Source organism: Trichomycterus rosablanca, chromosome 7 (genome assembly GCF_030014385.1).
Source record: "Trichomycterus rosablanca isolate fTriRos1 chromosome 7, fTriRos1.hap1, whole genome shotgun sequence".
NCBI classification, from domain to species: domain Eukaryota; kingdom Metazoa; phylum Chordata; class Actinopteri; order Siluriformes; family Trichomycteridae; genus Trichomycterus; species Trichomycterus rosablanca.
The window spans coordinates 23013159-23157337 of NC_085994.1; the positions used below are offsets into that span (position 1 = coordinate 23013159).

General features: G+C 40.0%; 3 protein-coding genes and 1 long non-coding RNA gene across 5 annotated transcripts in view; 2 read left to right on the forward strand and 2 right to left on the reverse strand.

Annotated features, from left to right (window-relative positions):
- Positions 1 to 4000: 4000 nt before the first annotated feature.
- Positions 4001 to 4926, reverse strand: hes2.1 (hes family bHLH transcription factor 2, tandem duplicate 1). The gene is made up of 4 exons (XM_062998533.1): positions 4834 to 4926; positions 4617 to 4712; positions 4438 to 4525; positions 4001 to 4323 (listed from the first exon to the last, which is right to left on the reverse strand). Exons 1-4 carry the CDS (start codon positions 4924 to 4926, stop codon positions 4001 to 4003), a joined length of 600 nt encoding a protein of 199 aa, XP_062854603.1.
- A 21308-nt stretch (positions 4927 to 26234) lies between these two features.
- Positions 26235 to 27175, reverse strand: LOC134317803 (uncharacterized). The gene is made up of 2 exons (XR_010013272.1): positions 26843 to 27175; positions 26235 to 26657 (listed from the first exon to the last, which is right to left on the reverse strand). It is a non-coding gene; the product is annotated as an uncharacterized LOC134317803 (long non-coding RNA).
- An 864-nt stretch (positions 27176 to 28039) lies between these two features.
- On the forward strand, positions 28040 to 118176 carry espn (espin). The gene is made up of 15 exons (XM_062998534.1): positions 28040 to 28633; positions 35535 to 35728; positions 50418 to 50604; positions 51881 to 52063; positions 54854 to 54985; positions 55675 to 55894; positions 60906 to 61129; positions 83983 to 84150; positions 89931 to 90168; positions 92017 to 92019; positions 102003 to 102142; positions 103457 to 103861; positions 115325 to 115404; positions 116302 to 116322; positions 117591 to 118176. The coding sequence occupies exons 1-15, from the start codon at positions 28340 to 28342 to the stop codon at positions 117736 to 117738; spliced, it is 2637 nt and encodes an 878-aa protein (XP_062854604.1). The 5' UTR covers positions 28040 to 28339; the 3' UTR covers positions 117739 to 118176.
- Positions 118177 to 127702: 9526 nt separating this feature from the next.
- The window catches only part of arhgef16 (Rho guanine nucleotide exchange factor (GEF) 16), a 31837-nt gene continuing 15360 nt past the window's right edge, over positions 127703 to 144179 (forward strand). The window contains exons 1-6 of one of the 2 annotated variants that reach the window (XM_062999146.1): positions 127703 to 127781; positions 136079 to 136702; positions 139782 to 139833; positions 140771 to 140925; positions 141303 to 141359; positions 143391 to 143551. In XM_062999146.1, the coding sequence (XP_062855216.1) occupies positions 136181 to 136702; positions 139782 to 139833; positions 140771 to 140925; positions 141303 to 141359; positions 143391 to 143551 (947 nt within the window). In that variant the 5' untranslated portion in view covers positions 127703 to 127781; positions 136079 to 136180. Of the gene's footprint in view, positions 127782 to 136058; positions 136703 to 139781; positions 139834 to 140770; positions 140926 to 141302; positions 141360 to 143390; positions 143552 to 144179 lie in introns of those variants that run through there. The other variant, XM_062999147.1, reaches the window with a different exon arrangement.

The window sequence follows — 144179 nt, forward strand, 5'->3', positions numbered from 1 at the left end:
ACATGTTTTTAGATTTTAAAAAAATTATCTGAAACAAAAAATAGTCATAAAAGTATCAGCACCCTTTATTCAATACTTCGTAGAAACACAATTGGCAGCAAATGCAGCTGCAGGATACTTGGATAAGTATCTACAAGCTTTGCACAACAGGATTTGGGCAGTTAATCCCACTCTTCAAGGCAGATCTCGTGTCTGTGAACTTCCATCTTCAGGTCTCTTATTTTTTAATGGAGCATAACTCTTGTTTTGGCTTGGCCACTCTAGAAGATTTAGAGATGATGCCACTCCAGTGTTGTTTTGGGTACATTCTTTGGGTCATGGTCATGATGAAAGGTGTACTGTCATCCCAGTTTGACATTGCATGTTCTATAGAGGAGGTTTTCTAATTGTTTCTGTATTTGGTTGCATTCACATGTCCCTCAGTCTTTACCAGTCTCCTTGTCCTTGCCACTAAGAAGCACCATCATATCATGATGCTGCCTTCACTGTACGTAGCCAGGTAACATACAGTGACCTGCAGTGCCTGTTTGTCACACTACATAGTGCTAGCTGTTCCTCCTAAAGTGTTTTAGTTTCATCAGACCTGACATACATTCTTGATTTGAAGTGCTACAAAGAAGGTTGTCTGTTGAACTGATTCTACCATCTCTGCCCAAACTCTTGAAGGGCTTTTAAAGTCAGTGTCAGTTTTTTTATTAACTCCCTGAACAAGGCTCTTCTTGCCCAGATGACCAAATAGGCTGAGCTGCCAACTGAAGGTTTAAGGTTGTGCTAACAGCTTCTATGTCAAAACCATCCAGTTCAATGTGGTCCTGGAAATATTCAAAGCCTTAGATGTTGCTTACAATTGTGTACTGGTTTATGTCTTGACACAAGTTATTTGGACTCTTTTGTTTGGTTTTTGTCTTGAAAACACAATGCAGCCTTTCCAAACTATTTACAGTACTTCCATTTGTTACTTAATTTAAATGAAGAAAACCAAAATTGGGACACCCTTGGGAGTAGTTCCAAGCATATGGCACAGCAGCAAACCTGCCTGGCCTTAAGATAGAGCCCAAAATCTCACCCAGAGGCCTTAGCAATTTTATCAGAAAAACAGACTTTCAGGATGACCTGATTAAGACTGAGGCAAATGTGTCAGTAGCAACCATAATATAATAATTTAAAAACCAGTATCATGACCAGACTCCACAATGCACACTACTCTTGACCAAGAAGCACAGGCACAAGAAGAAGAATATTATCCCATGGAGGAGGGTCAGTGATGATGTGGGGGATGTTTTTCTGCTGCTGGAACTGGCCAGCTTGACTGTTTGACTGGCACAAAAATATCAATAAATTTTAAATATTGTGCCTTAGTAATTGAAATGTGGTGATAAGTGGACTTATGATCCCAAGCACATTTTCAAGTCAACCAAAGCTTGGATAGGGAATCTTGTCCTGGAATGTCCTGGAGTATTCTTCTCAGTCTCCAGATTCAAATCTCATTGAAAATGAGAAATTAGAAAGTTGGATTTAAAGAAACCAGTTTCAGCATAAAAGCCATCAAACCTCAATGAGCTGGAAGCCTTTGTACAAGAAGAAAGGCAAAGACTTCACATGAGAGGTGTCAGAAGCTTGTTAGCACTTACCTCAATTGTTTATTAAAGAAGGTTATCAAGGCAAAAGGATGTTACACATAGTACAGAGACTGGGGGTTAAATGAAAGTGCATATGGACATTTGTCAAGAGTTCATTTTAACTCAAAAATGTGTAACTTATGTCCTCATGAGTTGCATAGCTGTATCAATTCTTTTTTCTGTTTACAGAGACTTTTTGTTGTATATTTTCATTCAAGTCGTGGATACATTAGCAGACCCTGTGAGTTTTGTCCTTGAGCAAAAGCATCACAAATGTATACACCGATCAGGCATAACACCTTCCTAAATGACTGATCTGCGGCTATGCAGCCCCACACACAACAAACTGTGATGCACTGTGTATTCTGCCACCTTTCTATCAGAACCAGCATGAACTTCTTCAGCAATTTGAGCTACAGTAGCTTGTCTGTTGGATCGGACCACACAGGCCAGCCTTCGCTCCCCACGTGCATCAATGGGCCTTGGCCGCCCATGACCCTGTTGCCGGTTTAACACTGTTCCTTCCTTGGACCACTTTTGATAGGTTCTGACCACTGCAGACCGGGAACACCCCGCAAGAGCTGCAGTTTTGGATTTGCCCTGACCCAGTCGTCTAGCCATCACAATTTGGCTCTTGTCAAACTCGCTCAAATCCTTACGCTTGTTCATTTTTCCTGCTTCTAACACATCAACTTTGAGGATCAAATGTTCACTTGCTGCCTAATATATCCCACCCACTAACATGTGCCGTAACAAAGAGATAATCAGTGTTATTCACTTCACCTGTCAGTGGTCATAATGTTATGTCTGGTCAGTGTATTCTTACATTTACTTGAAGAGTACCAACAATAATCTAAATGCTAGTGGAAATGTGTTTTATTTATAAATACTGTTTTGTTGTTAAATTGCATAGAGGGGATTTGGCATAGTGATCTTGTCTTGGAATTGATTTTTTGATGCATCCTTCAGAGAGTAGTGGGTAGTAATTTGATTTTGCTTAATGGCATCAAGGCTGCTCTGATATGTGATCATACAGAATTCATACACTGATCAGCCATAACATTAAAACCACCTCCTTGTTTCTACACTCACTGTCCATTTTATCAGCTCCACTTTGTAGTTCTACAATTACTGACAGTAGTCCATCTATTTCTCTACATACTTTTTAACCTGCTTTTACTTACTTCAATGGTCAGGACCCCCACAGGACCACCAAGGAGCAGGTATTATTTAGGTGGTGGATCATTCTCAGCACTGCATTTACAATGACATGGTGGTGGTGTGTTAGTGTGTGTTGTGCTGGTATGAGTGGATCAGGCACAGCAGCACTGCTGGAGTTTTTAAATACGCATCCACTCACTGCCCACTCTATTAGACACTCCTATCTAGTTGGTCCACCTTGTAGATGTAAAGTCAGAGACGATTGCTCATCTACTGCTGCTGTTTGATCAGTGGTCACAGGACGCTGCCCATGGGGGGCTGTTGGCTTGATATTTTTGGTTGGTGGACTATTCTCAATCCAGCAGTGACAGTGAGGTGTTTAAAAACTCCAGCAGCGCTGCTGTGTCTTATCCACTCATACCAGCACAACACACACTAACACACCACCACCATGTCAGTGTCACTGCAGCGCTGAGAATGATCCACCACCCAAATAATATCTGCTCTGTGGGGGTCCTGACCATTGAAGAACAGCATGAAAGGGGGCTAACAAAGCATGCAGAGAAACAGATGGACTACAGTCAGTAATTGTAGAATTACAAAGTGTTTCTATATGGTAAGTAGAGCTGATAAAATGCACAGTGTGTGTAGAAACAAGGAGGTGGTTTTAATGTTATGGCAGATCTGTGTTTTATTTCTGGTACAAAAAGAAGATTCATATTGATCTCACATTTTCTTTCCACCTCCAGAACCTCACAAACACTTATTTTTTATATGAATAAATAAAGAAAAGTCTTACACAAACAATTTCAAATATTGAACAACTTTATTATTTATGTTTGCTGATTCACAATAAGTGGTCTCGAATAGCACACAGCATCATTCACATTATTAATAAACTTACTAACACACAGTGTTTACATTTCTTTGCACAGACCAAATACACAAAAGTCAGTGGTGCAAACCTCGTAAATATATAATAATAACCCTTGGGGTTTACAATAGTGTTTTTACAACCCGTATTTCTTGAAACCCCGGAGAGGATTGCATTCATAACGTGGCATATTTCTATATCATTGATCTGTGCCAAGTCCAAACATCATGCATCATCAAGGACAGTCATTTTAACGAGCTTATGCGTGTTACAGATAATAGATAACATTAGAGCTATAAAACTGTGACATATTTTTAAATAAATATCAAAAGCTAGAAGTGGCTCTCTACCAGGGTCTCCACATGTTCTGCATGGCAGCCTGGGGTGCAACCTGAGCTCTGGCAGAATTCGATTCAATGATGCTTGCACGGTTATCGCTTTGTGGGATCAGGTTTGACTTCTGGCTCAGCGGTCGCTCTTGCTGGATGGATGAGAGCTTGCTGGGGGTCTGTTTGTTGCACTTGTGGCAGGCCGGGACCGAGCGCATTGACTGTTGGATGAAGTCGTGCACGCGCGCGCAGGTTTCTTGGTCTAGGCTCGTGCGTGGGAGAAGCGCGGAGACGCGCTGCAGGCAGGCTTCATAGCCCTGTCTGTAACTGTCTGCTTGTGCTATTAGGTAAAGGGTAAAAAGAAATACAATTAGATATTGTTGGCTACAACTTAAAGCAGCAATTTAAAACATATGCTGAAATAGGTGTTGGATTAATATAAATGCGCATTTACCTTTAACTGGTGAGGATGGGAGATCTTTGAAGTATCTAACGGTCATTTCAAGAACGTCGGCTTTCTCCAGCTTTGAATAGCGTGAAGTCTGGGGAAAATAGAGATCAAATATTAAACTTAATCCTGGTAAACAGTTTTCTTAAATAAAAGGAATGTATACAGATTTCAAACATACTTACATCTTTGCCGACCAGAGGTACAATGAGCGCCTTTAACTTGTTGATGCTCTCATTGATGCGAGCGCGCCTTCTCTTTTCCATTAAGGGTTTCAGAGTCTGAAAAACAATTCATTTAAAAAACAACATTATTGACCTGAAATTAAGCCACAAACTGTGAAAACTGGTAAAGCACATCTAAAATTTTGTAAGACATTAAGGGTTTAAAGTTTGCTCTCACCTTTCTAAGTGCATTTGCTTCTTTTCTCTGAGCCACAGTCATTCTGGAGCTGAATGAGTGGGCACTGGAGATGGAGATCATATTGGGGCTCATGGTTTTGCAATGTTCTCCTAGATGTGAGTTTATAGAACTTCGAAGCTGGTTTGTGGTCTGTTGGGACGAATCTTGTCTTTTATACAGGTCTCCAGCGTCAGAGGGAGTGTCCCAAATCTATTGTCCTCACCGCTGACGCGAAAGGGGGGAAGGGGGGGTTTGTTAGCCACTGGAGAATCCCGCTTTTCCCATTGAGGAATAATGACCATCTGCTGATTAGAGCATCTATTTCAGCTCAGGATTGCTGGCACGCGCCGAAACATTTGGCGGGGTTATACAGTGAGCTATTTCAATTGTAAAAAAGTATTTGCCCCCTCTTGTTATTTCAATTTTGAGTTTAGATCAATAAAAAACATAGGCTGTTGCATAAAGCTGGCATAAAACTGGTACTTTAGAAAAGGTATATTATATATATAAACACAGAATAAAATAAACAATATAGCATGTCAGTGTTTATATATATATATATATATATATATATATTATGGCAAGCCAAACAGGAGATATTTAGCAAACACTGATATACATGGAATGAAACTCGATATACATATATTTTTATATATATATATATACAGTGTATCACAAAAGTGAGTACACCCCTCACATTTCTGCAGATATTTAAGTATATCTTTTCATGGGACAACACTGACAAAATGACACTTTGACACAATGAAAAGTAGTCTGTGTGCAGCTTATATAACAGTGTAAATTTATTCTTCCCTCAAAATAACTCAATATACAGCCATTAATGTCTAAACCACCGGCAACAAAAGTGAGTACACCCCTAAGAGACTACACCCCTAAATGTCCAAATTGAGCACTGCTTGTCATTTTCCCTCCAAAATGTCATGTGATTTGTTAGTGTTACTAGGTCTCAGGTGTGCATAGGGAGCAGGTGTGTTCAATTTAGTAGTACAGCTCTCACACTCTCTCATACTGGTCACTGAAAGTTCCAACATGGCACCTCATGGCAAAGAACTCTCCGAGGATCCTAAAAGACGAATTGTTGCGCTACATGAAGATGGCCAAGGCTACAAGAAGATTGCCAACACCCTGAAACTGAGCTGCAGCACAGTGGCCAAGATCATCCAGCGTTTTAAAAGAGCAGGGTCCACTCAGAACAGACCTCGCGTTGGTCGTCCAAAGAAGCTGAGTGCACGTGCTCAGCGTCACATCCAACTGCTGTCTTTGAAAGATAGGCGCAGGAGTGCTGTCAGCATTGCTGCAGAGATTGAAAAGGTGGGGGGTCAGCCTGTCAGTGCTCAGACCATACGCCGCACACTACATCAAATTGGTCTGCATGGCTGTCACCTCAGAAGGAAGCCTTTTCTGAAGTCTCTACACAAGAAAGCCCGCAAACAGTTTGCTGAAGACATGTCAACAAAGGACATGGATTACTGGAACCATGTCCTATGGTCTGATGAGACCAAGATTAATTTGTTTGGTTCAGATGGTCTCAAGCATGTGTGGCGGCAATCAGGTGAGGAGTACAAAGATAAGTGTGTCATGCCTACAGTCAAGCATGGTGGTGGGAATGCCATGGTCTGGGGCTGCATGAGTGCAGCAGGTGTTGGGGAGTTACATTTCATTGAGGGACACATGAACTCCAATATGTACTGTGAAATACTGAAGCAGAGCATGATCCCCTCCCTCCGGAAACTGGGTCTCAGGGCAGTGTTCCAGCATGATAATGACCCCAAACACACCTCTAAGACGACCACTGCTTTATTGAAGAGGCTGAGGGTAAAGGTGATGGACTGGCCAAGCATGTCTCCAGACCTAAACCCAATAGAACATCTTTGGGGCATCCTCAAGCGGAAGGTGGAGGAGTGCAAAGTCTCGAATATCCGCCAGCTCCGTGATGTCGTCATGGAGGAGTGGAAAAGCATTCCAGTGGCAACCTGTGAAGCTCTGGTAAACTCCATGCCCAGGAGAGTTAAGGCAGTTCTGGGAAATAATGATGGCCACACAAAATATTGACACTTCAGGAACTTTCACTTAGGGGTGTACTCACTTTTGTTGCCGGTGGTTTAGACATTAATGGCTGTATATTGAGTTATTTTGAGGGAAGAATAAATTTACACTGTTATATAAGCTGCACACAGACTACTTTTCATTGTGTCAAAGTGTCATTTTGTCAGTGTTGTCCCATGAAAAGATATACTTAAATATCTGCAGAAATGTGAGGGGTGTACTCACTTTTGTGATACACTGTATATATATATAATGAAACTCTATATATGTATAAAATGAAACTTGATATATATAAAATAAAAACTGATAATGATATAGTTTCATTATACAGTATATATACTGTATATATATATATATATATATATATATATATATATATATACAGTATATGTATATGCAGTGTATCACAAAAGTGAGTACACCCCTCACATTTCTGCAAATATTTTATTATATCTTTTCATGGGACAACACTATAGACATGAAACTTGGATATAACTTAGAGTAGTCAGTGTACAGCTTGTATAGCAGTGTAGATTTACTGTCTTCTGAAAATAACTCAACACACAGCCATTAATGTCTAAATAGCTGGCAACATAAGTGATAAATGTCCAAATTGTGCCCAAATGTGTCGTTGTCCCTCCCTGGTGTCATGTGTCAAGGTCCCAGGTGTAAATGGGGAGCAGGGCTGTTAAATTTGGTGTTTTGGGTACAATTCTCTCATACTGGCCACTGGATATTCAACATGGCACCTCATGGCAAAGAACTCTCTGAGGATGTGAGAAATAGAATTGTTGCTCTCCACAAAGATGGCCTGGGCTATAAGAAGATTGCTAACACCCTGAAACTGAGCTACAGCATGGTGGCCAAGGTCATACAGCGGTTTTCCAGGACAGGTTCCACTCGGAACAGGCTTCGCCAGGGTCGACCAAAGAAGTTGAGTCCACGTGTTCGGCGTCATATCCAGAGGTTGGCTTTAAAAAATAGACACATGAGTGCTGCCAGCATTGCTGCAGAGGTTGAAGACGTGGGAGGTCAGCCTGTCAGTGCTCAGACCATACGCCGCACACTGCATCAACTCGGTCTGCATGGTAATCATCCCAGAAGGAAGCTGACGCACAAGAAAGCCCGCAAACAGTTTGCTGAAGACAAGCAGTCCAAGAACATGGATTACTGGAATGCCTTGTGGTCTGACGAGACCAAGATAAACTTGTTTGGCTCAGATGGTGTCCAGCATGTGTGGCGGCGCCCTGGTGAGAAGTACCAAGACAACTGTATCTTGCCTACAGTCAAGCATGGTGGTGGTAGCATCATGGTCTTGGGCTGCATGAGTGTTGCTGGCACTGGGGAGCTGCAGTTCATTGAGGGAAACATGAATTCCAACATGTACTGTGACATTCTGAAACAGAGCATGATCCCCTCCCTTCGAAAACTGGGCCTCATGGCAGTTTTCCAACAGGATAACGACCCCAAACACAACCTCCAAGATGACAACTAGATGGACTAAACCCAATTGAGCACCTGTGGCGCATCCTCAAGTGGAAGGTGGAGGAGTTCAAGGTGTCTAACATCCACCAGCTCCGTGATGTCATCATGGAGGAGTGGAAGAGGATTCCAGTAGCAACCTGTGCAGCTCTGGTGAATTCCATGCCCAGGAGGGTTAAGGCAGTGCTGGATAATAATGGTGGTCACACAAAATATTGACACTTTGGGCACAATTTGGACATGTTCACTGTGGGGTGTACTCACTTATGTTGCCAGCCATTTAGACATTAATGGCTGTGTGTTGAGTTATTTCAGAAGACAGTAAATCCACACTGCTATACAAGTTGTACACTGACTACTCTAAGTTATATCCAAGTTTTATTTCTATAGTGTTGTCCCATGAAAAGATATAATAAAATATTTGCAGAAATGTGAGGGGTGTACTCACTTTTGTGATACACTGTACATATACATATATACAGTATGTATATACATATACATATATAAAATATACCTTTTCTATTTTTTTAATTAAAGTTTGTCTTTGTACTGTACTGCACATCTTGTCAGTCATGTCATGTCACTGCTATATCTTCTATGTTTATATATAGTGTTTCTTTTCTATTATTTAACTTGATGTATGTATGTTGGCACCTGCACCAAAATTCCTTGTACATCTGGTACTTGGCGAACAATAAAGATTCTGATTCTGATTCTTTGCATTACAAAATTGTGCTTTTTAAAAACTAAACAAAATTTACTCATAAAACAGTGACATTCACCATGCATATTAACCATATAAACAGTATTGTAGATCTTGTCATCACAACCAGACAGTTTTCCCTAAAACGCTCTGCCCTGGTGCCAAAAAACGTTGGTAAAATATAGCAGTTTAGTAAATGGTTACAAAGAGATGTCTAAGGCTTTAGGTCTTTACAATTCACAGTGAGAATGACCTGCTAAAATTACAACTCCAGTTCCAAGTTCCAAAAGAATAAAGAAAAACATCTAACAAACATTTGAGGTTTTTGATCTCAGCTTTGACTCAAAGAGAATACAAAGAGAACAGGCAAAGAAATGGATGATGGGGGCAACAAGGACAAAAACACAGCTAACCTGAGGTGTAATTGGTTTACAAAGTAGAACAAAGATCCAAATCACAAAAAAATCAAGTCAGGTTTTAAGTTTTAAAATCTAATTACAAAAAGCATGTAGCTGCAGTGGGATATTGCAGTTAGCTATTTTTACAAGGGTAATGTGCATGTTAGATGACTTTGTCCTTTGAATTAAATAATTAAATTTCTTGCCAAATAAGCCGATTAATTTAGTGTGACAAATATGCATTAACTTTTTACACTTGAGTATTTGTTGATGTTTTGTTGATTTTAGAACTGTAGGACTTAAATACACTTTTAATGCTATTTTAAAATAGTCAGATGACACAATGCAGCTGATAAAGTGTGAGCCAGAGAGCAACATAGGACATGAAATAAATCTACAAACTTTTTTGGCAATTTTGTTTTTTTAAAGTTGACCCATAACGTAAAATTAATATATATTTTTAATAAAGATTGGCAAGACGGTTAATGCTTTTGTGCTAAAACAGTTTGTTAATAACTTTCTGTCTATAGGTACCTAGTGTAGGACGTTTATGGTGTCAATTATTGGTTGGGTGGCATGGTGGCTCGGTGGGTAGCACTGTCCCCTCACAGCAAGAAGGTCCTGGGTTCGATCCCCTGGTGGGGTGGTCCAGGTCCTTTCTGTGTGGAGTTTGCATGCTCTCCCCATGTCCGTGTGGGTTTCCTCCGGGTGCTTCAGTTTCCTCCCACAATCCAAAGACATGCACTAAATTGTCCAAGGCTGTGTTCGATATAACCTTGTGAACTGATAAACCTTGTGTAATGAGTAACTACCTGTCATGACTGTAACCAAAGTGTAAAACTTGACGTTAAAATACTAATAAACAAACAAACAAACAAGTATTGATTACCACCTCTTACTGCAACACCCACACAAGCAATCTGGATTGTAAAATGTAATACATCACAGATAGTAAAGCTTCTAGTGTTTTAAAAGAAACAAGCAGGTTAATACACGTTTTAGTTTGAAGTGGTGCTAAAAATGTACAGATTTACAGAAGATATGCAGGTTATATTCCCTGGACAAGGGACAATACAAGACTGTGTTAGGTAAATGATATTTCTTGTATTTGCTTGCATATGTTTACTACATCCAAGCAGAAATATGGCATCAGTAGGTGCATTAACAGCCAAAAGGTTATTTGCATACTATGGCTTCAAGACATAGGAGTGGTTTGATGTTTTTCATACCCCCAAGAGCAAAACAACCAAGCCAAGCCACGCTATTACGATTGACATATGTTTATACCTTACCACAGTTATGATTGGCTGCAACCAAAAAAAGTGTGTGACGTTTGGCTACCAACTGGACTCAGTGGACTCCTTTGGGCCGTTGGACACAGTTAAGCTGGGGGGAGGGGGCGTCCAGCAACCTGTCATGACAAACTTCCATTATACTGTATTGCACTGACTGATTTTTGGTTTTGTCAGCCCTTTTTTAATGATTTTAAACAAAAAAAAAACCTTATGTAAGTATTTTATTCTGTCTACAATATTCAAAAGAATAGTATACTTGTTAGTATACTATAGTATAAAGTGTTTATATACTTATATATGTTATTATTCAAGTAGTTCACATTGGAAACCTCGTTGCGCTTTAATGGATGCAGCGTTCACGCGTTTGGCACGAGCCATCAATGCGCGCCTGGTGAACATCTGCTCTGCAGCCAAAGGGCACCAGCAGATTAGACACCAACCCCCATCCACTCTGACCTTCCCCTCCATGTCCGACTTGTAGCCTTTTCCCGCACAAACCAGCCTACATCTCATTATTACATCTTATAATCCAAAACAATTTGCACTTGAACAGTTTGGCCCTCTTTTCTTGGGCATCTTGAACACATTTATTCAATTGTATCCCAGTTGCATAAACCTTTAATTGTGTTGATTAAATAATGTATTATTTTATTAAGACACAAACCAGATAAAAGCTGTTTTAATGCGTAATGCATGCGTCCCTGGTTTAACATGGGATCAATCAACTGTCCAGCCACTTGTTATTCGACTCCTGGTGGTGGTGTGGGGAGAACTCAGAGATGATTTCGGTTAAACCCTTTTGTGCATATTTATGGCGTGGGTATTCCATCTGTGCATGCTTCGAAGGGTGTGCTGTTATCTTTTTCAAGGTTGTGGTTTTAGCTCCAGTCCAGCTATGTGTACATTTAAATACCCAGTATTTACCATTTAATGCAATACTATAAAAATTAATACAAGTTTTAAGTGTTACTTTATTATGAAAAGTAAAATATTTACATAAAATAGACTTAAGAATTGAGGATTAACACAATATGCCAACGAATAGGCAAAATATACACTGATCAGCCATAACATTAAAACCACCTCATTGTTTCTACACTCACTGTCCATTTTATCAGCTCCACTTACCATATAGAAGCACTTTGTAGTTCTACAATTACTGACTGTAGTCCATCTCTCTCTCTGTATTCTTTGTTAGCCCCCTTTCATGCTGTTCTTTAGGGGTCAGGACCCCCACAGGACCACTACAAAGCAGGTATTATTTGGGTGGTGGATCATTCTCAGCACTGCACTTACAATGACATGGTGGTGGTGTGTTAGTGTGTGTTGTGCTGGTATGAGTGGATGAGGTTTTAAACACCTCACTGTCACTGCTGGACTGAGAATAGTTCACCCACCAAAAACTTCCAGCCAACAGCGCCCCGTAAGCAGCATCCTGTGACCACTGATGAAGGTCTAGAAGATGACCAACTCAAACAGCAGCAATAGATCATCTCTGACTTTACATCTACAAGGTGGAAAAACTAGGTAGGAGTGTCTAATAGAGTGGACAGTGAGTGGACAAGGTATTTAAAAACTCCAGCAGCGCTGCTGTGTCTGATCCACTCATACCAGCACAACACACACTAACACACCACCACCATGTCAGTGTCACTGCAGTGCTGAGAATGATCCACCAACCAAGTAATACCTGCTCTGTGGTGGTCCTGTGGGGGTTCTGACCATTGAAGAACAGGGTGAACGCAGGTTAAAAAATTATGTAGAGAAACAGATGGACTACAGTCAGTTATTGTAGAACTACAAAGTGCTCCTATATGGTAAGTGGAGCTGATAAATTGGACACAAAAATTAATTAAGCAAAAAAGCTTGTATGAACATTCATCCCATAGGTTCAATATGTGTTTGAATCATCTTCAGCATAGTATTCTGGGATATGTTTTTACCAGCCTTGTGCATCTGGATATCTCATATTTTTTGCCCATATCCTCTTGGCAAAATTGCAGTCTGTTAGATTTGATGAAGACAACTGGTGAAAAGCAGTTGTCAAATCTTGATGCTGATTCTCAATCAGATCTGAGCTTTGACTTATGACTAGACAATTATAACACAGTGTGTTTTTCCAGTGTAGATTTGGAAGTATACTTAGGGTGGTTATTCTGTTTGAAGGCAAACCTGCCCACCATATTTTGCCACCAATCCTGACCAATTTCCCAAACACTGATTATAAAAAATGTAACATCATATGCTGCCAACACTGCTTATGCTTAAGCAATGCTTAACTCACTCTATTTTGCAATCCTTCAACTAGGTATTCTGGGATATGTCTTTACCAGCCTTGTGCATCTGGATCCTCATATTTTGTCCTCTTGGCAAAATTGTGGTCTGTTAGATTTGATGGATACAATTGGTGGAAAGCAAATGTCAAATCTTGATGCAGATTCTTAATCAAACTAAGATCCAAGCTTTGACTAGACTATTCTAACACGATAAGTTTCTCCAGTGTAGATTTAGCAGTATGCTTAGGGTGGTTATCCTGTTTGAAGGTAAACCTGCCCCAAGTCTCAAGTCTCTTAAATGTTTAACTCACTCTATTTTGCCTGCAATCCTTCAACTAAGTATTCTGGGGTATGTCTTTATCAGCCTTTCCAGCTGGATCCTCATTTTTTGCCCATTTCCTTTTGGTAAAATTGTGGTCTGTTAGAATTAATGGATGTAAATGGTAGAAAGAAATTGTCAAATACTGATGCAGATTCTCTGTCAGATTAAGATCTGATCTTACACTAGGCTTAGTATAGGCACAATTAGTTTCTCCAGTGTAGATTTGGCAGTATGCTTATGGTCGTTGTCCTGTTTAAAGTCGAACTGGCTCCAAGACTCAAGTCTCAAATGCTTAGCTCACCATATTTTGCCAACACCAAACCACTGACCACTTTCCCACACCGTGCTAATGAAAAACATAACCACACCATAATGTTGCCACACTTTATACTATGAGTATGGTGTTCCGAGTATCGTTGGGTTTCCACTAACTGTAATTGTAGCTTTTCAGAAAAAGCCAGAAAGTAAAATTTTGGTATCAGATTTCCACTGGGTGCTCTGTTTTTTTCCACAGTCCAAAGATTTGCAGTCAGGTTAATTGGATACTAAAGTCCCCATAGGTGTGAATGTGTGTTTGTCCTGTGATGGACTGGTGACTTGTCCTGGTTGGTTCCTGCCTTTCGCCCAGAGATTCGGACCCACTGTGACCCTGAATAGGATAAAGTGGTGGTAAAACAGACAGTGAATGAATGAATTAATGCATTAAAGTCAAGCCTCTATTAAGTAGTGTGTCTGCTCTTTTGTGCCTACATGTTAAACCTGTTGAATGTTTATCATAAAGAACTTTCAAAATTAGGCAGAATATTAAATTACTTCATAAAAGTAGCTTCCTCAACACTGAGATGTCAAACCAAACGATTTGTATAAAACATGACAACCATCAGTAAACAACAGAAGCAAATCATAGCATAGCAATGCCCCAAATAAGTATCCACAGAAAATAGCCACAGGTTATAGCCACCTTTATGATCACAACACAAAGGATGTCTGCCATTCACATACCTTGTGTATCAAAGACCAATGCATGAAGACACAATCTATATACACTGATGAGGCATAACATTTTAACCACCTCCACCCAACCAAAAATATCCAGCCAACAGCGCCCCGTGGGCAGCGTCCTGTGACCACTGATGAAGGTCTAGAAGATGGCAAACTCAAACAGCAGCAATAGATGAGCGATGGTCACTGTCTTTACATCTACAAGGTGGAAAAACTAGGTAGAAGTGTCCAGTAGAGTGGACAGTGAGTGGATACGGTATTTAAAAACTCCAGCAACTCTGATCCACTCATACCAGCACAACACACACTAACACACCACCACCACGTCAGTGTCACTGCAGTGCTGAGAATCATCCACCACCCAAATAATACCTACTCTGTGGTGGTCCTGTGGGGGTCCTGACCATTGAAGAACAGGGTAAAAGCAGGATAAAAAAGTATGTAGAGAAACAGATGGACTACAGAACTACAAAGTGCTTCTATATGATAAGTGGAGCTGAAAAAAATGGACAGTGAGTGTAGAAACAATGAGGTGGTTTTAATGTTATGGCTTATCAGTGTGTGTGTATATGTTGTCCTACTATGCAGTATTAGTTTTAGATCTTGACTATGTGACATACTTGACTTAATCCAAAACTTTAACATTGATTTGACTATGATTTTAAACAGATGTAAAATATGGTATTGTATAAACAATCAAACATTGGGTTGGAAAACTGTGCACTAGTCCTTTGGTCTCCAATAAGTAAGAAAGCAAAACATATAGTTCCCTGGAACTAACACTGTGTGGTGAACATCTGCTATTGGGTATAAAGATGTGCTCTGTTTAGTCCTGGTCATATGTGGTGTGTGATGAAAAAGCTTGTCTTTCGTGGTGGTGGTGGGGGTGTTCCATTGTGATGTTAAGGGTGAGTCTGAGATTCATATGACCACATAAAGAATACTTTATTTCTATTTATATTGACATTTATTTATTACAGGTATCAGTAGGTGTCTGCTCATATCCTTAGATTGTAAGCTGCTTACAGTGGCGCTTAACTATTATAACAAGTCTGAGGATCCAAGAGCAACATGAATAGAAAAGACTGTATACTTAATAGAGCAACCACATATTAATACAACAGTGTTTTTGAGAAAATTTAACAATTAAACCCATATTTAATGTTTATAGTGTCTTCACATTTCACATTCATGGTTTTTCTGAAGCCACATCATTATAAGAACCAACCTTACACACTTGAGGCCTTTTTTTCTGATGCTATATTATGTCCACACCTTACTTAAAAGCTTGCAAATTAAACAACTTAGGCTTACAATTTGAGAAAATCAAACTGTGCCCACCATAAATACATCTTTACCCATAGCATTTTAGTGGGTAAACACTGTACACTGACAGAATTACATGTTTTCTCTTTAAAATAACTTATATTCTAATTAATACTGATTTCCTTACTGCAATTATGTATTTTGGGTAGAATGTTTGACTGTATTGGCTTTATTCGAGCCCTATAAAATAACTTATAATGCACAATAATGTTGAAAAACACACCCTAAAAATGCTGGCTTATTTTTACACCACATTGGCTAGGTTTAATCTTGTTGAGTCAGGATAAGATGAAGCAAATAGTGAGCAGGCATTCTACCTGAGGAAACTGATCTGAGAAGCTATCAGAATTATACAGTTGCTCTTATTTTTATATAAACCAATTAAGCATAACATTATGACCACCTCCTTGTTTCTACTCTCACTGTCCATTTTATCAGCGCCACTTACCATATAGAAGCACTTTGTAGTTCTACAATTACTGCATCTGTTTCTCTGCATACTTTTTTAACCTGCTTTCACCCTGTTCTTCAATGGTCAGGACCCCCACAGGACCCCTACAGAGCAGGTATTATTTTGGTGGTGGATGATTCTCAGCACTGCAGTGACACTGACATGGTGGTGGTGTGTTAGTGTGTGTTGTGCTGGTATGAGTGGATCAGACACAGCAGTGCTGCTGGAGTTTTTAAATACCTTGTCCACTCACTGTCCACTCTATTAGACACTCCTACCTAGTTGATCCATCTTGTAGATGTAAAGTCAGAGACGATCGCTCATCTATTGCTGCTGTTTGAGTTTGCCATCTTCTAGACCTTCATCAGTGGTCACAAGACGCTGCCCACGGGGCGCTGTTGGCTGGTTTTTTTTTAGGTTGGTGGACTATTCTCAGTCCAGCAGTGACAGTGAGGTGTTTAAAAACTCCAGCAGTGCTTCTGTGTCTTATCCACTCATACCAGTGTCACTGCAGTGCTGAGAATGATCCACCACCCAAATAATACCTACTCTGTAGTGATCCTGTGGGGGTCCTGACCATTGAAGAACAGCATGAAAGGGGGCTAACAAAGCATGCAGAGAAACAGAGGGACTACAGTCAGTAATTGTAGAACTACAAAGTGCTTCTATATGGTAAGTGAGGCTGATAAAATGGACAGTGTGTGTAGAAACAAGAAGGTGGTTTTAATGTTATGGCTGATTGATGTATATTTCACTTAAGAATTAAGGGGATTACTACTACTACTACTGCTAGACTGTTACAACTACTTAATAATAATAATAATAAACCCAGCAAGGCTGACAGCATCAAGCTTTCAGACGCGTCCAAAATCCAAGCATTTATCTCTGGCTGCATTTTCATGTGCATATTGTGGCATTAAGATACAGAATTTGGCTTTAATTACTTCAAACCCACGCCAAAAACCAAGCTAAAATCTAGTGAACATCTGCTGATGTGTAACTTTACGCACAAACATTTCTTTCTCCCTTTAGACTGAAGCGTTCAGTGACGTCCGAGACTTTTTCCACCAATAAGATCACAGTGTTCATCCCCACTCCAAGCTTGTTTTTTTCCACATCACTATGCTTGCATTCAGCTCTACTGCCTGCTTTACTTTTATTTATAATGTTTCTCTCTTTTTGTTCTTCTTACAGTGGCTGTTTGCTCCAAATGTGTATTATATTATATAAAGTATAATATAATGGATCTATTTGAACATGCTCATGCTGTGGACAGAAAGGCGCGTTTTTTGAACTGCTGGGTCCCCCTGAGTCCCTGTAGAGACGATATTAATAGCACGAGGACGGCACGAGCCACTCAGACAATAGAGCAGATGGCCTCGCAATTATAATGAAAGAGAAAGAACAGCGAGCTCGTGCCTTTCAGTGTTGCTCCTGCTCGTGCAAGATAAGGACGTATGGAAGTAAGTGGTGTAAAACAATAATATAGATAAAACTATTAAAATTTATGTATATTTTTGTGGCATCTTAATTGTATTGAAGATGTTTCCATGTATGGCATCTATAAGCACCATCCGAGAGCTTCAATAAAATAAAATAGCTCATATATATATATAAAAAATCATTTAAACAAATGTTTACCCACATCCTTCTGCTTTAACAGAATAAACCTGGATTTTATCATACACATTTTTGCATCTTGTTGCTTCTGCTCGTGCAAGATAAGAACGTATGGAAGTAAGTGGTGTAAAACAATAATATAGACAACTATATTATTAAAATGTATGTGTATTTTTTGTGGCATCTTAATTGTATTGAAGATGTTTCCATGTAGTCAAACAATGGCATCTATAAGCACCATCCGAGAGCTTCAATAAACTTGTATTAATATTTAATAATATAATGTAATATTTTATAGCTCACAATAGGTTTCGTAGGTTTAAAATTCCATTTTCTGCTTTATTTAAATAATAGTGTATGTAATGTATATCATTTACACATTGTTTTCTTAGCAATTTGCTGTCCTAAGCAAAATGCTTACCCACATCCCTCAGCTTTAACAGAATAAACCTGGATTATATTATACATGCTGCACATCACACATGCCTCCCACATTTTTCCCTTATGCAGTCAATGCACATATGCACATATGCACCTTATTTACTTAATATAATCTCCATAGAACAATTTTTCACACTTGCAACTGATGCTGTACTGTATTGTTTATTCTGTGTTTATATATAGTGTTCTTCTTCTATTATTTAATTAGATGTATATATGTTGACACCTGCACCAAATGAAATTCCTTGTACATCTGATACTGATTATTGTAATCATTTTTGCTGTCGTTGTTTTTTCTTCAGATAAATATTTTTAAGGTACCAAAAGAGGTTCTTTTATATGATCAGAATCTTTTCAGGCACACTTCTTATCTGGCTTTTTTTTTACAGAGCACGTTTGCATGTTGTGATTTCATGAAGACAATTTAATTCACCTTTGGGTTTAGCCATTCAAACATGTTTTTAAAAATAAAATAAAAATATATATAAAATGCTGTCTCTGCATCTTATTTTTAAAATGCTTAATCGCAACTTTTTTTTATTATTATTGTTTTTTTATTATTATTATTATTATAACTGCTTTTTGCATTGCATTTTTTGCACGTGATTTTGTGCGTACACGAAGGCAACCTGGTTTTCTTGACAGACACGCAGGACAGAAGAGGGTGGAGATGCACCACGCCCACACAGCGCGTGCTCTCATTTGCGCTCGTGATGTTAGAGCTAGAAGGCGCTCAATTCGAGCGCACGCGCCGGCAGTACCACTCCTGCCATACAGTCACGGACAGAAAGAACATGCTTGGTAAGTCCCATCATCTCCATTAATGTATATTTCAATGCATTTTGATAGAAATGGACAATGTATGTTTATTATCGTAAGGTGAAATTGTGTTTAGCCTATAGATTATTATTATACTGTAGAATAATTGCCATAGAACAACAATGATTCTAGTCAGGCTGCATTGGTCAGTGACAGCTTATATTTAAATGGTTGAGTTGTGGCATTCTAAATAATGTGCATAAAATTGTACGATACCAAATAATTATTTAATGATCATAGCTTTATATGATATAGCATAAAGTCTTTAATAAGCAGAAAGGATCATTTGAAGCACTGTTATTAAAGAAGCATTCTAGTGTCTTAAAGAACTGGAAAACAGATAACTCTTCAACTATTTTTGTTGGTGCCACAATGAATTGAAGTGTGTAGTGGATAGTGTGGCACAATACCTAAAGTGTGATGAAATTCTGTATGATTTACGTAATAATGCATGATACTTCGGGATTGTTTAATAGTTTAAGCTTAATGTAATTATTTGTTATCAATAGAAACAGGCTATTTAGGTTATTTAATTAAGAGTTAATTGTGGATGTCTTTAGTTTATTCAGTATAATAACATCTGCTCCTGATGTATTAAAAAGAAACATACATTAAACTACTACTATTTGTAGTCTTTAAATGGACCTAAGCATTAACAAACAACAAAAATAACCAAACCCCCCATCATAATGTCTTCTATACAGTATCACAAAGCCATAGCCATGTACAAAACATGGGTGTGTGTGTGTGTGTGGGGGGGGGGGTGGGGGTGGGGGGTAATTAAGCAAAGCTAATGAGTTGGTGCATAAATATACATTATAAGAACTGGGGGTAATGTTTAATAATGCAATGTTGTATCAAAGCAAATCTTCAATGTATTTACTAAGGTGCTTAGAAATAACTGCACATGTCTTAAGAAATAAACAGCAGCATGAGTTTGACCAGAACTGCGAAGGACAATCTTTTATGAACTTTCATAAACCCTCCTACAACTGTGGTAGGTACATTCACTCCTAAAATCGTATTGGATAATGAGATCTGATTACAAGCCGCACTTAGTTAGTCACACTGTTTCTAAATATGATTAGGTGTCATTGTTAATCTATTCTGTTCTAATATAGTCAATTTTGTTCCTAATATTATTGTAAAATGTATGCCAACAAATGCAATTACATGCAATTAAATAACAGTACAGCTGGTAAAGTGGGCACCAGACAAGCCTCGTTACTTCTGTGAGGAGTTTAATCTGTTGTTTCATGTTTGCATGGGTTTCCTTTAGAAAATACCCCCATTCCACTTGCCAAAACTGTGGTTAGACACTTTAAATGCCCCCCTGGGTCTGACTTAATGTTTAAATACATTTAAGAACTTTCAGCCAGTGCATGGAATTGCAATACATGCAAATAAGAAAACAGCATGAGAAATGTTACATTGTAGGTTCAATAGCTAGGGATTTATTCTGACAGTATAGGATAGTTTTTTACTCCTAAATTTATTAAAAAGTACAGTTTGCAAGTACCTCGAACATACATGTTGATGAATATATGTAGAGTTTTATCTAGCACATTTATATATTCATTGATTTGATATATTACTCTGAGCAAAACCTGATTATAAGATTTGGACATTTCAGTAAAGGCAATATATGGCAATTACAATATTTAGCTAAAGCTTGGGTACCCTTGGTCAAAATCTATGTCTTGTTGATTTTAAATGAAAGTAAGTCAACAAATCTTCACATAATTTAACAGAAAATACAGATATGCACCATGTTATAAATATGGACTTTGATCAAGGGTATCTAAAACTTTCAAAAATTATCAACATTTCTTGATTTGTTGCATTGGATGTTCTGATTCTATTAGTATACCTAATAGGATAGCCAGTCAAATACTGTATAGTTGTAGCTTTTTGAACTATAGAGGACTTTAGGATAGATATCATGTCATAAAAGAAGTAGTATTAGGTGATCAGCTACATAACTAAAACAAAAAAATTGTTCTTATTTTGCATGTTTAATAATTTGCAGGTAACAGGAAATTCATCTCGTTATACAGTATATATGGCATATACTGTATGTCTGTGTGTATTTGTGTGCTTTTAATATCCCTTTATAACGCAGTGACAAAGGACTAAGGGCAGTGACACAGCTGGTAAAGTGGGTGTCATACTGCAACGTAGTTCCTGTAGTCCCGGGTTCGATTCCTGCTTCCAGTCACTGTATGTTAACAGTGTTATGTTCTCTCCATTGTTTCCTATGGATAGTCCGATTTTCTGTCCACATCCCCTAAAATGCTGGTTGGCTGCTTTAAACAGCGCATGCGTGTAAGTGAATGTGTGAGTGTGTTGAGCTACAGACAGAAATAAAGATTATTTTGCGCTTTCTGTGTTGTGTGTTTTCTTCAGAAATATGCAAACAAAACCAACAATAAAATGATTTTCTCTTGGTGTCTTTATTGCCTCGTTTTGGTGTGTCAAAGACATGAAGGCTACAGTATTCATGAAAATGGGTAGCTCATAATAGCAAGGGTCTTGAGGTTCAGTCATGTTTTTTTTATGCACACACAAATAAAACACGTAAAATGGTTCAATGCTACGAAATTAACAACTGATATTCTTTTGTGTAAACGCAGTTATGGTATAAACTGCTAGACCCTATTATAAACCACATGCTGAAGAGTACGTGCGCATGCGCGTGTGCAATGGAGCGGCACTAATGAAACGCACGAGGCGGGCAAATGCGCTGTGCTTAAATAATAATAATAATAAAATAAATAAAAAATAAAAACTGTATGAATGTGAAATATTGTTTCATGGCAGATTAACAAAAAGAATATAATATATAATTATAATATATATAATAATATAATTTTCAGGTATTAAAATGTATTAAAAGGTTCATACAAAAACAATAAGATGTTTGTGTTTATGCCTATATTATAAGCACGTATGGCAAAAATAAGCCAGTGCGTATAACATTATTATGAAACATTTACTGACATAAAATACAAGTTCATTTCTTCGCAAATAGAAAAAAATGGGGCACCACCTTATTTCCATATTTTACAATTTTCATATCCTATTCTGGTGATAAAATGTAACTCTAGAATGCCCCCCCATCCTTGGCAACAACATGGCGTTAGTGAGTCATGTTTAAACCTCTGTCTTTCTCCCCTTTCTCACGCCAGGAACAATTCTGTTTTGTTCAGGGGTAAATGGCAGGGGCACCAGATGGTCGCTTCGGTTGGTCCTTTCCTGGGGTTGATAATTGGAGGGAAATTTGAATAACTGTCACGCTTCTGACGCGTGCAACTTATAATCCATGCAGTTCCCACGCCATGTAAAGCCAATGTGTACACAGCTTTCCCACGAGAAGATACTCATAAAAAACTAGCAGTTACATGCTTTCATACTTTCATTTTATTATATTACTTTTGGGGATAAAATGATCATACAATTTTCATTTCAGTAATATTATTAAATATACAAAGACCAGAAAGATAAAGACAAAGATTGTTAAAATAACAAATAAATAAATAAATAACTGAATAAATAATAATAATAATAAAAACGAATACTGTATGTTTCGTGATTATTATTTTTTTTACCACTAGCCCTTTTTGGTTATTTTACCCCATCTAACTTGCTTTATTATTCATTCAAATTAAGTACATAATATAACATTAATTTTCAAAATATATTATAAATAAATCGCTTATACAAACTAATAAATTATCTAAGCAATATCTAAACATATATACTGTAAATAAATACAATTTAAAATTGTTTATAAATAGCTTTTACATCATATAAGTAAAATATTACCATTACAAATATGGTTTAGACATAAATTTCTTTGTTACAACAAACAATTTGTCACAGTATAAAAAAACAAGCTGGAAAAATCCCAGGAATATCTATATACATTTAACATTATACAGTACAGTATGATGATGTATGCATAGCATACAACAATAATAGGTATTTATTATAAATTATTTATTGAGTCTGATTGCAGACCTAAAACTTACATTGTAAAATACATATAAATGTTTATATTGTACATGTATTAACTCCCATTATATTAAGATAAGTTCTTAATATCACAAGAAAACCTTTATTAAACACAAATAAAACTTTAATCCAAAATACAGTATTGTCTATTATGAATTATGGACACATAAAAAGGTACAAATTCTCACTTTTTAGATTTCTAGTAATTTCTAGCTCCAAGGCTGAATAAAACATGCATAAATAAAAATAGGTTTCCACTAGTGTTTAAGCTACATAGGTATCTATTATCAAAATTGCTCAAAATACATTAAAAAATAGATAAACTAAAAAAACGTTTTTGCCCAAATGACATATGGCCATTCTTTACCCAAAAACTAAATAAAGTAATAAATGTTTTAGTGTTTTAAGACAATTAATTAAATCATTTTATGTATTTTAATCATGTACATACTGCACAATGATGCAAACTTCACTTCGTAAACAAGCAAAATAAAGAACAGAGGCGTAAAGTTCATGTTTTTTCAGAACACATGCCCTCAAAGGGACTTGTTGCGCAAAGACCCCTGAGGAAAGATCTGACATGAGCCAGACGCGTGCCGTCCCCTCCCTTTTTTTGCCCCTTGATACCCCCCCCCCCCCCCCCCCCCCCCTTCTCTCCTTTGGCGGTTGAAATGATAAAGAGAGGCACGCGCCAGGCACGCGTCAATCCTCCTGGGCTTCAGCTGCATAGAAGGCACGCGCGCGGAACATCAGGCATATAGAAGCTGCGCATTGCGCTGGATGTAAATAAAAATAAGTGCCACTGTTTGCATGCGTGTTATAGAAAGAAAAAGCTAAACTGGTTCTGGTTAACATAGCCCACAGACTGTGTAGTACACACTGAAATCTCAGACAGTGTGTTTTAATTGTTAAATTATTTTGTCCCGTACTTAAGGAACCTCTTTTTTCTTTACCATAAATACTACCTGTTTACCTGTGTAAAATCTTTCACAATGTTTTAATGGCAACATAGTAAAAAAAAAACTAGTAAAATGTTCACAAATATTTAATAGTATATTTTTTATTAAACATAGAAATGTATGCATTTTAATATAGTCAGTATATACTTTTTTTTCCAATATCAATTTAATAATTTAAACATATCTTTGTTTATACGTATTAATAAAAAGTTTTGATAATATTAACAAGTGTAAGACAAGATGTGTTTAAAGTTGAAGTGAATATATAATAACAAAATCAAAAATAGCTGCACTTTTTAACTCCCAAACCATAAACCCAACCTTTATTAAAATACATAAACAGTTTAGATGACAAATGCTAGTTTTATTGTATTAAATTTTCTTACTAGTGGCCAAATGTATATGGATTTAAAATGCGCCACTAATTGTCATTTTTTGACAAATAATCGTCTTCTGCCATCTATCGGTGAGATGCGAAATACTCCAACTCGATTTATCCCAACATTACATTGCCCAAAAAGTACAACTCGCAGAGAATCCGTTCCCTCCTTCAAAATGTATTATTTAGTAATGTAATTAATCTTTCTGGCCATTGTCGCGGTGGGTCTGGCACCAACAGGAAAGAGGCATTTTATGTGTCCAATATGATACGTTAATTTTGAAGAACATAGTAAATACATCATTGCTACCATACTCGCCATTATGTTCTTCATACAAATACATTTAATCTTTCAAAACCAAAATTTTTTTTTTGCATTTATGTGGTAGATATAGGTGCATTGCCATATTTTATGACAAGCAAGCTAAAACACATTTTTCCAGAGTAGTACAGTAATTTTAAAAGTGTAAAATAATTATAGATTGTTTTATTGGATTGTTATTGTATATATTTTAACTACTATAAATTATATATTGATAGTACTTAACTAGTTCTCTCTGGCAGGTAAAAAGAAGCGGTTAGTGAGTGTGTGGTTATTGGAGGAACTCTACAGTGTTGGAAGATGGGGATCTGCAGCAGTGAAGAAAGCAATAGTTGGGGAATTGGATATGACAATATTGGAAGGAAAAGTGGAACTGTAAAATTATAGTAATCTTACTTAACCTAAGACGCAACAAATATTACAGTAATCTGTATGCTCGTAAATTGTAGAACTTAAGCGACTATATTGAACATGTTCTTGAATCATGAAGTTGTAATTACATATGAATACATTAATCAATGTAATAATTAGGGGAAATCAAATAATTACAGTTAAATGTATTAAAATACATTTAAAAATAATTATATTTGTGTGTGTACATGCTTTGGTCTTCTTAGTTCTTGGGTTCTTAATTGTTCCTCTAATCGTATCTAAGTTGTTGATGTCCCTTTTCTTTATTTTTACCTTTAACCCTACCAAGAACTACTGTATAATATATATATATATATATATATATATATATATATATATATATATATATATATATATATATATATATATATTCACACACTCATAAGAAGACTAATTTTCTGATTTACAAGAGAAAGCATTGCACAAGAAGCACAAAGGTCACCAACATCCAGTATTCAAAGTAAATGGGAAGCACTAGGGACATAGCAAGGGTGTGGTTAAATGCAATGGACAGCTTTTTGTAAGATATACCCAAAGTATAAGAGGACTACACACTGACATGCCCGGCAAATCTCTACTGATTGTAATATCTATTATATTAGTTATATAATATTGCACATGGGTTTTGCGCCACAGTGCAATAGACATAACTCATGGTCAGTTAAACACATCAGCTGAAGACAAAACAAATGGCCCTTAAACATTCAAGTTGTGTGTTATTCAAAAACCCTAAGCAAACACTGTGGAAGAACACCCCACCCATTTGCAGCCAGGAAGGCATGATTAAAACAGTGGTTTATATTTCATTGACCATATGTTAATTAGGCAGGGTATTCCTGTTTATTTGCATGGAAAAACGAAGCTAATAGGCAAGCAATCCCAGCAAACCTGGACATCCCCAGTCATTTAGGGATTCTAGACAAAAAGAAGTTGCAGGAATCATTTAAATCCCTAGATTTAAAAACATGCCCTTACATACTTTTATTAGATGTAAACTCAGCTGAGTACCTATTGTATTATTACCACTCCGTCCAGCAGAGAGGGCTGTTTGTTATAGTAGCACCATCCTCTTCCTACGCTGATTCTTTCTACCTAAGTAAATTGTCAAGTCAAGTGAAGTCAAAATTTATTTATATAGCGCTTTTTTCAATAGACATTGTCTCAAAGCAACTTTACAGAATCCAGGACCAACAGACCAAAACCCCTGTTGAGCAAGCCTAGGCGACAGTGGCAAGGAAAACTCCCTTAAAATTACAGGAAGAAACCTTGAGAAAAACCGGACTCAGCAGGGACCCATCCTTCTTGGGTGGCCTGGAGAATAATTTGAATGAATAGGATTTACACAGTATCATACACACACAAATTAAAATGAACTAAAAGTTATAACTAGCAAAAATAATTGGAGTTATTATTCAGTCCAGTCTGTGATAAAGTCTGTAGTGATTTATTGACATTCTTGGTGCAAACACGCCAGGTATCCATCACATCTGGCAGGAGCAGCATTGTTGGCAGGGCAGTCTCGACTTCATTGCTTAACCTTGAGTGGGTAAACAGGTTTCCATCAGGACCACATCGGAGTAAAACAACAGAAAATGTAGTTAAAAATGTAATTATGTGAATGAAGTTTTACAGAGAGTGGCTTTAGACTCCAGCAAATTGTTTCATACTATGCAAATCTACATGCAAATTTGGATTGTCGTTACATGGATGTCAGCATCTTACCAGGGGCGGCTCGTTCCTTAGGGCGATCGGGCGACGCACCACCCAAGGGCGAAAGGGAAGAAATTTTTCTATCACAGCTGTGACTGTTCTGGACAGTCTGTCTTGCCTCGGAATATCGTAGTCCAATCGGCGTCGAGTTGCGTTCCGTACAGTACCGCCCCTTTTGGGGCGACTTCACTTTGACTGAAAATCGCCCCGGATTGCTCTCATAGACTCTCATGTTAAGGCTCTTTTTTTCGAACTGCAGGCCCTGCAATACATTCTGAATGGGTTCCGGGAGGGCTCGCACTCACTTACGTGCTTGCGTCACACGTAACCTGGTGTTGCAATCTAGTCACCATGACCTCAGTTCAGAGCAACTCCATCATGTAATCAGGATAAATTAGCAACTTAAGAATTAGGGCCACCCAGACCAAATTTAAACATCAAGTATCTACAAAGGGGGAAAAATCATATAAGTAACAAGTAAATTACAAGTAAGTAATGTAATTTTTAAATTGTGAATTGTGATTGCACTTATTGTGTCTCCCCAATTGTTTAATTGTTCTTCTTTATTAATTGCACATCAGCCCCGATGCCAATCTTATTCTGGATCTGCTGCACCTAAAATAAAATGCTATCTGATGAAGACTAAATGAAATTGTTAGTGTAAAGGCTTTACTTCATTTTATGATTAATGGTAAAGCTGGTTTATCTCCATGTTCAAAGTTATTTGTGAGGGCAAACTGAGAGATAACTTAAGATGTTAATTATTTAAGCTTTAAAAAAAACGGGTCACCTTGGCCATCATCGCAACAATTGCCCCCCCTGAGAGAGTTGGCAGGAGCCGCCACTGCATCTTACATCTTTTTATATGTATTTGTCTATGTACATACACACAGAGTCGACTCCTTTGGGTGAACCGAGTCGCAAGGTATGACTCCCTGAAATGCTTCTGAATGCAATGTGTAGAACGACGACAGGTGAGCTGCTGGAAGTCTCGCGAGCTTTGCGCGCGCTGCTTGTCTGACCGTTGAGCCGATTTGAGTGAGTGAGGAAGGTAGCACGGCTGCTTTATGTAGATTATTCAACACGATATCGAGCCGTTGTATGGCGTGAGGAAAACAAACAATAACTATAGTACTTCTTACCACAATGCAGTCAGTGCTCATTGGCTTTCGACACATTTCGGTCAGAGTAACTGAAGGAGTTAACAGGTGACCTGTCCTGTCCTGAGGAGGCGCACATAACGGAAATTTAAACGTCCTCTCGCTTTGTCACCAAACGGACCGTGAGGAATTTGTTTATATGTGGTGGCAATGCTAGCCCACTATGAAACATTTAAAACGAGTAGTGGTTCGTATTTATACCTTTTTGTTATTGCGTAATCCGGCTACTTGACATGCCTCCGGTACTACTTTCTCAGCTTAAGAATTGGCTCTAGCTAGTGCGCGGAATGGTGTGAATATTTCCCAGGTACGTGCTTCGCATAAATGCTTTAACGCTTTAATAACAAACATGGTCGCAGAGGAGACGCTTCTCGCCGCCAGGCAAGGTGACATAGAAACTCTTAAAGTTCAACTAGCGGGACAAGCGCTTGATAAGCAAGTCAAGGACTCACTCGGAGCGACCCCGGTGCACTACGCAGCCCGAACTGGCAACCTCACCTGTCTCCGGTTTCTGGTGGACGAAGCGGGTTTAGCGGGGAGCAGCCTGGCTAATAACGGCGCCTGCCCGGCTCATGATGCAGCGGCTACTGGCAACCTGGCGTGCCTACAGTGGCTTCTAACGCAGGGAGGCTGCAGCGCTTCGGTGAGTCGAACTTTACATCCAATTTATAATGTTTTTAAAAATAAATACAGGCCAGGTAAACAGAAATGCCAGGCAAGAAGAGTTGATTATCATTTGCAGAGATCTTGAAGGTTGTTGCAATTAGATAAGTTGTTAGAAGGTATGCAGTACTAAACCTTAAAGGATCTTATATTTTACTATACATTAACAGATTTAACTTATGGTGTTTAGGATAAAGGGTCTTACCTTTAACCAAATATTGAGTCATTTGTATCAGATGTGACACAGACAACAAGAACAACAACAACAAAAGCAAAAACTATCTATCTATCTATCTATCTATCTATCTATCTATCTATCTATCTATCTATCCATCCATCCATCCATCCATCCATCCATCCATCCATCCATCCATCTATCTATCTAGGCCGGCACGGTGACTAAGTTGGTATCCTGGGTTCGATCCCCAGGTGGGGTGGTCCGGGTCCTTTCTGTGTGGAGTTTGCATGTTCTCCCCGTGTCTGCGTGGGTTTACTTCGGGTGCTCCAGTTTCCTCCCACAGTCCAAGGACATGCAAGTAAGGTGAATTGAACATACTAAATTGCCCATGACTGTGTTTGATATAACCTTGTGAACTGATTAATCTTGTGTAATGAGTAACTACCGTTCCTGTCATGAATGTAACCAAAAGTGTAAAACATGACGTTAAAATCCCAATAAACAAACAAACATCTTTCTATCTAAAGTGAAATTAATTGCTCATATTGCTATTTTCCCAGTCTAATCATTTTCAATTCCCCTTTTGCAATTCTCTAGCCACTTGCACCACCATCTTCTCACCTGCTGCTGGTGGAGTCTTTAGACAGAGCCGTACCATGTACGGAGACACTATATGAAATTCGTGAATAACCCACCACTAGTTTAGATGCCTTAACCAGACAGCAGATATTGTAATTTTACAATGGCATTAAAGCGTAGTTGACATTTCCCCTCTTGCCATTTGCCTGTATGAGTGCTCAGCCAGGTTGAGATCTCAGCAATGGTGAGCTAGTGCATTAGACCACTGCACCGTTGTACTGTCCAACAAATATATTATTCAAATATAATACTCATCTAATCAAATGCTATATATGTATTTTTTCTTCAGGCTGGTCCCTCATTTAGGGGTTGCCACAGCAGATCATTCTAGTCTGCATTCCTAGTTTGGCACAGTTTTTACACTCAAGCATCAGTTAAAACTATGTAATGTAATAGTAATAAACTTATTCATAAGTATCATTTAAAGAACGGTAAAAGTCAACATAGTAAAGTTGACAAATATTGATTATGAAGTATCTGAGTATCTTTCAGGGTTTTTTTCACGACTTTGACTGTTAATTACCCTTTTAAAACTGAGATTCAAATCGTGTAGGTTCACACGCTACCAAAAATAAAAATGTTGCTTTTTAGTGATCTTTAAGCAAGTGTAATTTCGAAATCAGCAACCTGACTGTGTTATATGTTTCTTAATAGCATTCATAATGACCCATTTTTCATAACAAACAAAAAGTGCCTGGCATTAAATGTGGTCAACTAGTGATAACGCTTGCAAGTACTCAATTACTTCTGCCTAGTCCTAATATGGTCCAAAAATGCATGTTTAGAAAGCAGAACAGTGCAGGCCAGAACTGGCTTAAAATGGCCCAATAATTAATGCCCACAATAATTGTTAAAAATATTGTTTATTATAGCATTTTATCTCTCTTTTTTTGCACCAAATTAAGACACACACTCAGTTTGCATATACTACTTCTGGGTACGGTAATGTGGCTAAGCTGCTGAATGAGTTCGACAGAGAGGACATGGAGGCACAGATGATAGATGTGTCAGTTTCTCTTAATTAACAAATTGACAATCATTGACAACCAGTTCTGAGCTCTCCCTTTTTGATCCATTTTCTCTGTTGCAGGCTGCGAAAGTTTTGTGTATTTTATTTGTTACTTTGTTTCTGTTATTTTGGCCAATTGTTTTATTTTAGATCGTTCCACTCTTTTGCTAGTAACTGTTTAGCCACAGTGTTTTATAAAAATGCATTTATATTATTTAAATCATGAATAATGAAATTATTACAATTAGAAACAGTAATTACAATGTTACGGTGGTATATTAAGACATGGGGAATTCCTGCCTTGCACACAGTGTTTCCTGATCCATCACCTTGACCAAAATAAAGGAGTTAATGAAACAAAGGTTAGCTCTTGTAATGACCTGTTTGTTACTGACTGTAAAATCTAGACCCAGAACACTAAAGTAGTTTATGTTGTTTATGTTTCTCTTGCTGTTTACATCACTTCCACGTATACTACATTTAACCGGTTGTCATTAAATATGCATTAATGACTTGATATAAGCCTGTCGGTTATTGGTTAACCTGCAACTAATGAAAAGAAACTGCCAAGGCATCAGAGTAAAACAAAATCAAAACTGTGACCACATAATGTATATTAATTTAATTTTTTTTTGTTTAATCAACCTCTTTACCTTGGTCAGGGTCGTGGCAGATCCGGTTCAACACTGGGCACAAGGCAGGAAAACCATGTACATGGTGCCGGTCTATTTTAGGGCTTTTTTGGCTAACCCATACTCAGACATAGACAATCATGTAGACACCTGGTCAACAAATGTTTATGTATATTTATGTAATCATATTTGGCTAACCCTGTTGGGCTTAATATTCACTCCTGGTACGTATGAGGAAAAGGGTTATAAGAAAATCAGGTTTTGATGAATTACCTTAATCTTACCCTGAAAAAAAAAGAAACTCACATGGTCCACATCTATGTCACTTCATATACTCATATACATATACATACAGTGTATCACAAAAGTGAGTACACCCCTCACATTTTTGCAAATATTTCATTATATATTTTCATGGGACAACACTATAGAAATAAAACTTGGATATAACTTAGAGTAGTCAGTGTACAGCTTGTATATCAGTGTAGATTTACTGTCTTCTGAAAATAACTCAACACACAGCCATTAATGTCTAAATAGCTGGCAACATAAGTGAGTACACCCCACAGTGAATATGTCCAAATTGTGCCCAAATGTGTCGTTGTCCCTCCCTGGTGTCATGTGTCAAGGTCCCAGGTGTAAATGGGGAGCAGGGCTGTTAAATTTGGTGTTTTGGGTACAATTCTCTCATACTGGCCACTGGATATTCAACATGGCACCTCATGGCAAAGAACTCTCTGAGGATGTGAGAAATAGAATTGTTGCTCTCCACAAAGATGGCCTGGGCTATAAGAAGATTGCTAACACCCTGAAACTGAGCTACAGCATGGTGGCCAAGGTCATACAGCGGTTTTCCAGGACAGGTTCCACTCGGAACAGGCTTCGCCAGGGTCGACCAAAGAAGTTGAGTCCACGTGTTCGGCGTCATATCCAGAGGTTGGCTTTAAAAAATAGACACATGAGTGCTGCCAGCATTGCTGCAGAGGTTGAAGACGTGGGAGGTCAGCCTGTCAGTGCTCAGACCATACGCCGCACACTGCATCAACTCAGTCTGCATGGTCGTCATCCCAGAAGGAAGCTGACGCACAAGAAAGCCCGCAAACAGTTTGCTGAAAACAAGCAGTCCAAGAACATGGATTACTGGAATGCCCTGTGGTCTGACGAGACCAAGATAAACTTGTTTGGCTCAGATGGTGTCCAGCATGTGTGGCGGCGCCCTGGTGAGAAGTACCAAGACAACTGTATCTTGCCTACAGTCAAGCATGGTGGTGGTAGCATCATGGTCTTGGGCTGCATGAGTGTTGCTGGCACTGGGGAGCTGCAGTTCATTGAGGGAAACATGAATTTTAACATGTACTGTGACATTCTGAAACAGAGCATGATCCCCTCCCTTCGAAAACTGGGCCTCATGGCAGTTTTCCAACAGGATAACGACCCCAAACACAACCTCCAAGATGACAACTCCCTTGCTGAGGAAGCTGAAGGTAAAGGTGATGGACTAAACCCAATTGAGCACCTGTGGCGCATCCTCAAGTGGAAGGTGGAGGAGTTCAAGGTGTCTAACATCCACCAGCTCCGTGATGTCATCATGGAGGAGTGGAAGAGGATTCCAGTAGCAACCTGTGCAGCTCTGGTGAATTCCATGCCCAGGAGGGTTAAGGCAGTGCTGGATAATAATGGTGGTCACACAAAATATTGACACTTTGGGCACAATTTGGACATGTTCACTGTGGGGTGTACTCACTTATGTTGCCAGCCATTTAGACATTAATGGCTGTGTGTTGAGTTATTTTCAGAAGACAGTAAATCTACACTGCTATACAAGTTGTACACTGACTACTCTAACTTATATCCAAGTTTTATTTCTATAGTGTTGTCCCATGAAAAGATATAATAAAATATTTGCAGAAATGTGAGGGGTGTACTCACTTTTGTGATACACTGTATATAACCCAGCCAGAAAGTTCTTAGGCACTCAAATCTAAAAGAGTAAAATATAAATGGAATAAATGCTTCATTTTCATGTTGTTTTAAGGAATTTTTAGTGCTGCCAATAACTGAGGCAGATGTGGTTTTGGTTCCTCTGAATAAATGTACTTTAATTAAAGTTCACTGTCAGATTAATTGTTCAGGGGACCATATATGACTTCTCAGACATATTTGTTTATGACCTTCCTTGTATGACTATTTTTACCAAGGTTGCCATTAATTATGGAGCTGACTATGTTCTATACTTCACTCTTACTAAATTTGTATGGTACTTTAATAGAATAAATACTGTAGAAACCAGTAAAAGGGGGTAAAAAACTCAGTGGCTTTGTGCTTGGTGTAAAACAGAACAGGTAAGTGACTGCCATAATGGACATGAAACCAGATACCTCTCGTTCATTTCTGTATCCTTCTCACATTCACCAACATCAGGTGTCTCCTGTGGAAGTCGGAAGTGGAAAGCTCTCATTCATTCTGCGTAACATAAACCTTTGAGTATTAAGCTGCTGCACTGTATTTGGTACATAAGGATACAAACTCAATGTCCTGAACTGCCTACAGATTGTTGTTGCTCACCTTCAGCAACCCTATTGAATTGTGAGCCAAGCATTTTCATTCAGCATCAGAGTATAATTTCACAAATGTTCTTTTGCCAGAATGGGCAAATTCCCACATACAAACTCTAAAACACTTAGAACAGCCTTTAAAGTTTCAAAGTCACAATGTCAGTTGTTTTGAATAGTATGGCAAACAAGCCTATGTTCAGATGTCCATATACTTTAAATGGTGAAGTAGCATAATATACAAGTTTGCTGGTTTTTATATTTATCAGGCTGCCGTGATATTTGGCTAGGCTATATCAATTGATTTCATGTTTATGTTTTTTGGTCAGGGTTGCGGTCTGGCTTTCCCAGAATCACTGGGTGCATTGCGGAAAACACCCCAAACAGGACGTCAATCCATTCCAGTGCTTCGCCCCTTCCATTCCCAGACATAGCCAATCATGTCTGTATGTTGATGCCCAACCAGCCTATTTGAACCCGGGATTCCTGTGGTAGTGGGCTTGCTTAATTTATCTCTGCACAACCTGAGTACCATTAAACATCAGATATTTTTTATTAATTAACATCCTTGTTTAACAACAAAGCTCAACAAATGCAAATAGAATTTCCAATGAACAGTGCATTGATGTCAAGTACTTTTAGTAAATCCTAGTAGATCTTAGTAGATCATACTTCAGATTTGTTTGGTGCTCTTTGATAAGCTATTAAGACTAGACATTGGGTCTGTCTCAAAACCTAGTAAGAGTCTTGCTGCCCACTCCCAACCTAGGCAGCAACCCAAGTAAGCATTCAGAATGTTGATTATTCAAACCAACTGGCTGAGGTAACATAACTGTGTATTGTAAACTGATTTATTGTCACTGACAAACCCACTTAATAAACCCACTTAATAAAAAATAAAAAAATAATTAGAATGACATTTATTTAAAACAACTCAACTTGCTGCTCCACTTCTGTCTTCCATATTAGTTTTTTTGTGTGAAAAGTTGTGCTGCACTGAATGCTGGAATTGCCTTCACAGCTGAGGAAGTACATGGAGCTCCTTCCTTATTCAGTTAGAATATTGGTCAGAATACGGCATATCAGGCCGCTCAGGTGGCGCAGCGGTAAAACACACGCTAGCACACCAGAACTGGGATCTCGAATACATCGTATCGGATCTCAGATCTGCCTTCCGGCTGGACTGAGCAGCCAAATGAACAATGATTGGCTTGTTGGCCATATTGGGGTGGGATAGTAGGAAGCCAGATAGGGTGTCCTCATAACTAATTCAACTACGACCTCTGCTGGCTGATTGATGGCACCTGCACAGGGCGGGGAAGGATGCGTTGATCAGGGTGTGTCTCTCCGTACACAGGGCTGATCCGCATTAGCACTCGCCTAGTGCAGGTGGAAAAAATGCATACACCTTCTGCCCACGTGTCGGAGGGGGTGTGGGTTAGCTTTGTTTTCCTCAATCAAAGCGGGGATCGGCATTAGTGGAGAGGAAGCATGATGCAATCGGGCAATTGGACATGCTAAAAAGAAGTTGGGAGAAAAAGGGGAGAAAAGGCATAAACAACAAAAGAAAAGTATACGGCATCTCAGTAGGCAGCATTTTAAGGCATCTAAGAACTAAGACAGATGTCTTCTCGGGAGGGTGTGTAGCATGACGTAAAATGCTGTCTATGTCGAGAGCTTACTAGGTTTTGGGACAGACCCATTAATTGCACTTAATTGGGTGATTATTATGCAGAGTGAATATGAAGAAAATATCCCCAGTCAGAACTGGCTAAGGGGAACACTGGGGGAAATCTCTGTAGTGCTTTGCATTTCTGTGGTGGCATTAATTTTCATAACTGAAATCAATTGTGTTTCTCTTGGTTTTGCAGAAGAAAGACAACTCAGGGGCCACCGTCCTGCATCTGGCTTCGCGCTTCAGTCATCATGAGGTGACAGAGTGGTTACTGAAAAGTGGGGAAGGGGAACCCAGCATTGCCACGGACACAGGCGCTCTGCCTGTTCACTACGCTGCTGCTAAGGGTGACCTGCCCATGCTAAGGCTGCTGTTGGGCCACAGTCCGAAGTAAGATCTTTTTTATATATATACATTTTATTTATGCATTTTCTCCTCTTTTTCTCCCTTTTAGCGCGTCCAATTGCCAGATTGCATCATGCTTCCTCTCCACCTATGACGATCCCTGCTATGATTGAGGAGAACAAAGCTAACCCACAAAGCTTAGTCCCGCCCATCTGAACAACAGGCCAATCGATGTTTATGTGGCCGCTCAGCCTTAGCCGACAGGCAGAGCTGAGATTTGATACGATGTATTTAAGAGCCCAGCTCTGGTTCCAGTGTGTGTTTTTACCGCTGTGCCACCTGAGCGGCCCCGAAGTAAGATCATTGATGCACATTTTAGACTAGTACTGCCTACCTAAGATGTGTGGCAAACAGTTTATTTATGGAGACAGTTGTCATGCATTGCCTTGGGCAATGGGCACCACTGGCATTCCATGTTAAAATGCAAGTACCTTTTTTGTGAAAAGCTTATGTAGGCTTTATAGGGAAGATATTTTTATTAAAATGTTTCTGTATTTCTAATACGAAATAGGACATAATTGAACACAACCATTCATTCTTCACTGCCGACATGACTTCAGGGCACCTGATTGAGAATCTGGACATTGTTCTTTGCATCAGAAGCTTTGAATTAAATTTGATTTTGAAGTTTTTATGGTGTCATAATGTTTAAAACATACAATAAATGGCAAAAAAGGAAGGGTTGCAGAAAAGGGCTGGGACTTCACCGAACCACAGTAAGAGCTATTATCTTCAAACAGAATAAAACACTTTTTTTTTTATTTGCAAGTAAATTCTCTATCTATCTTGGAGATAATGGTCTGCTATTGAGTCCATAATTTTATTTTTTATTTTAACTGTAAGCAGCTCTGTGTAAATACAAGTAAATATAATTAATTTGGCTCACTAATGGTACATTAACATGCAGTCCGGGTAAAGCGTTAAATCAAGCAAGTCTCTAGCGCTAATATCAAGGGTTCGAATAATTGGCTATGTTGGGAGGTGTGGGGATGTGGCTGAACAGCCAAGCCATCTGGACTTTAACATGTGAGAGAGCTCTCAGTGCCGGTCCCAAGCCCAGATAAAATAAGGACAGTTTTCCTGAAATTACTGGGCGCAATACAATAACATATCTGTACAAGACACCAATCCCTTACGGGGAACGCCTCCTCAGACAAAGTCAATCATGTCTGTAGACACTTGACCAGCCATTGGCACCGCTGTAGTGTGAAAGGCGTTGCAATCGGCTTGTAATTGTTATCAACACAGAAGGGAAACCCTGGGGGAAGAGTTGTAAATGTGTGGGGCAGGGGCATAATATAGTTTATATCAGAATACATCGGCACACATACAAGCTTTACAGTATTTGTGACTTATCGTCCATGTCAAACCATAATACCAATGTTGGATTGATAACTCCCTGCTGGCCGCATAGCCAAAATCCACTCCTTCACCTAGATTCATTTATTTTTTCCTACTTACTGAACAAAAAAGCTAAAAAGAAAAATAGATCATCCAGATGGTCCATACCAGTGCCATGTTTAAAAGCTTCTGTGTGGGAAACTGTGTAATGCTATTCATATGCAGTAGGTGTTTTGTCAGGTTAGAACTGACCTCTGCCTATTTCCCATCTTGTCTAGCTAACACATGCGCACATATAAACTGTTGCTAATCAGCTCAGTCTCAAAGGAACCCTGTCCCACAGAGATAACCTGAGAGATGGTTCTTGTGGCCTTGTTATTGTGATTCGGATTCCACATGCACCAGTGCACAAGTACATTCTTAATAAGGACACCAGAGCCTTTCCTGCAATTTGTAAATCAAGTTCAAATCTCCAGGTGCATCTCCATTCATAAATTACATATCCCCACACCCCACCCCATTTTCCTCCCGATTGTGAATCTGTCTGCACAACCCGCGATCTGATCAAGGAGAGCCAGACCACTACATGCCCCCTCCAACACATGTCCAATCTGCCGCTTCTTCTTATCACCTGCCAGTGTTGGGTTCTTATATAGAGCTGTGTGTATGGAGATCCACGCTAAGCTCCATGAGCCCCCCACTCTCTGCATAATGCAGTGGCAGCAGGAAGAGACCTGCATGTAACCTTCCCTACCTCAAACAAGGTCAATTGACGGGCCACATTAGACCGCTGTACCACCCAAGCGCACAATGTTTCATCATTTCAAATGTAAATTAAATCTAGTATTAAAACAAGTTTGGACCAGCTGCTTACATGGCGTCCTGTGGGTTCTGATTCCAGGACATTATCAGTAGGTCCTTTAACGTTTGTCATCTGTGAGGTGGAGACTCTTACAGTGCATCCTGGGTGCTATTTCTTCCACGGGTAAATGATGCAGACATGATCATGGAGAAAACAGAATTTGTCAGACTAGTCATCCTTCTTCTATTACTCTGATGTCTAGCCCGTGTGTCCATTCTCTGTGTTTTCAACAATGAACAGGTGTTAACATAAGCACAGTTAGGGTTTGATGCACTGTGTGCTGGTCCGTTCCAAACCCCATAGCCTTCATGTCCTTTGGTATAAATGAGTCTTGGCTGCCCAACAATCTGTCAGTGGTTTGTGGCTAGTGTCTCTTTAGATTACTATTAGTGTCTACTCACTATGGCTGCCTGTAAGCACTCCTTGCTGTTTTGGAGATGCTTCATTGTATCGCCTTAATGATCTGGCTCTTATCAAAGTCACTCAGGTCTTTATACCTGATCATATCTGCTGCATTTAAAACACGTATTTTGCCACTCAGGTGGCGCAGCGGTAAAAAAAACAAAAACATACGCTGCAACCAGAGCTGGGATTTCGAATACATCGTATCGAATCTCAGCTCTGCCTTGTTTGGCCTGTTGTTCAGATGGGCGGGACTGAGCCTGATATGGGTCTCTCTCTGTCAGACTGGTGCAATTACGACCTCTGCTGGCTGATTAGAGGCGCCTACACAGAGATGAGGAAAGAGTGCTCTTAGGGTGTGTCTCTCCGTACACAACGCTAGGTGGCACAACACTCGTCAATGTGTGGGTGATAAGATGCATACAGCTTGCTGCCCACGTGTCGGAGGGGGCGTGGGTTAGCTTCAATCTCCTCGGTCAGAGCAGGGATCGGCATAGGCAGAGAGGAAGCATGACGCAATCGGGCAATTGGACGTGCTAAAGGGGGAGAAAACAGGGGGAGAAAATGCATTTAAAAAAATAATAATAAAATAAAACACGTATTATGAGCACAATACCTGCTGTATTGTATTTCTGGTTAACTTAAACAGTTTTAACATGGAATGCCAGTGGTGCCCATTGCCCAAGGCAATGCATGACAACTGTCTCTATAGATAAACTGTTTGCCACACATCTTAGGTAGGCAGTATAAGTCTAATACTATGTCCGTACAATTAGATGAAAAATTAACCTGTCCTACCAATGTTATGTGCTCGTAATAACATGCAGAGTTTGAAATTTGATCGGGCTAGCTGGTTGTAAGTTTAACATCCCTGCAATGGAGTCGCTGAGTGATACATCATCGTTTTATATATAAATGTGCCTTTTTGACACAGTAGACTACAATAATATAGAACGTTTGCTTTGGAATGTGTTCAGAACATTTGCAGAAGGTTTGTGGTGCTTTAAAACAAGACCACCAGAGTTCTTTCTCAGTTCCATACTAAAAAGCTTTCCATGGGAGACACCTTGCTTTCTCTAGAGTTCAACAGATGCAATGCTTTTGAAAATTTAATAAGAAAGAAAGCTGTGCTTGTGCTCCACTGTCCGCTCCTATTCAACAGTGTGTATGCCTCCATCACCGTGGTGACCGTTAGCCTAATGAGGTAAACAAATACTGGTGAATAGAGGTCTGCTTTCTGCTGGACCTGCATTGTGTTGATAGGGTTGTTTTTAAAGACAGGAGATAACAGTCTTACAGCAGAATCAGGGTTACCATGTCGAAACTCGGGAGGCTGTTTGTTATGGTCAACACCTTATGACCCTCAATTGGGTTTAAGGTTTTATTATCATTGGATTAATGGGTTCAGTACATGGCTCACTTTGGTTGCCATGTTTTGGCTTTAAGTTTCAGATCTGATCCCCACATGGTGGTGGTGTTGGTATCAACCACATAATCCTTGATTTGTTATGGTGCAGCTCAGTACAATGGTACCTCAAAACTCTACATCAATTGGCTCTGGGAGTGGCGAGTTTCAAGGATGTAGGGGAAACCTGTTAATGCAGTCCATGGTCCCGTGGAACTGTATATATTTTAGGCTAATGTAAAATAATGGGGTTGTTTTTGACACTTACACACTGAAAATACATATAATTTAAAACAACATTGAAATACTGCACTTTACCTTTACTTCTTTATTGTTTCCTTATGCTTCTTAATCGTTGAAATGCTTGATCTTAGAATACCGTATTACGTTCAGTAAAGCCTCATTCACATGAGAATCAGCAAATACCTTTTGCGCCGGCTGTGCTGTTATGTTCTATTGAGTGTAGCGGTGCACAAAGCTTAACGTGACTTATTATACTAAAACAATGAGCAAAGAATTTCATTAGTGAAAATAACTCATGAACTGTAATAATTAAGAGAGGTTTAGAGTTCCTCTGTTGTTCTTGTAATACAATAAGTCACATTAAGTTATTTTTAATGATAAGCGTTTTAGAGTCTCTCGGAAAAGCTGACTCTCAGCAACCTGAGCTATAACAGAAGTTTAAAAGTGAAACAGGAGGAAAATCCAGCTAAACACAGATATATGTGCTTTCAGAGTGGATTTGACAGCTATTTCACACAGATTCATCTCATATTTGCACTTTGATGATGTTTTACCGCACCGCACCGCTTTCTCGTTTAAGGGCTGAACAAAACGGCAGACACACGTCGAGTTTAAGGTAAGCGTTGAGTTTAAGGGTACAAATTTCTCGACAAAGGACGTAGAGTTTCAAAGATTTCGAGTTTAGGGGACGTCGAGTTACAAGGTACCACTGTATTTAAAAGCAGGTTTTTGTCAACTAAGAAAAATAAGGTAGTTTAACTCATTCGTAATTTAGGTCATAATTCTTTCAGATTCTTACAAATGCTTATTACTACGATCAGCACTGAGCAGTAGAGGTGTAAACAAGTGTAAATCTTTTGTAATGCAAAAATGTAGCAATGAGCAATGTTGGAAGTTACAATGGACAGGTGCATTCGATACATTATATGGCCAAGTATAAGTTGTGCTGGTATGAGTGGATCAGACACAGCAGCACTGCTGGAGTTTTTAAATACCGTGTCCACTCACTGTCCACTCTATTAGTCACTCCTACCTAGTTGGTCCACCTTGTAGATGTAAAGTCAGAGACAATCGCTCATCTATTGCTGCTGTTTGAGTTGGTAATCTTCTAGACCTTCATCAGTGGTCACAGGACGCTGCCCACAGGGCGCTGTTGGCTGGATATTTTTGGTTGGTGGACTATTCTCAGTTCAGCAGTGACAGTGAGGTGTTTAAAAACTCCAGCAGCACTGCTGTGTCTGATCCACTCATACCAGCACAACACACACTAACACACCACCACCATGTCAGTGCTGAGAATGATCCACCACCCAAATAATACCTACTTTGTAGTGGTCCTGGGAGAGTCCTGACCATTGAAGAACAGCATGAAAGGGGGCTAACAAAGCATGCAGAAAAAAACAGATGGACTACAGTCAGTAATTGTAGAACTACAAAGTGCTTCTGGTATGGTAAGTGGAGATGATAAAATGGACAGTGAGTGTAGAAACAATGGACAGTGTAGTATATCCCTTCTCACTGCTACAGACCGCTACCCTGACCAAGGAGGGCCGTACATAACACAGGTTCACTCCGACGTGTGTAAATGCAAACCCCTTCTTTTTACCTGCCAGTGTTCACACAGACATCACTTTTGGGTACGTAGAGTAACGCACTACTCTCTGTTATTTCCCATTTCTGTGGAGACACCTTCCACCAACCAGCAGAGTTCGCAATTGCAGCAGTAAAGAGGAATCCCTTCAGCCCTTCCAATTTCAGACATAGAATAGAATGCCTTTATTTGTTATATATACATATACAGATGTACAGCACAATGAAATACTTTTTCCGCGTATCCCAGCTCATTTGAAAGCTGGTGTCAGCGCGCAGGGTCAGCCATTGTACATCGCCCCTGGAGCCGAGAGGGTTAAGGGCCTTGCTCGAGGGCCCAACAGTGGCTGCATGGCAGAGCTGATATTTAAACTCCCAACCTTTTAATTGATAGCCCAAAGCTCCACCCACTAGGCTTCAGACAGTACAGTGAATTCAGAAAATATGAGCATATCACACCAATTCTCCGTTCTCTTCACTGGCTCCCCGTCTCTGTCAGGAATGAATACAAGGTCCCACACCTCACTCACCAGTGTATTTATGTATATGCTCCCACCTATCTGAAAGAACTGCTCACCACACAAACCTCATTCCGATCCCTCTGCTCTACAAATTCAAATTGCCTTCTCCAACCAAGAACCAAGCTCAGTACCATGGGTGATCGGGCCTTCTGGTCTGCTGCCCCTCGCCTTTGGAATGCCCTCCCTGACCATTTGAGGGTACCACAGACGGTTGGAACTTTTAAAAAAAGACTCAAAACCTTTCTTTTTAATTTTTAATTAATGTAGTGTAGTGATCTTTGAAATTGCTTATTTATCATTTTTTGTAGTGATGTCTTTTATCTTGTGGCACTAGTTTGAGATTTGTATTAAATGTAAAGTGCATTACAAATAAAATGTATTATTATTATTATTATTATTATTATTAGGCTACCACTGTCCCCAGCCATAGCCAATTATGTCAGTGTAGTCTTCTGGCCAGTCGATAGCACTGTTAAGATTCAAACCCGAGAGCATTAGATCAATACACCATGTATGCCAACACTATTTCTAATTATTAAGTTGATGTATTTCAGCCACAGCTATTGCTAATGTGTTAGTAACAGTTATGTAAAATTATTCCTATGGTTCCAACATTGTGGCAATAGTTTGACAGTTTGGTATGGAAAACCTTGACCTGCAGATCTTGTCCATGATCAGGTCCTGACCTCACAAATACTCTTACTTTTAAATAAATGGGCATTCCCACAAACAAACTCCAAAATCTGGACAAAAGTGTTCCCAAAAGAGTAGAATCTGTTATAGTCCATATCTGAGATGTTCAACAAGCCAGCAAGACAAAAACCCATCCAAACCCATGCTCAAACTAGGTCACATGATCTACCGTACAACAGTTTGATACCCTTAAAGAGACCATTAAGCTGGAGTGACTTGGAACCCCCTTATAAAACATTTTTTTCTTAGCACATAACTAATAAAAACAGAGGAACAAAAAAGATGTAGGCTTAGCTAAGCTCAAACACAAATAAATAAAAGGCCTGCTGCCCTGAATTGTGAATCAAACAGCTAATTTGTTACCCTGTTACCTCGCTATCTTTTCAGAACAGTCAGACGTGCTGGCTATCATCAACTGACATTCGCTCTACTGTTCCCTGGTGTGGAATGTGTCCATCATTTAAGATATCAATGTCCTTTTGTGAAATGGAGAAAGGGATCAGAGACACTTAGATAAAGCACTTGGACAATAAACACAAGCGATTTATGAGACCGGATCAGATTGGACCAGCAAGAGAGGATCAGATTTTGCTATTGTTTTGCCCGTATCCTGTTGTCACAGGCTGTGACCAGCGAGTTGTGGAACTGCACTGATAAAGCTGAAGGCTAATATATATATGACATGAGGTGGACGGCCATAAAACTTGCCAGAGACATAAAACATCACATTGAAGTGAGCAGTTATGTAATCAGTTAGTGCAGATTAAGGGCTTTTGGCTGAGCTTAGCAACCACTTAGATCAAGAGAACAGAGAGAGACAGAACAGGCTTAAAGCATATAAACATTAAAAGACTTCTATTAACAATCAGAGCCAGTTTACTCTAATTTGCTAATAAAATGTAGCTACTAATTAGCTTTACCAGGGTCTGTTTTGAGTATTACAAGCCATTAACAGTTACAGTAGAATAGTCGAGGGTTAATCTGTCACTGTAGCATAGTATATTAAACTGTAAACCTCAGTGACCGCTGCCCTCGGATCAGGTCAGGGCATCAACTCAGCTCATCAACAAGTGGTTTATAGTTTAAACAAGAAGATTCTTTTAAAAAGGCGCTTGGGTGGCGCAGCAGTAAATTATGCTAGACCACTTACACTGGCATCCAGAGTTCAAATCCTCATCGGTGCAACCAGCCTGTTTGGCCTCTGCGTATAGACATGATTGGTTATGTCTAATGATGGTGGCTGGTTGAGACCGCACGATGGATTGGCATCCTGTCTGGGGTGTGTTACTGCAGTATAGCCTCCAGAAAAGCCAGATCCACCACAACCTTGACCAGGATTAATCAGTGGTAAAACGGGACAGTAAAATTAAATGAATTAAAAGTGACAGTGTCTAAAGTCCATCCAACTACCATCCAAGTTTGACTCTCAGCCGTGCCATCGACTGGGACAGGCATCCAACAGACACAAATGGTCATGCCTGTGCGTGGATAATGGTTTTTCCTGTCTGTTGCTGCATACTGCCATCATTGTCACTGGGTGTGAGGCATCAGCTGAGCGGTGTGGCTAGGATAATGCACTCACTCACTGTCTTAACCGCTTATCCAATTAGGGTTGCCGGGGGGGGGTGTTAGCCTATCCCAGCTTTTCAATGGGCGCAAGGCACACAGTAACACCCTGGATGGGGCGCCATTCCATCGCAGGGCAGACATACACATACACTCACCCATTCACCTATAGGGCACTTCAGTGTCTCCAATTAACCTGACTGTTTTACATGGAAGGACCAGGACTCAAAAATGCTGATTTAAAAATAAAATAATTTTATTTTTAAATAACCAGAACACATAGAAACCAAAAACAAATCGGGAGAACTCCGATCGATGCCGCTGGGTGCCGCAGGCAACAGAACTGAAAAATAGAAAAAGAGAAAAATTTATAAAGAGGAGACACGAGCCGGTTGCGCTCACCGCTGCACTACACAGGCGTGAACGGTAATGAAAGGCCTAGTGCTTATAAGTGCTGGTATTAACCATCCGGGAATAAAACTTCCCAATTGCAATAAACCCCCAACGTTGCCAAGCGCAACAGACCGGTGACAGATTCGGCTACAGCTCCGGACGCGGGTCGCAGCAGCTGGAGAACCCCGATCTGTAAAAAACACAATGGGTGTGTTCGAAAAGCTAGTGCGCTCTCTACATAGGCAGCATTTTACGTCATCCTGTGCGCGCTCCCGAGAAGGAGGCTGTTCGAAATCCTAGATGCCTTGAAATCCTCACTTCTGAGGCATCTTCATATTTCAATGTTATTTTGGTTTAAGAACGAGTGAGCATCGGAAGCGTCCTTAGTGATCAAGGCTCTCACAGAACAAACATGGCTGACGGGGCGGAGAAACGAATAGAGTTCTTATTAAACGTAAATAAAATATTACTGATTTTTAACTTGTACCGAGTGTTTTTATTTGCAAGTTTGAGCTTGTCAGGAAATTTAACAGTTATCGGGACATGAAGGGAAATTCTATATTGACGTTAGCGTTAGTGCTGTGCTACCTCAGTTCATTGTTTTTAATGGCAAGATGCTAAATGCTAGACGCAAAACCCAAAACGCGATGGAAGCGCTATCTAAGTAGTGCGTTCGAATAACCTGACTTATTAGTCATTGACTAATTAGAATCCTCTCTACTGAGGCAGCTGCCTATGTAGACAGTAAGACAGCTCCCTAGGTTTTCAAACACACCCAATGTATGTCAGAATTAGATAATTTGAAGGCAGCGGATTCGAACCGGGGATGCTGGCGTCAGAGGCGAGCACTTTACCAACGGCGCCACCCCGAAGTTAGTGAATCCTTTTTGCTCAGCTCAATAAGAGCGCTGTAAAGAGGAGGCGTAGCAGCTACTGCTAGCTTTCTGCTAATGCTGCAGAAAAACGCCAGCGCTACAGGAACAAACAATAACAGCACGATGGCTGAGCGGTGTCGCACCACACTTTCCCTTTCAGAGATAAATCAAAAGCTATCTACCACAGCCTTCCAGCCTACACACCCGACCGACCTTATGCCACCCGGGGGTACTGTCTGACCCTAAAAAGGGAGTGTGGACAAGCTGCCATGAGTGTGCAAAAACAAAAGGTGTGACGCCCACTGCTGCACCGTGCTGGCTTAAATAAGCCAGGTGCAGCTGCAGGCAATCAGCCCTAATTGGAAGGCCTCCTATTTGAGGCCTTTGTTCGCTGTGCTCTGTAATGCCTGCGATGCCGGGAACCCTGGGTAAGTTTGCCAGCAGCCGCAGGCACCCTAATAGACTGCATGTTTTTGGACTGTGGGAGGAAACCCACGCAGACGTGGGGAGAACATTGCCCTACCGGGGGATCAAACCCAGGACCTTCTTGCTGTGATGCAACAGTGCTACCCACTGAGCCACCGTGCCGTATAAAATTCACTAATTTATTTATTGTCTGTACCGCTTTATCCTATTTAGGGTCACGGTGGGTACAATTCACTGGGTAAAAGGTGGGAAACACCATGGACAGGTCGCCAGTCCATCACAGGGCGAAATAATATAAAATATATCAATTAAATATTAACATTTATAATCTGAGGAATAAAAGAGGATGTTTTAAACGATAAAAATACTGCTATGGGTAGAAGAGTCGGACTTAATGCCAAACTGTTACCACACAGTACTTGGCACACATAGCATACAAGAGGAACAAGAATGGCTTTATTGTCAAATGTGTATACACAATGTAGTGTACACTAAAATTATTTTGTTCACACATCACAACCTATCAGAAGGTAACTAGATGGCAGGGCCCATTTACTGGCACATCTGGAGCGAGGTGGGTTATGCCAAGTTCACACTATGACTTTCCAAGTTGTCAGGTCGCTGTACAGTTCACACTACACAACTGGATCTCTTGTAATTGGGAGTCTTTCAAGTCGGTGTGGCTTTCACACTACACGACTAATCAGCAATAGGGTGTTCAAACTACACTATCAATCACCAACTGGAATCACAGGCGAGCTTCTCTGGCCTCCTAAACTACATTTTGTCTTGAAAACACACGCGAGAAGTGACGAGGGGTATAATGATACCACGTCCAAAAATGCACGTCAACAAGTAGCGAGCAGTCAAAGTTTGTGCGCTGATGTGCAACGTTAAATGTAGGAAAAATAAATGAATCTGAGTGGATTTGGCAACGCAAATTTTTGCAATGCAATGTTTCCCCCTCACCCCGTATCTTGCGTTCTCATTGGCTGTTCAACATTACACTTATTGCCAGTCGGCCGACTCATATCCAGATATCTAGCGGCTCGGATCGAGTTGTTGAGCAGTTCACACATAGCAATTGAGAGCCGAGTTTCGATCGCCGAGCAAACACCGAGTTGTTCCCGAGCCGGCAAATCTAGCGCCGACCAGTCGGTGAGCGAAAATCAGGGCAAAAATCATGTCGTGTGAACTAGGCATCAAGTGCTTTTCTCAAGAAGCCATTAGTGGCAGCTTGGCAGAGCTAGAATTGAACCATCCCAGGGTCTTAATTACTGAGCCACCACTGCCCCAAAGTAGGCGGTAATGAGGGAATCTCAATGTTGTTAGACACGGTTCATTTGCAGTACACACTAGCTTGTTGAACAATAACACACCCCAGTCAGAAACGCCCTCGCTGTCTTTCAGCAGTCAGTGAATACGTCTGTGCTGTGAATGTGACTGGGACATTTTGCACATTAAAGAGTGTCTGTCCTTTGTATAGAAGGTCAGAGGGGCTTTGTTAGTTAGCTGCACGGCCCTCAGTTTCATCAGCAATTCATCCTCTGACTGCTGCTTGTGTTACTGAAGTGACAAAGTTTTTCACTCAGGTCTAAATTATTTACACAGCTTGCTATCGAGCCAGATGGGATGTATAGGGCAGGAGACTTTGTGACATTATCATACATGATCATACATTTACTTTTTTAAAAGTGTTCAGCACATTTGGATTATTTAAATCATTCACCGTTTACCCTTTTTTGAATAATTTTAAGTAGAAATGCTTATTTGGTGTCTGACGCTGTATGAAAAAGTATGTAGCGTATTTACAACCGTACTAGCATCCCATTTCTTCTTGAAAATAAAGTCTGGGTACAGCGCACATACTTCAAACTTGCTTGTTTTTGAAGTGGTTCAAATGGCTCTGTTGTGCTAGCCTAGTCATTTTAGTGCAATTATAAATACATAAGGTAAAAATCTCTACACATACTGTAAATGTGTGCTTTGTGTACGTGTGTATATGTGTGTGTGTCCATGTAGCTTTCTCTTCTTGTCCATGTGACTGACCCAGCTAGATTACACCCATTAATCATTTACATGTCTGACCACTTCCTAATGAAAGAGGCCCCGATTGCGCAATGTGTTTGTTTATAATATTCAGCATATTTGTTCTGGCTTGTTTTTTTTTTATTATTGTAATTTTCGTTTATGTAGCACCTTTCACATACCCAATGACTCATTTATTTATTATCTGTTTTACCACAGCCTTGTCCCACTCAGGGTCACGGTGGGTGTAATTCACTGGGCGAAAGGTAGGAAACACCCTGGACAGGTTGCCAGTCCATCACAGGGCAAACACACACACACACAATTGTGTGGGCAATTTTAGTATCTCTTATTAACCTGACTGCATGTCTTTGGACTCCCCGAAGAAAACCCACACATACGCTGGGAGAACAAGCACAGTCCACACAGAAAGGACCTCTTGATCTGGGAATCAAACCCAGGACCTTTTTGCTGTGAGGCCACACTGCTACCCACCAAGCCACAGTGCCCTCATAACAATGGGGGAGAGGAAAACAACAAAACTTAGGCATGAAAGAGGAATAATGAGCAGTAAAGAGAAACATTTTAATTTAACTTTAAAGAAAGAGATGGTAAAGCAGTCACAAAGAGATTGTGGGAAGGAATTCCTAAGTTTAGCAGCAGTAGAACTGAAAGACCCGCCACCTGCTGATGCAAATCTCTATGAGGGACAGCGAGACGTCCACTGTGACAGGGCCAGTAAGGATAAATGAGCTCACTAAGGTATATAGGGGCGACAATATAGGGGCTTCAAAGCAGGCAAGATTAGTTTGTACTTGATATGGGGGAATATTGGTAACCACTGACGCTGTTGGAGGATGGGGGTGAGCAGGAGGGCACTTGACTGATGAACTAGGACAAAGGACAAATGTCAGGAACTAATGATTAGATGTCTGCATTACAGTCAATTTTCCAGATAATTTTAAAGGTCTTTTTTGCTTCCTCTTCCACCGGCTCCATCATTCAGTTCCTTCTACCTGTTTAGCCCTGACTAACGCTGAAACTAATGAAGTGCCACTAATCCTCTTAGAACCCCCATTGCTAACTTGTCAGTCAGGATCCAAATAAAACCCACTCCTTATGGGATTTAAAGGGGAGGTCCTTGCTCCTTCGCTGACATCCTGCTGTGAGTGGATGTGGTTAGGTTAGGCTTGATGTGTATCATCATGTAGTTTCTCTCTAAGTCTGTGGTTAGGCTTGCAAATAACAAACAGGCCAGGTAGGCACGCTACTGTGACATAAGCAGCACCATTCACAAATTATGGTTGTAATGATGGAAAATTTAAATATCCAATAGAGGGCAGGTCACAGCCGAAACATACCTACAGGCAAGATTCAGGTGGCGTGCCAATTTTAATAAAGAGTATGTTAAATAGGAACCCCATTAATGGTATAATTAAACGACTATGGCTTAGTATGCCATCATTCTTAAATTCCCACAAACTCTTCACAAAGAGTATTACATGTTTATTCTTAATATTTGATTAAACACATCGATATTTACAGAATTCTAAGAATTTGGACCATTTTAGTGTTAAATTACATTATTTTAGCTTTAGTGAGACAATAAATACAGCATACAGCTTATTTCCCCTTTTTCTATTATCCCCCCTAATTTTCTCCCCTAATCTAGTCGTATCAAATTACTTTGATTGCAATTTGCTTTACCTCTACCGATACAACCCACCACTGCTGACTGAGGAGCTTCGAAACGGACACACGCCCCCTCCGACATGTGTGCAGTAGCCTGCATCTTTTCACCAGCATGAGGCGAGTTCATATGCGGATCAGCTTTGTGTACGAAGAGCCACACCCTGATCAGCATTATTCCCCAACTTTATGCACGCACCATCAATCAGCCAGCAGAGGTCGTAATTGCACCAGTTATGAGGAACCCTGGTCCGGCTTATCCCACCCTGAACACCAGCCAACCGTTGTTCATGTAACCGCCTAACCCAGCCGGATGGCATAGCTGAGATTCAATACGATGTATAAAGCAAGCCTACATCTGTCATGGCATGGGGGTGCATCAGTGCCCACGGCATGGGTTACTGGTATAAGTGTAAAGGTACTATTAATGTGGAAGCATTTTAGAGAGACATGTGCTGCCTTCAAGTTGACATCTATTCCCAGTAGGTCCATGATTATTTCAGTAAGACAGTGCCAGACCTCATTATAAAGCTCTGATCCCCATTCATTGCCAAGATAAATTAGCAGATCTGGTATAAAGGAAATAGGTCTTTTATATCTTATATAATGTTTCTCTGTTCCCACATTTATTATTTTCCAGTGTTGTCAACTCCCAAACCAAGAATGGTGCCACACCTCTGTATCTTGCATGTCAAGAAGGACACCTAGAGGTCGTCCAGTACCTAGTGAAGGAATGTGGGGCAGAGTCAACTATCAGAGCCAATGATGGAATGACACCGTTGCATGCTGCTGCACAGATGGGACACAATACTGTCATTGTTTGGTTGGTAAGTAATTTTTACATATTTGTGGAAGTAAAACATATACACTGATCAGCCATAACATTAAAACCACCTCCTTGTTTCTACACACACTGTCCATTTTATCAGCTCCACTTACCATATAGAAGCACATTATAGTTCTACAATTACTGACTGTAGTCCATCTGTTTCTCTGCATGCTTTGTTAGCCCCTTTTCATGCTGTTCTTTAATGGTCAGGACTCTCCCAGGACCACTACAGAGTAGTGGGTAGTGGATCACTGCAGTGACACTGACATGGTGGTGGTGTGTTAGTGTGTGTTGTGCTGGTATGAGTGGATAGGACACAGCAATGCTGATGGAGTTTTTAAACACCTCACTGTCACTGCTGGACTAAGAATAGTCCACCAACCAAAAAATTATCCAGCCAACAGCACCCCGTGGGAAGCGTCCTGTGACCACTGATGAAGGTCTAGATGATGACCAACTCAAACAGCAGCAATAGATGAGCGATCGTCTCTACAAGGTAGGAGTGTCTAATAGAGTGGACAGTGAGTGGACATGGTATTTAAAAACTCCAGCAGCGCTGCTGTGTCTGATCCACTCATACCAGCACAACACACACTAACACACCACCACCATGTCAGTGTTACTGCAGTGCTGAGAATGATACACCACCTAAATAGTACCTGCTCTGTAGTGGTCCTGTAGGGGTCCTGACCATTGAAGAACAGATTGAAAGGAGGTTAAAAAAGTATGTAGAGAAATAGGTGGACTACAGTCAGTAATTGTATAACTACAAAGTGCTTTTAAATGGTAAGTGGAGCTGATATAAATGGACAGTGAGTGTAGAAACAAGGAGGTGGTTTTAATGTTATGGCTGATCAGTGTACACATATATGATTGGCTATGTCTGGGGAGTGGCCAAACACCCTAGCCATTGGGAGGTGCACTTGTCAGTGCAATCTCAGTTCTGGTCCTGAGCCTGGATACAATAAGGAGGGTTTATGTGAGGAAGGACATCTGGCATAAATACTGTGCTGACCTTTAAAATTCGGGAACAGCAGTTAAATAATGTTTTTAAAGAAAGGGAGCTAATTTACACTTCAGACTTTATACTCCTAAGATCCTTTAAGCCTTATTATTTCATGAATTAAATTTAATCAGATTAATTCAAACATTCTATGTGATTCACCCCTTACAATTATAACAATGTTCTAACCCCTGTGCTTACTTACAGTCCCTACTACTATTCCACGCATGACAACCGTTTCAGGTCATTTTTCTGCTTTGTCTCTGTGCAGATGAACTTCACAGACATCAGCCTGACGGACCAGGACAAAGATGGCGCCACTGCCATGCACTTCTCTGCCAGCCGAGGTCATGCAAAGGTTCTGAGCTGGCTTCTCCTACATGGGGGAGAGATCGTGACAGACAGCTGGGGTGGGACACCTCTCCATGATGCGGCCGAGAATGGGGAGCTGGAGGTGGGTGGCCCACAGATCTCAATGTGAAGGTGTTTTCTTTGCAGGATTTGTTCATTTCTTCTGGTTATATTAGAATTACAAAGATGTTATTTATTTATTTATTAGGATTGTAATGTCATGTTTTACACACTTTATGGTTACATTCATGATAGGACAGGTAGTTACACAAGATTTATCAGTTTAAGTCTTTAATGTCAAACAGTCATGGACAATTTTGTATCTTTAATTCACCTCACTGGGCGGCATAATAGCTAAGTGGGTAGCACTGTCACCTCACAGCGAAAAGGTCCTGGGTTCGATCCCCAGGTGGGGCGTATGCATGTTCTCCCTGTGTCTGCGTGGGTTTCCTCCGGGAGCTCCAGTTTCCTCCCAAAGTCCAAAAACATACAGTCAGGTTAATTGGAGACACTGAATTGCCCTATAGGTGAATGGGTATGTGTATGAGTGGGTGTGGGTGTGTGTGTGTGTGTGTATGTGTGTGTCTGCCCTGCAATGGGCTGACTACCCGTCCAGTGTGTTACTGTGTGCCTTGGCTCCAATAGGCTCCAGCACCCCCGCAACCCCAGGACCAAATCAAACCCAGGACCTTCTTGCTGTGAGGCCACAGTGCTACCCACTGAGCCACTGTACAAGACTTATACACCCATATTCAGTACAGTAAAGTTCTATACCTAGGCATACCTTGAGTTGGGTCAGAGCATGGTCAAATGTATGGTATAATCAGGAATCAGCTATAGCTTCTTTTGTTGTGTTGCAGTTAGCGAATGCAGGCATGGAAACAGATCACGGCAGATCCAAAAGCATCTCAGGAGGATCTGATTTCCGGGCCTCCTCATACATAGTATATCTGGTCCACATTGAACATGTGTTCACCTAGCTGTTGCTTTAATCCTGGTTAAGTAGGATGTGGGCTTGGTGCACAGAACATAAAGCAGGTGTTAGCTAAACAGGATGCAAAACTGAAAAAACCCTCATTTGCATGACTAGCACAGCAAAGCGTAAGTGATAAGTCTCAGCAAATTTTGCCTTTAAAGGCAATGGATCTGCCCTCTAGCGAAGGGCTTGTTGTGTCATTCCAAAGTTTTTACTACTGTTACTGTCTGATCGTATTCGCATTACTGACATATCACAATTTATAGAGTATAAATAAATATATTTCATTTATGTTGCTGGTTAGAATTAGTAATTTAGCTTTCTTTTGGTGGCTTATGTGATTAATAATAATGACATAGCTGACACATCACAAGTGTTTAAATACTGTTAATCGGGCGGCACAATGGCTAAGTGGATAGCACTGTCGCCTCACACCAAGAAGGTCCTGGGTTCGATCCCCAGGTGGGGTGGTCTGGGTCCTTTCTGTGTGGAGTTTGCATGTTCTCCCTGTGTCTGTGTGGGTTTACTACGGGTGCTCCGGTTTCCTCCCACAGTCCAAAAACATGCAAGTGAGGTGAACTGGAGATACTAAATTGTCCACGACTGTGTTCGATATAACCTTGTGTGAACTGATGAACCTTGTGTAATGAGTAACTACCGTTCCTGTCATGAATGTAACCAAAGTGTAAAACATGACGTTAAAATCCTAATAAACAAACAAATACTGGTAATCAAATTTAACATACTGTACTATTTTTTGCTTTCTTTGTTACAGCCTGATTTAATGCGCGAGTCTGAGAGATGTGCAAGATAAAAAGTTTAACACGCATCAAAGACATTAAACAAAAGAAGAGAAATTGAACAAATGAATTACAAAGTAAAATTAGACAAGGCTCAGTGAAGAATTTTGCATTTAATTATGCATGATTTGGGCTTTGTCTACTAACCTCTCCTGAAAAATGTCTCTTAATGTCTCTTAACTGCTTGTGGGAAGAGCAGTGTTGAAAATAGAAAGCCGAACTGTGATAGTAGGTCCCAGAAGTTTTATTACTTGATTCTAGTGAACACAAAAGAACAAAATGTGTCAATTTATTTAAACCACTTTGTTTTGTTTGATTCAGAACAGTGCAGCACAGTGGAATCCATGTTTACTTTGAATCTCTCAAGCCAGATTTACCCTGTGAGATTTCAGTAGTCTTTTTCTGTAATTTTCACTTTTTCTCCAAATCCAATTACCCAGTTGTATCTCCTCCACTGCAACAGACCCCTATCCTGACCAAGGAGGGCTGTACCTAACACACACACCCTCCAACACGTGTGTAGTACTCCTCTCTACTAGCACTTCTCTTCACCTGACCGAGGCAGGTTCACACAGGAATCAGTATTGTGTATGGAGGGACACACACTGCTTTCCTTTATCCATTGTTTTTGTGCAGGTGTCATCGACCAGTCAACAGAGTTCGCAACTGCAGCAGCAATAAGAAATCCCTTTAAGATTTAAGATCCAAGATTAACTTTATTGTCATTTCACTGTACACCAAGGTGCATAGAAAAACAAAATTACGAGCATTAAGTTCATCCTAAAAAACACGGCAGATTTAAAATACAGAGCATATATAAGAGAAGGATATAAAAATTCAGCCCTCCCACCCTTAGACATAGCCAATCATGTCTGTGTAAGTGCCAGGCGGGCCGATAGCAGAGCTGAGATTTAAACTTGCAGGCTGCCCATCTTGTCCGCTTTTATGTATTTTTATATATAACCTACATTTAAACTCTTTGGTATCAAAATCTTAAACAAGCTATGAAGCATGGAGAATAAACCAAATACGTACTGGAAAGACGTAACACATATCAAGCTCTAACCAGAGACCTGCATGTCCCTAAGTTTCTTTCTTATTCTTAATGTCCACATAGTGCTGTCAGATTCTGGTGGTGAATGGTGTGGATTTGAGTATTCAAGACCAAGATGGCTTTACTGCAGCAGAGCTGGCTGAACACAACGGCCATCTGCAGTGTGCCAAGTACCTCCGCACAGTCGAAAATATGGTAAGAAGCATATCAAACATACTTTTATGTTAAATTCCAAAGCATTTCCAAATACTTTATGTGGCCTTTTAAAAAAAAAAAAAAAAAAAAAAAAAAAAAAAAAAAAAAGAAAAAAAAAAAAAAAAAAAAAAAAAAAAAGAAACCCTATTCATATTGATTACATTTTGATTTTACAAATAGCCTTTTACCTTAATTGATATCACTTGGTCATGTTTCGTTTTTTCCTGGTTTATCATGAATAAGACTTTTTAACTCATTTCATTTTTATGTTTTACCACTGTTTTATCCTGGTCAGGGTTGAAGTGAGTACGGTTTTTGTACATCATATCTGTATGTTGACAGCTGATCAGCCAATAACGCCTCTGGAAATTTGAACCTTGGATCCCCAGCGATAGTTGGAAAACAAATGCATCTTTAAAAAGAAATATATTATAAAGACAATATTAAAACGCATTATAGTAAGTTAATGCTTTAAATATAGCATCTTTTAGCAGGGGGAAATTAATGTAAAAATAATTGCTGTACCATTTACCAAAAAGTACCATTTATTTTTGAGCCAAGACTGTAATTTAGACCCTAAAACAGCAGGGATCAATAAAAGAAGCCGATTGATTAAGTACAAATAATTAACCAGACATAAACAGCACTGTAAAGTAACATTAGCTAATTTCTTCCTGTTTTCCTTCCAGAGCGTATCACACCGTGTCTTATCACGCGATCCTTCAACAGACCTTGAGTATAAGCAGCCTGACTCGGGCCTCTCATCTCCAAACGCCACACTAAACACAGGAGCTCATTTCGCTGTGGGCTCTCCATCCAGCTCGCTGTCTAACTATGACTCAGCAAACTCCAGTCAGGCCAGCACAGGGGAGAAGAAGAACAGTTTGCCAGCACAGCGAATACCACCAGGTAGGTTCCACAAGGCACAGGTTTCATTGTTAACTGACCTTTGCACATCTGCAAAGATAATATAGCCCTTAACTTACATTCTTGCGATATATAGATATGATCAGAACAGGGACATGGTGCCAGACAAAACTTTTTAAAATAAAAACTGGATCTTTGTAAACAAGTACTCTACTTAAGGACAATTTAAATGTCCCTACAAGGTCAAAACTGATAAGTATGTTTTTGCCCACAAAGTTCTAAACACACACACACACACACAGATAACAAAAATTAAAATTTATTCTAATCATGAACACAGCATTGTTTGACATTTATTTCACAACATTGTTTTGTGATAATGCACACAGAATTGCAAAAAATAAGAACAATAATTTATTTATAAAAACTTGGACCAGTGGTTCCCAAACTTTTTTCATATTTATTTATTTTTAATTTTTTTTTTTTATAATGCATTTTCTCCCGATTTAGCGTAGTCAATTTGTCATGTGCCCTCCGACATGTGCGCAGTCTTTGCGGACCCCTTTTTAATACCCGTGCTTCTGCACAGGCACCTCTATCTGCTAATCCGGGTTCTTACACAGCGTTTGAAGACCCCACCCACTTAGTCTGGTCATTTCCTCACCCAGCAGGTGGCCAATTTTGTGTCTGCTGCAGGCACTGCCAATTGTGCCTGCTAGATGCCACCCAGCCAACCGGTAGCAGAGCTGGTGAAATATCCCGCTGCACCACCTTGGCGCCATATATTTGAGATTTTTGATCCCACCCCACCGACACACACATATACATCTTTTGCTTTCAAACTCCACTGGAATTTATTTTAAACATCGTAATCCAAACATTTTTTTACCTTATTGATGACTTCTTATTCACTCTAACATTGGGGCGGCACGGTGGCTAAGTGGGTAGCACTGTCGCCTCAAAGCAAGAAGGTCCTGGGTTTGATCCCCAGGTGGGGCAGTCCAGGTCCTTTCTGTGTGGAGTTTGCATCTTCTCCCCATGTCTGCGTGGGTTTCTTTCCACAGTCCAAAGACATGACATGCAAGTAAGGTGAATTGGAGACACTAAATTGTCCAAGACTGTGTTCGATGTAACCTTTTGAACTGATTAACCTTATGTAATGAGTAACTACCGTTCCTGTCATGAATGTAACCAAAAGTGTAAAACATGACGTTAAAATCCTAATAAACAAACACCCTAACATTGAAATTATTTCAAGTGACATGCATTATGTGTCTTAAATTACTGTCTAACTCTCACAAACTTGTCTTATCTTAGCAGTGTTCAAACATGCCTCATTCACTTGCATTGCTGCACCCCCACTTTGGGAAGCACTGCATCAGACATTTATGTTAAGTACAATACAAATCTATGTTGACCTTTATGGTGCCATATGATTTTCTAAAGGTTCTGTCTTTATTATAGGGATGCATCGATACCATTTTTTCCCAACCGAGTATGAGTACAAGTACATGTATTTTTGTACTTGCCGATACCGATACCAATACCTATTTAGAATAGATACCACGTCCAAAAATGCAAGTCAACAAGTGGCGAGTGATGAAAGTGTTTGTGCGCTGATCTGATGAAATCAAGGAGGAAAAATTAATGAATCTGAGTGGATTTGGCAACACGAATAGCATGGATTGTTCTATAGTGAGCTGGAGGTTAATAAATATTTTTGCAATGTTGGTGTTTTGTTATGTTTTGTAGAGAACGATCAGGTCAGAAATACTGTAAAACGTGTGTGTGTGTGTGCCGGTGTATTCTGATATAAACTATATTATCCCCCTGTCCCACCTGTTTACACTCCTCTCCTACGTTTCCCCTCACACCGTATCCTGCGTTCTCATTGGCTGTTCGACATGTCACTCATTCCCAGTCGCACATCTCAGATTAGATATCTGACGCAGAGCCGTAGATTCTCTCTACCGCTCTGATCTGACGTGCTAGAAAACTCTGCGAGCCGGTCTGATCGAGTTGTTGGATAGTTCACACTTAGTGATCGAGAGCCGAGTTTTGATCGCCGAGAGAACGCCGAGTTGCTCCCGAGCCGGAAAATCTAGCGCCGACCAGTCGCCGAGCGAAAATCAGGGCAAAAATCGTGTAGTGTGAACTAGGCATAACGCAGCAACGTGCACTAGGCACACGGTATCGGATGTTTAGTATCGGAGCCTCGTTTGCGAGTACGAGTACAAGTTAATGAGCGCGGTATCAGGCAAATACCCGATACCAGTATCGGTACTCATGCATCTCTAGTCTTTAATGTGGCCCTTGGTAGTCATTTCCCTGCCTTCCCTTTGTGTTTTAAACAATGTCTTGCTCCTTTCAATATCTCATGACCAGTAGTTCATGAACCCCTTTGCTGCCTATTGCTGCACTCTGTGTGCACGTCTTAACAATGGTGGGAACACTGGTGCTCACTGAGCTGGAAGAGATTTGGTGCAATTATTCCACTATGCCGTCTAGGCTGTGCTAGCTAGTGGTGCCCTCCAGTGGAAAGACTAAGCAATTTGTGGGATTTTGGGGGAATTTTATTATCATTATTATTATTAATTATTATTATCATTCTTCTGGATCAAGCTAATAGTGATATTAACAGTATTTTTCTATACAGTTATTGAAAATAAAGCAGTAAATTGTTTGTTTATTAGGATTTTAACATATTTTACACTTTGGTTACATTCATGACAAGAAAAGTAGTTACTCATTACACAAGATTCATCAGTTCATAATGTTGTTTCAAACACAGTCATGGACAATTTAGTGTCTCCAATTTACCTCACTTGCATGCCTTTGGACTGTGGGAGGAAACCGGAGCACCCGGAGTAAATCCACGGGGACATGGGGAGAACATGCAAACTCCACACAGAAAGGACCCAGACCGCCCCACCCGGGGATCGAACCCAGCACCTTCTCGCTGTTAGGCGACAGTGCTACCCACTTAGCCACCGTGCCGCCCAGCAGTAGATTTAAATAATTTTCCATGTTCTAATATAACTGCACTGTAATTGATGTATACATTAGTCATTCATTAGTGGGACATTTGAACAATTTGAGTTTGAAAAGTGAGTGGAGTAACAGCATATGAATTTACCTATGGTTTACCAAATTTACCTACGGGTACAAAGCAAGGCAAGTAAACCTTTTGTCTGTGTAACTTTGGTCATTGGATTTTCATTTCAGAAACCATTATTAACCCTTTGATGCACAACCTGGGTCAAAAGTGACCCAACTGAGTTTTTATTTTCTATATCTTTGCAATAAATTAATTTCGTCATTCAAGCTTCCATGAATTTTTCAATTAACTTGTTTTTGATCATCACAAATCCTTATTTCAGTTTTATATTTTTTTCTTTTTTAATAAAAATCATTTTTGTATCACTACCCTTCTAATGCACAACATGGGTCAAAAATGTATTTACTATGGAATTTGACAGAAACTACTGACTGTAAGTGTACTGTAAGTGTTTGTAGTCAAAAACATATTTACTGATCTTTTGAAAGACAACCAAAGATTAGGCTCTTGAATCTTGAATATGTCCAATACTATTTGCTTGCTAGCTGTTTACATATTCTAGTATAGATAGCTTTTATTAGCTAAGACAGCAAATACATGAATAACTGACAAATGTGCATATGAAAATATTCTTGAATGGATGAATATGGGTCATTTTTGACCCATGTTGTGCATTAGAAGGGGTTTGCTTAGCTTGTGCATCAAAGGGTTAAAAACAGTAAATGGGTCGTTTCTTGTTTTTTGGTTCTGTTATTGTCAATAGAAAAAAACAAGAAATAACGTTGTTTTACAGTTTAATAAACCTGCAGTGCACACTGCTTCGTGTGAGTGCAAATGGTCATAGCAGCACCTGATCAAGTTCACTGGGGCTGAGAATACCTGACAGTGTGTCTCCAGGACTGGAACTAAAAATCACTGGGGCGGCTTGCTGGTTCAGTGGGTGGCACTGTCCCCTTACAGCAAGAAGGTCCTGGGTTCAATCCCCAGCTGGGGCGGTCCGGGTCCTTTCTGTTTGGAGTTTGCATGTTCTCCTTGTGTCTGTGTGGGTTTCCTCTTACAGTCCAATGACATGCAAGTGAGGTGAATTGGAGATACAAAATTGTCCATGGCTGTGTCTGACATAAAACTTACTGATAAATCTTGTGTAACTATTAACTACTGTTTCTGTCATGAATGTAACCAAAGTGTGTAAAACATTAAAATCCTAATAAATAAATAAAAATCACTGGGCTATATCCTATTTGACCCTAAATCAACTAAAGCAGTGTATTACAATCCATGTCCTTGTCCTGACAATCACCGACATCCCCCGTTAAAGGACGAGGGTCCAGGAGTCTGTCTTTATAACATTTTGACCTTGACTTGAATGTAGGCTAATATACATTACATGTAGGCATATACACCGATCAGCCGTAACATTAAAACCACCTCCTTGTTTCTACACAGACTGTCTATTTTATCAGCTCCACTTACCATATAGAAGCACTTTGTAGTTCTACAATTACTTACTGTAGTCCATCTATTTCTCTACATGCTTTGTAAGCCCCCTTTCATGCTGTTCTTCAATGGTCAGAACTCTCCCAGGACCACTACAGAGCAGGTATTATTTGGCTGGTGGATCATTCTCAGCACTGCAGTGACACTGACATGGTGGTGGTGTGTTAGTGTGTGTTGTGCTGGTATGAGTGGATAAGACACAGCAGCGCTGCTGGAGTTTTTAAACACCTCACTGTCACTGTTTATTTATAACCCCTTTCATGCACTGCGGTTATTCAAAGTTCTTTACAAATTAGAAAAAACAAAGCCAATAATTAAAGTTTAACATTATAAAAAGAGAATATAAAATAAAACAAGATTAAAACATGATTTAAACAATAGATTTATGAGAATAATTCAAACTAAAATAAACCGTAGAAAGTGCCATTCTAATAAAGTAACCTGAACCTACATTCTTATGCATGATTAAACTTGACTGTATGATTTCTGTTTAAGGAGGCCCTGAGTCGGTCATCACTGACATGCAGGCCTACATGGACATGTTAAACCCTGATGTTACTGATGGGGCTCAAAAGGCGGATGGACCATCACAGCATCCACCCCCTCCCACATTCCCCCCTCCACCACCACCGACGTACCCTGCATCGAATCTACCCGAGGATGAGTTCCTCAAGGTGAAGAGCAACCTTCGTCATGTGGACAATTATACGGTGAAAAAAGAGGTACAGCACACATCATTCTTATGTTCCGAAATTTAACATAAACAAATCATATGCTATTAGTCAGAAGCTATTTATAGAAGCTATGTAAATTTGTAATGGAGGCAGTGTAAAATGTTGCATAAAATCATTCCACATGCACGCAACTAAGCGCTCGGGTGGTGCAGCGATCTGGGTTTAAATCATCTACACAGACAGTGGCTATGTCTGGAGTAAGGGTGGCCAAAGTCCTAAGGTATTCCTGCCTTGTGCACAGTGTTTCTTGGTGACATCAGACCCGCACGACCCAGACAAGGATAAAGCGGTTGATGGAAATGAAACGAATAAAAAATAGATGGAACTACGTCCTAAAACACATATACTATGTATGACATTTAAAGTAAAGCTTGTGAGTCACATATTACCTTCATTTACTATATGTTTTGATATACTGTATATATACTGTATATATATATATATATATATATATATATATATATATATATATATATATATATATATATATATATATATTAGGGCTGTCAAACGATTAAAAATTTTAATCGCGATTAATCTCAGAATTTCATATAGTTAATCGCGATTAATCGCATAAAAAAAAATCTGTGTAAATGTTATAGAAAACAAGGATTTTTAAGTGAAATGTTACAATTAAAATGGTGAACACATTTTATGCTAAATGTACTGATGTTAAAAACTGCTGGGACAAGAGAAAACTGTAAGGGAGTTTATTCACTCACATACTAGGCAGTAAATGTCAGATTGTAGGTTAGAATTTCTCCATCAGCAAACATTGTAGATCAGCGGTGCTTTAGGTGGGATAAGGCGTAGTTATTGTATCAGACTTGTCTGTGGTTGTATCGTGACGATGGTTTGATGGACGTTTCTACACGAAGTGAGTGTGTTTTGACCCTTTGGGGCTTCCATAGTTCATGAACTAACGTGCTCGACTCAGCTTTCCGGTATTCGGTACAGAAGAAGAAGTTAATTAAGTGTAATAAAGTGTTCTGCTCCCGACAACTTGTGAATATAGCGTGTATTTATTTCTTTATTATGCAAGTGCATCACTACCACGATCGGTTACATTATGTTAACAAACCGCAAATGAAAAACGGTGGCAAGTCCGACATTAAAACGTTTGTTCTACCAGTCAAGTGTCAACATGAACTAGAATTTGCGTTAATGGCACTCATTTTTTTAATCGCGTTAAATTGAGGTCGCGTTAATGCGTTATTATCGCGTTAACTTCGACAGCCCTAATATATATATATATATATACTGTATATATGTATATATATACGTATACATATACATATATACTGTATATATATATATATATACAGTGTATCACAAAAATGAGTACACCCCTCACATTTCTGCAAATATTTCATTATATCTTTTCATGGGACAACACTATAGACATGAAACTTGGATATAACTTAGAGTAGTCAGTGTACAACTTGTATAGCAGTGTAGATTTACTGTCTTCTGAAAATAACTCAACACACAGCCATTAATGTCTAAATAGCTGGCAACATAAGTGAGTACACCCCACAGTGAACACGTCCAAATTGTGCCCAAATGTGTTGTTGTCCCTCCCTGGTGTCATGTGTCAAGGTCCCAGGTGTAAATGGGGAGCAGGGCTGTTAAATTTGGTGTTTTGGGTACAATTCTCTCATACTGGCCACTGGATATTCAACATGGCACCTCATGGCAAAGAACTCTCTGAGGATGTGAGAAATAGAATTGTTGCTCTCCACAAAGATGGCCTGGGCTATAAGAAGATTGCTAACACCCTGAAACTGAGCTACAGCATGGTGGCCAAGGTCATACAGCGGTTTTCCAGGACAGGTTCCACTCGGAACAGGCTTCGCCAGGGTCGACCAAAGAAGTCGAGTCCACGTGTTCGGCGTCATATCCAGAGGTTGGCTTTAAAAAATAGACACATGAGTGCTGCCAGCATTGCTGCAGAGGTTGAAGACGTGGGAGGTCAGCCTGTCAGTGCTCAGACCATACACCGCACACTGCATCAACTCGGTCTGCATGGTCATCATCCCAGAAGGAAGCTGACGCACAAGAAAGCCAGCAAACAGTTTGCTGAAGACAAGCTGTCCAAGAACATGAATTACTGGAATGCCCTGTGGTCTGACGAGACCAAGATAAACTTGTTTGGCTCAAATGGTGTCCAGCATGTGTGGCGGCGCCCTGGTGAGAAGTACCAAGACAACTGTATCTTGCCTACAGTCAAGCATGGTGGTGGTAGCATCATGGTCTTGGGCTGCATGAGTGTTGCTGGCACTGGGGAGCTGCAGTTCATTGAGGGAAACATGAATTCCAACATGTACTGTGACATTCTGAAACAGAGCATGATCCCCTCCCTTCGAAAACTGGGCCTCATGGCAGTTTTCCAACAGGATAACGACCCCAAACACAACCTCCAAGATGACAACTGCCTTGCTGAGGAAGCTGAAGGTAAAGGTGATGGACTAAACCCAATTGAGCACCTGTGGCGCATCCTCAAGTGGAAGTTGGAGGAGTTTAAGGTGTCTAACATCCACCAGCTCCGTGATGTCATCATGGAGGAGTGGAAGAGGATTCCAGTAGCAACCTGTGCAGCTCTGGTGAATTCCATGCCCAGGAGGGTTAAGGCAGTGATAATAATGGTGGTCACACAAAATATTGACACTTTAGGCACAATTTGGACATGTTCACTGTGGGGTGTACTCACTTATGTTGCCAGCCATTTAGACATTAATGGCTGTGTGTTGAGTTATTTTCAGAAGACAGTAAATCTACACTGCTATACAAGTTGTACACTGACTACTCTAAGTTATATCCAAGTTTCATTTCTATAGTGTTGTCCCATGAAAAGATATAATAAAATATTTGCAGAAATGTGAGGGGTGTACTCACTTTTGTGATACACTGTATATATATACAGTATATATATATATATATACTGTATATATGAAACCTTTTTTATGATTACATGATAAGTAATTAGAACAAATTATTACTCTAGTGTAATATCCATTAGTCAAACTGCATTTATTCCCCTATTAAACAGTTTGTATAGTGTCAACAATAGGGTTTTTGCCACTCTTCAGCTCTTCCATTCAGCTGGGCTTGGCGGCTGCATGAACAACGATTGGCTGTTGTTCATAGGGTAGGATAAGCCAGATATGGACTCCTCATAGCTGAGCGAATTACGACCTCTGCTGGCTGGTTGATAACGTCTGCACAGAGTCAAGGAATAATGCTGATCAGGGTGTGGCTGTCTGTGCTCAAAGCTGATTGGCATATGAACTCGCCTCGTGTGGATGAAAAGATGCAGTCTACTACTGCGCATGTGTCGGAGGGGGAGTGTGACAGTCTCGCTCTTCTCAATCGGGGTGGGGGTCAGCTACTGGGGGCAGTTGTAGCCTAGTGGTTAGGGTACTGGACTAGTAATCGAAAGGTCGCTGGTTCAAGCCCCACCACTGACAGGTTGCCACTGTTGGGCCCTTCAGCAAGGCCCTTAACCCTCAATTGCTTAGATCAGTGGTTCTCAAACTGTGGTACGCGTACCACTGGTGGTACGTGAAGCAGCACGAGGTGGTACGCCAGATAATCTCGGAAAAGTAATTACATGCACCGAAAAAAATAATAATAATAAATAAAAAATAACAAAATGTGTAAATTACTAATAAAATTCTTATAATTCTGTTTTAATAAAATCAGTTGAATTAAAACAAATCGTATTAAAACTAATGTGTTATTTAAAATATTCGGGGCTACGCAGACACCGTACTTCATTACGTCTATACTTCACGTTCGCGGTTTCCATCTGGAAATTTCCGAAACGTATCAGTAAAGTTATCAGTAGATCTCTCGCTTTTATCAGATCAGATCTGCGTTTGAAGCTCACTGATCTCGTTCCTGGCTGCTCCGCTAAACAGACGCATCCCACTCACTCACATGCCGATTCTATTGAACGGATCTTTGAAATGAACGAAAGGAGCCGAATCTTTTATTTCTGCACAATTCTTATCGGCTGTAATCCACCCATTCAGCTTCCATCAGTAAAGGGGAATTAATCGTAAATCGTAATAAAGGCTGTGTATTGTCGATATTCAAATCTTTCAGTATTGCGGAGAACGAGACACACACACACACACACAGAGAGAGAGAGAGAGAGAGAGAGAGAGAGATAGTAGTATAATTACAAATAATTGAGAAATAAACTATGAACTTGTTTAATTCTGTTAAATCTGATTATTTCATTGTGCTTATGTTTTAAAGCAGAAACAAACACAGTCACATCTCTGTACAAGAGAGGATTTTTCTGAAACTTAATGAAATGCAACCACAGTCTGCCTCTTCCCTGTAGTGTTTTTGCCTTTTGAAATGAATCTTTCTCATTTAAGTGATGTTTGAATTAGGCCTACATTTAATGCAAATTTGATGTTAATATCGAGGGTGTCTTATAGTTTACCTAGTAGCGTGAAGTCACTTTTTGAACGGCTCCTTGAAAGGAACCGAGCCAAAAGATCCAGCTCCCGTCAAGAAGCCATAATTCATATCACTAATATACAGGGGTTGGACAAAATAACTGAAACACCTGTCATTTTAGTGTGGGAGGTTTCATGGCTAAATTGGACCAGTCTGGTGGCCAATCTTCATTAATTGCACATTGCACCAGTAAGAGCAGAGTGTGAAGGTTCAATTAGCAGGGTAAGAGCACAGTTTTGCTCAAAATATTGCAATGCACACAACATTATGGGTGACATACCAGAGTTCAAAAGAGGACAAATTGTTGGTGCACGTCTTGCTGGCACATCTGACCAAGACAGCAAGTCTTTGTGATGTATCAAGAGCCATGGTATCCAGGGTAATGTCAGCATACCACCAAGAAGGACAAACCACATCCAACAGGATTAACTGTGGACGCAAGAGGAAGCTGTCTGAAAGGGATGTTCGGGTGCTAACCCGGATTGTATCCAAAAAACATAAAACCACGGCTGCCCAAATCACGGCAGAATTAAATGTGCACCTCAACTCTCCTGTTTCCACCAGAACTGTCCGTCGGGAGCTCCACAGGGTCGATATACACGGCCGGGCTGCTATAGCCAAACCTTTGGTCACTCGTGCCAATGCCAAACGTCGGTTTCAATGGTGCAAGGAGCGCAAATCTTGGGCTGTGGACAATGTGAAACATGTATTGTTCTCTGATGAGTCCACCTTTACTGTTTTCCCCACATCCGGGAGAGTTACGGTGTGGAGAAGCCCCAAAGAAGCGTACCACCCAGACTGTTGCATGCCCAGAGTGAAGCATGGGGGTGGATCAGTGATGGTTTGGGCTGCCATATCATGGCATTCCCTTGGCCCAATACTTGTGCTAGATGGGCGCGTCACTGCCAAGGACTACCGAACCATTCTGGAGGACCATGTGCATCCAATGGCGGTGCCGTGTATCAGGATGACAATGCACCAATACACACAGCAAGACTGGTGAAAGATTGGTTTGATGAACATGAAAGTGAAGTTGAACATCTCCCATGGCCTGCACAGTCACCAGATCTAAATATTATTGAGCCACTTTAGGGTATTTTGGAGAAGCGAGTCAGGAAACGTTTTCCTCCACCAGCATCACGTAGTGACCTGGCCACTATCCTGCAAGAAGAATGGCTTAAAATCCCTCTGACCACTGTGCAGGACTTGTATATGTCATTTCCAAGACGAATTGACGCTGTATTGGCCGCAAAAGGAGGCCCTACACCATACTAATAAATTATTGTGGTCTAAAACCAGGTGTTTCAGTTATTTTGTCCAACCCCTGTATATATATATACACATATATATATATATATATATACAGTATATATATATATATATATATGTATATATATATATATATATATATGTATATATATATATATATATGTATATATATATATATATATATACAGTGTATCACAAAAGTGAGTACACCCCTCACATTTCTGCAAATATTTTATTATATCTTTTCATGGGACAACACTATAGACATGAAACTTGGATATAACTTAGAGTAGTCAGTGTACAACTTGTATAGCAGTGTAGATTTACTGTCTTCTGAAAATAACTCAACACACAGCCATTAATGTCTAAATAGCTGGCAACATAAGTGAGTACACCCCACAGTGAACATGTCCAAATTGTGCCCAAAGTGTCAATATTTTGTGTGACCACCATTATTATCCAGCACTGCCTTAACCCTCCTGGGCATGGAATTCACCAGAGCTGCACAGGTTGCTACTGGAATCCTCTTCCACTCCTGCATGATGACATCACGGAGCTGGTGGATGTTAGACACCTTGAACTCCTCCACCTTCCACTTGAGGATGCGCCACAGGTGCTCAATTGGGTTTAGTCCATCACCTTTACCTTCAGCTTCCTCAGCAAGACAGTTGTCATCTTGGAGGTTGTGTTTGGGGTCGTTATCCTGTTGGAAAACTGCCATGAGGCCCAGTTTTCGAAGGGAGGGGATCATGCTCTGTTTCAGAATGTCACAGTACATGTTGGAATTCATGGTTCCCTCAATGAACTGCAGCTCCCCAGTGCCAGCAACACTCATGCAGCCCAAGACCATGATGCTACCACCACCATGCTTGACTGTAGGCAAGATACAGTTGTCTTGGTACTTCTCACCAGGGCGCCGCCACACATGCTGGACACCATCTGAGCCAAACAAGTTTATCTTGGTCTCGTCAGACCACAGGGCATTCCAGTAATCCATGTTCTTGGACTGCTTGTCTTCAGCAAACTGTTTGTGGGCTTTCTTGTGCGTCAGCTTCCTTCTGGGATGACGACCATGCAGACCGAGTTGATGCAGTGTGCGGCGTATGGTCTGAGCACTGACAGGCTGACCTCCCACGTCTTCAACCTCTGCAGCAATGCTGGCAGCACTCATGTGTCTATTTTTTAAAGCCAACCTCTGGATTTGACGCCGACCACGTGGACTCAACTTCTTTGGTCGACCCTGGCGAAGACTGTTCCGAGTGGAACCTGTCCTGGAAAACCGCTGTATGACCTTGGCCACCATGCTGTAGCTCAGTTTCAGGGTGTTAGCAATCTTCTTATAGCCCAGGCCATCTTTGTGGAGAGCAACAATTCTATTTCTCACATCCTCAGAGAGTTCTTTGCCATGAGGTGCCATGTTGAATATCCAGTGGCCAGTATGAGAGAATTGTACCCAAAACACCAAATTTAACAGCCTTGCTCCCCATTTACACCTGGGACCTTGACACATGACACCAGGGAGGGACAACGACACATTAGGGCACAATTTGGACATGTTCACTGTGGGGTGTACTCACTTATGTTGCCAGCTATTTAGACATTAATGGCTGTGTGTTGAGTTATTTTCAGAAGACAGTAAATCTACACTGCTATACAAGCTGTACACTGACTACTCTAAGTTATATCCAAGTTTCATGTCTATAGTGTTGTCCCATGAAAAGATATAATGAAATATTTGCAGAAATGTGAGGGGTGTACTCACTTTTGTGATACACTGTATATATATATGTATATATATATATATATATATATATGTATATATATATATATATGTATATATATATATATATATATATATATATATACACACACCTAATTAATGTGAGCCTTATGTGGTTCTGTGATGAGAAACATAGGTGGTACTTGGAAGTTTCGATTTGATAATGGGTGGTACTCGGTCTAAAAGGTTTGAGAACCACTGGCTTAGATAATATACTGTCACAGTACTTATTATGTGGCCAGCTATGTCAACATTCGACAGCCTCTATTCTGCTTTAGGGTCAACATAGTGTATAGTGCCAATACATTTTAGTTTGTGCAGGCACCCGGCTGGCTGATAGCACCAGCTGAGATTTGAACCAGTATCTCAGCAGTGGTGTACTAGCATAACAGATAGCTGTACCACCAAAGTGCCCACATTGATGCTCCTGCTCTATAGTAAATTAGAACTACAGATGATTGTCCGACTACTTTTAACTAAATAAGCTCTCTGCACATTACTGTCTATATGGAATGACAGTGTTTTGAGGAGAAGATAAGAAGTCATACTTAACCTAATGGACAGCAGATTAGGAAGTCTAAAAGATAACACACCAGCAAGTAATCCGCTAATCTCATGGGGTTGAATGATGTGTTGTTCTAAGACCCTTATCAAACACAGCTCAATTGAACCCTTGAGGATTGTTGTGTTAGTGAAACCTTGCTTGCTGAATTTATAGGCGCTAATCAGTCCATTGCACCCGATCTAATTAAAGACTACAATTTAAGTCAAGCGTGAGCAAGCATAGTAGCAAAAAGACAGCATTGTACTAAGAAACAAAAGGGACTGTAATACTTTTTAACTGGTTTACACTAGTAATATACAGTAATAATTAATGTGCACATTATTCTTTTTTAATATTGCAACATTTTCGGGACAAACATAGCAAAACACCTTTTAAAAAGCAGAAAAAAATCAAACAATAACCTACTTGTTTTTGAAAGGAACCCAGATCAAAACATCCGAGATGACCATGACAAACTTTTTACAGACAGTGAAATGGGACAAGGTTCAAATCTCAGATCCGCAGAACTCTGGAGCTTTGCGGTACCCACAACTGCTTCACCAGGTGCTTCCAGATAACATTAGCACCAAACCACAGATGCCCAACTAGTTAGTCCGGCTTATGGCAACAGAGAAGACAGTCCTTCCAGTGCAAAAACAGTCCCAATGGGAAACTTGGCACTTCAGAAATTGTACATTAGGGAATAACTAGTGAATCCCAGGTGTAAAACAGATCCTTGAATGAAACTCAGTTTACTAAATGACCTGTGTAGGTGCAGGATCCAGGAATACAAAACAAAACAACTACTTGGCAAAAATGCAAATAATTTAGAGGAGGAAAGTACATGCTGGTGCACTGTTGTGTTTAAATACAATAAAATATGTTCCAAATGGTAATGACAATGATTCAAACTGGCACAAGTTCTGCGTGTCCTGGGAACAAACTGGGGTTATTTAAAATCTGTGAGGAACGTGGAACCAGCTTTTTAAGGCCACACTCCCTCTGGACCTGACATGAAGTAATTCATAATATTAATACTTCCCTACAAAGAACTGTCCATTCTTTAAAAGGAAATTAAACATGTTCGAAGAAAATCATTCAAAATTAGGGCATAATAAAGATACACCGATCAGCCATAACATTAAAACCACCTCCTTGTTTCTACACTCACTGTCCATTTTATCGGTCCATCTGTTTCTCTGCATGCTTTCTTAGCCCCCTTTCATGCTGTTCTTCAATGGTCAGAACTCTCCCCGGACCACTACAGAGCAGATATTATTTAGGTGGTGGATCATTCTCAGCACTGCAGTGACACTGACAGGTGGTGGTGTGTTAGTATGTGTTGTGCTGGTATGAGTGGATCAGACACAGCAGCGCTACTGAAGGTTTTTAATACTGTGTCCACTCAGTGTCCACTCTATAAGACACTCCTACCTAGTTGGTCCACCTTGTAGATGTAAAGTCAGAGACGATCGCTCATCTGTTGCTTCTGTTTGAGTTGGTCATCTTCTAGACCTTCATCAGTGGTCACAGGACGCTGCCCACGGGGCGCTGTTGGCTGGATATATTTTTGTTTGGTGGACTGTTCTCAGTCCAGCAGTGACAGTGAGGTGTTTAAAAACTCCAGCAGAGCTGCTGTGTCTTATCCACTCATACCAGCACAACACACACTAACACACCACCACCATGTCAGTGTCACTGCAGTGCTGAGAATGACCCATCTCCCAAATAATACCTACTCTGTGGGGGCCTGGGAGAGTCTTGGCCATTGAAGAACAGCATAAAAGGGGGCTAACAAAGCATGCAGAGAAACAGATGGACTACAGTAATTTTAGAACCAAAAAGTGCTTCTATATGGTCAGTGAAGCCGATAAAATGGACAGTGTGTGTAGAAACGAGGAGGTGGTTTTAATGTTATGGTTGATCAGTGTATAATAAACACATACCACCAAGTTTTCTTTTTTCTTCATACTGGTCTGGATTGCAGTGGGTCCAAAACATGTTTACGCGCAAATAGGAGTCTGATTCTAAAGTTAGAATTTGGCACAACATCGGCTTTGTGTTCCTGAAGCTGATATGTGATATGTGCACTAACCTTTTCCGTCTCCTTTATTCATTTACATGTGGTTTGCTGTTGGAAAGGAAGTAGGATAACGTTTTATTAATGAGCTTATCAATAATCAGTGATTTGTTAATTATCAGTGAGTCACTGTGTATATACTGTTCATGTATAATAACAGTTTATATAGGAGTGCTTGTTTCTGTATCACAGGTAATCCGAATGCAATAAATTAAGGTGGGCTTAGCAGTCATTCAGCTGCATATATCTACCTAATATGCTGTACTAAGCAACATTTAACATGTTCATAGTGATTAATAATTGAGTTTGGTTTATGCCTTTGTGGATATGTCTGTCACAGAAAGGAGTTAGCTGATCCTTTGAAGTGGAGAGCTAATTAGCCTAACCCACCATCTTTTCACTTCACTGGACATGCAAACACACAAACATACGAACACCTGCTCCCAGGTGGACAGCCCCAGGCTGGCCCTTGTCACCCTCATTAAGAATTGATCACTGCTCTGTTCTTGTGGGGGCATATAGAGAAAGCTCACCCACACACACACACATCTGTTCATGAGCATACACAATGATGTGCTTAAAAATAAGTACTATATAAAAGCACTTTGTAGTTCTACAATTATTGACTGTAGTCCATCTGTTTCTCTGCATACTTTCTAACCTGCTTTCACCCTGTTCTTTAATGGTCAGGACCCCCACAGGACCACCACAGAGCAGGTATTATTTAGGTGGTGGATCATTCTCAGCACTGCAGTGACACTGACATGGTGGTGGTGTGTGTGACACAGCAGCTGCTGGAGTTTTTAAGTACCATGTTCACTCACTGTCCACTCTATTAGACACTCCTACCTAGTTGGTCCACCTTGTAGATGTAAAGTCAGAGACAATCGCTCATCTATTGCTGCTGTTTGAGTTGGTCATCTTCTAGATCTTCATCAGTGGTCACAGGACGCTGCCTACGGGGCAATGTTGGCTGGATATTTTTGGTAGGTGGACTATTCTCAGTCCAGCAGTGACAGTGAGGTGTTTAAAAACTCCAGCAGCGCTGCTGTGTCTTATTCACGCATACCAGCACAACACACACTAACACACCACCACCATGTCAGTGTCACTGCAGTGCTGAGAATGATCCACCACCCAAATAATACCTACTCTGTGGTGGTGCTGTGGGGGTCCTGACCATTGAAGAACAGGGTGAAAGCAGGCTAAAAAAAAGTATGTAGAGAAACAGATGGACTACAGTCAGATGGTGTTTTTCCTGGTGTTTTCTTTATATTTTGTAAAATTCTATATCAAAATGGCCCTAATTTATTATGGTGTATGGTACAGCACACGTACTGTACTGAAATGTGATGTGTGTTTTTTTGTACAGTACAGTACTACTGTGTATTGTTGTTTATTATTGTTTATTACAGTAATGTCTATTCTATAATTTAAGATTTAAGGGAAAATATACTTGTATTTATAACAAAAAAGACAATTTAAGACATTAGAAAGGTTAGGTAAGGGGGGGTTTGGGAGGTCTGGCACGGATTAATTCTATTTACATTATTTCTTATGGGGAAAATAGGTTTAACTAACGAACATTTTGACTTAAGAACAGCCCTTCAGAACCAAATAATTTCGTAAGTCAAGGTTCTACTGTATTTCAATTAAATAGAAAAGCGCTTGAATACTTGTTTCTTTTCACCATATGATACACACACACACACACACACACACATTGTTTGCCAGGTTTCAACAGTAAACATGCTCAAAACAACACAGCTGCTCATAGCAACCACAGACAGCTGGCAGGCCTAATGTAGTGCGCCGGATATCTTCTTATTTGACTGGGTCTTGTTGGTTTAAAAAAAACAATTCAAAGATTTTATCATCGTAAATAAGCTGATTAAAATAAGTTTTGATGTTGAGATATATACTGCTCTCTTTAAAATTCTGCCCTCTAAAATTCTGCCTGAGTGCCCACCTATAGTTTTTTTTTCCAGTATTGCCAACCAGTTGAACCCTGTGTTATATAATATCTCTCAGCATTTCTAATTAAGATTCCCATTTAAGTCGAGTGTGCAGAATGCACAAGTTGGTTTGAGATTCAATACAAGGGAGCCATGTTGTGCCCGTGTGTGCACTTTGCATAACAAATTTTACGTTGTGATTGGTCAGCACCTGGACAGTTACATCACTTTGCTTGGCTGGGATTGGTTTATATGTATCCAGGGGCGGGGAAAGTTTGAAGGACCAACAGGTAGAGTGTCAGATTCACTGTGGAATGGGATCCTGTGACACCTGGTCATTCAGCAACTCTGGGCTTTTCAACTTCTTTGGACTGACTGGATTTTAAAGGGACAGGGTAAGCTTCCTAAATTAATTTAGTGTCATTATTTTGGATAATCTTTTGTTGTTTGTTTTGGATTTTGGTTGTACAAAAGTGTTATTTTATATAAAAAAAAAAAAAAAACATGTTAATTGCTTGGACAGATTTTAAGCTATTAAGTGCCGTCAAGTCAATCGAGACTTCTGACGAGTATATGGATGGTGTTTCCCCAGAACATCCTGTCTTCTGTTTGGGTCCTGTAGCTTTTTATAGGCTGGTTCATTGCTCTTGAAATTACATATCCATTCATGTTTTTCTCATTCGTCATTTTCCCCTTTTACCTTCAACACTTTACCTTCAACTTCTCCTAGCTGAATTGTCTTTTTATCATTAAATTGGTTCTTCTCATAATTTGTCTAAAATAAGAGAGCTGTGGTTTGGTTATCTGGGCATCGAGTAAGAGGTTAGGTCTGATTTGGCTGAGGATCCATTTGTTTGTCCTTCATACCGTCCAAAGTACTTTCGAAAGGCTTAAAATTCTTCCTGTATGCTCTTACAGTCAATAGTCTGGACATTTCTGATTGTTGTTTAAAAGGACTGATCTTTACATCTGCTTCTCAGACAGCTTACACGTTTAAAATAGTCTTTGTGTAAGGTGTTTTTTATAAGGTTAAATCTATAAAAGTAGGAGCAGTGAGACTTTTGGTAGGTGGTTAGCTAACGTGTGCCAGCCTACATTCCCTAATTTGGATATGAATCCCCTTGGTAGATTCCGATCAGGACTTGTTGGTCTGCTTAACCCACTTTGAATAAGTCATAACTGAGAATGAGATGCATGGATGAAGCAGTGAAATAGTGTGGATGACGAGCTATAAAAAATTCAACAGGTTTGAATAGGGATGGGTCTAGAGAGGTACGTCTGTGCTTTGCGGAGGACAGTGTAGCCTTTCACCAATTTCTGACAATCAAACCATCTGCACCAAACCATCTCATGTTACCCTAGAAGTTTGTATACAGGGTGGAAAGGGTCTAAGTGAGCGATGCAAAGTGGACACTGGAAGAACAGAACACCACATTGATGATCAGCTTCTTGGAGGCAGTATTTGTTAATATAGGTTATTTTTATATTTTACATGTAAATGTTATTTTGTTTGTTTGAATCAGTACATTTCTCTGCTCTATTCTTTATAATCATAAAGTGTTTATATCTCCATTTCTATATGCTGAATGATTCAGATTTTTTAATGTGCTTTCTGATACTGATATAATGGTCTTTGTGCTATTTTGTGCTATTTTATCATTACAGCTAAGGTGTGTTTAGAAACATATTGTGATGTGGCTAATAGATGTAGGTTTGTCTCTGGTAAGGCGGGATTAGCATGCAAATCTAGGGTTTTTGCATTAGGAAAATTCATTGAGATCAGGGAAAGCAGCCTCAAATGTTTTTTGAGGAAGACATGGAAATTTCTAGAAGGCCAAGGTCTGGGCTTTGTCTCTACATCTTTACTTTTCACTTTCACAATCCACAACAAGGTACACTTTCAAATTCACATTAAAACAGACTATAATGCATATTTAAGTTATGATTCGGTACAAAGTCCTAGTATGATGGATGGATGGATGGATGGATGGATGGATGGATGGATGGATGGATGGGTGGGTGGGTGGGTGATAGATAGATAGATAGATAGATAGATAGATAGATAGATAGATAGATAGATAGATAGATAGATAGATAGATAGATAGATAGATAGATAGATAGATAGATAGATAGATAGATAGATAGATAGATAGATAGATAGATAGAGAGTGTTCGATACTTTGGCTTGAAATATAACTAAAAATAGCAGCAGTAGTCTATATATTCTTATTAACAATATATACAAATATATGTATTACCCATACACATTATGCTAATCAAGATATATATATATAGGTATGAATTAATGTATGTAGTAGAAGCAGTAGTATAGACTATGACCAATATATACATGTAATTATAAATATAAGAGATCTAAATATAAGAGTATGGGTACCATAAATAAAAGAACACTTAGTAACACTAAGAATCGTTTAATTTATAGACTTCTGTCTGGTCCCTGAAAGCACTGGTTTTATATTAGCAACATGTTTTACAAACATTGTTGTAAAATGATCAAATGAACAGGGCCTGAATAAGACCAGGCTGTCACCACAGCAGTTTAACTGACAAACGAGGAACCGAAAGTGAGATCATGTGTGAAAAGGGCAGGTTAATTTAACTATCATGGCTAACCCAACTTCACACCAAAGCCACTGGGTGTGCATGCATTCCATTACAGTGGTAAAAGCTTCTTGTTGTTCCTATGGCTGCAGAGATAGCTCCTAAAAAGGATTATCTCCATATATGGCAAAAGCTATCTTGCGCATTAGCAGTGCGCATATCATATTTAAATATAAGTGTTAAGTGAGGCTATTCATGCAGTCCAGTGTGTCATGATTTCCTGGAATGCCCAAGTACATTATGTCCTTACAGCATCTCTGTGACGGAGTTCATGGTTTCAATAGAAGGTCAACTAATTATCTGAGCATCTAAACCATAGAGTGTTCAGGATCACCACAGCCTAGTTCCTACTACTTTTTTAAACATCATTGCAACGTTGGCTTACATTTCCACTTCAGCATACATCATTTTTATTTTCACAAAACAAAAAGCCACCGTCATGATACATCATGCCTTAACCTAGACATGGAAAAAGTTCCAACTGCTTTGTTAGATAGCTTTAGAAATGATAAGTAGCTCTATTTTTAGGCTGTTTTAGCTATACGGCTAATTTTAACCAACTGTGTTTGGTGTGGTGGTTTTAGATAGATAGAGATAGATAGATACTTTATTGATCCCGAAGGAAATTAGAGTCCCAGTAGCATTATACATAAAAATAAAAAAACAGCACAAACATAAACAAGATTGAAGGTAACCTGAGTTTTACATATATTGAATAACTACAGAGCCATTATTAATGATGAGGATGGATTGAGTGTAAATAAACAGATGGAATGCAATTAAAAGTGCAGGAAAGTGCAGTTCCAAGTATACAGTATATGGTTCAGATTAAATATAGATTAAATATTAAATATAAAGTGATAAGTGACAAGTATTGCACATTGAATTGGGCCAATATAGCCATATCTGCATATACATATACGTATACTTAAGTACACATATATACATGTATACAGTGGACCCCTGACTTATGAATTTAATTGGTTACGAAGGGCTGTTCTTAAGTCAAAATGTTCGTAAGTTAAACCTATTTTTCCCATAAGAAATAATGTAAATAGAATTACCCTTAATCTTAAATTATATAATAGACATTACTGTAATAAACAATGATCAACAACAATACACAGTAGTAGTATACTGTACATAAAAAACACACATCACATTTCAGTACAATACGTGTGCTGTACCATACACCATAATACATTTTCTTCTTTTTTTATGAAATGTATCTACCAGAAACAACAATAACTCTCATATTTCTCTATTATTTCCTTCTTTATTTCAATAGCGTTGTGTTTTGTAGGTGTAATTTCACGAAATAATAACTTCCTTCCTCTCTCTTACTCACTGTCCCCTCTGTCTGATACACAGTAACAGCTACTGGCAGGAGTAATTATACAACAACAAAAAACGCTTCCTCTGTACCTTCTCTGGGGTCGTAAGCCAAAATGTTTGTATGGTAAACCATTCGTAACTCAAGGGTCTACTGTATACACATACATACATGGCTACATAGGGCCCTCAGTCCTTAGCGATCACCCGCTGTCCTCGAATGCTGGAGTTCTAGAGCCTAATGGCTCTGGGGACAAAGGACCTTTTTAATCTGTCCGTGGAGCAGCTCAGTGACAGCAGTCTGTCACTGAACATACTCCTCTGTTTTATAATAACAGTGTGCAGGGGGTGGTTCTCATTGTCCATGATGGAGTGGAGTTTGCTAAGGGTCCTTCTTTCAGCCACAGTCACCAGAGATTCCAGCTCAATGCCGACCACTTTGCACCAGTTTGTTCAGCCGCGCTTCATCTTTCTTCTTAATACTGCCTCCCCAGCACAGCACAGCATAAAAAAGAACACAATTATTACATTACACAAAGGTGAAAGGCATAACAAACTGGCAACTGTTAGATTGAAGACATAACAGATTTGCGCCCAGGTGGTGCAGCGCGATATTCCGCTAGCACACCAGCGCCGAGATCGGCGACTGGGCGTCATCTAGCGGGCATAATTGCCAGTGCCTGCGGCAGACACGTTTCTGCTAGGGCGGGATGACCGGACTGTGTGGGTGGGGTCTTCAAATGCTGTGTAAGGACCCTGATTAGCAGATAAAGAGGCATCTGTGCAGAATAGATAGGTGAAAAGGGTTCCGCTAAGGACTGCGCGCGGGTTGGAGGAGGCGTGAGCAGCAAATATAGCCACCTCGACTACAAATAGGTATCCCCCAGCACCGGAAGACAAATTGACTACTCTAAATTGGGAGAAAATGGGAGAAACTGACATAACACAAAGAGAGAAAACACACACACACAAATCCACTATAAGCAGTTTCTCCACACTGCTATAGCTAACAAGCTAGTGTTAGATTAGCTGTTGTCTCAGTACTGTATTTCAGATACTTAGTATTTTAAACCTTGGGCATTTTTACACATTGCTAGGCTTTAGGGAATAAAAGGCAGTGTTTCAGACAATTAATGTGTGTTTTTCATGAATACAGAGGAGATGATGATAACTTTAATCTTTCATTATATCATTATATTTCCCTCGGGATAAATACATTATCTATCTATCTATCTATCTATCTATCTATCTATCTATCTATCTATCTATCTATCTATCTATCTATCTATCTATTTATCTATCTATCTATCTATCTATCTATCTATCTATCTATCTATCTATCTATCTATCTATCTATCTATCTATATGCACAGTAAGAGAAAGACATGGAAATTTCTAGAAGGGCAAGGTCTGGGATCTGTCTCTAAGCCTTTACTTTTCACTTTCACAATCCACAACTAACTGAATTTCCAAATTCACATTTAAACCAAACCATAATGCACATTTAGGTACAATGTCCAACATATTTAGGTGGTGGATCATTCTCAGCACTGCAGTGACACTGACATGGTGGTGGTGTGTTGTGCTAGTATGAGTGGATCAGACACAGCAGCACTGCTGGAGTTTTTAAACACCTCACTGTCATTGCTGGACTGAGAATAGTCCACCAACCAAAAAATATCCAACCAACAGCGCCCCGTGGGCAGCGTCCTGTGACCACTGCTGAAGGTCTAGAAGATGACCAACTCAAACAGCAGCAATAGATGAGTGATCGTCTCTGACTTTACATCTACAAGGTGAAGCAACTAGATAGGAATGTCTAATAGATACAATAAAAACTCCAGCAGCGCTGCTGTGTCTGATCCACTCATACCAGCACAACACACACTAACAGTGCTGAGAATGATCCACCACCTAAATAATACCTACTCTGTGGGGGTTCTGACCATTGAAGAACAGGGTGAAAGCAGGTTAAAAAAAGCATGCAGAGAAACAGATGGACTACAGTCAGTAATTGTAGAGCTACAAAGTGCAAAGTGGTAAGTGGGGCTTATAAAATGGACAGTGAGTGTAGAAACAAGGAGGTGGTTTTAATGTTATGGCTGATCAGTTATACTGAATTCAGATATACTAAATTAGTATTCCTACTTCAGTCATTATCATTTTGATGTAATATAAGCGGAACAACATTAGGCTCAAAGCTGGAATGCTCCCTGGACAGGGCACCAGTCCATTCCAGGCCAATACACACAATCATGTATTTACTTATACTAATGAACAGTATAGAGTAACCAGTATACCAGTGCTACTTTGTGAAAGGAAACCAAAGTAAGTGAAGGAAAGTCAAATAGACCCAGGAAAAAACATACCAGCCTCCTCAACTACAGTGACCGTATTTTGATGATCAAACACAGGTTTCAAGGGCTCATGTTCCCACAAGGCACTCATGTTCCCACAAGGCACTCATGTTCCCACTTTTACCAACCCAGCTACTCATCATGCCACCGAAAACCATGAGGAAATGAAACTGATATACAAAATTCAAAACAAACGTTTCATATGACTCTATACAACAAACAACATCATGGTTTTTTACAATGCACTACTGACACAGTTGTGCAACTGAATTGCAAAAATAGAATAATTATTACAAATTCATTTTGATTCCAAACCCTTCATACATGATAATCTTGGATTTCAAACAAATTGCCTTGGCTAATTTATAGATTAGAAACAATATAAATATATATTTTTTTCAAATATGGTCTAACACAGCGGTCCCCAACCTTTTTTGCACCACGGACCAGTTTCATATAAGATATAATTTCACGGACCAGCAGGGCGGGAGGATTTAAAATAGAATAACTATAGAATGTAAAATCAACGTGAATCCTGTGCTTTTTTCACTGTTACGAGACCCTGCTCCCACCTAGTGGTGATTGGGGACAACAACACCCGAAGAGTACCAGAAATGTAATTGCCCTTGTAGCGATCTCTAATCATTTATTCTTTCTGCGGCCCGTTGGTTGGGGACCACTGGTGTAATATGTTTGCCACCACTACAGATAGTTTGAGCTCTCAGGTTTGAAAATCAGCAGTGTTATTGACCCATCTGGGTGTCTAGCCGGCACAGTTGGCTATGCATGAAGGAGAAAAGGTTAAAGGGGTTTTCCGTCATTCTGTCTGCAAAAATGTAACCCCGGCTGTTTGGTCAAAGCACCTGCAGGAATCGTGGGTGATTCAAAGAGGGCATAATGTGACTCTGTGTATGCTATAGGCTCTATGTGAGAATCCACCGATGGCAGATGGAAAGAAGCGGCCAGTGAAGGAGGGGTGAGTGGCAGTCTGTAACTGTTCTTGGCCAGTTTGGGGGTTTTGCAATCGGCAGAAGAATTGCAATTAGGAATTGGAAATGACTATATTGGGGGGAAAAAAACAGAAAATATGTATACAGTAGACCCTTGAGTTATGAACGGTTCTTGTTCAATTTAACGTACGAACAAATTTCGGATTACAAACAGAAATTCGCGAAACACGTGACGTCACGAACAAGTTGACTCCGAGCGTCTCTCTCTCTATATACAGTGTATCACAAAAGTGAGTACACCCCTCACATTTCTGCAGATATTTAAGTATATCTTTTCATGGGACAACACTGACAAAATGACACTTTGACACAATGAAAAGTAGTCTGTGTGCAGCTTATATAACAGTGTAAATTTATTCTTCCCTCAAAATAACTCAATATACAGCCATTAATGTCTAAACCACCGGCAACAAAAGTGAGTACACCCCTTAGTGAAAGTTCCTGAAGTGTCGATATTTTGTGTGGCCACCATTATTTCCCAGAACTGCCTTAACTCTCCTGGGCATGGAGTTTACCAGAGCTTCACAGGTTGCCACTGGAATGCTTTTCCACTCCTCCATGACGACATCACGGAGCTGGCGGATATTCGAGACTTTGCGCTCCTCCACCTTCCGCTTGAGGATGCCCCAAAGATGTTCTATTGGGTTTAGGTCTGGAGACATGCTTGGCCAGTCCATCACCTTTACCTTCAGCCTCTTCAATAAAGCAGTGGTCGTCTTAGAGGTGTGTTTGGGGTCATTATCATGCTGGAACACTGCCCTGCGACCCAGTTTCCGGAGGGAGGGGATCATGCTCTGCTTCAGTATTTCACAGTACATATTGGAGTTCATGTGTCCCTCAATGAAATGTAACTCCCCAACACCTGCTGCACTCATGCAGCCCCAGACCATGGCATTCCCACCACCATGCTTGACTGTAGGCATGACACACTTATCTTTGTACTCCTCACCTGATTGCCGCCACACATGCTTGAGACCATCTGAACCAAACAAATTAATCTTGGTCTCATTAGACCATAGGACATGGTTCCAGTAATCCATGTCCTTTGTTGACATGACTTCAGCAAACTGTTTGCGGGCTTTCTTGTGTAGAGACTTCGGAAAAGGCTTCCTTCTGGGGTGACAGCCATGCAGACCAATTTGATGTAGTGTGTGGCGTATGGTCTGAGCACTGACAGGCTGACCCTTCACCTTTTCAATCTCTGCAGCAATGCTGACAGCACTCCTGCGCCTATCTTTCAAAGACAGCAGTTGGATGTGACGCTGAGCACGTGCACTCAGCTTCTTTGGACGACCAACACGAGGTCTGTTCTGAGTGGACCCTGCTCTTTTAAAACGCTGGATGATCTTGGCCACTGTGCTGCAGCTCAGTTTCAGGGTGTTGGCAATCTTCTTGTAGCCTTGGCCATCGTCATGTAGCGCAACAATTCGTCTTTTAAGATCCTCAGAGAGTTCTTTGCCATGAGGTGCCATGTTGGAACTTTCAGTGACCAGTATGAGAGAGTGTGAGAGCTGTACCACTAAATTGAACACACCTGCTCCCTATGCACACCTGAGACCTAGTAACACTAACAAATCACATGACATTTTGGAGGGAAAATGACAAGCAGTGCTCAATTTGGACATTTAGGGGTGTAGTCTCTTAGGGGTGTACTCACTTTTGTTGCCGGTGGTTTAGACATTAATGGCTGTATATTGAGTTATTTTGAGGGAAGAATAAATTTACACTGTTATATAAGCTGCACACAGACTACTTTTCATTGTGTCAAAGTGTCATTTTGTCAGTGTTGTCCCATGAAAAGATATACTTAAATATCTGCAGAAATGTGAGGGGTGTACTCACTTTTGTGATACACTGTATATATACTATGAGCGAACATTTGGACCGCAGACGGTGTTTTTTCGGTGTTTCCTCTATATTTCGTAAAATTCCATATTAAAATGGTCCCAAAGAAGGTGCAGAGGAAGTGTAGTGGTGAGAAAATAAACAAATCTATTACATTTGTTGTTGTATAATTACTCCTGCCATTAGCTGTCACTGTGTATCAGACAGAGGGGACAGTGAGTGAGGGAGAAGAAGGAAATCGTAAAGTAGTAATAATAGAGAAATATGAGAGTTATTGTTGTTTCTGGTATATACATTTTCTATAAAAAAAGGACATGTATTATGGTGTATGGTACAGTACACGTACTATACTGAAATGGGATGTGTGTTGTTTTATGTACAGTACTACTGTGTATTGTTTATTATTGTTTATTACAGTAATGTATATTCTATAATTCAAGATTTAAGGGAAAATATACTTGTATTTATAACAAAAAAAGACCATTTAAGACAGTAGAAAGGTTAGGTAAGGGGGGGGAGTTGGGAGGTCTGGCACAGATTAATTCTATTTACATTATTTCTTATGGGAAAAATAGGTTTAACTAATGAACATTTTGTGGGTGGAACATTGCCTTTGTTTAGAATGTTGTCCTTGTGTCCACATGTATTACCACTAAGTGAACTGCTTTTGTTTCATCACCTAAGGACATCAGTTTGCTTGATTTTAAACTTCTTGACCAGTTTAGGCTTTTGGGCAAAAGACAGCTGTTTGTACTTCCTCAAATCCCAGTCCCTGTCCAGACTGCACTGTCGCCTCACAGCAAGAAGGTCCTGGGTTCAATCCCCAGGCGGGGCGGTCCGGGTTCTTTATGTGTGGAGTTTGCATGTTCTCCCCGTGTCTGCGTGGGTTTGCTCCGGGAGCTCCGGTTTCCTCCCACAGTCCAAAAACATGCAGTCAGGTTAATTGGAGACACTGAATTGCCCTATAGGTGAATGGGTGTGTGTGTGTATGTATTTGTGTCTGCCCTGCGATGGACTGGCGCCCCGTCCAGGGTGTGTGCCTTGCGCCCATTGAAAAGCTGGGATAGGCTCCAGCGTCACCCCCTCGCTACCCTGATTGGATAAGACAGTGAGTGAGTGTCCAGACTGCAAGTCCCCACTTCTAAAAGCATCTTTACATCATAACAGGATGCTACCACCACCACATTTTACAGTGGGTGCATTTCGGAATTGTGTTAATAGGCAGGACGTGTTCACACTGTCCCGTTTTTTTAACGATTGTCTTCTTAGTCATTTCTTAATTTCATTTATTTATGTTTTTTGGCTTTACTTTTCCACAGCTTTAATTGTGGAATAACAGATCTGTATATGGAAATATTATTACCCTTCTGACTGAAGCCAGAGTTTAATTTTATTAATAGAATAAAAAAGCAAAGAGGAGTTCTATAGCACATATTGTACCAGGATTTTTGTTTATCATTTACAATCTTATCATTATACAAAGTGAACTAGGTTTCTTATACAAGACTCCAGTCTTCAGTCCATAACTGGCCTGCAATAAATATTATTTATGTGTTTTATTTTTCTGCATCAGTTGTCAGCAGGAGACCCTATTTCAAACCGTGACAGACTGAGGCGAGTGGACTCTAACAGGAAGTCGCGAAGCTTCAGCAAGCAGCCCAGCACTGGAGACTACTACAAGGCTCTGGGCAACGACACCACAGACCTGAACCCCTGCAGAGCCATGGCACCTAATGAAGAGGTACTTCAGTATACAAGTACATTATATATACACCGATCAGCCATAAGATTAAAACCACCTCCTTGTTTTTACACACACTGTTCTTTTTATAAATTCCACTTACCATATAGGAGCACTTTGTTTGTTAACCCCCTTTCATGCTGTTCTTCAATAATCAGGACTCTCCCAGGACCACCACAGAGTAGGTGTTATTTGGGTGGTGGGTCATTCTCAGCACTGCAGTGACACTGACATGGTGGTGGTGTGTTAGTGTGTGTTGTGCTGGTATGAGTGGATAAGACAGAGCAGCGCTGCTGGAGTTTTTAAACACCTCTCTGTCACTGCTGGACTGAGAATAGTCCACCAACCAGAAATATTCAGCCAACAGCGCCCTATGGGCAGCGTCCTGTGACCACTGATGAAGGTCTAGAAGATGACAAACTCAAACAGCAGCAATAGATGAGCGATCGTCTCTGACTTTACATCTACAAGGTGGACCAACTAGGTAGGAGTGACTAATAGAGTGGACAGTGAGTGGACACGGTATTTAAAAACTCCATCAGCGCTGCTGTGTCTGATCCACTCATACCAGCACAACACACACTAACACACCACCACCATGTCAGTGTCACTGCAGTGCTGAGAATGATCCACCACCTAAATTATACCTGCTCTGTGGGGGTCCTGGCCATTGAAGAACAGGGTGAAAGCAGGTTAAAAAGATATGTAGAGAAACAGATGAACTACAGTCAGTAATCGTAGAACTACAAAGTGCTTCAATATGGTAAGTGGAGCTGATAAAATGGACAGTGAATGTAGAAACAAGGAGGTGGTTTTAATGTTATGGCTGATCGGTGTGTTTAGTTTTATTGATGAGAAAATAATAGATGGCTCAGAGTCTTGGACATTAATACACACTGCACAAGTCTTAATTTAGTATTATTTTAGTCTCTATTGGCATTAACATTAACATAACAAATAAATGTTGCCTCTCACAATCATGTCATCTGCTAAATTGTTGCAAAATCTACGTCTTAAAACTACTTTTTATGAAGACCAATTCAAGGTTCCAGTTCATTGTGTACACACTCCGCTATTGAGTATAATCTTTATTGAGCCAATTAGGCACCCAATGGGGAGTCCTCATACTCCAGTGTACCAGATGGCACTTGACATGTCCCTCGAGTAAAGACCCATTAGCAGCAACATGCATCATGACATGAATTGAACCATATGGAGAGGAAAGGAGGGGGGGTAATTAATGCAGGGGACAGAATAACACCCACGTGTCTGGCACGCGTCAGAGACTGGGGGCTGTGGGGGCACGTGCCACCGAGAGGGGGGGCTCACCTTATTAATACAGTGACATCTGTGGGAACTGTTTGGGAAAATGATAGCCCCATGAGAGCAGGGGTGTGTGCAGGATTGTGCTGCATGGCCACAACAGATGTCTGCTCATTCCTTTGAATCAGCTTTTGTACAATAGAGAGATTTTTAAAGGCACTTGTGTATTGTCAGTTGAGGGGCAGTATAATCAACATGTTCTGATTATAAAATGACATAATTGTTTAGTTTGTGAACAATTCAATTAAGTGTTTACAAATTTGTTAAATTATTTAAATGATTATTTAGATTGTAAAAGATGTGGGCATCTGGCATAAAAACAGTGGTGACCCCTAAATACAGTTTGACAAGGTCTAAATTGTGATGGCTAGACGACTGGGTCAGAGCATCTCCAAAACTGCAGCTCTTGTGGGGTGTTCCCGGTCTGCAGTGGTCAGTATCTATCAAAAGTGATCCAAGGAAGGAACAGTGGTAAACCGGCGACAGGGTCATGGGCGGTCAAGGCTCGGTGATGCACGTTGGGAACGAAGGCTGGCCCGTGTGGTCCGATCCAACAGACGAGCTACTGTAGCTCAAATTGCTGAAGAAGTTAATGCTGATTCTGATAGAAAGGTGTCAGAGTACACAGTGTGTCACAAGTTGCAGGGCTGTTTTTGGCAGCAAAAGGGAGACCAACACATTATTAGGAAGGTGGTATGTTATGCCTGATCGGTGTACAGAAAGTGGCTTGTCACTGACTGGTGAAACAAGCAGGGACGTCCCAGAAAAGTCAGAATATTATGTTACACTTTAGCATCAGGTTACTTTTACATGATGAGTGTCCATGTGCTTTGTTTACTGTTTTAAAGCGTTTCACAAAATGGGTGGCAAAACACTGTGCCACTGAGCACCAAGCTTGAATATAATAGACAGCACTGACAGTTCATTTACGTGCGGTTTCTTCAAAATGGATTTTAGTCTAACGCAACAAAGCTCTAGCGATGGTTGTTATTTGAAGACATTGAAAGATTTTTTTTTTTAATTTCAAAAAAGAAATTGTGTTCATGAAACTGTGCTTGCTCACCAGTCAAAGGCTGCATAAAATAAATGAACCATAAACTCATTAAATCATAAACAAGTGATTTCAGGATTTGTAAACGTGGGATTGCTGTCTAAATGCAAACCCAGTCTCAGGAATGAAACAGTTCTGGGTGCTGCGAAACAATGAGAATCAGTTTCTCCCTGGCATGTTAGTGCAGCCCCTCTGACTATGTCACATGAACAGTTTGTCTCATTGGTGCCACACTGAAAAGGTCAGCGGCAAACATAGTCAAAATACAGTCATTTGAATAGATAAAAGCTGTAAAATCCAAGCAGAACAGTGGTAAATCCACACACTATAGGAAGACTAGGGCACAGCCAGCCCAGTGATGTTTCCACATATCATTTAAAAGAGGCCTTAGTGTTGCCTTCACAAATTTGTAAGTTAGTCATGCTAATTAATCTCTGTCCCAACTATTGGAATGTTTTGTAGGCATTAAATTAGGAACTGTTGAGAAAGAACAGTTCCTAAATCACTGTTTTCTGATTTTATTTGTACAATATCTTCTGTCCAAACTGTTTGGAAGTTGGACAACTAATATTTTCCCTCTTCAAATGTAGCCTCTTAAAATGTAGATGAATTTTTATTTAATACAAGTATATTGTAATTTGGGCAGTTGTATATTGGGGCAGTTGTAGCCTAACGGTAAAGGAAATGGACTAGTAAGCAGAAGGTCGCTGGTTCAAACCACTGTCAGGTTGCACTGCATCCTCAATAGTTTAGACTGGTGCATTTATACAGCATATGGTATGCAACAGAAAAACAGTATATGCAAATTGTGCATCTGGTACATGTAATAGAAGCAGTATAAACAATATATACAGATTTTATAAGAATAAATTTAGAGCTAAGGATATTGTTATAATTATAAATATATACAATGTTTCGGTTATGGGTGTGTGTGTGTATATACAGTGGGGTCAAAAAGTATTTAGTCAGCCACTGATTGTGCAGGTTCTCCTACTTAGAAAAATGAGAGAGGTCTGTAATTTTCATCATAGGTACACTTCAACTATGAGAGACAAAATGAGAAAAAAAAATCCAGGAAATCACATTGTAGGATTTTTAAAGAATTTATTTGTAAATTATGGTGGAAAATAAGTATTTGGTCAATAACAAACAAGCAAGATTTCTGGCTCTCACAGACCTGTAACTTCTTCTTTAAGAAGCTCTTCTGTCCTCCACTCGTTACCTGTATTAATGGCACCTGTTTGACCTCGTTATCTGTATAAAAGACACCTGTCCACAGCCTCAAACAGTCAGACTCCAAACTCAACCATGGCCAAGACCAAAGAGCTGTCGAAGGACACCAGGAAGAAAATTGTAGACCTGCACCAGGCTGGGAAGAGTGAATCTACAATAGGCAAGCAGGTTGGTGTGAATAATCAACTGTGGGAGCAATTGTAAGAAAATGGAAGACATACAAGACCATTGATTATCTTCCTTGGGGTCAAGATCTCATCCCGAGGGGTCAAAATGATCATGAGAACGGTGAGCAAAAATCCCAGAACTACACGGAGGGACCTGATGAATGACCTGCAGAGAGCTGGGACCAAAGTAACAAAGGCTACCATCAGTAACACACTACACCGAGAGGGGCTCAAATCCTGCAGTGCCAGGCGTGTCCCCCTGCTTAAGCCAGTACATGTCCAGGCCCGTCTGAAGTTTGCCAGAGAGCATATGGGTGATCCAGAAGAGGATTGGGAGAATATCATGTGGTCAGATGAAACCAAAATGGAACTTTTTGGTAAAAACTCAACTCGTCGTGTTTGGAGGAATAAGAAAAACCCAAGAACACCATACCTACTGTGAAGCATGGGGGTGGAAACATCATGCTTTGGGGCTGTTTTTCTGCAAAGGGGACAGGACAACTGATCCGTGTTATGGGAAGAATGAACGGGGCCATGTATCGTGAGATTTTAAGCCAAAACCTCCTTCTATCAGTGAGAGCATTGAAGATGGAACGTGGCTGGGTCTTCCAGCATGACAATGATCCCAAACATACCGCTCGGGCAACGAAGGAGTGGCTCCATAAAAAGCATTTCAAGGTCCTGGAGTGGCCTAGCCAGTCTCCAGACCTCAACCCCATAGAAAATTTGTGGAGTCCGTGTTGCCCAGCAACAGCCCCAAAACGTCACTGCTCTAGAGGAGATCTGCATGGAGGAATGGGCCAAAATACCAGCTACAGTGTGTGCAAACCTGGTGAAGACTTACAGGAAACCTTTGACCTCTGTCATTGCCAACAAAGTTTATGTTACAAAGTATTGAGTTGAACTTTTGCTATTGACCAAATACTTATTTTCCACCATAATTTACAAATAAATTCTTTAAAAATCCTACAATGTGATTTCCTGGATTTTTTTTTTTCTAATTTTGTCTCGCATAGTTGAAGTGTACCTATGATGAAAATTACAGATCTCTCTCATCTTTCTAAGTAGGAGAACTTGCACAATCAGTGGCTGACTAAATACTTTTTGGCCCCACTGTATATATATATACTACGTTCCTAACAGCTATGCAGCCCCATATGCAACACACTGTGATGCACTGTGTATTCTGACACCTTTCAACCAGAACCAGCATTAACTTCTTCAGCAATTTGAGCTCCATTAGCTCGTCTGTTGGAACGGACCACACGGGCCAGCCTTCGCTCCCCACGTGCATCAGTAAGCCTTGGTTGCCCATGACCCTGTCGCCGGTTTACCACTGTTCCTTTCTTCCTTGGGCCACTTTTGATAGATACTGACCACTGCAGACCGGGAACACCCCACAAGAGCTGCAGTTTTGGAAATGCTCTGACCCAGTCGTCTAGCCATCACAGTTTGGCCCTTCTAACACATCAACTTTGAGGATAAAATGTTCACTTGCTGCCTAAAATATCCCACCTACTAAAAGGTGCCATGATGAAGAGGTAATCAGTGTTATTCACGTCACCTCTCAATGGTCATATTGTTATGCCTGGTCGGTGTATATTTGGGTGCATGTTTACATAAATGCATAAGAAGTCAGGAAAAGGACAGTTTATTAATTATGGAACGTTGAACATACATAATTTATGTCTATGTGTAATTAGGCCATTTCTGCAGTCTAGTCCAAGGATTCTGGTTGATACAGCCAATAAACCATAAATGCAGTCAAAATTTACTGTATTTACACAGTAACATTAACATGGATTTAAGTTGTGATAGGAATTAGAGTAATATACAACCCTGATTAATATACACCCACATCCCTGACAAGGATAAAGTGGTAGATGAAAAAAGAATCTACATTTCATTTAGCAGCCCAGACATCAGCAGTGTTTGAACTAGTCTAAGGGTAAGTCTTTAAAGGATGGGATTTGACAGTAAAATGACGAGCTTGTCCTCCCCTGCAGGGTTCAGTGCTGTTGGAAGAGCAGGCTGAGAATGGAACAGCAGCGAGTGAGGACATTCCTCCACCTCCTCCAGCACCCCCTGCACCCTCTGCTCCTCCTGCACCTCCTGCACCACCTCTACCTTCCGGACCGGCTCCCCCTCCACCACCTCCTCTACCATCGGAAATCCCAAAAGCACCACCCAGCACCAGCGCTCCTCCAGCTCCCGACAACAACCGCCGCATGTCCACGTCAAGCAGTGAGTACTTTTATAGACATCTTTGTGGACGTATTTCATTTCATTTCATAACTTTTGTTGTCGGTCTGCCATTTTAAATGGCTGCTGCTTTGCATTTGGCTTGCTCGCTATCACACTGTCCTCCTCTGCCTGCATAGTCATTTTCCCTTCATTTCCTCCTACTTTCCAACAACAAGCTTAAAGGAGTCAAATAGCTTAAGCAATAGGTCTTGACCAAATGTACACTGATCAGCCATAACATTAAAACCACCTCTTTGTTTCTACACTTACTGTCCAGTTTATCAGCTCTACTTACCATATTGAAGCACTTTGTAGTTCTACAATTACTGACTGTAGTCCATCTATTTCTCTACATACTTTTTTTTAGCTTTCACCCTGTTCTTCAATGGTCAGGGACACAACAGGGCCACCACAGAGCAGGTTTTATTTAGGTGGTGGATCATTCTCAGCACTGCAGTGACAATGACTTGGTGTTTTTAAATACCGTGTCCACTCACTGTACACTCTATTAGACACTCCTACCTAGTTGGTCCACCTTGTAGATGTAAAGTCAGAGACGATCGCTCATCTATTGCTGCTGTTTGAGTTGGTCATCTTCTAGACCTTCATCAGTGGTCACAGGACGCTACCCACGGAACGCTGTTGGCTGGATATTTTTGGTTGGTGGACTATTCTCAGTCCAGCAGTGACAGTGAGGTGTTTAAAAACTCCAGCAGCGCTGCTGTGTCTGATCCACTCATACCAGCACAACACACACTAACACACCACCATGTCAGTGTCACTGCAGTGCTGAGAATGATCCACCACCCAAATAATACCTACTCTGTGGTGGTCCTGGCCATTGAAGAACAAAATGAAATGGGGCTAACAAAGCATGCAGAGAAACAGGTGGACTACAGTCAGTAATTGTAGAACTACAAAGTGCCACACCAACTACACCACTGCTAACAGGTGTATATAGAAGCAATTATATCAAATAAACTACATGCTTGCAAACTTTGTGTCATCAGTTTACAGATGTAACTATGCCCCTGTTCACAAAGCAAGGGTCCCAAGAATATGGTTGACCAATTTGTTGTAGAGGAACACCTTTGGCCCACTCTTGAGTCTTGATCTCAAATCTATTGAACACTTGGATGAATTGGAATGCTGATTGTAAGCCAGGCCTTCTCTTCCAGCAGTGTCTAACCTCACAGATTCTCTTTTGACTAATTGGGCTCAGATTACCACAGACACACTCTGTGGTAGTTTATATTGTGGTAAGTCTTCCTAGAAAGTAAGGTGTGGGCTTTGGAGCATGGGAAAGAAGGAGTGTATCATGGTCAGGTGTTTACATAATGGAATTAGCATGGGCATATGGACTAGACTGCGACAATGCAGACCCATATATAAAAGGGTTTGATGAACTGTGTCTTGTGACACTTTTACCTCATTGCTAGTATTGAAATTATCGGCAGTTTGAGTCACACTAGCCCTTCTGTTGGTCTTAACCAGACAGCATACACCTTCATGCCCTTTGGCAACCTGTTGGTGATTGGCTTGTCTTTTCTCAGACCACTTTTGATTATGTACTGTTTCAGAGATGCTGTTTATGCTGATCATATGTGCTGTATTCAACACATGCATTATATTAGAGCAGAGTTCTACTTTTATACTGGAGAATGACGCAAAATATCCTCAACATTTTACACAGATCCACATGTGCAGGCTTAACTTGCAGTCAGAGTCCGTAATGTTGCTAAACAGCTTTCCTGTTTGTGGTTTGAATGATTCAAGTAATTAATAGTTTCCCTATTCGAGATTTGAACAATAAAGATGTTTAAAAGTTTTTCTGTACCAATTGGACAGGCAGTAAACAGAACTGGCGCACACGCACTGAGATTGGGAGAGGGTGATTATTTTTGTGAAAGCAGTCACCATCAGTGGTCAAGAGAGAGTCAAGAGAGGTTTTATTGTCATTTCAGCTATATATGAGTACATATTGAAACTAAACCACGTTCCCTCAGGTCCAAGGTGCAACATAGAACAAAAAGTGCAAGACAGTACAGTACAGTACAGTACAGGTAGAAAACATTACAATAATACGAGAATGCCTAAAATAAATAAAGGAAGACAAGACTAGAGACAAGTGTTGGTCAGTACATGGTACTTAGTAAATAATGTTGAAGTAGATGTTATGTGTATCAGTCAAGTTAATTCAGACTCATTTATATATGCTTCTTACAATGAACATTGTCTCAAATCAACTTTTCCCCTGTTGAGCAAGCCAAGGGCGCCAGTGGCAAAGGAAAAAAATCCCTTAAAAATTACAGGAAGAAACCTTGAGAGGAACCAGACTCAGCAAGGACCCATCCTTCTTGGGTGGCCTGAAGGAGTTCTTTATTTTTTAATTCAGTCTTTGAAGAAGACCTGGACATTATAAGTTCTGGACATTTTTGTTGCAACATGCCAGATTCCCGTCCCGTCTAGTAGGAGCACGCCAGGGGCCTGTCCCATCTAATAGGAGCAGCACCGTTGGCCCTGCAGTCTCGATCCGCAGTCATCAACCTCGGAAGGGTAAACAGGTCTCCGTCAGAACCACCTCGGGGTAAAAAAACAGAAGATGTAGTTACAATGTGGAATCATCAAAATATCAGTTTACAGAGAGTAGCGGCAGTGGTTGCAAATGAATTAAAATGTTATTGTTAACCAACATTAATTAAACCAGAGAGAGAGAGAAAGAGAGATGAAAGCTTCTAATTTTGCCATCTTACTGTATATAGTTTATCTATAATAACCCCTCATGATACCCCCAGTGACCAGATGTTATTGGGGTGGTGGACAATCCTCAGCACTGCCATGACAATAACACGGTAATGACATGTAAGTGTGTGTTATATGAGTATGATCATATCACATGCAGCAGTCTTGTTGGGGTTTTTGCTGGGAGGAGATCAGAGCTTCAGCCAAATATATAACGCCACCATGACTAACAGACAAAGGACTAGAGGAGGATTGCCACACATTGGGCATAAGAAAGAAAATAGCTCTATAGTCTCTAACTGTACACTGACAATAAGACCTACAATGTGTTAGATATCCTGCAGAACTGTATGTATTAACTGGAGCAAGTATTTATCGGCCCCAGATGTTAGGTATTTGTTATTGAAAATCCAAAGCAGTTGAGCCCTAATCTGATCTTTACATTATGAATGTACACCGATCAGCCATAACATTAAAACCACCTCCTTGGTTTCAATTGCGAGACCTTCATCAGTGGTCACAGGACGCCCCCCACGAGACACTGTTGGTTGGATATTTTTGGTTGGTGGACTATTCTCAGTCCAGCAGTGACAGTAAGGTGCTTAAAAACTCCAGCAGTGCTGCTGTGTCTTATTCATTCTTACCAGCACAACACACAATAACACACCACCACCATGTCATTGTCACTGCAGTGCTGAGAATGATCCACCACCTAAATAATACCTGCTCTGTGGTGGTCCTATAGGGGTCCTGACTATTAAAGAACATGGTGCAAGCAGGCTAAAAAGTATGTAGAGAAACAGATGGACTACAGTCAGTAATTGTAGAACTACAAAGTGCTCCTATATGGTAAGTGGAGCTGATAAAATGGACAGTGAGTGTAGAAACAAGGAGGTGGTTTTATGTTCTGGCTGATCAGTGTACACAGTTTTAGTTGGGGTCTGTGTTTATTTATTTTAATTAACCTCTTTATTCTGGTCAGTGGTGTAGTGGGCTTGGCCACACCGGGAAACTGAGCACAAAGCTGGAATATGCTGAAAAATCCATCAAAATCAGGGGCTTCAGCTACCCCCTCTTTTAGGCAAAGCCAATCATGTCTGTGTAGGATCCCATTTTTGAACATGAAAATGTGAATTATGTAAAGGCCATTAAAATTATAATATGCACGAATAGTTTAAATTATTTGTAACTTATATATTTAAGCAAAATACAGGTTTTTTTTATATAATTAAATTTGAGTTTATGTATATTATAAACTAATATATGATCAAGGTGAATGAAATATCCTAACCAAGGTTCAGTCAATATGTGCTGAATGCTTTAGGCTTTCATTCTGTACAGGCTTATATGCATCACTGAATTTGGGACATTTGGTCACCAGTTGAAAAATGTCACCAACTGTCCCCATCGTCACAAAACCAGAGCTACTGACACCTAGTCATGTACAAAAAAGGACAAATCTCGGGACGTCTGCTCAACACTAACTCCTCCTTTTTTAGCTCTGGTTTTGTGAGAATGCAACAGTATGCAAAATATTTTACGTAAACTCCAGGCAAGGCACAGTGTAAATATTTTATTGATTCACCCCAGTACCATGACCGTGGTCTGGTTGCTCTTACCTAATATCAATTTACAAACGAGTGCTCAGGGGCTACCATTACCCTAAATTCAGGTTTTGTGTTCTTACATTTGCTTAATTGCTCCCCTTCCATCTGACATGTCTCTTACTATTCAGTTCAGAATTATGTCAACATAATTCACTACTTCGTTTTGTTTAGTTAGCTGATCTATTTGTGCCTGAAAGCATTTAGCACTTAGACAAATTTGTAGTGGTCGAATGAGTCCCTGAACATTTAGCCAACAAAGAATAATGCATTAATGGCAGCTGCAGGGAGCAGTGCGACGTCAGCAGCTGATGACATTACATGTAAATCTATAGCCTATGTAAACAGGACTAAAGAAATACTGTACTGCAAACAGGACTACATATCAGCAAGTTTGAGTTTCAGAATGACTACTATTACTATTATAATAATATTAATAAACCTGACACAGTTGGGTAAAACATGACTCAAGTGTAAATGAAATAAATCTAAAACTGGGAAGGGTTTGGCATTGTGCTGTTGAAGGTTTTTAATAATGCAATTTGATAATTATGATAATATTTTTATTTATGCTCAAGAAATAATTAATAGATTAATCATCTATGAAAATGACTACAGTTCATAAATGTCACATGTAATTTTCAAGAACTATGAATAGGCCAGTACATACAAGGACATTTTTATCTAGTATTAAAGACATTTACAGAGCTTGCAGTCCTATTGGGGGCAAACCTTCACTGGTTAATCCTAGAGATTAACAAACGTGTTGTTTAAGTCAAACAAATGGGCTATACTGCTTAAGGAAATAAGGAGCTAAATTAATAAATGGGGCTTATTTTGAGTGTCTAAATAAAAGTAAGAACTTTAAGTGTATCATTGAATAAATGTAACTAAACTAAGTACAATTAATACATTAATAGTTTTAATATTTTACATTCTATCCCTAGCATTTTCACCCATCAGTATGTGTGTGTTGGGGGATTGTTTGGTGCTCAGATGATGCAGCAGTCCAATGCGCTAGCCCACCACTGCTCTTGATATCTCACGCTCTTGAGTTCGAATCTCAGCCCTGCTATTAGCACCTACATGCTTGTCTATGTATGGAAGGGCCAAACGGATTTTTTATTGCTGCTGAAATAGCAGCCTCTGCTGGGTGGTCGATGGCGTGTGCACAGAAACGGGGAATAATGGAGAGAGACTCCAAATATGCAATATTGATTCCTGTGTGAACCCGCCTCGAGTAGGCGAATAGAAGAGGTTGGCTACTACACAGGTCATAACCAGACAGACAGACAGACAGACAGACAGACAGACAGATAGACAGGCAGACAGGCAAACGAACAAGATAGATAGATAGATGATAGATTGATTGATTGATAGATAGATAGATAGATAGATAGATAGATAGATAGATAGATAGATAGATAGACAGACAGACAGACAGACAGACAGACAGACAGACAGACAGACAGACAGACAGACAGATCTATGTATCTATCTGTCCGGGAAATTGGATTTCACTATATTGGGAGAAGAAGGAAAAATGCATAAATAGTATTATTAAAAAATTTTATCGTTAAACAAATGATAAACAATTCTGCCTTTTCCTTTTTCTTTTATTCACTTATCTGTCCCTTTTTCACGCATTTAACCCACTTGCATCTTTTCCATTTAACGCTTGCCCCCTGATTTTCACCCACTCCTGTTACTGTAGAACTATAATGGCTGTTTTCTTTCACCTGAACCTTGCTGGTTTCTCTATTTGTCACTGTTCTGTGCCCTCTGCTTCCTCTGTATCTTAACGCGCCACTTTAAAGAAGAGAATCTCTCCTCTGCTTCTGTTATTCCTGCCCCTGAACTACTCCGACAGAGAAAGAGTAAGTATTTACCTATCCCTTTCCCCTGCACAGTTCTCTCTCTTTTGTGCGTGCGTGTGTGTGGGTGTGTGCGTGCGTACACGTGTGTGTGTGTGTGTGTTTATATGTCTTTCCAAGCTTCCTGTTTTCCAGAAGTCTTGATTTGAATATGGTCTAGCATGTCAGCAAACAAGAGTATTGTCTTTATTGTGTGGTTATCTCATTCATGTTACTGTTAAAACTGAGGTCTTTTTTGTTCCAGACACAGGTCAGTGATAATACTGCAGTGTCCATACACTTAAACCTCATAGCAAGGTGAATAGTGAGGTGAATTGGAGACATTAATTGGCCATGACTGTGTTTGATATCAAACTTGTGAGCTGTTGAACCTTGTGTAATGAGTAACTACCGTTCCTGTCATGAATGTATCAAACAAATGTAACAAACAAATAATTAAACCAACCTGGCACTCAGGTGATGCAGCGATAAAACACGCTAGCACACCAGAGCTGACATCTCAAACTCGTCGGTTCGAAACTCAGCTCTGCCATCCGGCAGGCTGAGCACCTACATGAACGATTGGCTGTTGGCTGCATGCCTACACGAACGATTGGCTGTTTTCAAGGGGGGGGAGTGTCGGATGGGTATTCCTCATAACTGATGCTGATTAATGCCACCTGCACAGAGACAAAGGATAATGAGGATCAGGGTGTGCCTCTCCATATACAAAGCTGATCCGCATGTGAACCCGCCTCCTGCAGGTGAAAAGATGCAGTCGGCTACTGCACACGTGTTGGAGGGGGCGTGTGTTAGTCTCGGCTCTCCTCAGTCAGGGTGGAGGTCAACATGAGTAGGAAGCGTAATGCAATCTGTTAATTGGGGGGGGGGGGGGGGGGGGGAATACTAATCAAACCAACCTGAAATAGACAAAATTAGATGCTGATCAAGTTCAACACTGTGGACAACAACAACAAAGAATTGTACTATATATGGAAACTTAAAACTGCGATTGAAATTGTTGAATTCAATCCACTTTTTTACTGTTTACTCCTCAAACTGTTTGGGAAGGTTTTCCTAACGTCCGGGTTCAGGAGCAGGACTGTGGCAGCATCCTGGTGTATACCTCGCATATTTGTTTTGGATTCTAGTTGTTTACGTGCGTGTCTGACACCCCTACAGTACAGTTTGTAATGTAGTTCAAGGTCTTTCTGCTCCAGTTCACGAAGGAAGGGGCGGGGCAGGACAAAATGGAACGAACGCAGGTGAAAAAAGGTGATGACAGGACGACAGGGAGGACGCTTTACATGAACCAGAGGGAAAGCGGGTGAGAACGTGGTAAGGCGAGTGCGGGGTGAGGGAGTGCATTCGAAATCCACTTCCCCGTTCGGCAGCTGTTCACTGTCCAAGCTGATTAGTGCTGATCTCTTCAGGCTTTAGAATTGCCATGGGCTTGCTGTCTTTTTTCTGTCCTATACATGTTCTGTGGAGTCAGGGACAGAGAAAGTAGCTGAAGGAGGTTGTTGGCTGGTTTGAGGTGAAAGTAAGGGCTGAACATTATGAAAGTTAGTAAGGAAAGCTAGTTTACCTGTTCGGCAAGCACAGAGGACTGTTTAAGCAAGATCTGTAGGTGATGTACAGTTGCTTGTATAATGTTAAATATATTATTGCATGGTTTGAGCTAGCTATGTTAAAATGTAAATGTTTAATACAAGTGTAATTCTAAGAGGCTTAGTGCATTTGTGCTTTGGCTTTTGGATTTCAATACATTTAAAAATTTTAATCTATTTAGATTATTATATTAGATTTATAGAGATTAAATCAACTATATTGCAGTTTTAGCCTTTTTTACCCATATCTGAATGTAAAGAACACAACTAAACACTGTTTTAGGATTTTGGTTCTCAGACTAAGTTGTGGACAAGCATCTTTTGTTCCTATTTTACAAATACATATTGTGATTAAAGGGCGGCACGGCGGCTAAGTGGATAGCACTGTCACCTCACAGCAAGAAGGTCCTGGGTTCGATCCCCAGGTGGGGCAGTCCGGGTCCTTTCTGTGTGGAGTTTGCATGTTTTCCCCGTGTCTGTGTGGGTTTACTCCGGGTGCTCCGGTTTCCTCCCACAGTCCAAAGACATGCAAGTGAGGTGAATTGGAGATACAAAATTGTCCATGACTGTGTTCGATATAACCTTGTAAATGATGAATCTTATAATCGTATAATGAGAAGCTACCGTTTCTGTCATGGATGTAACCGAAGGGTGTAAAACATAACATTAAAAATCCTAACAAACAAACATATTGTGATTAAAAGTCAGGATTGGGTTGAATTTGATCATAAATTAATTATTCATCTTGCATCCTGACTCAGGATGTTGAATCAGTTTAAACCTTTTCATTTCCATGTATCCTAGAGCATCTTGGATGGCTAATATTTGTTACATGGTGTATTTGTCTAGCTAATTATTTTACATTTTATATGCTGATCTATGAAGAGCAGGAAACAATGGAGCAACACTGTCTAAGGATTCTGATTCATCTGAATCATGCATGCCACCAAAACGACTGTCAGCAGACTTTTCGTTTTTCGGTCTACACTGATCAGCCATAACATTAAAACCACCTCCTTGTTTCTACACTCACTGTCCATTTTATCAGCTCCACTTACCATATAGAAGCATTTTGTAGTTCTACAATTACTGTCCATCTGTTACTCTACATACATTTTTAGCCTGCTTTCACCCTGTTCTTCAATGGTCAGGACCCCCACAGAGCAGGTACAGTCCCTGACAGAAGTTCTGTCGCTTATCCATGTTGTGGAAACAAAGGCTTATAACCTGACTTTAAATTCATCCATTGGTTTTAGAAATGACTCATATGAAAGCTGAAACCCTCCCAAATGAGGTTTAATTTACGAAAATAAATTTGCTTCACTGCAGAAATATTGATCATTTAATGAACACAGAAAGGTCAGATTTTGGCAAGACAAAAGTTTTGTCGCCTTGTCATATAATGCACCCAATCCTAGTTTACAGCCTCACCTGTGCTCACTAATTGATCGGTTAATTAGTGGGTGTGTATAAAAAGAACCCCAGCACCCCAGACCTTCACTTGAACTGCAACTTCACCTCTGACAACATGCCAAAAATCCACCCTGCGACCAAAGCCTTGATTATCAAGAGGCTGAAGACCAGATCCACTGCAGAGGTGGCTGGCACCTGTAATGTGTCTCAGCGTCAAGTACAAAGAATTAAAAAAATATTTGAAGAGACTGGAGATGTTTTTGACAAGCCCAGGTCCGGCAGACCCCGCAAGACAACTGCTAAGGAGGAACGTTTGTTGGTTAGAAAATCCAAAGCCAGCCCCTCTTCCGCTGCAGCAGAGCTCCACCAGGCCTGGTCACCTCAAGTACCTGTGTCAACTAGAACAGTTTGTAGGATTCTGTCTCGAAATGGCCTCCATGGTCGAATCAGTGCCCAGAAGCCAGCACTAAACAAAAGGCAATTAAAAAACCGTGTGGCATTTGCCAAGGCCCACAGCCTGCTAAACGGATGGACGCTGGAAAAGTGGCAGAAGGTGGATTTCTCCGATGAATCTTCAGTTGAATTACACCACAGCCGCCGCAAATACTGCAGGAGACCTACTGGAGCCCGTATGGATCCAAGATTCACCCAGAAAATTGTTAAGTTTGGTGGTGGAAAGATCATGGTCTGGGGTTACATTTAGTATGGGGGTGTGCGAAACATTTGCAAGGTGGAAGGCAATATCAATAGCCTAAAATATCAAGAAGTATTAGCTACCTCTTACATTCCCAATCATAAAAGGGGTCAAATTTTGCAGCAGGATGGTGCTCCATCTCATACATCCATCTCTACATCAAAGTTCCTTAAGGCGAAGAAGATCAAGGTGCTCCAGGACTGGCCAGCCCAGTCACCAGACATGAACATCATTGAGCATGTTTGGGGTAGGATGAAAGAGGAAGCTTGGAAGACAAAACCAAAGAATCTTGATGAACTCTGGGAGGTATGTAAGACTGCATTCTTTGCTATTCCTGATGACTTCATCAATAAATTGTATGAATCATTGTCGAACCGCATGGATGCAGTCCTTAAAGCTCATGGAAGTCACACAAAATATTAAATATGGCTCTAATAGCACCACAACTTCATTCACCAATGTTGTAAAACATATCTTTGTATTTGAAGTAAATTATTTGTTTGATTCTCACATTACTTTCTGTGGGCGACAAAACTTTTGTCTTGCCAAAATCTGACCTTTCTGTGTTCATTAAATGATCAATATTTCTGCAGTAAAGCAAATTTATTTTCGTGAATTAAACCTCATTTGGGAGGGTTTCAGTTTTCATATGAGTCATTTCTAAAACCAATGGATGAATTTAAAGTCAGGTTATAAGCTTTTGTTTCCACAACATGAATAAGCGACAGAACTTCTGTCAGGGACTGTATTATTTGGGTGGTGGATAATTTTTATCACTGCACTGACACTGACATGACTGGTGGTGGTGTGTTAGTGTGTGTTGTGCTGGTATGAGTGGATCACACACAGCAGTGCTGATGGAGTTTTTAAATACCTCACTGTCACTGCTGGACTGAGAATAGTCCACCAACCAAAAATATCCAGCCAACAGCACCCCGTGGGCAGCGTCCTGTGACCACTGATGAAGGTCTAGAAGATGACCACCTCAAACAGCAGCAATAGATGAGCGATCGTCTCTGACTTTACATCTACAAGGTGAATCAACTAGGTATAGTGTCTAATAGAGTGGACAATGAGTGGACACGGTGAAAACTCCAGCAGCGCTGCTGTGTCTGATCCACTCATACCAGCACAACACACACTAACACACCACCACCATGTCAGTGTCACTGCAATGCTGAGAATGATCCAGCACCTAAATATACCTGCTCTGTGGTGGTCCTGTGGGGGTCCTGGCCATTGAAGAACAGCATGAAAGGGGGCTAAAAAAGTATGTACAAAAACAGATGGACTACAGTCAGTAATTAAAAAAAAAAGAACTACAAAGTGCTTCTATATGGTAAGTGGAGCTGATAAAATGGACAGTGAGTGTAGAAACAAGGAGGTGGTCATAATGTTATGCCTGATTGGTGTATGTCCTACCACATCTATGTGGTAAGACATAGATGTAACCAAAGAAATTAGGAGCTTGTAGTGTTCAGGAAAATGTTTGTAATTAAAGAAGGAAATCAAAACTGAATTAATAACGCTTGTAAAACTGTTGTTTAAAGGCATGTGGCTTCATACCTAATTCAGATTAGTTCAGATGGGAATACAATTAATATAACTCATAGGTTACCTCTGTTGCCTTTGAACCCTATTTATCAATGTACTGACCAGTTGATGTTTGGTTTGTGGAACGATGTATGGATTTAAACTCAGATCTCAGCAGTGGTGAGTTAGTATATTGGTCCGCCGCACCACCCTAGCACCCATATATTTGTATTATATTCAAAGATAGTATTTATTTTATTGGAACGACCTATTATTGTTTACACTGAAGCATTTGGTTTTAGGCATCTCTCTCTCATCCTGTGTTATCATTTTTTCCCCACATTAATGCTTGACACTTATCTTACTCCCAATGTCTTTGTTTTAGGCACTAAATCATTCAACATGATGTCTCCCACTGGAGATAACTCAGAACTCTTGGCTGCGATTAAAAATGGGATAGTCCTGAAACCCACACCTCAGAGTAAAGGCAGCACAACTGTCTTCTCCAACAATGCTACAGGGAACGTAAGTTCTGCCATCCCATTTACACAAAAAGGCTTGGTTTATACATACATACATACATACATACATACATACATACATATATACATGTACGCCATATGCTCAAAAGTGTATGGACACCCCATCTAATTATTGAGTTCAGATCCACAGCTATCAGGTGTATAACGTTCATCATGTAGAACACATTATTGGGAAATCCTTACCACAGGAGTGAAAGCCGAAAGTGGGGGCCTGCATATACTCTGGTGTAGAAAATTATATAATGTTCAACGTTTGGTAACTAAAGAATGTTTCCTTTTGAACTTTTCCTTACATAATGCACTTGAGCTTCTTACTCATTGAATGTGTGCTTTCCACCAAAATACTCAACCCCATTTACTTCTGTCTAGATCTAAATGCAGCACTGGTCCTATTAAAATCTTAGCCAGGCTAAGCCGTCTTTGTGACTGAAGCTCATGTCTTTTAAAGTCACTTACTTCTTGTACTTTTGCAAACCCTATCCCAAATTCATCTCAATTGCTTAATCATATTAGTGTTTATATTTATATTAAATAATTTATATAATATATATACACTGATCAGCCATAACATTAAAACCACATCCTTGTTTTCACACTCACTGTCCATTTTATCAGCTCTACTTACCATATAGAAGCACTTTGCAGTTCTACAATTACTGACTGTAGTCCATCTATTTCTCTACATACTTTTTTAACCTGCTTTCACCCTGTTCTTCAATGGCCAGGACCCCCACAGGATCTATAAGACACTCCTACCTAGTTGGTCCACCTTGTAGATGTAAAGTCAGAAACGATTGCACATCTATTGCTGCTGTTTGAGTTGGTCGACTTCTAGACCTTCATCAGTAGTTAATGGACGCTGCCCACGGGGTGCTGTTGGCTGGATATTTTTGGTTGGTGGACTATTCTCAGTCCAGCAGTGACAGTGAGGTGTTTAAAAACTCTATCAACATTGCTGTGTCTTATCCACTCATACCAGCACAACACACACTAACACACCATCACCATGTCAGTGTCACTGCAGTAATGAGAATGATCCACCACCCAAATAATACCTACTATGTAGTGGTCCTGGGAGAGTACTGACCAGCATGAAAGGGGGCTAACAAAGCATGCAGAGAAACAGATGGACTACAGTCAGTAATTGTAGAACTACAAAGTGCTTCTATATGGTAAGTGGAGCTGATAAAATGGACAGTGAGTGTAGAAACAAGGAGGTGGTTTTAATGTTATGGGTGATTAGTGTATGTATTTATGTGTAGAATTAACATTTCCTTTATTTTTTCTTTCATTGTAGGAAGACCGCCCAACATCACCGCCACAGTCCCAGCCCCAGCCCCAGTCAGAGTCTCAACCTCAATCTCAGAACGAATCCCAGCCCGAACCCCAGTCCCAAACTCAGTCCAGCGCTGGCCAGTCGACAAAGCCCGCACCTTCCAGTCCCGCGTCTCCACCCCCATTCACAACCTCCACAGCTCCTGGCGGTTCACCCCGGACTGTGGGCACCATTCAGAGTTACGATCAGACACCTGTCATGAATTGCAACGGTGCCTCGGCCCAGTCACGCAAATCCAGTCTGGATATGGAGGTCCTGGTACCCACACATGACGAACAGGGCAGACCCATCCCTGAGTGGAAGCGACAGGTGATGGTGAGAAAATTACAAGCGAAGATGCAGGAAGAAGAAGAAAACAAGAAAAAGGTAAGCAAATGAGTGGTGCCTTGGAATGGTTGGTAGATAAGCTGAGAAAGTGTTTCAAGACTTTATCAAATCAAGACTTTATGAATTACTCTGCTGCTAAAATGATCTACGATATGGCATTTTGGTTAGCAATCATATGGCACAACATAAAAGCCCTTAGTTTGTCATGAGTGCTCTCAAGTTTGAATCTTAACTGTGCTAGTGATCGGCTAGGTTCCCAGAGAGACACGATTGGCTGTATCTGATAAAGGGGTGGTTGCGGCCTCTTCTTGCTGGTTGAGGCACCTGAACGAGAGACGGTTGATTCACAGCCTGTGATTCTCTGGTACAGGATAGTGCTCTCTGCTAGGTGGAAAAAAAGTACCTGGCAACTGCTAGCGGAGGAAGCGTGTGATAGACTTGTGTAATACACACGATTTAGTTTGTGTTTTTATCATTTAAAATGATGTTAAACTGGACCAGTGTAACTATTAACCTATATATAGTCATAATATATATATAATATAGTCACTTCCAATTCCAATTTCTCTGCTGCTTGTACTACCCCTTACGCTGGTCGCTGTAGAGCTTTAGACTAGCATGCATAAATACTTTTGAAATGCAAAAACACTTCAAGTGAATTTTATTAGCAAATAATGTTTGGGTATTATAATAATGAAATTTCAGAGCCCTGAAACGATCTCATTATTATTTATTTAGTATTTATACTTAAGTGCTTGGGTGGTGCTGCAGAAAATTGTGCTAGCTTAATACTGCTGGGATCCTGGGTTTGACACCCCAGCTGTGCTACTGGCCAGTCAGACGTGTACATACAGACATGATTGACTGTGTCTGGTGGAGTAATGAAGGCCGAGTCCCTGTCAGGGGTATGTTACTGCATTATGCCCTGTGATTCTATGAAAGTGGTGATAAAAATTTTATTAAATGTGTACTTAATCACTTTCTCAGCTTTAGTTGATTCCTTTCACAGATTACTTGTCTCTTTTACTGGATAACAACTGCATGTTTAATAGAGTAATGTTGCATGTAGCGTGTTAGTGTGTTTGCTGTGGAATCTCTTATGATCTCTTATCTGCTATAACAATTTAAATATGCCAATTCACTGATTTCTAAGCATCATAATCAGATAATCACAATCAAACCTGGAAAAAATTTTTGTAGATCCAGAAAAATTGGTGACTGGTGATACCGCCAAGTATTTCATACCAGAGGCAGGGCAGTAGTTCTGCCCAGCATTCACATAGTAGTGGTATTTTTACATGAAAACATTAGCGGGTGGGTGTTTCTTCAGTAGCTTTTGGCACTATGCATTATGATAATTCTAGTTTTAATCAATTAAACCTCAGCAAAAATATATATATATGTATATTTCTTCAGCTGTGTTTGGACATTTTTATAGGAATGATTTTCAGAGAGCCAAAATCATTGGACTGTATAGGATAAACAGCAGTTAATCACTATTTAACTTGTATGGTATTTGCGTTCCTATTTAATTTATATGTCTATTTCTTTAAAAGATAAATAGCTGAAAAACATCATGATCTAAAACAGATTTGTTATAGAATAGCCTTATACAGTAATTAGATATTATTAAATAAGACATAATTTCCATAGTAAGTTGCTTAACAGTCAGCTCAGTATAATATAATAAAGTTTTGCTGGGTTTGAACAATATATATGTGTTTAGCCAGTGTATGGCAGATGTCTGTGTTTTAAAAAATAAAGATCATAGATTGTAACTGAATCATGGTTTTCTTGAAAAAAGCAGTAACAGTTTCTAGGTAATCAGTTTGTGCATGCTTGTTTTTATCTGGATGATGATTTGTGTTGAACTTTATCATCTGACATTCATAGTACAAGCAGCATTTTATCATTTCCATGCTAGAATAAACAATCTTTTTGTTAAGTTGGAAGTTTTCCTAATACAAAATAAATACTTAAATCTGAGCCTTGCACAAGCTGGATGTCTGTCTCTTCCCATTTAGTAACTATTTTAAAACCAAACTGATCCACTTATTTGTAAGAATTTGGGTTAACCAATCAGGCACATCTTCAGTTACGCTTGGACATTTTTAAATATAAAATAATGTCCTACTAGTTCACTTGTTTGGATCCTGCTGTTGCTAGAACACAGAATTTAAATGCAGGTTTTCTGTCTTTTGCATGTGTTTTGTGTCTTTTGGCTGGACGTTGACTACAGTGTGATGCAGTGTACACTTTAGGGCTGCTGTGACCATCCCAAGTTAATAAGAGATATAATTATCATTTTTATATTACAGAGATACTAGTAACTTGGCACTTGACATTGGTGATGGTCCATGACAGCTTTTAAGTTTTTACATGGGGTTTCAGTGGTGTGATGCAAGGCCCACCTCACACGGCCTAAATGTACAGTTTTAACGCAGCTGTGTCATTGTCATTTTTTGTTTTGTTTTTTAAATAGTCATCACTTTGTCCTGTAAAAGTATCTGTAGTTTCACCTATATGTGAAATGTCATGTAAGGTCACCATTAAACGTAAATATATCAAGTAAATTATGGCTAAAAGAGAGGAATTATCTGTAATAATTGATTATACGGTTGGGTCCTGAGCCAGACAACAAATTCAGAGTAAGTGCACTAGAATCAGTGCTCCATTTAAATAGAAATGTGACAGCCTAAATGTAGAACTTACATTTGACCATTAAAGCCATAATGTATTGAAATCCTTGGCAAATGATAGCACCACATCAGCCCATTCCAACCTTAAAATGACAGCCACCGTTGCACCACTAAATCCATGTAAAGTTTGCAATGTTTGGTGTGAAGAAGCATTAAAAAAGCATGTCTGGCAATCCTTGGACCTATCAACTGAAGGACAATCCATCCTTCTGTTTTTGTCCCTTTCTGTCTCTTCTGACTCACTTTAGTTTTCTACGAATGGATATTATCAGACACAAGACTGGCATTACTCTCACGTTCACAATGCTATACTGGGTCCATTTGGTGAACTGATGACTGAGGATGACCTTATTCGCATTGAGAAACAGATCGAGAATCTGCAAGTCATGCACAAAGTTACAGAAGTGGAAAAAGAGCTGGACCAGCTCGAGAAGGAGCTGCATCAACTCCTCCCTTTGTCTGCTGCACTAAGCCCTGAGCACTTTTCAGTCAACCCCAAAAAGGTTCATGGGCAAGCAGAGGACCTTCCTGCTTGGTGTAGCAAAATCTCTACACTACTCAAAAGCATGGCCATCCTTCTTGCTACATTAGGTGGTAAAGAAATTGATATCCTGGAAATGATTAATCAAGGACATCTACCTGAAGATCTAAAAGATGGAAAGGACCAGGTAACTTCGGTTACTTCAAGCAATATTGGGCGATCACAGTCGTTCTCAACTCGAGAAGAGGTGGAAAGGGAGCTTAAGCAATGTGGCGTGTCAGTAAAAAATCTGAAGGCAAATTATGAGATGATTCATAGCCAGTCAAAGTACGAAGAGGACAAGATGAATCGAGTTTATAAACGAAAGAGGTCACTTCCAGTTGTGAGTGAGTGCAGTTATTCCCCTGAGCCTATTCTGGAAGATGAGCTACTCTTTAGTCTTTGCTCTCAAGTCCCAGATGACTTACCATCAGAGCAAGATTCAAGCTTGCCATTAGTGGACGAGCCACTTATAACACCATCATATGCACCCTTGACATACTTTGGATCTAACGGTGCTCCTCAGTCAAGTATGGATAATTTTGGTGAGAGTCCATTGAATGGAAACCATCCCACTCGCAGCTTGGAGGTGCAGACGGACCTGAGCTACGTTCAGGAGTCTGTCGAGATGCGAAAGGAGAGGATTGTATTGTTGTTTCTGGAGCACTGGAGGAAGTACACCATGGCCGAAGCCTACAGACCCAAGTGCACAGGCAGAAGAACGAGTCAGAGTGTCGGAATTGGTGGCTACCAGTATAATGTTAAACAGTACGAATTAAATGAAAATTTGGAAAAAGAGGATGACCAGCTACTGCTCTTTATGAAACAGAGGCAGGTGGTGGGAAACCTGATTGACCACTGGCGGACCATTATGAGCCAAGTGCCTACACGCCAGATCCGTCGGCTTAGTCACTCTCAGATATTTTACTGGCCTGAGCATTTTCTTCCCCACATTAATGGGTCACCAGTGCATTACAACAGTCTGACCCTTGATCTCTTCATGCTTGGATACTTCCAGCTTCTTGAGATGGACATGTCTCGCAGCGAGAGGAAGTTTCGACACTTGCTGTGCTATGAGATGTTCGATCGCATTGGCAGCCATTCTTGGGAAGTGATTCGGGAATTCCATCGAGAGGTGATGGACAGCATTGAGAAAGGTAACCGCGATTGGTCAGATGGCTTTGAGGATAGCAAGCTGAAATACTTTGGTGACTCAACAGAAGGAATAGGACAGTTGGAGGCAGGTCAAATTGTTATACCAAAAATGATTGATGAAGTCACAGACCCAAACCAAAGGACCCAACCAAAAGCAACCGAGACAACCACCACATCCAAAGCAGACTCCCTTCAAAAGACTGAACCTAGTTCAACCTGTGCTTCTGCACCTGAAACAGCACAGGATCCAGTACAGGACAAAATAGAGAAGGTCATTTCAGAGACTGTGGTGAACTCTACACCACCAATGAATGGGTCTGCAATACTGGACAGTACAGAGGTTCAGATACTGAATCAAGAGGCAGCAATAAAGAAGGGAGCACAACCACAGGATGGTACACCTCTTTCTATACCCTGTAATAGTGCTGAAGAGCAGAAATCGTCGCCTTCAAAACATAACGAGGAGACGATTGAGGACTCCATAAAGCTTATTTATGACCTTAAAGAATTCAGCAATGAGGATATAAGCAGATACATTGAGAGAAGCTTTACCTTCTGGAAGGAAAAGGAAGCAGAGCTGTTTAACATCTAAATAATAATGACAAATAATGTAATATATAAAATAAAAGTCAGACATGGTAAAACCCTCATGGTTGAGGATGTCAGGGCTGTCAAGACCAGGACTGTTGTAGATGATCGTGTTGTTTTAGGAAATTACTGTGAGGTATAACCAATTCCACCGACCAAGTAAATTTAATAGACATCAGAAATGTTACATTTCTATTTTAACCTGATGCTAATAGAGTATACATAATAATGATTTGTGATTAGTAAAATATTGATCCTTTATAACAGATACTAATAAGATTCAGTGGTTTCTTAAACATAGAAAAATGTTAAAAGCATGTGGGGGGAAAATAGACAAAAAGCTTTGTAGGACACATGGACCAAATTTGACTCTAGAGCCAGGCCAAGTGTTAATTACAAGCGGCCAAAAGCTGAAAATGGTTGGAAAGTCAGCTAAGCCACAATATTGTATGAACCAAAGGTTATAACTTATACTTGTAGCTACTTTGTATACAGTATTTGTCAGTCAGTTATTGCTGACAAAGTAAATCATTGATACAATGGGGTTTTATGCAATGCTCTCTAACATTTGCAATTTGCAGGCTCCTTATTCCTTATTTGTATTGATAGTTACCTTGAAGAATGAAGAATGGTAAATAGGTTAAAGAACAACCAGTTAGTAGAGTGAGGTACAAGTTGACTTGGGTCAAATTCAGCTTTCCGATTGCTGTTACAACAGACCTGTGTAGTGACCCTAAAATTATTTAACAGGTTACGTACTGTATTTCTACCATGGTTATTGTTCAAAGTCGTGATGATTGTGTATTGAGAGTGTATTGAGAGTGTCTTTTCTGCTTTGAAAATAGTCGCTTGGTTGTATTTTACTGAATAATTTTTATTGGTTTATTGATTGAATGTAATGTTTTTGATGAGTTTGATTTGAGTTTAAGTTTCGTCCGTTTGACGCAATACGTCCAAACATTGTCTAGGACAGTATTAATAGGCCACACAGAAAGAATAAATAATTAGAAATCGCTACATCAACAATGAAAACACAATTTTATTACGGGTGTTATTGTCTCCAATCACCCCTAGGTGGGAGCAGCGTCTCGTTGCAGTGAAAAAAGCTCATTTGTGAGTAGTACAGTTATTCTATTTTAAATCCCCCCACCCCCGCCGGGCTGTAAAATTATGTCTTATATGAAAACGGTTGGGGACCGCTGGTCTAGGATAAGCAGTGTATCTTTTAATTAAAACCATTTAGGTATTCATAAATGACAACCTTTCTCTCAGTTTAGATTATAAAACTGAAGGATTCAGCTTCCCAACAGAAAATATGACACCAGTATTAAATGATTCTATTAGGTTTAATAGGAAATGAAAATACACATTGGTTGTGTCCACAGTTTCAAGTATTTGTGCTGTGTTTAGAGTTACTCAAGACCTCATAAATTCTTTCTAGGTATGATGTATTACGTAGTAAATCAAATATTACCATCATTATTCCAGAATGTCAAATTTTAGATATACTGTATTTACAGTTCATAGTAATGCATTTTAATTAGCTGTTTGTGTATTTTGTATTTGATTAATGATCAGGAAGTTAGTAGATGTTTGAAGTACAAGAAACTGAGATAATAATTTTGTGGTTTTGAATTATACTGTAGGTATTAATGTTACAGATTTTGCATTTTTGTTCCGTGGCTTACCAGTGTTTTAAATGTTTCTGCTTTTTGTTCAATAAAACACAGGGTGTATGTATACTATTGTGTCACATTATCTTTTATGCATGTTAACACATACACTGATCAGCCATAACATTAAAACCACCTCCTTGTTTCTACACTCACTGTCCATTTTATCAGCTCCACTTACCATATAGGAGCCCTTTGTAGTTCTACAATTACTGCTTTCACCCTGTTCTTCAATGGTCAGGACCCCCCACAGGACCACCACAGAGCAGGTATTATTTAGGTAGTGGATCATTCTCAGCACTGCAGTGACACTGACATGGTGGTGGTGTGTTAGTGTGTGTTGTTCTGGTATGAGTGGATAAGACACAGCAGCGCTGCTGGAGTTTTTAAATGCCGTGTCCACTCACTGTCCACTCTAGTAGACACTCCTACCTAGTCAAGTCAGAGATGATCGCTCATCTATTGCTGCTGTTTGAGTTGGTCGTCTTCTAGACCTTCATCAGTGGTCACAGGACACTGCCCACAGGGCGCTGTTGGCTGGATATTTTTGGTTGGTGGACTATTCTCAGTCCAGCAGTGACAGTGAGGTGTTTAAAAACTCCATCAGCATTGCTGTGTCTGATCCACTCATACCAGCACAACACACACTAACACACCACCACCATGGCAGTGTCACTGCAGTGCTGAGAATGATCCACTACCCAAATAATACCTACTCTGTAGTGGTCCTGACCATTGAAGAACAGCATGAAAGGGGGCTGACAAAGCATGCAGAGAAACAGATGGACTACAGTCAGTAATTGTAGAACTACAAAGTGCTTCTATTTTATAAGTGGAGCTGATAAAATGGACAGTGAGTGTAGAAACAAGGAGGGGGTTTTAATGTTATGGCTTATCAGTGTATTTGACAAAGTGTATATCCTCTCATGTAGCTAAAAAGGGTTCAGTCCTCGCCTACAGGCACCGTTTAGGCGAATTGGCTGCTCCAAACTGGTGTGAGAATAGTTTTTTTAAAACACACATCTAATCCAAAGTTGTCCTGGTGATGTTGCTATAATTAGCCAGAGAGATCAAAGAGCTAGTCCTTAATGCCCACACACTAATGTCATCGGGGGAACAGAAATACACTCCATGTAATCCTATTACACTTGGACTGTTAGTTACCTGTAAGTAAAAATATATTTGGGCTCACCAGAATAAACCTCTTATGATCTCCCATTGGCTCAGCTTAGTGGTATCAGAACAAGCTGTATTCAAAGATGACTGCGTTTGATTGGGGAACTGGAGATGTTGCTTAGCACACAGCATGTCAAAATGCTTCGTTTTGGAATTGAAAGCATTTGCAGTCTGAATAGACCGCTTTAGGTCTCCTCATGTTTGTTATATTGGTTTTATTTGATTAACAAGTGTGTAAATGTGTGGAAGACAAGAACTGGTGAAACAACAAACACTGTTTTGTGTAGACAAACCATATGTTTATTCAAAGTTTGAGCAAAATATTAAACTGGTACTATATATTTGTTGTACGTTGCCTCCAACTTAAAAAAAAAAAAAGAAAAGAAATAAAGATCTACTTTGTAGTTTGTACTCCAAAACTTTCTGTATGGATTCATCAATGTTTACATTTGTTGTTGGTGCTGAAATGATTGAAGTCCTGCACTGGATTGCCTCGCTGTCCAGGATATTCCTGCTGGATATAGGAATTAGACCCATCATGATCATGTCCATCTGGTGATTGGGGATGCCATGGAAGGCTCTTGACTATATCTAGATCAAACCATTGCTGAATCATTTTACCAATACATATAAGGGCGCTTTAATTTTGGAATATGAAAGCATCTTTATGAAAGAATGATTGCACCATAGGGTGGTCTTGTAAATAGCCTCAATATTTGTTGGCGATTTCGGAATCATAGTATTGTTGTATCATAACTTTTTTCTATTGCTTAGTGTTTTAGTCTTGTGCACCTCACTTCAAATTAGGCCTTCAATCCTTTCTGCATTGTCTATAATACAAAAAAATATTCTGAATAGCATCGGATCAGTCGCTTTATCTTGGGCCTGGTCGCAAGGAAAACTAGGCGCAGAACAGAAATACCCTGGACAGCACACCAATCCATTGCAGGACAATCCTTTTCCCATACAGAGCTAGCCATGTTGCAGTGATAAAATATGGTAGCCCACTAATGCTGATATCTGAGGTTAGATTTTCGATTCTGTGCCAACGGCCAGTCAGGCTTCTATACAGACATGATTGGCTATGTTTTTGGGGGTGAACAGCCTAGCTATTGGAAGGTGCACTACCAAAATAAGGAGGGTTGCATTAGGAAGGGCATCTGGCGTAAAAACTGTGCTAAATCAGGTCTAAAATGAGCTGAAAGAAAAAAAAGTGAATATGTAATACATGCCTTTGATTGGGATTTAACCTAACACCATTCATTTGTTCAGCTGTGTTTTTATATTTTTGCCTACTATCTACACCGATCAGCCATAACATTAAAACCACCTCCTTGTTTCTACACTCACTGTCCATTTTATCAGCTCCACTTATCATATAGAAGCACTTTGTAGTTCTACAATTACTGACTGTAGTCCATCTGTTTCTCTGCATGCTTTGTTATCCCCTTTCATGCTGTTCTTCTATGGTCAGGACCCCCACAGAGCAGGTATTATTTGGATGGTGGATGATTCTCAGCACTGCAGTGACAATGACATGGTGGTGGTGTGTTAGTGTGTGTTGTGCTGGTATGAGTGGATAAGACACAGCAGTGCTGCTGGAGTTTTTAAACACCTCACTGTCACTGCTGGACTGAGAATAGTCCACCAACCAAAAATATCCAGCCAACATTTCCCCATGGGCAGCATCCTGTGACCACTGATGAAGGTCTAGAAGATGACCAACTCAAACAGCAGCAATAGATGAGCGATCGTCTTTGACTTTACATCTACAAGGTGGTCCAACTAGGTAGGCGTGTCTAATAGAGTGGACAGGGAGTGGACACGGTATTTATAAACTCCAGTAGCGCTGCTGTGTCTGATCCACTCAAACCAGCACAACACACACTAACACACCACCACCATGTCAGTGTCACTGCAGTGCTGAGAATGATCCACCACCTAAATAATACCTGCTCTGTGGTGGTCCTGACCATTGAAGAACAGGGAAACAGATGGACTACAGTCAGTAATTGTAGAACTAAAAAGTGCTTCTATATGGTAAGTGAAGCTGATAAAAATGGACAGTTTAGAAACAAACAAGAAGGTGGTTTTAATATTATGGTTGATCAGTGTATATCCCCATTAGTTTATTATTATTATTATTATTTTATTTTATTTATTAATTTTTTTGTCTTGTCAAAATTCCCAAGGGAGTCATGAAATATTAAGGTGTGGATTCACTTACCTATATGCAGGGGACTTTGCCGGTGAAATAGCTCAATGAGAGCAGATTCAGAGTAACCAATCCACTTTAAAAGAAAGATGAGAAGCTTAAAATGACCACCTCCTGCACAGGCCTCTGGTTACACCATGTAAGGCTGCAGGCTGGAGGAGATAGTGTGTCAGCTTGTGTAAAGACAGAACTTTAGGCCTCGGCTAAATTTGCTTTTCAAATGTTCTTCCTGCATTTGCTTTCATGATTCTCTGTGGTGAGCGTACACTGTATAAGGAAGTTTTCTGAAGGTTTTTTTATGCGACAAACGTCAGTCAAGTTGCTTTTCTGTCTGCCACAACTCAGGATCCCTGTTAACACTATGACTCATTAGGGAATGCTTATTGTAATAATTGTGTAGGCTTTTGCTTCTGTATCTTGGCCTTTCATTCACACAAAAACTTAATTTAAGGTCACTAAAATGTAGCTTTTTTGCATTTTCCTTCCAATTTAGTTGTATACAATTACCAGATTGCATTACACTTCCACTCCTGACTGAGGAGAGCTGTGACTAACACATGCCCCCTCCGACACATGTGCAGTAGCTGACTAATCTTTTCACCTGCACAAGGCGGAGAGACACTGAAAGACACTGAAAGACACATCCTGATCACATTATCACTTGTCTCTGTGCAGGCCCCATCAATCAGCCAGCAGAGGTCGTAATTGCATCAGTTATGAGGAATCCCCATCCTGAACAAAAAGCCAATCATTGTTCGATTAGGCGCCCAGCCTGCCGAAAGCAGAGCTAAGATTCGAACCGACGAGTTCACGTCAACTCTGGTGTGCTAGCGTGTGTTACCATTGCACCACCTGGATTTTGACTGCAATATATGTTGCTTTTAAGTTTCTGCTTACATTTAAACATAGCTTTACTGTATGTCCATGCATTTGGGCAAATACGCCACAATGTGCTGTACTCAGTACCTAAAGCTTTATATGGTGCTCATACTTTTCACATTATATATATGGCATTAACACCACCAATACTTCTGTGTGACAGTTTCTTATGGGTTTGGATATGCTCTAGTCATTTCCAATCCCTGGCTGTAAATCCACTGCCGCTTGACCAACCTTCGATCTGATCAAGGAGATCCGGTTCACCACACGCCCCCTTTGACATGTGTCCAATCTGCGTACAGTTCTTATCCCCAAACAGAGCTGGGTCACGTATGGAGAGCCACGCTAGGCTCCAGGTGACCACCCCGTCTCTTGCATGCATCCCAAACAGTGGGAGGAGACCCTGTCCAACCTTTTCTATTTCAAACATGGTCACTTCTGTATTACACAAGCAAATCTATGTCTGTAGTCGTCCAAAATATGACTGATAAATCTTGAAGTCTCTGGTAAAGACTAATTATATTAAAGTGGTTTTGCACCATAAGAAATTAAATGTCACCTCATGAGCTGTCTTCTTCTTTTCTTGTTCTTGGATAGGCGAATGAGGAACAGGCCCGTCTTGATTCCTTGCCTGCTTGGCGAAGAGACATCATGAAGAAGAAACTAGATGAAGAGAAGTGAGTTGGAAAATTTTACATTTTGTCTTTTTTTGTTCTTGTCTAATGATGCTTATTTAAATACACACATGCTGATTCTTAACTTTTATACTAAATTCAAACTGAATTTTTAAGGTTTAGACACGTGAAGACCATCACATTTTGGGAATTTAATGTTTTTTCTACTTTACTTTTTAAACTGAATAAATATTTGTCAAATTCTTGCAAAAATATGCATAATATATGATATGTTATGTGACCTATTTATATACATATAAATATATTATATGTAATATATGTTGATTAGCCAATTTTGCTCAATGCAGTGGTCAAAACTTGTATATTCTACAAATTCGATTCTACAAATGATTTACTTGCACAGATTTGTCATGTCAGTACAGTCCGTATATTAGGATTGTTAGGTTTAGAACCTTGGGAAAGCCATTCCAAAACCAGGATGCTGTGTTTTCTGGTGTCCTGTTGGATCACGTAATTCATTCGAGATTCTAGAATTACGTGGAAATGTTTTGTCTGCATTATTATTTTTATCTACTGCAGTGTACTTAATGCAAAGCAGCCTTCACCTCTACCCATAATAGTGGCTACAGCTGTGTTGGGAGCACTTTAAGAGCACATAATCAACCAAGTCATGTTTTGTGTATTATGTGCTTAAAGGCAATTGTTAAAAGATAAAGTATGCATATTTTTTACCCGACAAACATGTTTAGTTAGAAATACACAAATGTATGAAAATAATTTTTATAATTTATAATAATAATAATAATTTTCTTGTAACATGGTCAATATTTTCTTAATATTTTAGGAATAGTTAATAAATTAATAAAGTAAAATGAATTTACTTTTATGTATATAAATCTGTATATGGCTAACATATTCATCCCTTTTGTCTTTTACCTGGACCTGCAGAGAACAGAAAAGGTAAGAAACTTTCTAAATGTAAAAGTGATTAATGTGCTAGTAATTCACACTACACTGCAAATATAGGTTTTTAATATATATGTATATATGTGTATATATATATATATATACTGTATACATATTAATTACAAGAAAATACATATTATATAGGCGTCTATACGCACTATGTAAATGCATTGTTAAAAATTATAGAGCTTTTTTATACATAAAAAATCAACTATAGCCTGAATGTATGTGATCAAATGTACAACAATATAAGGCTATCGGGTAGCTCACCAGCACCTAGACCAGTGTTTCAGTCTCTGCTGTGCAATCAGCCTGGTCAGGTGCTAACGGACACGAGGAAAGGCCAGGTGGCCAAGCGCCTCCTTCCAATTGCACAAGCAACTCCTACTATCTTGTAGATGCACTGGCCTGATTGGAAGAGAATTTTACTGGAAAGTCAACCACTGGCTAGCAAGAGAGTCATGTAACTGGCAGATGTGGGTAGAATACACATGGTAATTGGTAAATCAAGTATATATTAATGCTTTTAGTTTTGGAATGGGATGGCCAACAAGCACATGATCAAGATTCCACATACATTTGACCACAAAGTGGTGGTCATTCTAAGTTTATTAAAAGTTAAAATAATTCTTGTGATTTACTGTAAAGAAAAATTGTAAATCTGGATTTGATGTAACTTTAAATGTAACTTGAATTCAAGATTTATTAGTAAAATTGGTTTATGATAATGTGCATTGCTGATAGCATGTCACCTTAAGATTGCTTGCCCTATGTTCAGCAGTTTATATACACTGATCAGCCATAACATTAAAACCACCTCCTTGTTTCTACACTCACTGTCCATTTTATCAGCTCCACTTACCATATAGAAGCACTTTGTAGTTTTACAATTACTATAATAAGGTCCTGTGGGGGTCCTGACCATTGAAGAACAGCATGAAAGGGGTCTAACAAAGCATGCAGAGAAACAGATGGACTACAGTCAGTAATTGTAGAACTACAAAGTGTCATTCTGATCCGCATAATTCCTTAGGCACTGACTCTCTGACAGGACCCTTTCATATTTTCGTCCGGGCTCAGCATTAAGACCGCGCCTCCCACTGGCTAGGCTGTTCAGCCATCCCCTCCTCAAACATAGCCATTCGTGTCTGTGTAGTTGCCCGACTGGCCGAAAGCACTGCTTCGCCACTCTGGTTTTTTATTTCATTTCACTCATGTTTATTCATTTTATGTGTGTTTTTTAATCTTCTTTGATTTTACAGAAAAGAAGAAGAGCAGAAAAGGATGGACAAGGAAAAAGAAGAGAAACTGGAGCTGGAGCGGCTGCGTACTCTAGGCTACGACGAGACCAAGCTGGCACCGTGGCAGCGGCAGGTCATTTTAAGAAAAGGCGACATAAGCAAACAGTAGAACCTCTGCCACCTGCTGATTGTCTTCATTATGTTTCACACAACTCTGTCTAATTTTAATACCTGTAGGACATTACATTACCCACGATCCACCAGCTTTATCACACTCACACAGAGCTCTGCGGCTTGAGTGCTTTAAAGCTGTGGCTTTGAACACTTCAGGGCCTGTGGCAGATTCATCATACATCTTTTTTTTTTTTAACGTTGTGTGATTGTACACACCTGTAATTGATTGTTGGTCCTGACAGTTTGTGCATCAGCTGGCACTGGTTACACATCCGCTATATTATACATAATCTTTTTAATGCAGCTAATGCAAGTTTAGCACACTTCACATGCGGACTCAGACAGCTATTTTCAGATCTTTTAAAGTATTTTGTATGTTGCAATATATTTCTAGAAGCAGTGCAGTTATTTCACAAAAAGATTTTAGATATTAGTGCCCTGAAATACTGAAATATTTCTATAAAAGGAGAAAAAATTACTGTAAAATGTAGATTTTTTTCTGCATGTACATTAGTTTACTGTAGTTGTACTGTAGTAAATTATAAGAACTCATTTAATTACAAATACTATTTCTATCAATTAAAAAATGTGAAGTTGTTCAGAACTTTCTAAACATTGATGCAGCCACTCTGATAACAGCTTTCCAAACACCAGAGGGTCTCATTATATATATAAATATATGTGTATATATCATCATCTATTAAATCATCTAAGTGTATACATTTTTGGCCCCTTTTTATGTACTCTATGGCCAACAGTATGTGGACACCCCTATTATTGAATTAAGGTGTGGGAAGCATTGTCGCCTCACAGCAAGAAGGTCCTGGGTTCGATCCCCAGGTGGGGTGGAGTTTGTCTGCGTGGGTTTCCTCCGGGAGCTCCGGTTTCCTTCCACAGTCCAAAAACATGCAGTCATTGAAGACACTGAATTGCCCTATAGGTGAATGGGTGTGTGGAAAGAAAGTGGGTGAGTTTTTCTAATATATATTTTGTTTATGCATTTTCTCCCCTTTTTCTCCCGACTTTTAGCGCGTCCAATTACCCAATTGCTTCACGCTTCCTGATTTGAGGAGAACGAAGCTAACCCACGCCCCCTCCGACACGTGGGCAGCAGACGTATGCATTTTGTCACCTACACCAGACAAGATCAGCTGCGGATCAGCTCTGTGTACGAAGAGACACACCCTGATACACACTCTTTCCCCACCTATGTGTGCGCGCGATTAACCAGCCAGCAGAGGTCGTAGTTGCATCAATTATGAGCGAGTCCCTATCAGGCTTAATGCCTCGTCCCTATATGAACAACAGGTCAATCGTTGTTCATGTGGCTGCTCAGCCTAGCCGGCAGGCAGAGCTGAGACTCAATACGATGTATTCGAGATCCCAGCTCTGGTGTTCCAGCGTGTGTTTTTACCGCTGCGCCACCTGAGCGGCAGTGAGTGAGTGTTTTAGCCACACTTCTGCTAACAGGTATATAATATGAGTCATATAAAATGTATTTTATGATATCAGTTTTGTGGCAACAGTTTGAAGACAAGGTTTAATGAGGTGGCTTGCATAAAGCTCTGACCTCAAGGCTATGCAACAGCCTAGGAAGAAACCAGGCCAAACCTTTTTGTCTAGCATCAATTCCTGACCTCATAGATGCTCTTACCTCTTGGCTACAAATTCATACAGACACACTTCAAAAAGTTGGCTGTGAGGCTATGAGAGCAGGCTGTGGCCAACACTATACTTATGCCCATGGTTTTTAAATTAGATGTTCATCAAGCTCCACATACTTTTGGCCATATAGTAATTTCTATATGTTAAAGTTGGAAAAAGTGTTAAAAGTCATGTACGAAACCCAAGACAAACATAAAACTGTTGCACATTTCATGGTGCATTACTACTTGCTTATTTATTTCCTAAAGGAAGACTTTGTCATAGTCTTTGGAAATCAAATTCTTTGTTATTTTTGCCAGATGCATTTTTTCTTTTAAATAAATAATAAGATCCTTGATAAAAAAAACGAGATCTTGATAGTAGAAACGAGTCCTGCATCCTCCTCTCCAAATAAAAAAAATATATAAATAAGAAAAACATTAAAAAAAAAAAAGAATGGTGGGAGTCGATTTTTCCCTTTAATTTGGCTCGAATAAATATTGAATATTATATGGACATGATTGGGAAACCTTGCCTCTGGTAAGGTAAATCTGGGTGCATATGATGCCCACTCATGGTGACCCTTCACTGTGAGTTGTCATCTCTTTAAAGGTCCCTGCACAGCCATGCCATGTTACACAAGTTGTGAGTGACTGAACGATTGACTTAATGAATGAGGCTGATGTTAATAAACGTTTCATAAACCCGTCGTGTTCATACCTCAATGCTGATGTCCTAGATATTCAACAACATAACACATACACACACATTATCTCAGGGCTACGGAACAGCCTAAGAAGAAATCGGGCCAAACCTTTTTGTCTAGCATCAATCCCTGACCTCATAGATGCTCTTACCTATTGGCACAAATTCATAAAGACACCTTTCGACCACGAGAGCAGGCTGTGGCCAACACTATACTTATGCCCATGGTTTTGAAATGAGATGTCCATGATGTGTGTGTATGTGTTATATGGGTAATAGGTAAGAGCATCTATGAGGTCAGGGATTGATGCTAGACAAAAAGGTTTGGTCCGATTTCTTCTTAGGCTGTTCCGTAGCCCTGAGATAATGTGTGTGTATGTGTTATGTTGTTGAATATCTAGGACATCAGATTCTTCTGTCATGTTCATTTATAAAGACGTGCAGAATAATCGTAAGTGTCCAGGTATGAACACAACGGGTTTATGAAACGTTTATCAACATCATCATGGACATTTATAAATGAAGATGACAGAAGAAGCTGATGTCCTAGATATTCAAGAATATAACACATACACACACATTATGTTTACAGTTTCTAGTGAAGGCAGAACATAGTCAGCAATGATATACTCATTTTATTCCTACTGTACACCCATTCTTCACATTGATAGACCCTTCATAGTAAACTTACAGTAGCTGCAGCTCAGAAAAATGCCAGATGTGTCTTTCTGAATGTACTTGTACACAAGTGGTGTCTGTCCTGTGTTATACAATGTGTAATAGGTGAACTTCATGTATTTTGGGTGTACATTTTGCGCAACTGTACAAATCTGCAAATGCATATTATGCAAAACCGATGTTAAATGCATGATCTTTGTCGAGTGATTGTTCGGAAATGTTCTGTTTAAATACATTTGATGCCATATCGATGTCTAAAAACAAAGCTCAATGTGAAAGTAACTGCCATTAGAGAATGTTCTGTTTGTGAGTAATGTATATAGCAATACTAATTAAAAGAACACTACTGCCCTTGCACCATTATGGTCCAATAGACTTTTGTTCTCACTCAGCCTTTACCTGCACTGGTTTATTTATGTAAAACATTCTAGTCAGACTGGAAAATTTATTAAATAAAAATATTTTAAAAAAAAAAAACATTATTACATTATTTATACAATTTATTTTTATAGGGTAAATTGCACTGGCTTTAAAGAAAAATAGGTAAACAACCATTGGGAAAAAGATGTTATGAATTGTTAGTAAATGTATCACATTTTAATCTATTTTTATTTGTGCATTTTACAGATTACATATATGGTTCATGAGCCTAAAAAAGTATTTTTAGATTTTTAAACTTTGTATTGGCATGTAAAATTACTAGATATGTATATGCTCCACTTACCATATAGAAGCACTTTGTAGTTCTACAATTATTGACTGTAGTTCATCTATTTCTGTACATACATTTTTAGCCTGCTTTCACCCTGTTGTGCTGGTATGAGTGGATCAGACACTGCTGTGTCTGCCAGCACTGCTGGAGTTTTTAAATACCATGTCCAGTCATTGTCCACTATATTAGACACTCTTACCTAGTTGGTCCACCTTGTAGATGTAAAGTCAGAGATGATCGCTCATCTTTTGCTGTTGTTTGAGTTGGTCATCTTCTAGACCTTCATCAGTGGTCACAGGATGCTGCCCACAGGGCACTGTTGGCTGGATATATTTTTGGTTGGTGGACTATTCTCAGTCCAGCAGTGACAGTGAGGTGTTTAAAAACTCCAGCAGCGCTGCTGTGTCTGATCCACTCATACCTGCACAACACACACTAACACACCACCACAATGTCAGTGTCACTGCAGTGCTGAGAATGATCCACCACCCAAATAATACCTACTCTGTGGTGGTCCTGGGGGAGTTCTGACCATTGAAGAACAGCATTAAAGCGGGCTAACAAAGCATGCAGAGAAACCGATGGACTACAGTCAGTAATTGTAGAACTACAAAGTGCTTATTTATGATAAGTGGAGCTGATAAAATGGACAGTGAGTGTAGAAACAAGGAGGTGTTGTGTAATGTTATGGCTGATCAGTGTATATATACAGAGAGATAGATGGATGGATGGCTGGCTGACTGGCTGGTTGGATGGATGGATGGATGGATGGATGGATGGATGGATGGATGGATGGATAGATAGATAGGGAAAAAAACAAGCACCTGAGTGACTTTGATACAGGTCAAACGGTTATGGTCAGACAACTGGCTTGAAGTACCTCTGAAACAAGAAAGAGAACTCAAAGGCAATGGTGTGTACATACCAGTGGTCCAGGGAGGGACCAGTTACGAACTGCAGAAAGCTTGTTGCAGCGACTAAGACTCATTTGATGATGAATGTCTCACAACATTCTGCAAGATCATGTGCCATTGACATACCACCAGCAGATGGCGCTAAATGATCTTATAGACAATGAAACCAGTAGCCCTTGTTGATCCTGATAGTCCCATTACTTACAGGACTTTACAATGCTTTATTAGGAGGGGCAAACAAGGATTATTGTTGAGTTGGTAGATTTGTTTTTAAATAAATGTACTGTTGCAAGTTTTAAGGTTCAAGGCCGGACTGGGGCTCAACTGGTTTAATAATTTAAACTTTATAAATGTTCTATTTAATGTTCTATGCATGTAAAATTTCCATGTCATTTCACATTATGAAACTAGCCATCCTCTTTTCCCAAATCATCTTTCCAAAATGGTATGCAGGGTTGGTCAGAACAGAATAAATGTATTTAAAATATGTATTTAGAACACAAAGATATATATTTTTGTAATTAATATAGTGTAAGTATATCAAAATATTAAAAATACTCAATTTATGAGTCTAATGTACATTGCATTGTAAAAGAGCAGCATTCAAAATACTATATATATACTACATTAATATTATTTCACCATTTTAAAAAAAGAATTATCTTCAATAATTACTTTATCCTAATCAGGATCACTGTGTTGTTGGCCATCACACAGTCACCTTTTTATTCTTTTATTAACTTACTCCTCCAGGCAATTTTAAAGTAGCCAGTTAACCTTCTGCATAGTGTTTGGGGGTTTTAAGAAACATGAATTACAAATCAAAAACCTGTTGGGCCAGATGGAAAAAAAAATACGCAAACACAAGTCAACTGTAATAAAACATATATAAAAATATAATAGACCTACTTGATTACTAACAATTACACTTCCTCTTTATTTAAGTGACTACTTATCTGTCTTTGACAGTGTTGACACCTAAAGTTCAAAAAGTTCAAGCAGTTTTTTAAAGAACGTGCCACATTTCACGGCAGTCATTAAATAACACTTATAATTTGAGTGATAGAATAAATGGAAGCTACAAAAATCAGCACAGCCTATATGAGTAACCTATATGTAAATACTCGTCTATGTTTTGACATCACCCCTTTCATCTTAATTATATCCAATTGAAATCAAATAACCAAGTGGTAGTGGCGTAACTAGGAGCTCATGGGCCCCAGTGCAACAAAAAAAATTGGGCCCCCTCAACAAATTTAATATATATAAAAGCAATGTGCAGCAATGTCGTGAAGGGCCCCCCATTCGCCATGAGTCCCATTGCACCTGCCAACCAACCAACCCCCCCCCCCCCCCCCCAACTTATGCCCCTGCCAATGGGTCTGAATACACTGTAAATTAACTTTTTTTTCAGGTAAGCAACCCTGATCAGTACTATAGAAGAAAGGTATAAGACATTACTGTCTCTAGGCTCGTTTTGGTGTTTGATAACAGTGAGGCATTGAGGTAGTGCAGTGGTAGCTCAGCGATTAAGATACAGGACTAGTAATCAGAGGGTCACTGGTTCAAGTCCCACATCTGCCAGCTTTGGATAAAGGCATCTGCTAAATGCTGAAAATGTAAATGTAAATGTAAATGTAGTGCAGCTTTAAATTACACTAACCTACTACTGCTGGGATCCATAGTTGGAATCTCATGCGGGAAGGGCGTTTACATACATTCATGATTGGCTATATCTGGGGGTGACTGAGAACGATAAATTGGCATCCTGCCCAGGCTGTATTATTGTGTCGTGACCAGTGCCACCTCGACCCTGTCCAGAATAAAGTGGTGCTAACCTTGACGAACACCCAGAGGCGTAACTACAGTGGGGGCAGGGGGGGTAGGGGGGTAGGGGGGGGGGGGGGGGGGGAGTGCACTGGCCCCTCCACGACATGAACTCACTTCACTTTAATTTAATTTCACCTACCTTTAATTTATTCTGATCTGATATATACAGTATATATACAGTGTATCACAAAAGTGAGTACACCCCTCACATTTCTGCAGATATTTAAGTATATCTTTTCATGGGACAACACTGACAAAATGACACTTTGACACAATGAAAAGTAGTCTGTGTGCAGCTTATATAACAGTGTAAATTTATTCTTCCCTCAAAATAACTCAATATACAGCCATTAATGTCTAAACCACCGGCAACAAAAGTGAGTACACCCCTTAGTGAAAGTTCCTGTAGTGTCAATATTTTGTGTGGCCACCATTATTTCCCAGAACTGCCTTAACTCTCCTGGGCATGGAGTTTACCAGAGCTTCACAGGTTGCCACTGGAATGCTTTTCCACTCCTCCATGACGACATCACGGAGCTGGCGGATATTCGAGACTTTGCGCTCCTCCACCTTCCGCTTGAGGATGCCCCAAAGATGTTCTATTGGGTTTAGGTCTGGAGACATGCTTGGCCAGTCCATCACCTTTACCCTCAGCCTCTTCAATAAAGCAGTGGTCGTGTTAGAGGTGTGTTTGGGGTCATTATCATGCTGGAACACTGCCCTGCGACCCAGTTTCCGGAGGGAGGGGATCATGCTCTGCTTCAGTATTTCACAGTACATATTGGAGTTCATGTGTCCCTCAATGAAATGTAACTCCCCAACACCTGCTGCACTCATGCAGCCCCAGACCATGGCATTCCCACCACCATGCTTGACTGTAGGCATGACACACTTATCTTTGTACTCCTCACCTGATTGCCGCCACACATGCTTGAGACCATCTGAACCAAACAAATTAATCTTGGTCTCATCAGACCATAGGACATGGTTCCAGTAATCCATGTCCTTTGTTGACATGTCTTCAGCAAACTGTTTGCGGGCTTTCTTGTGTAGAGACTTCAGAAGACGCTTCCTTCTGGGGTGACAGCCATGCAGACCAATTTGATGTAGTGTGCGGCGTATGGTCTGAGCCCTGACAGGCTGACCCCCCACCTTTTCAATCTCTGCAGCAATGCTGACAGCACTCCTGCGCCTATCTTTCAAAGACAGCAGTTGGATGTGACGCTGAGCACGTGCACTCAGCTTCTTTGGACGACCAACGCGAGGTCTGTTCTGAGTGGACCCTGCTCTTTTAAAACGCTGGATGATCTTGGCCACTGTGCTGCAGCTCAGTTTCAGGGTGTTGGCAATCTTCTTGTAGCCTTGGCCATCTTCATGTAGCGCAACAATTCGTCTTTTAAGATCCACAGAGTGTTCTTTGCCATGAGGTGCCATGTTGGAACTTTCAGTGACCAGTATGAGAGAGAATGAGAGCTGTACTACTAAATTGAACACACCTGCTCCCTATGCACACCTGAGACCTAGTAACACTAACAAATCACATGACATTTTGGAGGGAAAATGACAAGCAGTGCTCAATTTGGACATTTAGGGGTGTAGTCTCTTAGGGGTGTACTTACTTTTGTTGCCGGTGGTTTAGACATTAATGGCTGTATATTGAGTTATTTTGAGGGAAGAATAAATTTACACTGTTATATAAGCTGCACACAGACTACTTTTCATTGTGTCAAAGTGTCATTTTGTCAGTGTTGTCCCATGAAAAGATATACTTAAATATCTGCAGAAATGTGAGGGGTGTACTCACTTTTGTGATACACTGTATATATATATATAATACCTACTCTGTGGTGGTCCTGGGAGAGTTCTGACCATTGAAGAACAGCATTAAAGGGGGCTAACAAAGCATGCAGAGAACCAGATGGACTACAGTCAGTAATTGTGGAACTACAAAGTGCTTCTTTATGGTAAGTGGAGCTGATAAAAATTGACAGTGAGTTTAGAAACAAGGAGGTGGTTTTAATCTTATGGCTGATCAGTGTGTAGACAGACAGACAGACAGACAGACAGACAGACAGACAGACAGACAGACAGACAGACAGATAGATAGATAGATAGATAGATAGATAGATAGATAGATAGATAGATAGATAGGGGAAACATAAGCCCCTGAGTGACTTTGATACAGGTCAAACGGTTATGGTCAGACAACTGGCTTGAAGTACCTCTGAAACAAGAAAGAGAACTCAAAGGCAACCATGGTGTGTACGTACCAACAGTGTATATATTACTGTCTCTAGGCTCTTTTGGTGTTTGATAACAGTGAGGCATTGAGGTAGTGCAGCTTTAAATTACACTAACCTATTACTGCTGGGATCCATAGTTCGAATCTTCTGCGGGAAGGGCGTTTACATACATTCATGATTGGCTATATCTGGGGGTGACCGAGAACGATTAATTAGGGGGGCATGCCTCCATCAGCATCAGGGCCGGCGCTAGGGGGGGGCTGAGGGGGGCATTGCCCCCCCAAATTGTGTCTTTGCCCCCCCAAGCACAATGCAAGCAACGGCTATTTTTAAAATTATCTCTGAACCAATCACAAAAATGCATTTTGTTTTACAGTGTGAAGATATTTCCTTGCTTATTCCTGATTGGCTCTTTGAGTCATATAAAAATCAGCAGACTGCCCCAAACAGTTCAGTTCGGCAGTATATGTTCTGTTAGTGTGAGCGAGAGGCAGGTATACTGGTAAACACTTTTTTTTTTACAGAATTAGTATTCTTTTGTTTTCTTTATATTTTAATTTCCCAATAATATAAATATTCTCACTCATTCCTATTTCCACGTTTGAATATTCTCAGTCTGTGTGTAGGTACATTTGTCAGCTTTGACTTAAATTTGTATTAAAGCCTTTCAAGAAATAGAGTTGTTCTATTAGTAATGGCAATTTAATTAAGGGGGCGTATTAAAATGAAATACAATTAGATAATCTTTTTTCTCCATTTACATAATCAACATGTATTTTTTAATCATTGGGTTTTAAGTTTAAGTTCGAAAACATGCATTTTTATTTCTTTACCTCATACATCACTTTAAGCCAGTATCAATAGCTTGGCTGTCATCATTCATGCACAAATCAAGCCTTGAATATATTTCTGGCTTCAAAAACATGACTATCAACATGCCCCCTCATTAGGTTTTACTGCCCCCCCCCAAGCAAAGCAGTCCAGAACCGGGGCTGATCAGCATGCAGCATATATATATATATATATATATATATATGAAATTTTTTCAGGGGGCCCCAAATTTTTTCTTGCACTGGGGCCCCATGAGCTCCTAGTTACGCCACTGGGAACACCGTGTGTACTGAGACTGCAGCGTGGGCGTGGTTTCCTCTCTCACCTGCAGTGACGCATACAGAGAGTGCAGTGCACTGCTGTGGGCGGTGTGTGTGTGTGCGCATGACTCGGAGAGTCGGACTCGAAAACAATTAACGAAAAGTTTCCAAAAAACCTGTTTTTTTGCGCCAAAGTGGATGTGCACCACCTGCTTTTGTAGGTAAGCTGTTTTATAAATCTTTAATTGAACTTTAAACCAACGACACAGTCAGTTAAATAGTATTATATATTTTTAGAGTCACAAATCTGTGAAGTTAGTCTGGTTAGCAGTTAACTCTCACTAGATTTACCTCAGGTGTCAGTGTTGCAACCTCTATCCTAAGTCACTGACGGTAAAATTCGGTCGTTACAGCTGTTTAGTTAAATTGTTGTTTTGTTTTTGTTCACTGTGTGGTTTAAAACCTTTAGTCTTACTGCAGTGTTACAGCTTTTTAAATATTGACTGGTATTTTTTTATAGTTATATTTTTCATTTCGAACTTTGTTGGTTTGGCCGCGTCCCAATTTAATTACTGAACTACTAAACACTCTTGTCAAAGTAGCTCACTTGGTGGAGCAAAACAAGTCGTTTTTGTTATTTAATATACATCCAGTGCGTATATTTACTTACTTACTCATTATGTCCTTTGACTTTGTTCTTGTATATACACTGATCAGCCATAAGATTAAAATCACCTCCTTGTTTCTACACTCACTGTCCATTTTATCAGCTCCACTTACCATATAATAATAATACATTTTATTTATATAGCGCTTTTCAAGATACTCAAAGACGCTTTACATAAGACAAATAATCAAAACAAATACGTACATACACCATACAAATCATAGTACAAAATCAAAATAGTACATCAACATCAAGAATAATTAAGATAAAAACAAAGAGAGCAGCATAAGACAGTTCATTAAAAATTAGCTAAATTATGAGAGAGAACAACAAATATAGAACAATTTCTTAAAATTAGACAGAAACAGGACAGATTTACATGCAATCAGGAAACTGAAAACTTTACAAGTTTTAGGATCTAGGACTTCACATTTCTGTCGTGATCTAAGTATAAAAACTATTAAAAAGAATAGCAAAAATAAAAGCATTTATTTCGTGTTGTTACAAGTTAAATGCCATATTGAATAGATGAGTTTTGAGAAGTGACTTGAATTTGGACAGGTCAGGACAATCTCGTAGGTGTTTGGGGAGAGCATTCCATAAAGATGGAGCAGCTATGGAAAAGGCCCTGTCACCCCAGGTCCGGTGCTTGGTCCTAGAGGGTATGGACAGTAGGTTAGCCTCAGAAGAGCGAAGGCTACGGGAGGGAATGTGCTGATGGAGCAGGTCGGTGAGGTAGGATGGGGCCTGATTATGGAGAGCTTTGTGAGTGAATAGAAGAATTTTGAATTGAATGCGTTGAGCAACGGGAAGCCAATGAAGTTTTTGTAGAACAGGTGTAATATGATCACGGGAGCGAGTATGAGTAAGGAGGCGAGCAGCTGAATTCTGGATATACTGAAGTTTTTTTAGGATTTTGTTAGATGTACCATAAAGGATGCTATTGCAATAATCAATTCTGGATGTAATAAAAGCATGAATCAAGGTTTCGGCGGCAGAAAAGGAGAGTGATGGACGTAGACGTGCTATGTTTTTTAGATGAAAGAAAGCAGTTTTGGTGATGTGATTTACATGGCGGTCAAAAGAGAGGTTGCTATCAAAAATTACACCAAGATTTCGGATGTTAGAAGACGGAGACAAAGTGTCATTATCAATGGTAATTTGAAAATTTTTTGTGGTTTTTGCCAGGGTTGTAGGACCTACGATGATCATATCTGATTTTTCACAGTTTAATTTGAGGAAATTAGCTTTCATCCACAATTTCATTTCAGTGATGCAATTTGTCAGAGTGGAGTGAAGTTCAGTATTAATGGATTTGGAGGAGATGTAAAGCTGAATATCATCAGCATAGCAGTGGAAATGTAAACCATGCCGACGTATGATGTCACCAAGGGGGAGCATATAAAGAATAAACAAAAGGGGACCTAACACTGAGCCTTGGGGAACGCCTTGGGACAGTGGAGCAATGGCAGAACTACAATTGTTGATATTAACAAACTGTTGTCTGTTTATGAGATATGACCTTAACCACAAAAGGGCAGTACCAGTGATGTTGACAGAGGATTCAAGGCGGGACAGAAGAATGGAGTGATTAATGGTGTCAAAAGCTGCAGTAAGATCAAGGAGGACGAGAATATTAATTTGTCCAGAGTCTGAGGAAAGAAGAAGGTCATTTGTGACTTTGAGGAGGGCTGACTCAGTGCTGTGCTGGGGGCGGAAACCAGACTGAAATGATTCAAATAGATTATTGGAATTTAGGTGATCTTTGAGCTGTGAGGCAACAACACGTTCCAGTATTTTCGACAGAAATGGAAGATTGGAAATGGGCCGAAAGTTACTCATAATGTTAGAGTCAAGTCCAGGTTTTTTAAGTATGGGAGTAACAGCAGCCAATTTGAGTGATTGAGGGACTGAGCCAGAACTAAGAGAGGAATTGATTATCTCTGTGATAAGTGATGAGATAACTGGAAAACAACCCTTAACAAGTTTTGATGGAGCAGGATCCAAAACACAAGTGGAGCTTCGCATCCCTGTTAAGATCTCAGATAGGTCCAAATGAGACACAGGTGAGAACTGAGACAGAGGCTGGGTAATAAATTGAGATGAGATAGGCGGAGAAACAGAGATGACAGGGGAAACTGTCAGAAAATTGTGGATATTCTCAACTTTTGTTTGAAAAAATGAGAGGTAAGAGTTACACTTGTCAACTGTAAAGGAATTGGTAGTATTGTCAACTGGTTTGAGAAGTTTATTTATTGTGGAAAAGAGAGTCTTAGGATTTGTTGATCCAGCATGTATGAGTTCGGAATAGTAAGTGGATCGGGCTGCCGTAAGAGCGTCTTTGTAATGTTGAAGATAATCAGAATAAATCTGATAATGTACTGTTAGACCGGTTTTCTTATAAAGTCTTTCAAGCTGGCGTTTACGGGATTTCATTTGGTGAAGCTCAATTGTGTACCATGGTGCGGAATGACTAAATGAAACAAATTTGGTTCTCAAAGGAGCCAGCTCATCAAGACATGAGGCGAGTATGTCATTATAGTAATCGACAAGGTCAGATGAATTACTAGACAGTACAGGACAGACAGACATCTTTTTAACAAGAGAATCTGAGAAAGCAGAGGGAGAGATATATTGAAGATTCCTGAAGGATATTTTACGTTTAGCTCTAGTGATGGGCCTAGTGACCTCAATGTCCATGATGATTGTCAAATGATCAGAGACAGTAAGGTCATGGCTGGACGGCTGATGAACTAGGACACCAGTAGAGCAGACAAGGTCAAGAGTATGACCTTTTTTATGAGTTGGAAAATGTATATGTTGTGTGAAATTAAAACACTGTAACAATTCCAAAAATTCCCTGGCAAATTTACAGTTGTTGTCATCAATATGGATGTTAAAATCACCCATAAGCAGTACAGAGGATGAGAGGGCACTAAGCTGGGTTAAAAAATCTGAAAAATCAGAGAGAAAGGAAGCGTTTGGCTTTGGCGGACGATAAACTACAGCAGTGACCAGAGGAGTAGGCCCTGACAACTTGAAAGCCAGGTGTTCAAAAGAAAGAGCAGCAGGAAAAGACAAAGTGGTTATTTTAATATCATCCCTATAGACTGCAGCAACACCACCACCTCGCCCTTCCATACGAGGTTCATCAATATACGAGTATCCCATTGGCGTGGTCTGATTTAACATAAAATAATCCAAGGGTTTATGCCAAGTTTCAGTGAGACAGAAAAAGTCTAGTTCACTGTCAGATATAAATTCACTAAGTACAGTACTTTTTGTGTTGAGTGAACGAACATTAAGCAATGCCATTTTCAAGTGGTATTGTTGTGTAGTTGGCTGTGAGGAACGAGGAAGAGAACGGAGATTTGCTAAGTCCACTCCGCGTTTCCCATCCCACTCCATGGACAGCGTTGTCATGGAGACTACACCGCTACTGGTGTGCAAGGCAGCAGCGCTCTGATGACGTGTTTGCGGAGCGACAGTGCGCACGGCTGACCAGAAGGATGGAATAGCGTTACCGTTTCGAAGATAAACAAGCTTTCTCCGGGAGCCCCTGTGAATATAACGAGGCCGGCGAAGGAGTCCAAGCTGTTTGATGACTGAAATACACGATGGAGTAGTGCAGTTGTTGAACTTCCTCAGCTGGTCAACGGAATAGTTCAACATCGTGCCGATCCCAGGAAAACTCATCCACCGTTCACCACCGGCCGCAGACGCGATGTACAGTAGAAAGAACAAAAAGTATCAAAAGCACAAATAAAAGTATCAAAAGTAACATAAAAGAAATAGATCCACAAGGTGTGTAAAAAGATGAAAACGAAAAACGATAAAAATACAATAAAATACGGTAAAATACATATAAAATACATATATAAACACTTTGTAGTTCTACGATTACTGACTGTAGTTCATCTGTTTCTCTACATATCTTTTTAACCTGCTTTCACCCTGTTCTTCAATGGCCAGGACCCCCACAGAGCAGGTATAAGTATAAGCACTTTGTAGTTTCTCTACATACATTTTTAGCCTGCTTTCACCCTGTTCTTCAATGGTCAGGACCCCCAATGGCCACCACAGAGCAGGTATTACTTAGGTGGTAAATCATTCTCAGCACTGCAGTGACAATGGTGGTGGTGTGTTAGTGTGTGTTGTGCTGGTATGAGTGGATCAGACACAGCAGCACGGCTGGAGTTTTTAAATACCGTGTCCACTCACTGTCCACTCTATTAGACACTCCTACCTAGTTGGTCCACCTTGTAGATGTAAAGTCAGAGCCGATCACCCATCTATTGCTGCTTGTTTGAGTTGGTCATCTTCTAGACCTTCATCAGTGGTCACAGGACGCTGCCCACGGGGTGCTGTTGGCTGGATATAATTTTGGTTGGTTGACTATTCTCAGTCCAGCAGTGACAGTGAGGTGTTTAAAAACTCCAGCAGCACTGCAGCACTGTCTTATCCACTAATACCTGCACAACACACACTAACACACCACCACCATGTCATTGTCACTGCAGTGCTGAGAATGACCCACCACCCAAATAATACCTACTCTGTAGTGGTCCTGGGAGAGTCCTGACCATTGAAGAACAGCATGAAAGGGGGATAACAATGCATGCAGAGAAACAGATGGACTACAGTCAGGAATTGTAGAACTACAAAGTGCTTCTATATGACAAGTGGAGCTGATAAAATGGACAATGCGTGTAGAAACGAGGTGGTTTTAATGTTATGGCTGATTGGTGTATAATTAACATATGCAATTTTAAAAAAGTGAAATTTATGGTGGGGTGAGTATTTAGACACCATACAATAACAGAAAAATAAAGCTTTTTGCAGCTTTTTAACCCCTTTCCCTGGGTAATTGTCCTACATTCCCTAAGGTTACTAGTCAATGTCAAAGAAAATTCTCTAGAATTTGTACAAAGCTTTTAAGGCTAGGCCATATTAATTGTCTTTTTGTTAAGAAATCTTTATATTAAGAAGGACTTCACATTTGGGGTTGTTGGCATTGAGAAATGTCCAGCTTTCTTTTATTTTCTGATAACATTTCATTTTCTCATGGTATGCCCTGGTACATCACTCAGTTTGCTTCCTTCAATGCTGGTTAATGTCACAGTACCATTTGTAGAGAAGCAGCCCCATGTCATGATGCTCCCACCGCCGTACTTCACTATGAGTATGTGCTCCTGGGATCACACACAACCCCTTCCTTCTCAACAATAAGCTAAAACACAATGAATTTGACCAAAGTACATTGTTTGGTTTTCAGGTCATTCTGCTGGATTCTCTTTTGCCCTAATTTTAATTAGGTTTAGGGCATGTTGTGAAACCTTGCGTGGTCGGGTGGGTTTGATATGTGGTTCCATAAACATTCCACTTGCAGTTTACTGAACCAATAGTTTGAACAAAGATGTTAAAAGTATTTGCCATGACTGTGTAACTTTTTTGTTGGGGTTAATCATTTTGTCATGATTAATGGCAATAAATGATTTTCACCAGTGACAATATCTTATGAAACAGGTGTTAATTCATTTGGAGCCATTGTGTACCTATTGTAAATATAGCCATGCTTTAGGTTTTTCATCAAAATATTTAATACTACCTTGGGTGGCACAGTGGTCCATTACGCTAGCCCACCATAGATTTTTCATATGAAATAGCATTGTGACTAATTAATTAATGAAATAATAATATTTATAATATTAATTATTAATAATTAATGTAAATTTGATGTAAAAACATTAAACGCAAAATATGATGGTTGTAGGCTGTGTAGATTGTATTAAATCTCAGAAAAATGTTAACTATAAGCATGTTCACTAGTAGTATCACATCTTTGTTTCCCAAATTTTGTTTGTGTTTATTAATGCTTACTTTCTTTGTTCATATTACTAAGTACAAAGTCAAAAGACATTGTGTATATAAAGTAGATATATGCTGTAACATTTCAAGTAAAATAAACAGAAACTATTTGTAACGGTTAAAAATACAAATATACATTATGATGCAAGTCAATGCAATCTGTTTAAGTTGTACCTGCTTTAGCTGGTTGCACTTGAAATGCTGGTCCTGTGTCATCAAAACTGATAACGGTACATTGATCCATACTACTAGAGGTAATTTTAGCCAAACCAGCAATGCTGTTACAGGAGCCACAAGGCTTTTTGTGAGATGCCAGATCTATTTTAATACCACTTGTATTTTCACTATCAGTTTCTCTGTTTACATGACTATACATTTATCAGTTGTTTCTTGCACTCACATACCAAAATGAAGGTGTATTTATTATATACAGTGTTAGTTTGTTTTAACTAAATTAGGAACATAATTTATTTCTCTGTCTATGTTTAAACATAATCGTCCAGATTCATTTCATGTTGTTTGCTATACATTTGTAATTCCTCTTTAAAACCCTCATATCCAAAGTGCACTTTCGGGAAATATTCAAAGTCAGCATGAGCCCCCTTACAGACTTAAATTTTGGGAGCTGGCAGTAAAGAAATATGTTTAAGAGGAGTTGTTTCTGTCTGCCTCAGGCTTTATAAAAAGTGTGCTAGGAAGGCATTTTAGATTATATAAACTGTTCATGCCCATGTGTGTTTGAGACATGGCTTAAAAAACACAAATGCTGTGAATTTTAACCATTAATTTGAGCTTTTTGAAAAACGTAACTGCAAGAATGTAAAAGTCTAGAGATTTGAATTGTGCCCTAGTTTAAATAGATGTATCAATTTTAGGTGGTTATTTTCATGTTTAATACAGACACAGTGACCCAGTGTAGTACATTCTGATGAGGTGTGTAGTGAATTCTGAAGGGTAGTATATTCTGGTGAGGTTTTAAATCTTTGTAAAGTACAGTTTAAATTTACCAGATATCCACTGGGCACAGGTAAATATTTAATTGTTCTTTCTAATGCACAAAATGTTGAAATATCTGTAGAACTCGCCACAATACAATTGATAAGACGATGTGATCAAAGCAAATATGCACCCTAATTTACACCGACCAGGCATAACATGACCACTGACAGGTGAAGTGAATAACACTAATTATCTCTTCATCACAGCACCTGTTAGTGGGTCGGATATATTAGGCAGCAAGTGAACATCCTCAAAGTGGATGTCTTAGAAGCACACATGGGATTTGAGCCAGTTTGACAAGGGCCAAATTGTAATGGCTATACGACTGGGTCAGAGCATCTCCAAAACTGCAGCTCTTGTGGGGTGTTCCCGGTCTGCATTGTATCTATCAGTATCTATCAAACGTGGTCCAAGGAAGGAACAGTGGTAAACCGGCGACAGGGTCAAGACGGCCAAAGCTCATTGATACATGTAGGGAGCGACGGCTGGCCCGTGTGGTCTGATCCAACAGACGAGCTACTGTAGCTCAAATTGCTGAAGTAGTTAATGCTGGTTCTGATAGAAAGGTGTCACAATACACAGTGCATCACAGTTTGTTGTGTATGGGGCAGCAAAAGGGGGAACAACACAATATTAGGAAGGTGGTCATAATGTTATTCCTGATTGGTGTATCTTGACTGCTCAAAAAGAAAACATGGCAGACCTCTTTGGTAAATTGCTAGCTTCTTATGATACTATTATTGCTGGGAAAATGCAGCCTACTGCTTTAGTTTACCTTGTAACTACTGAATTCTAGATTCTATCCATTGTACCCAAAGAAATCTTTAGTTTAATAGGGATCCTTTCACTTTTTTTTTTTTTTTTTTTTTTACAATTTTTTTGTCACAAATTAGAAACAAATTCTTCAACACACAGGTTTGATTGTTTTGCATTTCAAGGTATGCAAAAAATTTACTTGGTTACTTCATCTTTTACAACATGCAGGCTACTACAATGGTTTGCTGAAGACCCTGGGCTGATGATACCCAAGTAACAAAAACTCTACAGTGCCTCCATTCTTAAATAAAACAGCTGTGCAAGCCTATCATGTCTAACCGACAATCCCAGACATCTATGGGGGACCAGTCCCCCCTCCTACTGGACAGCATGTTCTCCTCACAGCTTCAGCTGGACAGCCAGCGAGTCCGATCCTCCTCAAGCACAGATCTTTCAGTACCTGAGCCATCTCCAAAGCCGTCCATAATCCTCAGCACCCAGAGCGAAGCAGCTCGGAAGCTCGGAACTCAGCAGCTCATCCCCAAGAACCTTGCAGTCAGTAGTCGACCAAAGAACCGACACCACACAACGGTGGTCACACTGCCCGTGGCTCGTGAGGCTCAGAAGAAAGCCCAGCGCTTCTCACACGAGCCTGACCTCTCGTGGGAGGACTACGACAGTGACGACGGTGGATCCTCTATAAGCAGAAACCGCAGGAACAAGTCGTACCGGGCTGCTGTTACCAGTCTGGACACGGAATTGGACTGTAAGCAGGATCTGCTGCAGCCAATTGCTGAGGAGAAAAACAACAAAATGCCCAGCCCCAAGCCAAGTGCCAGATTAGGACCCAAGGTGAGCTACAACTATGAGGTATTAAAGTCCTTTTGTAGTTTTTCTGTGGCAAAAAATATGTGGACACCTCTCTGAATTATTGAGTTGTTTCAACCTCTTCCAGTACTAGAATGTATTTAAAATTCTAAAAAATACAGCCTGTGCTTCCACATTTGTGGCAACAGTTTGGGGAAGGCCCTTTTCTGTTCCCGCATGCCTGTGTCTCTGTGAGGTCCTAAAAAGTCTATTTCGATTATAGTTATGTTATAGCCCTAATGTGTAAAGCAATTATATTTTAATATGTTATTATTATACACTGATCAGCCATACCATTAAAACCACCTCCTTGTTTCTACACTCACTGTCCATTTTATCAGCTCCACTTACCATATAGAAGCACTTTGTATGTTTTTTAGCCTGCTTTCACCCTGTGCTTTAATGGTCAGGACCCCCACAGAGCAGGTATTATTTAGGTGGTGGATCATTCTCAGCACTGCAGTGACACTGACATGGTGGTGGTGTGTTAGTGTGTGTTGTGCTGGTATGAGTGGATCAGACACAGCAGCGCTGCTGGAGTTTTTAAATACCATGTTCACTCACTGTCCACTCTATTAGACACTCTTGCCTAGTTGGTCCACCCTGTAGATGTAAAGTCAGAGTCGATCGCTCATCTATTGCTGCTGTTTGAGTTGGTCATCTTCTAGACCTTCATCAGTGGTCACAGGACGCTGCCCACGGGGCGCTGTTGGCTGGATATTTTTGGTTGGTGGACTATTCTCAGTCCAGCAGTGACAGTGATGAGTTTAAAAACCCCATCAGCATTGCTGTGTCTGATCCACTCATACCAGCACAACCCACACTAACACAGCACCACCATGTCAGTGTCACTGCAGTGCTGAGAATGATCCACCACCTAAATAATATCTGCTCTGTGGTGGTCCTGGGAGAGTCCTGACCATTGAAGAACAGCATGAAAGGGGGCTAACAAAGCATGCAGAAAAACAGATGGACTACAGTCAGTAATTGTAGAACTACAAAGTGCTTCTATATGGTAAGTGGAGCTGATAAAATGGACAGTGTGTGTAGAAACAAGGAGGTGGTTTTAATTATGGCTGATTGGTGTATATTATTATGTTATTACTGTATTACTAGCTAGTCCAACTAACTTAAGATCAGGTGTCCATGTACTTTCAGCATGTTTATATTTGTAATATAGGTCTGCTCCTGCTTTAGGATTAATACGAATCATTTATTTATATGAACTTTTTATTTTAGGTCTTTTTAAAGAAACTATACAAAATGACCAGAAGTGTATAAATACCCATGGTCATATCCATTGCATTCATAACTGCTTGTCAAACATTCCATCCATTCCTCACTTTAGTTTCTGCATGTGAGAATTGTAATGCTAATAGAGTAAATGCCTCTTCACAAACTGCTGCCATGTGAAAGCACAAAATTCCTTAGCATGCGTGATATTTACCTTAACAGGAACTAAGTGTTCCAGTAAAAACAAACAAACAAACCAAAATGAATTTCAGATGTAAGGTGAGGAAGAGTGGTGTAGACTTTGACTTTACAGTTCCAGCAAAAGAACCCTAGCAGCCAAACGTTGTAAAATCCAGTGTGTCCCTTCTTTAATTCTTCTTTAACAATTATTTGTTTTGATGAGTCATTAAGTGTCACTAAGTAAACCATATACAATAATAGAGACTTATGGTAATAGAAGGCTAATGGTCATTCCTGTCTTCAGTTCTTATATCTCCATGCTGCATTTTTCTCCTTTCAGCTAACATAACGGTTGACACTATGTATTCAGCCGAACCCAGTTTCATCCATCTCCTGCTGGATTCTAAAGCGTAATCACTCTCAGGAATGTGTTTCCCTGCTCCAGGGTCTGATAGTGGTGTGGTTTTACATTACTGCAGCAGACACCTGGCGTTATCTGCAGTGATCCTGCTAAAAAGTTCTTTCCCTGGTTTAGAGCCAATTTTAGTAGAGTGTTGTCTGATCTATAATACTGCCAGGGGGTTTGTGGGTTTTTTGGTTTGTCCTTGTGAAGTTGCTTTTAGACAATGCCTATTGTAAAAAGTGCTATACAGATCAATTCGACTTGACTTGCCAGTCAGGAAATTGCATAGCCGAATGCTTGCGCTTTCACATCTGTTAGCAATAGGTGGGGCTGTAAGAGATAAACATTCTTATTATAATGAATGTCCACATACTTTTAGCCATGTACATGGGTCATATATTAGATATTTGCTTCTGTTAGATAACAATGGTGTTTTGTTTTGAATATACAAAGAATAATCAACAATTCCAGTTTAATATGTTACTTTCAAAGTATTTAGAAACAATATTAGGACTAAAGCTTATATTTCTTGTGGAGCCAGGTACTTACAGTAATTTTAAACGTTTTCTTTTTAACATGCATAAAAAACTGTATTAAATAAAGTATTGTGTGAATAAGTGAAAGTATGAAAAAGCCAAACATCTCTGGCAGTTTCACAGTACATTAGCTTCTTTTGGATTTATCCAAGAAGAAAAACTGTTTCTTGTGAGGCCTAACATCTGTGAACAATATGTGTGGATCGAGGAAGGTGTGTCTGGTTGACCAGATGATGACAGTTAGTGTCGGTCAAGAATACAAAGCTTGGACTTTTTTTTTTTTTTCTGAATTGCATAGTCTTAGTCAAATTATGCCACTTATTTCAGGTGACCTGTTGAATTGATTTGCTGATTGACAGAACAGAGATTCAAGAGTCATATGGCACTGATCAGTGTGTGCTCACAGCATGTTTTGGAAAGTTAGAATCTCTCCTTGTGCTTTGTTCATGACTGGCTGTATTAAAGAAAGGAATGATTGGTACGAATGTGACAGGTTAAATGTTTTATCAAATGTATTAGGTTTAGGGTACATAATGTAACACACCTTATTTTGTCACTGTGCGTCCCCAGTGTAAATTCGTTTCAACCACTGCTAATGCAAAGTTCAGACAGATGTTATTCTGATTTCTTATGAGTTGAAAAAACATGAAGTTCCTCACATTCCATGGGAATAAGATAAATGTTTCTCCTTATTTCTCTCTTTTCTCTTCAGAGAACCTTGGGTAGAAAGAGGAACCAGAAATATGGTGGATCATTCAAGGATGGTATGAGAGTTCACTCACAAATGTTCACAATATGGCATTATTGTAACAAAATAGGGCTCTAAGGGCTAAACATACTTATTACAACGAATGTCGACATACTTTTAGTCATGTCCCATGTCTTATATTAGTTTTTTGCTTCTGTATAAATTGTATAAACATTGACGGTTAAATTATCTATTATTCAGCATCTTTTTCAATAATAGCAAAGTTGAATTACGAGTTAAAGTACTTAATATAGAAAGTGTTTGGGTGGCGCAGCGCTAAATTGCTCTAGCCCAGTACAGCTGGGTTTGAATCCTTAGCAGTGCTATTGCCCGGTCAGGCATCTGTGTACAGACATGATTGGCTATGTCTGAGGGGGAGATGGCCAAGGCCCAGCCATGGATTTGCGTATTGTCGCCCAGTGACTCGGAGGAAACCAGGCTCACTGTAAAGATGATTTTATCTGATGAAGATCTGGTGATTTTTAACATGACATGGGTCTAGTTATATTACTTGTAGTGGTCTATCCAAATGTTTCTCAGCAGAGAGTGTTGTAATTTTCTTTTTTTTTACCACCACTTTATCCTGGTTAGGGTCATGGTATGTCTGTCCCTGACCAGTATAACCGGGCGCTAAGCAGTAACAAATCCTGGACAGGGCGCTAATTAATGGTGGGGCCTTGGCCATCTTTCAACCGACATAACCACCCCCCTGGACATAGCCAGTCTTGTCTGTGTATTGGTGCCTGACTGGCCGATAGCACTGCACCTTGGATCCCAGCGTTAGTGGGCTAGCATAATTTTACCACTGCAACACCTGAGCACCCCAGGCAGAGTTTGTCATATTAAAATGACCAAGGGCAAGATGACAGAATTCATTGACAGAATGAATGAACACCAGAGTGTAACACTGGTGTTATAAAATGTTGTAATAATAGTGGTTGATCTTGCCGCAGATCCACGGCTATACCAGGAGATCAAGGAACGAGGTCTACAGCCCAACATCCTGGGCCCAGAGGACGATGAGTTTGCCCAAGTGCCAGAGGAGGACCAGGGCATTGTGGTCAAAAACTACAAAGCAGCATACATCACATGGAGTCAGCTTCCTCAGGTAAGAAGGCAAGCCAAACAGAGGGTTAAAAGTCCACCTGAACTAAAAATAAAAACATGACTTTTTGTGCTACGTCTGGGGAAAGGGTAAGGTGATTTTGTGTGGCTTTTTCCTGTGTATTCCTGCCTTGGGCCCAGTGTTTCCCTGCTGGGGGTCTGACGAGCAATTGGAAACTTGTAAATTGAAAGAAACAATGGGAGACATGGACAAAAGTGGACTTTAGGACAGAGGCCTTTGGTCGCAATGACTTGTAAAAATGACTGAATTGAAGAGACTGAATTGCATACCTGATGTTTAGTTGCTGTGAGATGTGTAATTAAACTGAGCACACTGGTCAGTCTCTTTCAGAATTAATTCCTGTTCTTGTAATCTTCCAGGTGCAGGAGTTGGGCATTCTGGAAAACATCTCACCTGAAGAGCGTAAGAGGCAAGAGGTGAGTGCTAAAATAAGATCTCATTGATCTCATTGAGTCATTCATCGTGTGGTAACATGCATGTGTGTATTACTATTTCTTACTAGGTTATTATTCACTTTATTGTGTACGAAAAGCCGTGCTATGCTCCATGTGTGCCTCCCCCGCTACACACACACAAAGGCACCCAGGCCAGTCCCTAAGGGTGCATATTGCAGCAGCAGCTCCCTGTCCAACCTCTCCTCCCTCAAACACAGCCAGTTATGTTAGTGGTGAACTCATGAGTTTAATCATTTCTTATTTCTTTATTTCTCATCATCATTTGCCAGCACGACACGTGCTACTATGATGCACTCATACCAGGAACACACACAATGCCAGTGTCAGTTCTGTGTTTAAGTTGGTTCATGACACAAATAACATTTCCTTAGTCTGCATGCAAATTAGTTGCATAGTAAAACGATTATCGGGTGGTCCAGCAGTTTATTACACTATCCCACCACTGCAGAGATCTGGGCTAGAATCTCATTGGTGCATTCAGCCAGCCGGGCAACTACACAGACAAGATTGGCTATGTCTGAGGTAATACTACTGTATTTACATAAAACATATCTGTAACAACTGGTGTCATCATCTGTACTTTTTATTAATAATACTGGTCATACTGATAATGGGAATTTCACTATGGTAACACATTCATTTTCACATTTCAGAAGCAGTCGGAGTAACAGGGACTTTTACATGCGTTTGGTACTTTGGCTGACATTGTGGTTCCTTGTGTCAGAGTGGCTTTTAGCTGCTGTGTAAATATCAAGGTCCACCTTGCACACACAGCACAACCACACCCTGTTATCGTATTCTTGGCTGTTTCCTGTCACCCTGCATAGCCATATATATGAAACTGGATGCCTTTTTCTGTCTCAGTGAGAGAATATGCATTTTTGGATTAATTTCTTTCAAAACACTGTATAATAATGATGTTGTAACACTGAAAGAGTTGCACTTTCAATATTAAACCTAGTAAGTGTTAATTTACAGTTAAATGCCTGACAGTATTATGACGCCCTTTCTAATTATTAAGTTCATGTGTTCTATCCAGTAGTTCCTGTCTTGAGCCCAGTATGCCCAGTAATAAAATCAGTATGCTTTCATGTTTGTGACAGCAGTTTGGGGACGCATTTTCCTCATCCAGCCTGGATGTTTTCTTGAGTCTACAAAGACTTGATTTGATTAGTTTGGTGTGAAGAAACTTCAGTGGTTTTCAGAAAGTTCTAGTGTCAACCCAATTAAAACACTGGGGTGAACTGGAATGTTGATGGTGGACCGGTCTTTCTGCCTGACCTCACCAATGCTCTTTACACCAAATAGGCACAGGTTCCCACAGACATACTGTTTTTACTCTGTTGTTTTGTGAAAAATCTTGCTTTGCAGAACAGGTGGGGGTTGGGAAGGCATGGTTAACAGACTCCATAATTATCTGAATGGTTTTGGAATAGGATGTCCAACAAACTAATGGTCAGGTGTCTGCTTGCTTTGATGGTTTATAATGGAAACCATACTCGGACGCTTGATGCTGGTTTACCGACTATGTAATATACTGTAAACATTACATTCAAGCACGATGAGCCATGTTCACTGTATGACAACTCACGTATTTAAAAAAAGTACATGTTTTCCACTAGTATTTTTAATTAAAATAAAGGAAACACAAATGCCCTGTGCTAATAAACTGGATATAGCTCTTGACAAGGTGCTCTGTAGGCACTGTCAGTACTTGTATGGTATTGGTCCTGTCATTAGTGCACCACATCTGGTTTTTATTTTAAAACCCATTACCCATATGGGTTTTACTTCCGTCTTGGATGTCAAAATTACACTGCTGTGCCTTATAACTGTATACAAACAGGAAATGCCTATGTTCAAATGAATGCTTTAAACTGAACGCACACATTCTTATAGAATGTAAACAATATATAAAACCTTTCACTTTGTAAAAGGCAAATTTATTGTGTTCCATTCTATTCAGCTGCTATTGTCTTTGTGTCTGAGCAGGCTATCTTTGAGATCATGACGTCCGAGTACTCCTACCTGCACAGCTTGAGCGTCCTGGTGCGCAACTTTAAGTCCAGTGAAGCTTTGAAAAAGACCATGACTGCAACCGAACACCATCACCTGTTTTCCAACATTTCTGTCATCTACACAATCAGCAAACGGTACACCCTTACATTTTTACAGTCAACAACATTGCCCAATATGGTGGGTACTTCATCTGAATATTGAGCTCAGTTTTTCAACCCCATCTATATTAAACAATGATCTGCTTTCAATTTAGTGGCAACAGTTTAGGAAAGGCCCTTTTATGGTTCCAGTATGACTGTGCATAAAGCGAGGCCCATAAAAACATTGGTTGATAAGGTAACTCTAATGGCTGGCACAGACCCCTGACCTTGGTCTTATTACAGCTGTGACTGGAAAGCAGGGAACTTTGACTGGCCTGTGATTATGCGTCACCATACACTAACTGCTTTAAAGCAGTGCATGTTGTGACACATTCACCAGTATTACAATCATATGTAATTTAATCCACAGCCACTTTTCAATAAACAATAAACCCAGACTGAACATTTAATATGTTCTCCAATAATAGGAAAATATATGTCTAAGTATAGTAAATAATCGGTTACAAACGATCAGGGATTCCATGAGTGGATGTGGTAATTAGTCAATAAGGAAAGTGAAACACATCAACAGATTATGTTGGTAAATCTGTCTTTTCAAGAGGTTCCTAATGTGTCAAGCATGTGTTCTGACTTGTTTTATTTTGACATTTGCTGCATTCTT

What these genes read in the sequence shown, in the direction of transcription:
- hes2.1 (XM_062998533.1), bottom strand. Translation starts at nt 4,926, where the DNA reads ATGAGCCCCAATATGATCTCCATCTCCAGTGCCCACTCATTCAGCTCC. An exon ending in AAGCAAATGCACTTAGAAAG is followed by an intron (nt 4,713 to 4,833) that starts GTGAGAGCAAAC and finishes ATTGTTTTTCAG; the next exon opens with ACTCTGAAACCCTTAATGGA. An exon ending in CCCATCCTCACCAGTTAAAG is followed by an intron (nt 4,324 to 4,437) that starts GTAAATGCGCAT and finishes TTTACCTAATAG; the next exon opens with CACAAGCAGACAGTTACAGA.
- espn (XM_062998534.1), top strand. Translation starts at nt 28,340, where the DNA reads ATGGTCGCAGAGGAGACGCTTCTCGCCGCCAGGCAAGGTGACATAGAA. An exon ending in CCATGGCACCTAATGAAGAG is followed by an intron (nt 84,151 to 89,930) that starts GTACTTCAGTAT and finishes CCTCCCCTGCAG; the next exon opens with GGTTCAGTGCTGTTGGAAGA. An exon ending in AAGAAACTAGATGAAGAGAA is followed by an intron (nt 115,405 to 116,301) that starts GTGAGTTGGAAA and finishes GTCTTTTACCTG; the next exon opens with GACCTGCAGAGAACAGAAAA.